Source organism: Mugil cephalus, chromosome 5, assembly GCF_022458985.1.
Source record: "Mugil cephalus isolate CIBA_MC_2020 chromosome 5, CIBA_Mcephalus_1.1, whole genome shotgun sequence".
NCBI classification, from domain to species: Eukaryota; Metazoa; Chordata; class Actinopteri; order Mugiliformes; family Mugilidae; genus Mugil; species Mugil cephalus.
In genome coordinates, this window is record NC_061774.1 from 1,132,793 (window position 1) to 1,245,278 (window position 112,486).

The 112,486-nt window shown below is 38.3% G+C and overlaps 1 protein-coding gene and 1 long non-coding RNA gene across 2 annotated transcripts; both read right to left on the minus strand.

The window, feature by feature from the left end:
• Nucleotides 1-21,846: 21,846 nt before the first annotated feature.
• Nucleotides 21,847-84,296, minus strand: LOC125008416 (GDNF family receptor alpha-4-like). Its single transcript, XM_047585640.1, has 8 exons — nt 83,799-84,296; nt 60,064-60,360; nt 49,441-49,512; nt 48,524-48,878; nt 45,446-45,555; nt 42,462-42,596; nt 36,559-36,695; nt 21,847-25,319 (listed from the first exon to the last, which is right to left on the minus strand). Exons 1-8 carry the CDS (start codon nt 83,836-83,838, stop codon nt 25,101-25,103), a joined length of 1,365 nt encoding a protein of 454 aa, XP_047441596.1. The 5' UTR covers nt 83,839-84,296; the 3' UTR covers nt 21,847-25,100.
• Nucleotides 84,297-94,704: 10,408 nt separating this feature from the next.
• Nucleotides 94,705-95,241, minus strand: LOC125008420. The gene is made up of 3 exons (XR_007112891.1): nt 95,059-95,241; nt 94,895-94,959; nt 94,705-94,810 (listed from the first exon to the last, which is right to left on the minus strand). It is a non-coding gene; the product is annotated as an uncharacterized LOC125008420 (long non-coding RNA).
• Nucleotides 95,242-112,486: the final 17,245 nt, after the last annotated feature.

Sequence of the window (112,486 nt, forward strand, 5' to 3'; positions counted from 1 at the left end):
AAGCCAGACCTTAAAAATGGAGAGAATGTCTGCCTCACCTACAATACACACAATCACATCAATTGCAGGTACACTAGTCCCAGTAAAGCCTGCCTCGCACATTCTCTCAGCGATTTGACTGTAGACTTCTGCATGGAGGAGACCTTGTTTTTGCGGAGGAAACTGTCGCTTATTTTTCCTTTGGACAGCTGCGGCGAATGGATTAAGTTCATTTAACTTCACGGCACTGGCGGCCGTCATGTTAAACAAAATTAATATAATTTAAACATTAAACATTTAAGAGTGGGTTGAATGGGGCAAATTTGAGGTTTTTGTTAGATTTGGAATTATTCTGAATTTACATAATGTTAAAAAGGACATTATTTCTGTTAATTAAATGCAGGACGCCCTACATGTGTTGGGCTGTGTTGTACCCTATTGGTGGTTTCAAAGGCGGGGTCAGTTTTTCCATAAGATATTAGTTACATTAAAAGTACTGTTGTCCTGAAAAGATCCCCTTGTGTGTATGGTGAATTGTTACAAACAGAAGCCCGTTTAATCCAAAAAGGTGCTCAGATGTTGACTCTGGTGCAGATCAAACAAGTGAACCGAGTCCCAGCTGCAGAGGTGGTCTCGGTTCACTTATTTGGTCGGCACCACAGTCCACTGAATTGTATTCACACTTACCCAAAAGGTCCGTACCAGAGAAAAAATCTGTTTTAAGCAGACAAAACAGCCTGCTGTGAATACGAAGCTAAGACTTCTGTCATGTCCTCATTTTTTATTTGAAGGAAGTTCTTAGCCAACAAGTCTTTGATGTCATCAAAACAGTTTTTTATTTGGGTGATGTCAGTCTGACTTTGAGAATTGAGGGGGAGGTACATCTGCAGCAATAGCAATAGCAATGGAAGGAGATGAGGTGTCTTTGAACAATTTTTCCTAGCGGGAGCATGTATAGACTGACGAGAAGTGGTCCTAAAACTGAGCCCTGAGGAACCCCACAAGTAATATTTACAGGTGTGGAGGGGAAGATACCAATGGAAGCAGTAAATTGTCTGTTTGAGATGTAGGAGCAGAACCAGTCAAGGTCAGGAAAGGAGATGCCACCCCAGCTGTGCAGTGGAGGTCATTTGTCACCTTTAAAAGAGCTGTCTCGGTGCTGTTGTGTCCAAGAAACCCTGACTGGAATTTTGTTGTGTATTGTTTTGATTTAATATATAAGAGAGCATCTTCCATGTTTTGTAGTGTAGAAGACCAGGTGTGTCACAGCTGTTATGGTGACACATTAAACACAAGCAACTTATTAAGCAGGTGATGCGAATACATAAAACTCCTGTTCTTTTGTTATTGTTTTTTTATGAACAGAAATAATTAAAAATGAGAGTTAAGGCTTAGCTTAAGCTTATGAGTGGTTACATCAAAAATCTTCTCATGGATATATTGAAAACCAAGTTAATGATGATGTTGAACAGACAGAACAAGATGCTTTCTTTCACATACGGTAAAGACTGGATCAAATCTGTAGAAGAAGACTCAAACCATAAACAATTTAGAATGATCGCTGAATGAATTTCTTTTCTTGAAACTGCCAATAACAAATTATTGGCCCTTGACAATTTTAACTTTCCACATAAGAGTTTGCACTGAGCAAGATTTGTTGTGTTGGACTCCATACAGCTTTATTTCTGTAAGAATTTTCTGACCAACTTCTATCCATTTCACTCATAGCACAGACATCTCACAAACTTGTTAGTCTTCCCATCAAGTCATACTTGAAACCATATCTAAAATGCTTCTGCATAGTCAGCATTTCATTGATTGTCGCTTGTGAGTTAACTCTTTCAAACTAGCAGTATCTAAGGCTGGTGATGCCATGTGATGTTTTTTCTGCTGGTTTATTTATCTGAGTGCTGTCCAGATTGCTTTAAAATGTATTATAATTTTATAGCTGAATAAATATGTGGTTTTGGTTTATTTATCACCCCTAGTATCACCATCTGACTGAATTTTCACAACATGTAGTTGGATTGCTGTGAAGTCTGCTGTGGATATTTCAGTTGACCGTTGTATGAGTGTGTGACTGAACGGGGCAGGACAAAGAGGAAGTCCATCCAGCTTGTACAGCGATATCCCACACTTTAACGATCATGGCAGCGCTCTGCATCCAAGAAAAAGGGCAGATATCAGGCTCTTTGCAGGACACAGTGACTTATTCTACTATCAGCAGCCCTTTGAAAGAACGGGGGTTTGACCTGTCCATTTTTCAGGTCATGAACAAACTACAACTTTATCTGCAATGTACGTGATGACGTATGAAGGAGGAAAAAAACAGGCATGCAGCTCTAACAGCGGGAGGTCTGACCCGGGACTTTAGCTGATGTGAAAGCACCAGTTGGGGTCTGAGGTGCAATAAATATTAAAAGTTCTGTCTAAGTACGTGACCTATGCAATTCTACTCTACGCAACTGGCTTGTGAAACATGCTAAGAAAAAAATTATTTTGACACATATAACTAAAAAGAAGAGTATCGCAATAGTTACTTTCCCTGGTAAGTAGTTACTTTTATAGTGGAGTAATTCAGTTACTAACTCAGTTACTTTTTGGGAGAAGTAACTAGTAACTATAACTAATTACTTTTTAAAAGTAACGTGCCCAACACTGTCCAAGAAGCACCTGTGCACAGTTGCCAGTTGAGTTCATCAAAATCATATATTTAACTTAAAATTGTTTTGAGTCATTAATACTAGAATCTTCCATGTTTTTCCAAAGTACAGGGATAGCATGCTGCTGTTCACAAAATATTTTTTTTGCTTCTACATTGTGCAGGTAAGGTCCATGTATGTCTGACCACAGCAATATACAAGATTAATACATTTTGTTGAGACGGATTATATTACTGTGTACCAGGACGTCATCCAGGAGATGTTATTACGCTTTCTGCATTGCCTCAGCTTATCGTAAAACAATAATAAAGGATTGACTTTATAGATTACACTCGAGATGCAGAGCTCATATCCATATATTTGCAGTTCGGGTCTTTGGTTGGCTGGTTGGTTGAATGATTGGCTACTTGGCTGGTAGGATGTAATAAGCTGCAGATCAGCAGTATTGAGTTAGTTGAATCTGGTAGAATCTATTAGTTCTGGAGAATTTCAAGTGAATGTGCAAATAGAGCCGACACTATCAGCTGGCTGCACACCTGGAGACAGAGAGAGATGGGGGGAGAGAGAGAAAGGGGAGAAATGAGGAGAGAGAGCGGTGAGATGATGCCTAATGTGGTGTGTAATGCTGTTTTTCCGTCTGTGATTGGCTCCATTTAACCCCAAGTAACCCACTCTCTAACCGCATCCTCTCTCCACCTCTTTGCCAGACACCTGGATGACTGGCTGTGCTGCTGCCAACCTACAGGCCGCACAGATCGTAAATGGGGATGTGTGCTTTTGCTATTACCTGCAACCTGCTTTTGGGCAGAAATCCATCTTTATCTTTCCTGCACCAGTCTCTGTTATTTGGTTGTGCTGTCTTTTCCACATCTACAAGGAATCAGCACAGAGGCAGAGGAGTGGAGAAAGCAGAGATGGTAAGAGAGTAAGAACCAGCAGGGGAAGACATAAATTAAGAATTGGTTCCAAACCAAGATCATGGCACAGACTCATCAGATGGAGACATCTATTCTGATGTACTTGGGACACATATATCTCTCAGCATTCACGGCATCAAATCATAAACACAACTTGGCTTAAAAAGTAAGATACTGGCAAGAGCCTGTTGTTGTGCAACAGTGGTTCCATTCTATAGAGCCATGTGCAAAAAAATAATTGTCTGATAAGGTAGATTTTTTTCCCTAAATTTAGAGAAGCCTACACTGTCAGCCATTGCATTCATAGAGGATTAATATCCCAGGGTATGTGGGTGATTAAACATTCGTCATGCTGAACTGATCATTCATAGCAAAATTTTAACCGGTCCCAGAAAGAAAGGGATTCCATTTTAAAATCTATCGAGGATGAGCACACAGCCAGAGGGCGGAAAACACACTGGTATCATGTCATAATAGCATTTAGGTTCAGTTATGCTTGCTGCAAAAACAATGAATTTATGTTTTAGATGTAGATTTGTATGAAAAGCCTGTGTCTAGGTGACAGTAAATATTTTTACAGGATACCAGTGACAGACAGATGATAATCAGGGCCTGCTCTGACAGACCTCAGGAAAAAGCAATGCAATATTCCCTCCCTCTAAATACTTGTGCATGCATGTAAGAACACACACACACAATCATAGTAATTTTTTTACACAAATTCATCCAAATATGGGGAAAAGTGTAAACATATTGTAAAATGTACAGTCCAGTCTAAAAGTGCAATAGACCATTTTGAACCCCTTGCCTTGTTTCAAAAATTATACAGACTATGCCAAATGGTAAGACGGATATCACTTACCACATGGTACAAAAATATACAGTATACTGAGGAGGAGTGCATTATTCGTTTGTGAGTAATCTTGATTTATTTAAAGCTGTATTTAGTTTTTGTCTTTATAAATAAAAGGGGTAGAGATATAGACTACTTTACTTCCACTTACTCATTTTCAGACACTATTTGCCAGCGCATATAAGAGACGGTGGTACGCTGGCTTGCTGTTCATGTGCCCTTACGAGTTTATCCCTCACATTTTTTCCAGTCTTTTTTTTTACACTTTCTACGCTCTTTCCCATCCCAATTTCTATTCACGCAGTCTCTGTGACAATCTTGTATGAGAGTAGGGATGTGAAATGGGTGTGAGGGTGCATCCGTACAAGCTCGCATAGTTTCCCCGCCTCTCGTTATGTTGCCAACAGTCTTCTTTTGTCGTATAATAAAGTGGTTTATAAGTTCATTACATGCATTAGCGGCTCCCACGGTGACGGATTGTATTACACACATAGCTTATTGAACAATCTGACTGCACATTTTTCGAAGCAGCAACACACATGTGACCAGGGCAGCTATAAGCCCCTGACACTGGATGCGACAACGCCACCCTGGGAGTTTCACCCAGGTAAATACACACTTACTATATAGGTTCGTAATAAAAAGGAGCAGGGACGTGAGTTTCCAGGTATAGGCAAATGTGATTTTATTAGATGGCTGTGATTTTAGAGACTTAATGATATCACTAACCGCATTAAATATAAAAGAATGCAAACAATACGTAAAATGCACAACAACGGTGGAGGGCTAAAAATGGTTTCCAGTACAAGGGAGGGGGTGTCAGGGAAGTCTGCAGGAGGGAGTGAGTGAGGGGAAGGGGGAACCACCACCAGACCGGGATAAGGGGGAGTCAAACACACAGCAACACAAAAAGAATAAGCTTTTCACACAAAATCAAAATAATCATGCAAAATGTTGTAAATTGTACATACAAAACACAGGCAGGGGAGAAGCAAGCAAAAGGGAAGACCTTCACCACGTGACCCACCACCTACAGAAATATGGCAGCCCACCTGTACTGGCACCAAAAACCACAACTATATAAAAGAATCACTCACAGGTCAGTCTAACAAAGCGAAATAACCCAAAAAAAGCAAAGTAATTAAAGTGGGGACAAAAACAGCATTAGGTCAGAGCTCCTCCTAATAAGGCAAAAATAAACAGTATTAACTAAATAAATAGATGTGCCACAAAATTGCTACTGAGGGTATTGCATTACCTTGACAATTATCTTACAGCAATTAGGTCATGCAGCAATCACCATCATCTCATTCCTGCCACGAGAGGTAAGTAGTTACATTAAACATGATGGCACACAACTCAAATATGGATGTAAAATGTAACATTTGTTAAACAAAGGAGGAGCATCTGAAACAAAACCATGGCTAAAAAAAATGATAACAAACGACCATTCTACCTGGAGCTGTGAGTTATTGTCTGCATGTGATCTGGTATACAAATGCACTACACAGCACAAGGAGGGGAGAGCAGCCACTACGTCCACATATAGCTCTGATCTTTCCTGCAACAATCTACATGAGTAATAAAAAAAAACTTAAGTCTGTGCTAAAAACTTACTTCTCCACACCCATAAAAGCTCACACCTTACTGGGACATAAATATTGTTCCACCAGGACGGTCAGGAAGAGAGAGCGAGGCCTACATTTAGGAGGCTGACCGGTTATTAGTGCTCACCTGTTAGCTGATTACGGGATGTGGCCGCACCGGCAAGAGGAAGGGGAGAGCCCTACTCATCACATACACTCACAGGCCACTTTATAAGTACACCTTGCTAGTAAAAGGTTGGACCCCATTTAGCCTCCAGAACTGCTTTACTTTTTCATGGCATACTTTCAAAAAGGTGTTGGAAACATTCCTCAGAGATTTTGGTCCATAGTGACATGATAGCATCACACAGTTGCTGCAGATTTGTCAGCTGCACATCTATGATGTCTATCTCCACATCCCAAAGGTGCTCTGTTAGATTGACTGTGGAGGCCATTGGAGTACAGTGAACTGATTGTTAAGTTCAAGAAACTTTTTCACATTCAGCATCTCAGAAAAGTGGCAACTATTCACTCAGTAGTTGACAAGCAAAGGCTACCCAACAACTAAATGATACTGAATGTCACACTACTCACACTCATCCATAACATCCATCAAAAACACTGAACTTCCACAGTGCATTGCAGCACATATAGTCTACTCCTTGTTATCGAGTATTTAATTCAAATGTATTTTATTTTAATTTGTTATTTTTTAAAATATAATTCTAAATGTGAATTTATGGTGATCTTATGAGATTAAAATAAAATGTGTTTAATTTTTTGTCGCTCAAAGTATACGTCACAACTGCCGACGTGCGACACCCGCCGGCATGGCCAGCCCACTATTTATTGAACTTTTCAGCCGCAGGGAAGCCAGCCATGGATAATTCCCTGTTAAGCATGCATATACAAAATTTCGTTTTCTCTGTACCAGTTCTTTCATTTCATAAATGCAACACACTATAGTTTTTTATACATAGCATAGAGGTAAAAAAAAAAAAAAACGATATATGCAGTGTTACGTTAAACCTGCTTTTTTTCAGAGTTCAAAATGTATTCCTATGCATAAATAAAACTTTCGCTTTCTCTGTTGCAGTTCTTTCATTTCATAAATGCAACACACTATAGTTTTTTATACATACACCTAGCATACAGGTAAAAAACGATATATGCAGTGTTATCTTCATTTTAGATATCGAAGGGGTTTTGTGGCTCCCAGTGTTTTCTTTTCTGTGAGAAACGGGTCCAAGTGTTGAGTGTTGAAGGTTGCCGACCCCTGTAATAAAGACATTGCCCATCATTTTACAGATCTAACCTTGAACAGGTGCTCAGTGCTAAGGCAAATATAGAAACCCTCAGTCCTGCATGACACATGATTGAACTCACTGCTTTGGCACTATCATATTAAAAAAACTTCCCACTAGGCTTAACAATATAAAACTTACCACAGGGTATTATCTAACTTAATAGTTATCTGAAAACCTCAGCTTGGTAAATACTACTATTCTGAATTATAAAATGAGCAAGTCATGAATTTCAGCAAACACAATGTAAAATGAATATATGGTGCTGTGCAAGGAAGCCTTCAGAGAGACAGATAGATGTGTTTAAGGAAAATGTAATATACAATGTGGACCATTCAATGTGACAGTAACACGCTGCTGTTTTTTACACACTGCAAGATGACTATTTTAAGAGCTAACATGTTTTTCTTTGTCTTCTCCTCTATCTTTTTTCCATCACTCACATTCTGTTCTCCCCCTAATTCTCCTCTTGTCTCCTCTGTCTCCTTCCTCGCTCTTACTGTGCTCCTTTCCCCATCCCCCCTGTTCCGAGTAGAGCTATAACCAGCAGTGATTTGATTACTCTGCGTAGCTACGCTCTTTCTTTGTTATCAGCCTTCATAAATGTTTAAGGAGCATTAAGGAGATGCAAAGCGAACAGGCGGACAGAGGGGATATCTTAATGCTTAAATGACCATTACCCTTCTCCATTTACAGATTAAAAGCTTTACTTTGTTTCCTCTGCCTACTACTCAACCTCTGCTTGCTCATCTGTCTCTCTGCATTTGTCCATCAGGGCTCTGGAGAATAACTTTTGCTTATGTAGATGATGGTAGTGAAAAGGAGTGTGAAAGAGTAAAGCAGACACACAAAATGTGCATGTATGATCTAATCATTTCATAGAAAGTCAGATCTGTGATGACTAACACATGCGTAGAATGGGCCTCATGTAAAAAGTATTCCTACTATTTTCCTAAATTTCTTGTCAAAGCAAAAATATGTAAATAAGATCCTACGTGGGATTCTAACCACCAGTGTATGTTAATGAATCATGTTTGAGACATGTGCTAGGCCCTAGATACTTTATTTTTCCCAAGGGAAATTTGCTTCATCTCATAGAAACAGATATATACAATATGTATACACATTTATATACACACATATATACATTGTAGTCTAGTGTGTCATCCTGCAGAGCACTGCGATCAAAACTCAAAATGATCCATTTCAGATCATTTCAGACTTGTCAGAATTTGTTTTACTGCTGCATCCTAATGAAGTACATTTCTTTTTGGGAATCAATATTAAAACGTCAGAGCATTTATTTTTTTATTTTACAGTTATATAGCATCAGTAACAACGCAAATTGTCTCAAAGACACTTTACAAAATCTGGTCTGAAACCCAGCCTGAAAACCCCAGAGCAAGGAAAGGAAGAAACCATGAGTAGCTCATATGGAGGAACCTATCTGCCTAAGGCTAGCTGGGTAGAAACAGAGAAGAAAGAGGACAGCAGGGGAAACAAGATAAACATGACATACATTTGTCATAGATAGATAGAAAGTGTATATATAGAATCTGATGATACAAATACAGTTAAAGAACATGTAAGATGAACTTCCAACATTGGAAAAAAAATAACTCATAAGATTTACTTAAAAAATATATTGTAAGTATTTGCACGCAAATGATTTCAGTAAAACTGAATGCTGCAATATCAAATAACACTCACTTGCAGTTCTCAAGTAAATTTTTCTTACCATAAAACATAACATTTACTTAATTACATCTAAGTTTTAAGTTATATTTATTTAAACAATTTAAGTTAAGTCTACTTGTTTTTCATAGGTAGGAACATCACTTTACTCAAAAATTTAAATCAATTTTATATATCTGTAGTATTTGCTGTTATGAAGTAATTTAGTACATTTGAAATAACTGCCTATTGTAAAAAAAGTTGTTAACCCAAATTAGTGCAGACTGAAAATATAGACAATTTATTATTAGTATCGATACTAAAACGGACACGTCACGAAGTTGCTGTGGGCTTCACACTGCACGGCACAGCCATGCTACTAGCCGTGCTAACTAGCTTCATGTCAAAAAAGAAAGAAGACTGCCAGCGAAGACTCTTTGTATTCGCAAGCTGGTGCCTATATGTTATCACACATCTAAAACAGAACAGTAATAACTTGCCTGCGAAATGACTGTCGTTCGTGCTACATCTTTCTCTGTTATCCAGCATGTATCGTACAGAGAGCCAGTCCTACTGTGCGCATGCGTCGTGCATGCGTTTCAAAACGCCACACTTTCGGAGTAAAGTTTATGTAGTATTTCTAGGTTTATGTACATACTACTATTAAACTTTTAAATTGTATGAGGAAACCTAAGTAGAACTTACTCTTCCCCCATAATTCATGTATTATGTTAATAAAATGTTTAATTTTACTTAATAAACTCTAGTTCTTTCTGAATCTTAAAAATACAAGGTAGAAATTATGACAGTTACTCTAATAGAGTATATGTCACCAAAAAGCCACTTTTTTCAGTGAACTCTGCATTGCTGCCTGCCGCACCTCCTCCAGTGCCCATGGGTCAACTGCAAGGTCATTAGCCAGGAATCACCATTCACCAGCATTTCGTCTCTTTACATCTCCCTGTCACCCCTGCAACTGTTGTTGGCGTTAGCCAGAAGCTGCCTTTTTCAGCCTCCTCTGAAAGTTCCTACATAGCTGTAACTCCTGCATCCCTCAAAATGCACGTGGTTGGCAGTCCCACAAAGCCTCAGCAGCCAACTTCCACAGGGTAGATGGTGGTCTTCCAGCCAGGCCCTTGTAGGCCAGCTCTGAATACTGCATTCATCGTCTCACAGGGAGCCTCTATCTCCTCCGCTGGGAAGAGAAGCTAAAACTAGAGTAATAGAGTAGAGTAGAGTAAACTAGAGTAATATGATAATTCATGTCAATGCTCTTGCTGCAGTATATAAATCTAACACACCCTATTGTTGTTGAGCATCAACCATTCAGACAAAAAAATGTTATAATCCTGCAATAATTATACCGTTTAATGAACTTTTAACATGATCTTTGACTAATCTTAGTAAAGGTTATAGCGAGTAATTATAACTTAACCATTGTAATAACCATAGTCTGCCATAAGAAAAAGCTAATTACTATGAGAAAAAAAATATATATATATATCAGGGTCGGTTGTTCAGTCCCTGCATGCAACACTGAGAGAATGAGTAATAAGGCTACACTGTATTGTTAAGTGTTATGTTATGTTGTGTTGTGTTGTGTTGTGTTGTGTTGTGTTGTGTTGTGTTGTGTTCTGTTATGTTATGTTATGTTATGTTATGTTATGTTATGTTATGTTATGTTATGTTATGTTATGTTATGTTATGTTATGTTATGTTATGTTATGTTATGTTATGTTATGTTATGCTATGTTATGTTATGTTATGCTATGTTATGTTATGTTATGAGCTTATTCCCAAGATGTCTATGAAGGTTGTCAGGTGTCCAGGTTATGGTAATCCAAAAGGCGTTGAATAAAGGAAATTGGACTTTCTTGAAGACATTTCGCCACTCATCTTCAGCTCATTTCGCCAACAGGTTACTTACCTGTAGTACAACAGGTAAGTACCAGTCATTATGGAAATAGGGACACCAGTTTCTGGTCAAGCAAGTTTCTGGTGGGTTTACCCACAGAGTTTTCCGACTTAAACCTCAATTTCCCAGTAGTCAATCTGAAGTGAAGAAGCTACTTGGATGAGTAGCGAAGCGTCTTCAAGAAATTCTACAAGTCCAGTTGCCTTTATTCAACGCCTTTTGGATTATTCCCAAGACCTATCCACGTCCACATATCCACACTGTTCTTTCTGGTTTTCCAGTTAGCCAGAGTTCCATTTCCAGCACTCTGTTCTGGCTATTTGTGTTATGCGTGTGTGTTGTGGGGAGTATGAGATCAAAGGGATGGAGGTGGATTTGGTAGTAAAAAGACGCTGAGACCTGAATTCAAACAGGGTCATTGGTGAGAGATGAGCCATGGAGGCTGAAAATACTTAGTGCTAATTCTGGAACTGCTCCTCAGAGAATGAATGGCAGCGCTGGAGGAGATGCAGCACACAGACACACAAACATCATTAGACATCTGGATATGTGAGTGCACACCTACACACTTACATACAGCATAAAAACTCTTCCCTTTGTTCATAAATACACACACACACACACACACACACACACACACACACACACACACACACACACACACATATACACACACACACACACACACACACACACACAGCAGTTTACTGAGGAGCAGTCAATTGGTTCTGATTTTTGCCAGTAGGGAAGCAACCCGCCTGATTATTTAATGGGCCTCAGAATGGACCTCATAGGAAGCTGTGTGTCTGTGTGTGTGTTTGTTGAGATACTTCTATCCATGTGAGGACTGCTTATATTTTACAATGACAAATTATCAGCTTGAAGTTCAGAAGTTTTTCCTGCGTTTAGGGCTGAAAGTTGAGTTAATAAACCCTGACAGATAAATGCTCACTTTTTTACTTTTCATCACAAATTGCTACACAAAAGCAATTCAACCAAAACCCCCTTTATTAAAGCTTTTATATTTTCTCTTCAAAACACCTGGGGCTCTATCGTTGTGAATCAATGGCTCACAGCAGAAGAGCACAGGGTGTGGCGAATGATTTGTGGTAATTATTGTGGCCCGAGGTGCAAAGCGTAACGGCAGCAGAGTTGCAAACAGCATGGGATTAGTCAGAATACATTAACAGCTGGTGTGGCAATGACCAATCCTATCATCTCTTTTCCTTGCCTGTAAAAACAAAACCCTATCAGTCAAAGTTGGGGTCCATTAGCTAGAGCTAAAGCTACAGTGTTTGAGATGTTTGGCATCCAGTTAAGCCCTGCTCCTCAAAAAATATCACATTGTTTACACACCGTGAAGGGGTCTATACACTTGCCACCATGCATCTCCGTTGTGGTCTTTAAGAGAGTTTTAAATTATTTATTAAGTTTTAAACTCTTTCATGAAATGTTATTTCGTGGCTTTTAACAGTTTTAACCAAAGATAAACATACTTAAACTATTTATTAGTTATTTTCATGAATAGTGATTTTACCAGGTAGACAGAAAGGAGAGAGAAGAGAATAGCAGCAACATGAAAAACAAACATGAGGCTGGCTCCAAAAAGGAGCAAATCCCCATAGACCCCCATGTTAAAAAGCACAACTTTCAGCATTATTAAACATGTTTACAGCCTGGTTCAAAAACGATCTGGTCTCAATAGTTTATTTCACTATTCATGACAACTGTACTTGGGGTGAATTTTTTCTAAGTCATTCGTTTATTTTTTATGATATGATGGTTTCAAATTCTTCATAATTAAGGGTGTTCCCTTAGTGAGTGACCAGCAGTAGCCTGAGCTAACAGGTAGCGGAGAGTTGGGTGGGCAGGTCTCAACATCCAACACGACCCCCTACCTCTTTATTTGGAGTATCCGAGTGTGAGTACATTTGAAGGAGTTATTTGAAAAGAGCAGCCATGTTTTTCTGCAAATTGCACAAGCCAGTTCTGACATTGTCAAATATGAAGCGACACATGAGTCTATAAATGTAGTTCAAAATTAAAAAGTGTAAACTATGAACTCGAACTAGTTCACTTTAATCTGTGCAAACAGAACTTTGAATGTTCTTCTTTAGTGTGAACTTGCACAGCACTGCCTATAGATTATCAAACAATCAATCAAACACAGGTAGCCCCTGGCCTGTATCAGTTAAACACATACACACCCCCAGTTTTTATCAATCAATCATAGACACACCCCCAGATTCTATCAGTCAAACACACACAAACCTAGAGGTATATCAATTGAACATGGACAGGCCTACAGTATCTAGCAATCATATATGGACACGCCCCCAGTCAAACAAAGACACGCCCCTAGCTTTTATCAATCAAACACGGGTCTACAGTTTATAGTCATCAAATTTAGACACACCACCATGTCCACTTGGACCAGGTGGCAACCCTCCGCATGAAGCCCATGCGGAATTGAAAAAAATTGCAGTCCATCGTGTGGCTGCTCAAGCGGCTGCATTCACCATTCAAGATAACTGTACTGGGGCGTGATTTTTTTTTTCTAATACTGCGTAATTAAGGGCATTCCCGCTTGGAGTGACATGCAGTAGCCTGAGCTATATATACATATATATATTATTATATATATATGTATATATATATATATATATATATATATATATATATATATATATGTATATATATATATATATATATATATATATATATATATATATATATATACATTCAAGTAAATTCAATTCAGTTTTATTTATATAGCGCCAATAACAAGACGCTTCAGAAAAACCAGCCTGCAACCTCCAGAGCAAGCCTGAGGGCGACGCTGGCAAGGAAAACCTCCCTTTTAACAGGAAGAAACCTTGAGCAGAACCCAGCTCATATGGAGGGACCCATCTGCCGAAGGCCAGCCGGGTAGAAACAGAGGAGATAGAGAGAAAAGAAGAGCAGGAGAAACAAGATAAACAAACTTCTGTCATAGATACATACATCAAGCGGAAGGAAACATGTAGGGTCTAGTAATATAACACATAGCTGATGATCTGTGACAGTTTGTGAGTATAACAGGAATATATATATATACTGTATATAGTCAATGACTTCTATCAGTCCAACATGATCATGATTCAAACATAGACACACCCTTAACTTCTATCAATCAAACACAGACACACCCCAGCTTCCGTCAATCAAACACAGACACATCCCCAGCTTCTATAAATCAAACACAGACACACCCCCAGCTTCCGTCAATCAAACACAGACAGGCCCTGGCGTCTATAAATCAAACATGAGTAGTTCCAATCAAACACAGGCATGCCTCCAACTTCTCTCAATCAAATACAGACATAACACCGGCTTATATGGACAGGTGTCTAGTTACTTTGAATCAAGTTTGGACTCTCCCCTAAGCTTCTATCAATCAAACACAGACACGCCCCCATCTTATATCAATCTATATGGATAGGCCTACAGTTTTTAGCATTCAAATTTGGACACATCCCTGAGCTTGAAACATTAAAACACAGACACGCACCCATCTTCTACCAGTCAAACACAGACAAGCACTTACTTCTATCAATCGAACTTGAACACGCCCCCACCTCCTGTCAGTCAAAAACAGACACACCCTGGCTTATCGTAGTCAAACACCGACACGGACCCATCTTATATCAATCCAAAACGAACAGGTCTACAGTTTTTAATATTGAAATTTCTTTTAACATTTGAACACAGACATTCCCAGTCTCTATAATTCAAGAATAGACACACAGTGATTTCTATCAATTAAACTCATTAATAAAACACAGACACGCCCCCAGTTTATATCAATCAAACAAAGACACGCCCTCCACTCCAGTCTGTCAGTTTATTTCGATCAAGTGCAGACAGATCTCCAGTTTCTACCAACCAAATTTGAACATACCTTAGTGCTTCACCATTCATACACAGACACAAACCCAGCAAACTCGGATGCTTTTCCCACATCTGTTGGCTCTTTGTCTCAGGTCCATAAGAGGATAATAGAGAGTCTTTTGTGACCATCCAAGACCCCAGAGCATGCTAAACTGAACAAGGTTGCCATCAATTGTCAGTGAGTTCAATTCATCTAAAATCAAACAATTGTTTTATTACTACTTTCAGAGGTGACACACTTTCCCTTTTAAAGTGATGGAAGTTTAGGATTTGCCAATGAAAGATCCTTGCAAATATAGCAATACTACCTCATGTCATCCAGCATTTGCATGGTTATGTGTTTGCTTGTTTTTCTCCGTACCAGCATCAAATGAGTTTTTAGATATCAGTGTGTTTTCACCAGTCCCACACTGACAGGCTCTATTAAAAACACCCTTGGACTCATTCTTGTCACAGTTTGACAGGAGTAATTCCCATGGCAAGCAGGATGACAAGATGGAGAGGAGACAGGAGTTAACACATATCCAATTTTACATTTTCTAAAAACTTTATTTATTTACTATATCTGACCAATATTAACATGCAAATTCTTAGCTGGTAACGAGAAGCTAAACGACAAATAGTTCACAGATCTGGAATGATCTCAGCAGTCATAGTTTCTCTGATGCTCTCTTTTCAGTGAGCTGACTGTAGAAATTAAGGTATTGTCACTGACGTTTAATTGTTGCTGTATAAGGCCATTTGTGTGGGCTGCAATCTGTCCTGTACTTAAAACTACTGCCCGAAGGAAAATCAATCTGCCTGTAAAGCTGATTCAAATTACAGCAATCCCTGCATATAGTGCATCATTATGTACGTGCATGTTTATTATGGTGGCCATATGTTAGAGCAAACGCCCTCAGCAGCGAGTGTGAATATCACTGTTGTTCAGAGACTTGATCAATGCAGATATTTGCAGATGCATAGAAAGGTTTTCTCCTCATCGTCCATCTGTATGCACTGTGATACCTCACATGTTAAAAGCTTCGGTTAGTGTAGCTGTCAAACTAATTGTCCCATGGGTGTTACACACTCTAAAAGAAATGTTTTGGCTGAATGAAGAAAATCAGCACTGCAGTATCCATTAGTCTTTTTGAGTTCCAGCAACTTCTGATGAAATTATGTTTAACCAACAGTTTAACCAACAATTAGAGTTATCTCTTCTCTTATGATCAAAAAGATTATGACCTGTCTAATATTTGTTAATATAAAACACGACTTAACTTGATGAATCAAAAAAATTAAGTTGTTCCAAATAGTCTGTTCTCATTATTTAGAAGAAATGTTTGGAGTTTATCTCCCTCTGTTTGGAGCTGAACAAGTAGTGTAAAGTGTCTTATTGGAGCTTTTCTTTGAAACAGCTGCCTGCTGCTCTTGGAAATGAGATTGTCGAGAGAGCAGACACTGAATTGAAATAGTTCGAAATAGAAAAATGTGAAAACGGGTCGAAAATGTAATTTCTTTAATGTTTTTTCAAAAGATTTTTTAAATGTGTTTTTTGTCCTCATCCCAGGCTTCATCAATGATGCCCATAAAGCTGACTTACAAATAAATCCCTCTTTGGGTTATCTTGTTCCTTAAAGTTTTTGGGGGGCATATAGATGGTCTGCAAATTCACAAACTGCAAAATCCACACAGCTCCGAAACACTTCTTCCTTTGTGATTGTGCACCAGGTTAACATGTTTGCATCATATTATCAGCTGCACTTTCACGCAGTTAATCTCTTCTCCTCATCCAAAAGGTGTTCTGGAATCACATCCTGTGACTCACAAGCATTTGTATTGTACATCTGCAAAATATATAAGAACGCCTTAGAGAAGAACAGACACACTACGAGTCAAGCTATGGAAATGTCAGTTTTTACATTTATTTTATTATTCACAGGTGAACACAGCGGAGGCATGGAACATTTTATGTCCCCTGGGGGCCACATTCAGCAGGGCAAAATGTCACCAATGGTCAGAAATATAAATATTTTATGCAGGGCCACATATATGCCCCTGGAGATACATTATATTTCACCAACACAGTTTAAACCAATCAATCACCGATCCATATTGACTGGAGCCATTGTTTTCTTCCATTTATTTACTTTTTTTTCTTATTTGCCCACAGTCAAGCCCACTTGGAGATCATGTACAAAACAGTAGCCAGCAGTCCAAACAGGCATAAAGCACAGGACCCAAGGAGCACAAGGCTGGATGTGGATGACACACTACAGTGGCAGACAGTGGGGAAAGCCCTGTGACCATGTGCATCCCTCACTTTGGTAAGGTACACCAACATGCTTTAGACAGGAAGCAAGGCTTGGGTGGAGGTTGGACAGAGGCGTTTTCAGTCTTGATCGGTGTTCCACAAATGGAGTACATTTATCTCTACCTGCACGTCTCTGGAGTCCAGGCTTTAGTCCGGAATTACCCAAAGGAAAGGTTTAAAGCTGACATAATGAAAGCGAAAGAAAGGTCTGTCCATTTTCACACAGAGTTCCCTTCAAGTGACAGCTCAATCTGCGTAGCTGTCTTCCCTCTGAAGGGGCAACTTTTTATTGAGCCCACTGTGCAGCCACTCGCTCTTGAAAGCCAGTCTTATTTCTGTGTGTGTGCATGAGTGTCATCGCCTCAATCTCCATGGCGATGATGTACCATTCAGCCAGGCACCTGCCGGGATAAGAGGTGGGGGAGGAGGAAGGAGGAGGAACGGGGGTTCAGTCAGTCAGTCAAGCAGGGAAAAAAATCATCAAAATGGCTGCCTGGCCCTCACCAGGTGTTGGCTTACTGAAAAGAATTAGACTTCCGAAGATCATTCAGCTCCATTTAACTTTTGGGATCACCCAGGGTGCAGCAACCTAGGTAAGACCAGGATAACCATGGCAATGCATTGAAGGTGGTGATGAGTTTGTGCATCTGTGTCAACTGAAAAAAGCAGCATTCAGCTAAAAAGACAAAAGTACTTTGTAGAAACTAATGAAAAATCAATTGCCTCAACGTGTGTGATGCAGGGTACCAGTTATCAAAGAGTCCTGGAGATTCCAGAAGTCCATTAAGGTGGGTGGGTTTGAAAGGGCTAGGAGGTCCAATTTCATTTTCCAGCCATACAAGTGAGTATCATTCAGCAACATACATTCTCATATGGGTTTCGGAATTCAGTGTAGTTATACAAAATAAAACATATGCAGTATAAACAAATAAATAATGCTAATGAATTCTTAAACAAGGTTAAGGTTGAACAGATAGAATTGTACATTTGGGTGATAGATATTGCTGGTTCAAAGTGAACATCTAAGTACAAAAAGTAATCTGAGGAAATGTTACGCATGTTGAGGGTGATTCTTAGATTCCTGATTTATCTATGCATTAGATACAACAATATGAAGGAAATACTTTGTTGCTTTTCAAAAAGAAACAAACAGAAAATGAAAACTTTAATAAGAGTGATGAAATAAAACACACTCAATACCTAATGTAAGAATAATATAATCACATTTTAGAGTTAGTTTATATGACTCATAATTACTATTTGAATGTTTTAGAATTTGATATTATCCCATAAATGTTTATTCTGAAATGGCCACATCTCAAGACATAAAGAGATTACATGGTCTTACTGCAAGGTTGTCGACTTACATTTCTTTCATGTCTAGTGTCTATCAAGAAGGTTTTAGCCAAGCTTAGCATAAAGAGTGAAAGCAGGGAGAAAGAACTCATTTTAATAATGTGTGCAAAACCAGACAATGGTAAAATAGAATACTAGATTCACTTCACTTTACAAATGTTCCAGATTGATCAAATCTAACACTTTACAGTGACAGTTAATCCGTTTTTCTTTTTCTTCAAGCCCTATTGCCTCACTTTTACACTTTTATACCAGATCCCTCACTCAGTGATAGTCACTGATATGATGAAGCAGAAGGAATCACTGTGTGACCCTACTCTAAAAATGGTATAGGTTTTAGTGGGGTTCCCTTCCTCTTGAACACAGTGTAAAACCATTGATTGAAAGCAATGAGACTCAAAGGCAAAGCTGCAGGAATTTCAGTTTAGCAAATGCAGCTGTGTGTTTGTACATCTTTGTTTATCTGTGTGCATGACTGAGAAACAGTGGCAGATGTGTGTGTGTGAATTGGAAGCCTAAAAAGGACAGAGCTTGTGTATGTCTATGTGTGTGGTAATGTGTGCGTGTCTTTGAGCACCGATGCATCAGGACCTACAGAGTGCGAAATGGAGCAGGGAGGTTCAGGCTTCAGCCGCGACACACAAACACACATATGCATCCCTTTCTCTTTCCGTTGCTATTTCTCCATTCCAACCACCATACCACTCTCTCTGCCTTCCTTGTCCTCTCCTATCTTGCTTTCCCACTTCCATTTTGACCCCCTTCTCCTCTTTTTCTCCTTCCTCTTTCCCTGTCTTCCACTTCTTCTGTATCTCTCTGTCACCGCCTTATTCGACTGCTTTATCTCGCTGGATAAAGCTCTCCCTGCTGTGGAGTTTGTTTTTCTCCCTGCTTTGCCTTTATCTTCCTTTTGAATGCTGTGTATGTGCAGAACCAGGAGAGAGACAGCATCCTCGTGTCAGGCCAATGATGGATTAGAATACTAAAATACTGGAGAGAGAAAGCAGACACACTAGATGCTCAAATCTGACATGGTGTGTATGTGCATGCACTTTTATGCATGTAAATCTACTGCTCTATAATAGAACAATAAAAAGAGTTCTTCTTCTTTCCAAGCACACACAGGCACATTTCTATTCCTCTCTCACCCTGGAGGCTTTTCTCTGTATCTCTCTTTCTCTGAGTTGATTTAATGCATGGCTTCTCTACTTGTTTATTTAGGTACATATTAATGTAAATCACTGGTGTCCACTCCCTCCACTGTCTCTCTTTCTCCCTCTGTCCATCCCTCTTGTCATCCTGCCACTGGGTGTTGACTCTCATGACAAACAGCCAAGACAGCAATTAAAATGAACAAGGAGCCTGGTAAAAGGCCGTCGCTCTGGCCCCCGCCGGCCATGTCAATCAAACACCCGCCCTCCCCTGCTGATCTCAATTAACCCCCATGACTGGGTGGTAGGAAGTGTTGGTGTTGGGGGGTGACCTGGCTATTTAATGCAATGCAGAGGAGAAGGGAGATTCTGCTAATTTTCACCATATGCTCACTTTTGTAGGATATTCTAAGATTGATGCACTTCTAACATTAGACAGGAACCTAAACTAAAAATAAATGATAAAAGTGATATGTGCTTTGATGGCATCTGGTGTATAGGCTCTGAGCCCATCACTCCCAACAATGAAATATCAAGCTCAGTACAGCAGGGATTGGTGAGTTACACATGTCACCAACGGAAATGTATAGATTATCAGAAGGCGTTTGATCATCAAAACAACAAAGTTCTTCATGTTTTTTTTTTGTGTCCTTTTTATATTAACTTTTCCTACTGTTAATGTATCATTGTTAACTGTACACTCACTTGCCACTTTAGTAGGTACACCTATTCAATTGCCTGTTAGATCAAATAGCTCACCAGCCAATCACATGGCTCTAATTTAATGCATTTAGGCATGTAGCGGTGATCAAGACAACTTGCTGTAGTTAAAACCAAGCATCAGAATGAGGAAGAAAGATTTTGAATGTACTATGGTTGTTGCTGACCATGTCCATCCCTTTATGACCACAGTGGACCCATCTTCTGACGGCTACTTCCAGGAGGATAATGCACCATGTCACAAAGCTCATATCATCTCAAACTGGTTTCTTGAACATAACAATCAGTTCACTGTACTCCAATGGCCTCCACACTCACCAGATCTCAATCCAACAGAGCACCTTTGGGATGTGGTGGAACAGGAGATTCTCATTATAGACGTGCAGCCGACAAATATGCAGCAACTGTGTGATTCTATTATGTCAATATGGACCAAAATCTCTGAGAAATGTATTCAACTCCTTGTTGAAAGTATGCCATGAATAATTAAGGCATACTTCAAAAGGGGCTCCAACCTTTTACCAGCAAGGTGTACCTAATAAAGTAGCTGGTGAGTGTATATTGACTTATTTGTGTTGATATTTGAGCTGTGTGTGAGACATTTTGGAAGATTTAAATATGAAGATAGTTAAGTCTAGATTTCCTGTGACTGGACAGTAAGATCTTAGAGTAACATCACTTCCACCTAATTAAAACTAATAACTGGATGGTTTCTTCTTATTGTGTATGCACATTTTATACGCTGCATTCCCATTACACCTAGAAATGCGCAAAACCCAAAAATCACATTAAAAAATGCATTTTGGAAAACATCTCAAACACTATTACGCTGTCATGTTTTCCAGATATATTGATATAGAAGTGTATCGCAATTTCACCGTTAGCTGACGCAGGGGGTCATGTGACCAGTTTGTTTGAAGAATTTAAGACAATAATGGGATATTGTGAGGCTACACTTTCTGAGAGTTACAGCTCATTTGCAAAACACCTTTCATTGGAGAGAAAGTGAAATTGTACCTCAGTGAAATTTTAGAAATATAGCTTTTCCTACAGTCATTTCAATGAATGATTTTTTTTATTTTAATCAAAATCTTCCCATGGATTATAAGCTGATGTTCATGACTCTCAATTAATACGTGCAAAAATGCCTCATCAAAGAACATGGGTATTTACTGTACAACTCTCAGTGTTTAAAGATAAGATAAGCCAACAGAGTTTCACTCTGTGTTTTATCACGGTTTCATTGATTGACATGTGCTTTGTCTGAGGGGCATGTTCAGATCGAAAGGCTTTTGAGACTGTGCGTGTGTGTCCATTGTACTGCACTGCTCTGCCTGAGAAAAGAAAAATAAAGGTTAAAGTATGTCACAGACCTGTCACCTTTTCCTCTGTGTCTGCCCTCATCTTCCCATTTCTTTTGTTGTTTATTTTCTCATGGTTCTACATGGCAAACATCTTCTTCTTCCTTTTACTCTCCTCCCCTTTTTGCCTCCTACTGTTCATCTTTCTTTCTTTCTTTCTTTCTTTCTTTCTTTCTTTCTTGCTTTCTTTCTTGCTTTCTTTCTTTCTTTCAAGCTGTATAATCTTTCTCTCTCTTATTCATTCATTTATGACGGTCCTCATCTGTTTCCTTCATCCTCTTTGTTTACTATTCCCATTTACATTTCTGGCATGCTTTTTAATGTCATTGTTCTTTTTACTAATTTCATCTTGTGTTCCACTCTCTTTTCTATTTAGCTGTTTACATTGTGTATAATTTTTTACCACCTCTTTTCTGTTTTAATTTTTGGCTTCACCTTTTCCTTCATCCTTTCCCTTTCACTCATTCCCAAGCCACATTATTTCCCTGCCCTCTGCCATCACTGGCACCTCTGCAGATGGAATTTAATTTTTCACATTCCCCAGAAATAGGAAAAGAATGTGGGGGAAAAAAATAGTGTCAGCAAAAGATTTATAAGACATAGAAAATCAAGAGCCGGCGATTCTCTCTGCTGTGTTTGTGCTCCAGGGTCCTCTCTGCTCTTGCTACAGCACACTATTGCTATCACTGCCTGATACCCTACCACACCCCTCGCTCCCAACACACACATACACTTCTCCCCCCAGGAGCCTGTCAGATGATAAAGAGACGTTGTCAGGGACTGATTATTGGCCTCCCAACTAAAAACAAGTAAAACATCAAATACACAAAGACCACACAGGGACTTGACTTTTGTTTTTTTTAAATTTTCCTCCATAAATCTCTCTCTCTTTTCCATGTTCTTCATTTTGTCTGTGTTAGAAGTATTGTGTTTGGTCGACTGCTGGGGAGCTATTTGATTTGTTCTGCCGTTTTAGAGCTCATGTTGTTTCTGGTGTGTTGTTTTTATTATGACGGCTTTATTCATATCCGTGCCTGTGGCAGCTTGGGTCCTGGTCCTGAGTCACCGGGGAGGTAGATAGGGACAAAGATAGAGCAATAAAGCAAGAAACAGCTGCATCGGCTCAATATGTGACAGGCAGTTTGTGTGCAAATGTGTGCGCATGGACTTCTGTGCAGCACGTGAAGCAGTGCTGACGTGGGTGGGAACGACAAAGCGCAAGACTCATATTATAACAAAAAGATTTGCCCAGTTTTCTTTTCAATTTCTCTGCCCTATTCATGTAAGTGTGCACACAAGACACACTTGATGTTCATCAAACAATGTGTGACAAGTGTGTAATTTGTCATTCAACATGTCTGCAGCAGCAGGGAGATGGGTATCACACCATACATCACTGTGATGAAGTTTGACTCATGAGTCATATATCAAGCCCCTTACCCCTTCATTCAATGTTAGGATAACCCATAGACAGGTAAGTCACAACCAGTGGTACAAATCACCATCCACTGAAGGACTGCAGGCATTTCTATTACAGGTGTATATTGTATATTTTCTCTATTCTATATTTAATTTTGTTTATATGTTGGTGCTTTTTTTGTTTTTTAATTGTGATCTTTTCTATTGAAAGAGGCATAACTCATAAATACCAATCTGCTTTATAAAAGTAGCATTCACTTGTAATGGCCTTATCGCCTTACATTTACGTTCCCAGTGCTTTTTCATTTTTCTTTTACTAGGACAAATTAAGAACTTTGGAGAATGCTTGAAGCTATTGTTTTATTGATAAATAAATCAAAACAATGTTTAAAATGACATGTGATTCGGCTCCACCATGGTAGACGTGTTGGTCTGTTGCTATCAATAAAACATTTGTGTCCTAAAATGGACCCCAACAACCTATGCTAATAAGTTAGCAGAACAAAGCATGGTATGCTAAAGGTATACAGTATGTGAATCCAATATGTCCTGCTATAAATTAGGAGCAGTGGGAATATTCTAACTATGTGTACTTGTATAAGCACCAGATAAACAGAAATGCATGGCAAACCTTTAAATTTAACTTAGAGTGGATATTTGGTATTTGTCAAGAGCTTAAGAGACGACTCAATAATTATATCAAGTGACGAATAAATAGATCAAAACTGATCAGTCTACTTCTAGACATTAGAGGCTAGATTTTGAGACTATTTTCCTGCATAGCCAAAATGTGGATTAGGAGGACATGTATCTATTTATTGAAAAATGGAATGCAGCAGAATCTTCCACCATTACCTGTTATGTTTTAAAGTTTGGGAGCCAATTTGACACATTGTAATTCAAAACACATTCCCTTAAATTTTACAATACCTCATCATAGAGTCAGGAAACAGCCACCCAGCTCATCACAAAAACAGTAAATAACTGAGAGGATCATAGAAAATAATTGCTATGTATTTTTTTGATTGCAGGCTAATCGCAGAAAGTTTCAGAGTGACAGATGAACATCCTCAAACTCACTGTCAATCCTGCATGCATGTGGACAGCACGAGAGGAGAGGCGCTGAGCTGCTGCGAAAGAGCTGCTGACTGAGATTACTCTGAACAGCATGGAAAAGAAGAAATAACAATATAATAGATTTTTGTATATTTCTCACTTTTGCCCCTTGATAACTCGTTGCTGTTGCTGTACTGGATTGCCTTCTCTGAGTTCTTTGTTAACAGTGTGACATTATGGGTTGTAAATTAAGTTTTCACTGTGTGAGGATATTGACATGTGAGGTGAACTTGTGTGAAAAGTGTCATCTGTGCCAGCCTCAAGGTTGATATGTGAATGTTGGCAGCCCAGAGAAATGTAGTCAATGTTTTGTGTATTTTTATTCTGGTGCATATGTATTTTGCTTAACCGCTTTGTAAACTGTACCTTTACATTTAGTGTCATCTAGTTTTAATCTTGATGTGTTGTTGTAGCAGTCCAAAATTAGAAACTCCGACTGATTATTACAGCTACACCCATTGCAAATACTTATTTGCTAACAATGAAAAAAGCCACTTAAACTTACATGTTTTTTTTTTGTTTGTTTGTTTTTTTTCTTTTCTAGACGGTTGAAAGAAACAGCTACACTATGCTTACTGGTAAACGGTTGCATGTGAAAATACCACAATTAGGTCTCCTGTACTCCCAGGACAGCAATATCCTGCTGCAGCTCCAATCGGGCCTTACTGAACAGAGAGACATTTTCAAATAAAGAAGGAAGCAAGGACATAAGACTGGAATTAAGGGGATGCTACCGACAAAATGTGAAGTCCATTTCTTCACTATATTTCTTATAATTTTACAGCAATCAGTGCAGGATTGTTGGCAGTTCCATTGTATGTGAGTGTGTGCTTGTGTGTGTGCTCTCCCAATTCTCTGTTCTACCCCCAGCTGAGGGAGGCAGACAGGAGTAGAAGGAGCAGTAGTATGGGTTTAGCAGGGCCCGTGGTGAGAGATGCAGCCCCCCCACTGCCAGAAGAGCCCAGGTTGGAAACAGTGGCCCTCTCTGAGTATAGCGGGATGACATCAAATTGGTCGCCTTCATCAGCATCCTGCTCATCTGTCTGTGTCAGTTGTTCCTCTTCCTCACTTTCCACCACCTGTCAAGGACAAATCAGTATGAGTGGAAGGTGCTATAGAATTTATCAGCTTAGATCTGAAATGACATCATGAGAGCCTCTGTGTTCTCAGACACACCTCTACACAGCTGTTTTGTGTCTGCATTGTGCATGGAACTCTGTTAGAGCTGGTAATAACATCAGTGTCAATGACTCATTGTTATAAGGGTTTTATTTATGATCAGGAGGAAGCAAAAATGTATGTATTTTTCTTTTCTTTACTTTAAAATGAAATTTTGTCTTTCTGGCGTGACAATGTCAATAAAAAGACTTGCTGTACTGCATTTTCTCAGTCAACTGTATCCTCTCCTCCTATCCAGACGTGTGATGGTTCATTTTGGATTTACATGGAGCTATTGACTGAGGATGTTTTCCAGGTGGAAATTTAAAAGTACATTTTCCTTTAAATACATGACTGTTGAGCAATATTCATTATAGTAATGATTTATTGCATTACAACTGTAGCAGAAAAGAATGTTGTTTTACATTACAGCTAAAGTGACCTCTATGAACAGAAATCTGGATACACATGTATAATGCTAAATTATAATCGGATTAGATCACATAGCTGCACAGAGTACTACTAATTGCCACAGCTTCAAAGCATTTAACTGGAAAAATAAGTTTACTGGGTAACACTTTCTATGAAGGTTGTATTTATAATGCCCTATGAATGCACTCATAATGTTTTATAAGGTGTCTATAAAGCATTATAATGGTCATTATTACCATCTATACATATTCACAAGTCGTTATAACCAACTTCATGATGCATTATGACAACTGGTTACGAATGATTATAATTTTAATCTGAATAGTGCATTATAAATATGTCAATATCTGCCTAGTCACTTGTTAGTTTTATAATGCATCATAACTATTTTGCTTTGCTAAATGTGCATAGTGATGCATAATGACTTTTGACTTAGCCTATAGTGCTTTATATCTGTAGTTATAAGTATATGTAATAAAGTTATAATAATGAATACATCTCCCTACAGCACACTGTTATAAACAGCTATGCAATATCATAAGTGCTATTTGTCAGTGCTAAGTAAAGTGACAAGAATATGACACTATTATTAACAGATATAAGTTACTATGAGTAATTAAAAGGTGCAATGAACTAAGTCCTGAGTCTGGCATCTTTACCCCATATGCACAGTGTTAATATCATAGGTGTTATTTGTCAGCTTTAGGTAAATTAGAGCAAATGAAATGCCTGGACAGTAAAGACAAAAGAAATGCATTTAGTTCACTTTATTTTCATTTAAACCAACACACATAATCAGAATGATTATCAACGCTCTGAGCACATTACACAAACACATGAAACAGGCCACAAATGTGGCACGGCGTGGTCCTAGAGATGTGGCCCTTAAAAGGGCCTTTGGGTTGGTGACGTGATTCAGGGTCAGAGGTCAGGAGATGGTTTGACAGCAACTACAAGAAGAACAGAGGCAAATCTTTAGTGCTCTAGCTGGGTTTGTTTTTTATGCAGAAAGGTTTGATTGAAAACAAATAAACAGATCAGGTTTTTTTTTTGTTTAAAGCAGCCTAATGAAACATTATGTTACCGCATATCGTGCAGGCAGCGCAGATTACCCGTAGGTGACCTAAGCTAGCTAGACGAAAGTTACCAGACACGGCTAGTTTTAATTCACAAATTAGATCGTTTTCATATTCTTGCGTTTAATGATTGAAACCATTCGAAATAATTGCTTTAATATGTAAACGATGTGCTTCATGTAAGCAAAGTAAGGCATTAGCTCAAAAAACACTAGCAGGACAGAGAGACAACATACCTGTCCTGGAGAGGACTCAGAGGAGAAAGGAAAGAAAAGCCGCTTTACGACTAGTACATACAGTCAATGCTTTACGACAGTGGGAGGAGCTGGGGACGGAGGTGGGTGGGTGGGGTCAGAGGTCAGGGGTCATGGACTAAGGAATGACATTTCTACAATAATAATAATATTAATAAAAACGATATCAAAATAATATCTGACGGCATTCAATAAATAAATAAGAAGCGGTGTCACGGTGGATGTGAAACTGTCACGAAAATTAATCTATTGTTTGGTGCCTGCCGATTTTTCTCAAATTTTCATGCCGCTCGAAACGAATTTCAAACTGATGTATTTCAATTGGAAGTTATTTCGTGAGGACGACTGTCAATGGGACACTGCGCAATGAAGAGGTTTGATTTAATTTCATTTAGACTAGATTTGTAATGGTCTTATTTCGGTTTTCAATGTAACGTCAATTTTGCTGCAGGATTCGGCACTTTGAGATTCGAAAAAAAATGAATGGTTATTTGTTATATTGGTCTCTTATACAGGATCGCTAGAAATGTCCGCCTTTATTGAATGCCGTCAGATATTATTTTGATATCGTTTTTATTTATATTATTATTATTGTAGAAGTGTCATTCCTTAGTCCATGACCCCTGACCTCTGACCCCACCCACCCACCTCCGTCCCCAGCTCCTCCCACTGTCGTAAAGCATTGACTGTATGTACTGGTCGTAAAGCGGCTTTTCTTTCCTTTCTCCTCTGAGTCCTCTCCAGGACAGGTAGGTTGTCTCTCTGTCCTGCTAGTGTTTTGTGAGCTAATGCCTTACTTTGCTTACATGAAGCACATCGTTTACATATTAAAGAAATGATTTCGAATGGTTTCAATCATTAAACGCAAGAATATGAAAACGATCTAATTTGTGAGTTAAAACTAGCCGTGTCTGGTAACTTTCGTCTAGCTAGCTTAAGTCACCTACGGGTAATCTGCGCTGCCTGCACGATATGCGGTAACATAATGTCTCATTAGGCTGCTTTAAACAAAAAACGTGATCTGCTTATGTGTTTTCATTCAAACCTTTCTGCATAAAAACAAACCCAGCTAGAGCACTAAAGATTTGCCTCTGTTCTTGTAGTTGTTGTCGAACCATCTCCTGACCTCTGACCCTGAATCATCTCACCAACCCAAAGGCACTTTTAAGAGCCACATCTCTAGGACCACGCCGTGCCACTTTTGTGGCCTGTTTCATGTGTTTGTGTAATGTGCTCAGAGCGTTGATAATCATTCTGATTATGTGTGTTGGTTTAAATGAAAATAAAGTGAACTAAATGCATTTCTTTTGTCTTTACTGTCCAGGCATTTCATTTGCTCTAATTTACCTAAAGCTGACAAATAACACCTATGATATTAACACTGTGCATATGGGGTAAAGATGCCAGACTCAGGACTTAGTTCATTGCACCTTTTAATTACTCATAGTAACTTATATCTGTTAATAATAGTGTCATATTCTTGTCACTTTACTTAGCGCTGACAAATAGCACTTATGATATTGCATAGCTGTTCATAACAGTGTGCTGTAGGGAGATGTATAGAATTATTATAACTTTATTACATATACTTATAACTACAGATATAAAGCACTATAGGCTAAGTCAAAACTCATTATGCATCACTATGCACATTTAGCAAAGCAAAGTAGTTATGATGCATTATAAAACTAACAAGTGACTAGGCAGATATTGACATATTTATAATGCACTATTCAGATTAAAATTATAATCATTCATAACCAGTTGTCATAATGCATCATGAAGTTGGTTATGATGACTTGTGAATATGTATAGATGGTAATAATGACCATTATAATGCTTTATAGACACCTTATAAAACATTATGAGTGTATTCATAGGGCATTATAAATACAACCTTCATAGAAAGTGTTAAAATTTACCCAAAGTTACCCATCACTATTACAGACAGCAAATCCAATGTGTTTGGCTGAAGGCACTTAACGCAACTGTTCATTTAAAATGCGACTCCAGAACAAGAAAACGGCCGTTCTTGTAACAGCTGTTTGACAGCAGATCAGTTTAAAATACTACAGGAGGGAATGGAACAAGAAGAAGCAGCCACAGCTGTTATATGAAGAGCTGAAGGTTGCACACATACAGCTTCTCAGTGAGGAACTCAGGTGCCGTACAGCACAAAACCAATCAAAAATCAAAAACAATTCATGTATTTTATTTATTAAATGTTCTTCCTAATGGGTTGGGGTCTAATTACTTTTTAGATTCTAAAAGCCTGAAAACAAATATGCAATAACGTTTACAGACTTATCCAAGACCAACAAGTATGTGTCATGTAGGTGAACATTTTTTGGGTTTTTTTTTTTTTTTTTTGGTTAATGCTTTCTGCATTATCTTTGATACCTGCTTGGAGTTACCATTTTTTGACTGACTTTGCACGACTAATTTTTTCTGTATTGTGACACTCAAATAAGCAATAAACAGGTTTGCCTGCTTCAGGGTGAAGGAATGGATCATTGGTGGGTTCTTTTCAAAGAAACATGAAAGTAATTGTTATTAGTGAAACAAATTGGAATGAGTAAATGTGCCCAGTGGCTGACAGTGTATCAAGGTGAGAGCTTAAGGCTGACCAGCTGAAAGAACAGCTTGCACCTAAGCTTCAACCTTTCTGCAGCTGGATCAATTATTCTTAGTCAGTATCTTTTGTTGAGTTTTGTCACCTTTCCTTTAATCTACTGCTCCTATAACTTTTTGGTGAGGGAAAGAAAAAGCCTGAAGTACATTGTTAATATTTCTTTGAAGATAATTGAAGGGAAGAAAATAGGATTGGGTTCTTTTAAAACCAGCATAGATCCATGTTTTCTTGAGAAAAAATGTATACTATTTCAGGAGCGTCCCTTCAGTAATGTCCTGAAGCAATAGATGTTAGGCTACTTTGCAAAAAGCATGTCTCATCCTAGTGTTGTGAGTTTGATGACACCGGGGTATGTCTGAATTTGTACAAAATGTCTTCAGGTGAGTTAATAGATCATTTATATGGTACTGTAGTCGTAGGGATTAATCAATTTAATTGACAATTCTTACTTGAACAGATTCATGAAAAGTTAAAAATCATGGAAAATAACCAAAACAATACAGAGCTAATTTAAATCTATTCTCATCTGACTAGTGGGAGTGACTGGCAGACTATTGCTTTTAGAAATCTATCTTAGATATTGTTTGATGCAGTCCCCTTGAAATCGGAGGATCCAGATAGGGCAGAGTTTGTACCGCTGCCAGGTTCTCCTCCAACTAATATTCTCCTAGTGGTATGTAGGTGAACATGGACTAATACATTCATGTGTTGTTCTCTTTTAAGCTTCTGTAACACATGCTTTCCTTTCAGTTTGCTTGAGGTACATGCCATTGCCTCTATCTCATTGCCTCTATCTCTAGAATTACATAGTTCCAGTTTGGCGTAATTTGTATTAGAGATGTTTATATAAATAGCTCAGCTCATGGTATTTGTAGGAGGTAAAATCCCTCAAACTAATTGTGCTTGGAAAATTTTAAAATTAGTTCAGTATTAGTTATGATGATGCTGATGATGATGATGATGATGATGATGATGATGATGATGATGATGATGATGATGATGATGATGATGATGAGGATGATTACAACGTCTTACATTTCTGGGGCCCATCTTGACTTTATGTCTGCAACTATAAGGAGAAACACTGACAGTGATGAAGACACTATATTTAAGTCTTTGCAGCCTGGTTGTCCCAGTACTAGAACCAGGCTGTACAAAATGACAAATGATTAATAAAGAGAAGACGACAAGCTGTATTTCAAAGTTATACACTGTCTCTGTAATTTGTTTGCGTTGGCCTTACAGTTTTGTAGCTGTGACTGACAGAATTTGGAAATGTTTTATTTATGCTTTTTCTTAATGTGGCATGCTTTCTTCAACCAGTGTGTTAGGATTAATTTGCAATCAATAATAAGAAAACTAATTCATATTAAGGTGTAAATGCAAAGGCCCAGGATAATTGCACAAAAATATATCCAGTCATTGGTCACATCTTAAGAGGTGTACAAATTATTTCCACATAATATGTATTATGCATGTTTTCCATTCTGTTTGAAATTGTGTTCATTAAAACATTAAAAAAATGCATTTTCTGTTTCTTTACTTAAAATGACATAATTTCCATATGTATGCTTATTTACTGTTTAACTATGTCCAAACAGATTTGTCTATCAATGAAATAATTAACAAGGCCCTATAGTAAAAAGTCAAAATGACATAAAAACCCCACCTTACTTTAGATTTGACTGCATCTACTGTGGAACTGTAACATTTAAAACATAGGGCAGTCGTCAGTGTTTCTAAATTTGACTGTTGTTTTTCCATCTGCTGAAGCGGATACTCAGCATTTGAAGTGAAACCTTTCAAATTCTGGAAAAATCACTTTAGAGGAACAAGTGAAATCTTCTCAGAGAGACACGACGAGCAGCTGAGTGACAGACGGATGAGGAGATGTGGAGCAGGTATGGATTAGAGAGGGGTGGCTCATTCCATCTTGCTTGAATGCAAGATGGAATGAGCTGAGAACTGAAAAAGTAGAGTGAATAAGTAAATTAATACATATAAAATACATATATATAAATACAAATAGAATAAGAGAAGGAGGGAAGGGAGGAATGAAGACAAAGACTTGGGGACAGAACGAGAAAGTGGGGGAAGACATATGGGCATGAATAAATTCATACTAATGAAGCTTGACTGATGTACTGCTTCCAACCAACACCTCATCTAATCCTCTCACTGGGAAAGAGACACAGACAGACACAGAGAGAAAGATGGAGTGAGCAAGCAGAGGAGGCCAACCAAGGAAGAGAGAAAGAGTTGGAATCCCCCCTTGTCTGCCGGCCCAGATTATGTCTGGCAGTGAGGCATGCTCGGAGCCCGGGAGTCACAGCAGATTGTGGTCAGGCCAAGGTTAGAGTAGCCAGGACTGCGATTGGATTGGACCATGTTTAATGGTTAGAGCTAGACACGAGCAGCCAGAAGCTGTGACTCTCAAAACATATGTGTCCTCACCACATTTGAGATGTATGCGTGTGTGTGTTGCTGTCTGCATTACTGGGCTGGCACAATCAGACAATATCCGACAGGACTGAAATCACTTCAGGGCCAAGATTTGTCTGTGCCACATACCGTGAAGCTTGACTGGCAGGGGGAAACAAATTATACAGACACAGTCAAGACAGTTTGCTCATAGTTGAGGTCTGATTCTAAGCCCCTCACCACCTCGAATGGCAGGACAATGTGTTGTTTAAAGGAGAACTTGACTTTTTCCACTTTGAATATGTAGGTATTCTTGTTTTCAAGAAACGCGACTGAACTTCATCACTATTTTTGTCAAATAGATTTTTATTTTATTTTTTTATTTTAACTGGGTTGTGGAAGCAGCATATAACTTTTGGGAAGCAGAGTTTGACTGGGAGTTATTTCGTGGTGTTACATTGAGATGCCCACAGTCTCTCTCTCTCTCCATGTACACATACATACACATATATATGTGTGTTTTATGATTTGCATAAAAACACTTTAATTTTGATAGGCACCGGGACAATATAACTGACTGTACATTTGTCAGGCACTTTATCAGAATATACCAGTACTAGGTCAAGTCTCCCTTTGCTCTCAAACGGCTTCTGTTTTTCTTGTAAGTTTTTTGCTTCATGTTGACATGATTGCATCACATCCTTTCTGCAGATATGTCAGCTGCATATCACTAAGGTGCTCTGGATTTGCTCTGCCACTGAAATGCACTGAACTTTAATAAAGTCACTGTGAACTTAATTACTTGTGGTGCAGTGCATTGTCATATTGTAAGTACCCATTAGATGAGGGTAAACTTAACCATAAGTCACCATAGTCTGCAGAAATATTGATATTCTTCCCAAGACAGGATGGTATAAATGGGACCACAGTGTGTCCACAAAATATATGTCATTCTGCTACACCAGGGGTCCAAGGTGTAAGACTTGGCTTTGACAGTGAGCAATTAAACTGAAGTTTCTGGTTTTTACTTACTTGCATAGCTGTCAGACTGATTGGAAAATTGCACCAATAAGCAGGTGTACAGGTGCTCCTAATAGAGTGCTTACTAAATGTATGTAGTAGTAGTTAAAATGTGTACTTCAAAAATTTAAATTGGTGAAATATTACTTGTAAGTATGAAAAACATATCATATATCACGGTATTTTTCAAAATTCTCATGGTATTAAGGGATATTGCAGTATTTCTTTTTTTTTTTTCATGGAAGTTTACGTGTTCACAATGTGTTCACAACATTTTCGACTGGTTGAGAGAGGAATTAATGCAGTAGATTTACTAAGGATGGACTATTTTACTGCAACGATGAGTAAATATTGTAGAATAATCCCACACTAGTAAAACAGGTTTGCATGGCCCCGTGTTAGCGCTGCCTGCTGATGTGGAGCCAGGGACATTTACAGCGGAAATACATTTACATTTACGGAGATAAAAAAGAATTAAATGTTTTCAAGATGAAATGAGGAAACACAGACAATTACGGTTTCATTTATTTTGACAATTTATTCATATTTAAACATATTTAAATTACTATGTCTGTAATGTCAATGGCATTGAAATAGTGGTAGCCTGCACGCATCTCTCAAACAGCAGACACAGCACGTTTTTTAGTGCTGTGTCTGCTGTTTCATTTATCGGACCTTTCCGCCTGCACCACTCCTCACAGTGACACATTCACACCGTGCATGTTTAGAAGTGGGAACGCCCTTAATTATGCAGCACTACACTGGTATGCTGGTATATTAAAAATTCATATCATAACAAAAAAAATACCAGTATTCGATATGAACCTGTATACCACCCAGCCCTAATACAAAACATAAATGATTAGACTTCTATACTTTTACTTGTGAACATACAATTCGGAATAGCTCAACATGAAACTGATGAAGTCTGTCTCATTCTATGGATTTCAGCAGTCTTAATATTAGTGCTCCTGGCAGATCATTCCCACTCTGTAGAATCTTTTGAGGCTCACTGACTCAAGTTCTTTGATAACTCCTGCCCGCAAGCTACTCTTGTGATCTTCAAATCAAATGCTGATTCACCATTGCGTTCAACTAAGGCTGTCAAGAGGTTTCACCTTCTCCTGAGGACCTCAGCCATAAGCATCTTTACAGTAGGTTTGATACTAATGATTAGTTTATAATTTATAAACATTAATACATTTAAATGTATACATTTATTTAAATAAACAAATACATCATATTATTTACACATGTACTAAGAGTTATAAAGTGTGTTAATAGATGGCTTATAAACCTGAATTCTTACTGTATTTGTGATATATGAAGGTAGGTATAAAATATTGATTGATTGTTAGTACACTATTTGTGTGCACTCATCTAAAGTGAGAAATGTCCATACCTTTTAAAGCGTTTACAAAGGCAATTTAAAGTTATATTCTCAACAAAAAAAAAAACAAAACAAACACAAAGCTCAGTTAACACACCACATTTCACAGCTGTGCTGTTTGAAGCAGTGACAAAAAAAGTCTCCAGTAATGAAGGTACATAAAAGAACCAGTGATCAGCATCATCACATCATAATAACACCAACGCTGTTTTAATGACAGACAGTGTTAAATAACTTCTATAGTCAATACTTGTAATTTGTAATTGTAGTTGTTTTGTATTTATTAGTAATTCTTATTTAGGTTTATTTATTATCTACACTGATCAGGCATAACTTAATCAGTTTGGGATCAAGTTTAGTTGTTCCTAAAGCGTTATTGTGTGTGTGTCAGGCTGCATCCTGCTGGGGATGGCTGCTGCCATCAAGAGTGTCATTGCTATGGGATGGGGGTGTCTGGGTGTCTGGGGGTCTGGTCTAGGTGGGCGCTGCATGTCTAAATGACATCCACACTAATGCCAGGTCCAAAAGTTTCTCGGCAGAATTGAATGTCACAATTAATGTTATTCACTTCTCCTGTCAGTGGTTTTAATGTTGTGGCTAAACAGCGTATAGTAGTTACTTTATAACTACAAAGACAGAATATTTTGAAGGGGTCACTAATGAACAGACATCACAGTGCTTTATTCTTTTGCCTTTGCGATACTTTACAGTCGGTTGTGTGCTTTTTTTTTTTTTTGTGAATGAATGAGGCAAAACACAGCTGTGTGGACTTTGTCCAAGTACAGTTATTGTTGCACATGTGCAAACAAGCAGTTGATTCGGTAGTGACAGGCAGCACAACCAATAAAGATGGAAGACGCTAAACAGCACGCTGGCCTGCTCCATGGGAAATTTGAGTTTTAAAAAATCAACAAGAAGAAACAGTCGACCAACATAAAGTATTATGCACACTCTCCAGGAAGAAGTTTTCTTTTCACCTTAAAATACCACATTAACGCGAAGCGCACATTAGTTGGGGATTTGATTAGCACTTCAGCTAATGTGTCTCCCAGCTTGTGACAAACCATGACAAAGACAAGCTGGCAATGCTGGCTTGCTACTCCGGCAACTGCTCCATGTGAGAGACTGTTCTCAGTTGCAGACAACATTGGAAATCAGCTTTCCTATCGGACAATGTCAAAAAGTACATTTGTCTTAGTAGCAGCTGAAAGAGGAGTAACAGCGCTACATAAATGTGGATAAATGTTTGTTTAAAAAAAGAGACAAAAAGTTGATAAGTTGCTTCAAGTTGTTTTGTCGAAACTGTTGAAGGGGTTTAATAAACACCTTAATTGCATATGTATTTCCTTCTTTCTAAAGTCTGTTTGCTCATTCAAAATGAAACGCGATTAATATTGATTAAAACTGAATGATCGAAATTACTATCCACAGCAACCCTGAGATTAACCTGATTAAAGATTGAGTTTGACAGCAATAATTTAAACATAAACTGACAGCATTAAAAACCACTATACTAGCCATTAGCAGTTGTTGTGTAGATCATCTGCATCAATGTAAAAACAAATATGATAAGAAAACCCATTCATACTAAAGCTGAAAAAAACCTCAAAACATGATGATTTTGTAAGGAAAAATTGTAGTTTTAATAAATCCTAGAAAACTTGAGAAAAGTGTTCAAATGTTAAAACTTAAAATAGCTGTGTGCAATGTCCTGGTTCAAAAGAATAAGTGTACAAAACTTGAATGTAGCAAAAGAGACATAAAAGATAAAAAGCAATACAAATAGAAAAATGACTACAACAGAAAAACAAAAGACATTGTTACAGTGATGTGACAGGCTCAAACCAAAGGTGAGGGCCTTAGATTTGAAGTCTGAAGTCTGATCGTAATTTAAAATGTGAAGGCAGTGTACATGTGGAGTTCAAGTGTACTCACAATGTTGTTGGTCTCAGGCAGGTGATTGTTGCTCAGCAGCTCGTCCTTCTGAACCAGTGGGGAGGGTCTAGGAGCAGGAGGTTGTGTGATGTCTGCAGGCAGGGAACCAGGGCTTCCCATCCAACTGATAGAGTTACCTGCATGGAAACACAGCCACATAACTGCCTCCGTTTGTGTGTGCGTGCATGCACTTGGCTGGCCTGTGATGCTGCATATGAGTGGGCGTGAACCAACATATCTGTTTGGCAGTTTTATTGTTAGAGCTGTCAGCATCTTGATAAATCACCAATCTTTATGGGAAATGCATTGACGCATTGATCCAGACTCAGTGTTTGCACATACAGACTCAGTGTGTACTGACAGTCTTATTGACAACTGCAGTGATTGAGTGACAGCTGGAGGGCTTTACCCTCGAGCTCTTCTCTCTGTTCCTATCTAGCCTCATGATGCACATCAACGCATGGCGACTTTTCTGAATGGTGGGCTAGTTTTCACTGTGAGCATCACTGCAGGAGGAGGCCACTTAAAAAGATTCAGCTGACACGGTGTCAAAGAGATGCTTTAATTTATTCGTTTTGAGCTATGCCTTGCTGTAACTTTGATGGTGCCACATTAATGCTTTTTCTGATACTCAGATACATCAAAAACACATTACCAACAGTTTAGTTATGTTTGTCAGATGTCTATTAAACATTACTGTCTATATTCAGTTAAACACATCTACGTATTCAAGTGGTCTGAGGTAAAAAGCATCTGAAATAGCATGCAGAATACACATGTTATTAGGAAATGTTGGTAACACTTAATAATAACTGAACAATGAAGCATTAATAAAGTTAAATACTTAAGGCAAGACACTACAGGTGAATGGCGTAAAAATTTTAACTGATAGAAATCACCATGAAACTTCTCCAGTTAATTAATTAAATAATATATTTTTTTTTTGTATTACAAATTTTCAATGAATTTGTGTTTAAATATGCAAATGATGAGTTACCTACTTAAATATGCACTAATTCACATACTCCAAAAAAATCCTTGTTTTTAGTTACATAGTTTTTTTAAGTAACATACATCTAGAAAGTTTGGTATGTGTAAGCCCTACTGAAGTGGAGATTTCTGGCTCAGACTATGCAGAAAAACACATTTTGAGAAAAACAGACTGCAAAATCACGTATGTGTTTATTGGACACCAGTATGTACCAAAACCAAATCTATTAAAATCCTTCAAAACATATCATATAAGGTGAGGAGACAACAGGAGAGACAGAACCAATGCAAGGCTGCAAGATCTGATGGCATCAGCCCCAGAACACTGAGGACCTGTGCCAGCTAGATGTCTGATGTTATCCAACATCTTTTCAACCTGAGCCTCAGCCTAGAGAGGGTACCGTGTCTCTGGGAGACTCTGGTGCTGGCCCACCTAAGGCTGCAGGTGAGATTGTCTTTAGACCCCCTACAGTGTGCCTACCAACCGAGTCTGGGGGTGGATGATGGGGGTGCAGGCTCAGTGAGAATCACTTTCTTTGATTTCTCCAGCGCCTTCAACACCATCCAGCTTTTGTTGCTGTGTGGGAAGCTGCGGTGGATGGATGTTGGTGCATCCACTGTCTCTTGGATCACTGACTACCTGACAGACAGGCCACAGTTTGTGCATTTGTGGGCACCCCACAAGGGACTGCTCCGTTGCTCCATTCCTGTTCACCTTATACACCACTGACATTCACCACAACTCAGAACCATGTCACATACAGAAATTTTCTGATGACTCTGCGGTTTTGGGGCAAACGTGGTGGATGGGACAAGTATAAAGGACTGGTGGACAGAATGTGGGGTGGGCTGGAAGAAATCACCTGCTGCTTAACATGGGGAAGACCAAAGAGATGGTGATTGACTTCAGGAGAAAAGGAACAGCTCCTCAGCCACTCAGCATCCTTGGTAGGGATGTGGAGATAGTGGAAAAGTACAAATACCTGGGAATGACCATCGACAACAGACTGAACTGGAGAACCAACAGTACAGCTGTGTACAAGAAGGCCTGCAGCAGACTCTCCTTCCTGAGGAAGCTGAGGTAGTGGGGGAAGTGGGGAAGTGTGTAGTGGGGGAACAGCATTGCAGCCAGTGACGCCAACAGACTGAATAAACTGATCAGGAAGGCTGGCTCTGTCATTTGCTGCACACAGAAAAACTTTTGAAGTGGTGGTGGAGAGGAGGACACTTAACAAACTGTTATCAATCATGGATAACGCTGACCACCCTCTCCACCAGTTGATAGTCAGTCAACGGAGCTCGTTCTCCAAGAGACTCAGACAACTCTGTTGTCTCAAAGAATGCTGCAGGAAATCTTTCCTGCCTCAAGCCATACGCATGTTCAACTACTCATCCGCATGTGACAGATGACTCAAGACATTATTTCTTTTCCCTTTTGTATTCACTTATTTCAATTGACTTTTTTATAACCCTTTTTATAATTCTTGTAAATATTGTGTATATAGTATATTGTGTTTTCCTGTTATATAGTACATATAGTATGTATGGTCCCCTCCCCCTCCATCTTCTTGTGAGGGTCTCTGGTCTGGAGTTCTGAATATCAGGCCTGTGGCATTCTAAGCTACATCTGCTGTCATGGCCTCATCAACCAGCCCAGTCTTCATGGCCTCCTCCAGTTGTCCACACCTACCCAGATGAACAATTCTCCAACCTGCCCATGATTTCTCTTATACTCTCATCATCAGCTATGCCTTGTATTTTCTTATCTTCTCTGTTTCTGCTCGGCTGACCTTTGGCAGATGGGTCCCTCTTGTCTCCCTGTTAAAAGGAGTTTTCTTTTTTCTGTTTAAAAAGAGTTTGTCTTGCCACAGTCGCCCTCAGGCTCTGGAGGTTTCAGGTCGGTTTTTGTAAAGCGTCTTGAGACAATTTGTATTGTTATTGGTCTATATAATCATACTAACATATTTAATGTCAAAATATCAGATTAAGTTCATTCAAGTGTGAAACATGAATGATGGGTCATTGATGATTGGTGTGATCATCTCCACCTCCGTCTCCTTTTACCAAGGACAATTTACTGCTGAATGAACTCAGATGAGTCTGACTTCCCCTCTCTTCATCTTCATGTTTCTTTTTCTTGACTGTTCATGCCAATTTTAGCTGTAATCTAAGAGTCCAGCTGAACTTATTCAACGCTTTTTAGGTTACAGCTAAAATTAGCATGAAAAGTCAAAAAATGACCATGATCTGGATGACTGAGAACCTTCACAGACAATTTTAGCTGTAATTTTAGCTCTAACTTTCTTGACAGCATTTTTAAATGTCCCTTGCAGATAAATACAGATCTGCAGAATATCCATTCACGTGAAGCTTTTGAATGAATTATGTTGTCGGAAATAGAGACTAGCCTAATTTACAAGCATCTGTACAACATGTTCAGTATTAAGGTCTTTACAAACTAGTTTCTACGGAGTTATCAATGGTTCATCAATGTGTAAGTGAGGAAAGTGATCATTTGGTAAAAAGTAATAAAAAAATATTTACAGACAACTGTAAACATACATAAACAAGATAAATATTAAAAATATGTGATGGAATGGATATATCCAATGACGTAATTTAACTATACATTAAGTATAACAAACTAAGTCTGCCTCACACACTGTTACAACATACATTGCACAAAGGGTGTGCAGAAATAATAAAACATATAGTAACACTGATTCTATCTTTTCTGGATTGCAGTTAAAATCTACAGCTGTTGGTGGCCTTTTTATCTAATATTTACAAGTCAGTACAGATTCAGTTGAATTGTGACACTGAAATATTTTATCATGTTATTATTGTTTTGTATATAAAGATGAATATATTTATTTTGGCACTTCTGTGATCCAGTGTTGACACTGACAATGTTGACAATTTTTTATTCAGCAATTTCTACAGTTTACGACAAGAAAGACATAATTTTACTGCAGTTATGTTCTCTTATTTTTTGACTCTGTAGATGTTTCTTTTATCGTTTCATGTCAAGTGTATGGTTGAATCCAGTATTTCTATCACTCTGGGTTGTGTTTTTCTGTTGAGAAGACCAACCAGCTATAATAATCATTAATTACAGTAAGCATACACATTTATAAATATTTTATTACCACAATTAGTAACTATAGTGCATGTGTAAATAATAGGATGTATGAGTATGAAATTAAGTCGAGCATTATTCATTCACTTGCACTCTTATTAACTACTCCACTAACCATTAGTAAATGTTCATTCAAGTGTGAAAATGTTAAAGACTTTTATAACTGCATTTATAGTTATCAAATTAATGCTTTATAAATGATAAATTATTATTATTATAAAATATTACCACAGTGTCACAGGAGACAAATTATTATCTACTCTTTTCAGAATAAAAACTATTAAGTACTGCACAGTAATAGCCAAGCAAATCTGACAACAGCACGTTTATGGATTTGACTGTGGTTATAGCATCTGACTATTCTTCCCTTTGTATTCTAAAGGTTGTTGATGGTTTTGAATTATGTCTGGTAGAATTGGCCTTTTCCAAATGATAATAACCAGTTGAGATTAATTGTTCACTGTTGACTAGGCGGAACAGTTCAGTCTCTAAGATACTGTGGTCCACAGGCTAGTAGAGAAGGCCTGACACTGGCCTTGCATCAGCTTTGTATTTCACAGCCTCAACCCTTTATGGGGCACTCAATGAAATACTTGAAAATTCTAAATTTCAACCGTAGAGTGTTATGTGTAAGAAGACTTTCCTTGCTTTTGTGGCATTTATGGTAGTTATGGTTCCTTCCTGTTAAGTGGTAAATAATTGTAAACATGTATTTAGACCACATGCTTATAAACATTACTAAGAGGTACCCACATTTTAAAATGAATGCTGAAGTTACCACGATTCTTCACTCTATAAATGGAGATAGCAACAGATGAAATTTGTCCTGGTGTAGACGAATCTATACTGTCTCTGCAACTTTTCTTGCTGGAATTTATATTGTATGTTGGTGTTTAAAAATCAACTTGAATGTTCTGAAATGTTTATATTTGGAAGATGAAAGTAGATCAATAAGCTGCTACACCCCGATTCCAGGTACATGTTTGCCTTCTTTACCACTCTATAAATGAACTTGTAACCGTTGCCAGGTTTGACCTCCTTTCAGATGGTGGTGCCCTAGCAAGGAAAAGGACTTTTGGACACTTCTCACAAAAATGGTAATGTTTGTCCAATTTTTCATTGGTCCAATTTGTAAAAATGCAAAGAACTGTGAAGCTTAGCCCTCTGTACTAGATTTGATCATTTAAAAATCCATATAAGCTTGGTTGAGCTTATATGGTCAAGACAAGTGACTTGTTTCACACAAAAGACATTGTAAAAATAAAAAAAAAATCGTCTGAAAATGATGCTGTCCGAACTGTGTCCAAAGACAAAGGTGAAGCTTTTTTTGGATTTATTGTTGGTGTAAACAATTATACAGCAGTAAGGTTTGTAAATTGGAACACAGTTAGTGTCTATGCAGTACATAGGATGGTTTCGCCAAAAAAGGGTCTTGGTGATGTGAACCTACTCACTGACACATTGCTGGCGTGATCTATACAGGGCCCCACTGACCTCCCTGTCTTCCTCTCTGTCTTCTATAGGAATTCCCCCTTTTTCTCTTTTTAATATGATTATGCAGATCCTAATGTTAAAATGAACTGAAATTATACAAGTCTTCACCAGAGTTTTTCTCAGCTGTTCTTTGTTTAATCAGCAAAAATCCCTATATAATGCAGGACTTGCCTTTAGCCATTTCAGGAGAAATTGTGCTAAAAATGCAGAGACTACAAATGAATATAAAACGGTAAATAACTGCTGAGACATGTTCATGAAACATCTTTTGTATACTCACGCAGGCAGGTGTTGTGGGTGAAGAGGCGTTGCAGTCTCTGACACTCCTGCCACTGGTTGCCACTACCCTCGCAGTTGCACCACAGTGACACGTCTGCAGAACTATTGCTGATGTAATTTGGAGTCATGATGGTACCTGTGGATCAGACAGGTCAAATGTTTGTGACTTATCTTTGGACAAGTCAAAGGTTCTACAATTTTCTCTTTAAATTGTTTAAAACCATGTTCTAAAGACCACTCTTCTGCCTTTTACAGAGTATTTTACAATGAGCAGTTTAGCTGGAAAGAGTTTCTTGCCAAAAACACAAAACAATTTCTGTTTCCACAAATAAAAGATAAACCAATGCCTGCAAAACAACACAAAATGTTTTATATTTGCTAAACTAAATCCAGAAGCCCAGATTTTGGAAATGAGATGGTGCCTGAATTAGGCTTCGACAGCTCTTACAATTACCATAGATCAGTATGTGTTAAAGGGAGAGAAACAGCTAATGGCAGTTCTTTTGATATCAAACACTATTTATGACAATGAAGACACCTAGCAAGAATTAGCCACAGAAGTTCATCAATAAATTCCCCTTTCAACATTTCTTTATTAAACATAATACATCTATGTGTTATTCAGAGAGGTAATGAGAAACACACTGCCCCCTTGCTCCTAGTCATTATGTAAAGCTTAAGTTACCATGCCCTAACCATGCTCAGATCCATTTTTAACACTCACAAACATAGAACCAACATTGATCATCATATATAGCTAATAGGTGGGTTTCTATTCATCTCTTTCAGTGGGCATATTCAATTTGCACATAAAGATGCCTGAAATTCCCAAAATTTCTGTTATGTTTTGTGCATTTTTAATGGTTCCACATATTAACAATAGATCATCATTATGTTTTATTTAAAAGTATTAGATTTTCCACATTTATATATATAAATATATGAACATATTTTTGAGAAAATGACTATGAAAAGGGAGCCACTGGTTTCATTTTACATCCATACTGCCTAAACTTACTTATTACATAAGTAACTGGACATTTTCTGGAGAGTGATCCACCTCTGAGTTCAGGATATACAGTTTCAATATCTGACATAAGCTGTCATCACAGACCTACTATTCAATTTAACATGGTCCTGGTATCCCATTTAATTTGCCATCCTACCAGAATAAACATATAATGCATATGATTTTTATTTATTTATTTTTTTTTAGGAAAACTATGCACTGCATTCATGTAGTTTTCTACTGAAAGGTCTACCAAGATAAAGGGTCGAGTCTTTCAAAAAGCTTTGAGCCTTGTAGGAAAGTCATCTGTCACTGTCACAGCGAAAAGAAAAACACTCAACACCTCTATCCACATCTGTTGTCAGTTGTCATACCTCGTCACTTTCTTACCGTACCATCTCCTCTGGCTGATCCCCTCATTTACACTTTTTCACCCTATCTACACCATCTCTTTTGGATTCCTTCAATCCACTCTCTGAATCCTGTACTTTTATTTTGAGATTACAGTTTTGTTTTTGTTTTTTACAATTTTAGCTCTTATTTCAAATCTTGAAATTGTATCTTCAATGTTTCAATGTCAGTCATTATATGTGGGCCCAAGGGAAAGGGAAAGGAAAGAAAGGAAAGGGAAAGGGAAAATTAATTTCAACTGGCCAGAGTAACCTATAGAACCAACAATTTCAGCTTCTTTGATCTTTGGTTTCAGTTCCTTTCTCTTGCCTTGCGGAAACAGGTTCATAATCAATAAGAATGGATAGAATCAGTTCAATACAGTAAATAGTAAATTTACAGGTTCCATGTATGTGTGTTATTATCCTTAATGAAAATGTAGCATTAGTGGTTTCAGTGTTTCATTAAAAGCTATTTTGTTTATCCAGTCTCCATCCAGAAATATTTTAGTTTTCACAAATGAGGTAAAACGTAAATAGGTTCTTAGAAGGACCCTTGCCAACCTATCCTGAGTTTTCTATAACAAAAACTACAAGAGCCTTGGGAGGGCATATGAAAAATGTTTTGCCCAATAAAAAACTCAGTTCCGATATATATTTTAAAAATTAAAAACATTACCTTTATTGATTGGTAGATGACAATATGTCAGGAGAGATAATAACAAGAAGGCTACGTATTTTACTTAATAGAGAAACCTTCATCTGTGACGTTTGTGAAGATTCTCAGTCATCTAGGTCATGGTAATCCAAAAGGCGTTGAGTAAAGGCAACTGGACTTGTAGAATTTCTTGAAGATGTTTCACCACTCATCTGAGTAGCTTCTTCAGTTCTGATAGACTTCTTGGAACTTGAGGTTTAAATAACTCTGAGTTATCACCTGATGAGTGGTGAAACGTCTTCAAGAAATTCTACAAGTCCAGTTGCCTTTATTCAACACCTTTTGGAGAACTTCATCTGTGATGAAGTGATGACCTGTCCTCTTATCCAAAGTCAACTACTGGAACGCTGAAGCATTTAGCATCGGCCATACCATATGCTTTGTTACAACATGGTTTTCTGTCATATTGCAACAGAGACAGCTCTACCCTTATTTGATTTGATCTTTGAGTTCATACAGGAATCTCTATCATCAGTTATTATCCATAGCCTTTGCATTCTCTTGAGTCTCAACTTTTTGAGTGGTCATTACTCTTTCATATGCTTACTGTTATAATTTTATGCTTACTGATATTACGCATACTGCAATCTTTAAATAACACAGTGTTTCTGCATTTTTTAATTTACAATCCCAAAAACATTCCATTGAATTTGGTCAACTCGTAGATCAAATGTTTCATAGATGAAGCCTCTTCTACCAAATTTCAGAGAAATTTGTCATACAGTGTTTACAAAACACCATTTCAACTCTACAGTTACTCTGCTGGTAGTTAGATGTCGGTGTACGTAAAATGCATTTTATGTAACTTAACTGCTCCTTTCCCCTTTTCAAAGCTTTTTCACCTCTCCCCTTCCCCTTGGGTTCTGTACCTATAAGTCCAGCGTAGGCTCGGAGGCAGAGACCTGCTGAGTCTTTCAGACAGCCGCTGGTTGTCAGATGAGATGGCTGGCAGTTATTCAGGAAATCAGCCAGTCTGGACCTGGCAACAACACAAACAACAACTCAACATCAAACACAGAACGTGGCCAGGAAGTTTGAGCTGGTGTGTAAATTAAGGTGTGTGTTTTTTGTTTTTTTTTGTTTTTTTTTTAGAAATTTACATGCCAATCTAGGTCTGTATGTAGGGTTTAAGTCCAATTTTGACACATTTTTTCACTTTATAGTGACTTAACACTATGACACATTAGTTTACTAATTAATCCATAATTTGTAAAACATGAGTCCTACATTAATAGACAACAGTAAGCAGTTCATAAATGCAATTATAAACGCTTTAATCATAATTCATAAGCATCCCTATAATGTCTTCAATAATGGTATTTTTATACTTTACTAATGATCAACTTCATCTCATCTTCTGCTACCGCTTATTCTGACTAGGGTGGCAGGGTTAATAACAGGTTTATAAATGTGTATTCTTAATAATGGTTATTAATGTAGTTATAAAACATTTATTGATATTGTAAACGATTTAGTTAATCCAAAATGGAAAGAGAGGACTATATGTAAAGCATTTATAAATGATATTTAAAAGCCCAGTTATCCTCTCAACTGAAAAACAACACAAACAGAGACAGGGTGATGATTTCAGAGTAATGCAAAACAGAAAGATTTATTTCAACTGTACACTTGTTATAAAATGAACAAAGATAAAATCACATAAAATATTTTTATTTGTTTATTTTTATTTTGTTTGTTTTTTCTGTACGCTTCCAGAGAAAAATGCAGCTGGAGTGCCTATACAATCTGATATAAAAGTTTTTTTGCTGTGAAGTGTAAAAATTGCTGAACAAAAATTCGCTAGTGTCAACACTGGATCACAGATGTGCCAACACACGACAAATAAACTCTTTATAAAACAATAATATGCAAAATATTTCACAGTGCCGCTATACTGACTTGTAAACATTAGAGAAAGGGATTTTAGCTTCTTGAGTGAAAATCTGGTCCACTGCTGAAAAGAGCAGACATAGTCCTTCCTCTACTGAAGCACCAAAGATCAGGCCAACAGCTGTAGATTTTTAACTGCAATCCAGAAAAGATAGAATTAGTGTTAATATATGGTTTTTATGATTTTTGCACACATTGTTTCAATCTACAGTATGATACATAACACAGACTTAAGTTTTGGATTTATTTATTTATTTTTGCATTTTGTGTCTCCTCCTGGCTGTTTAAAGGCTTTACAGAAATCATACCACGTGACACAAGTTTTCCACTAATCACATGCCACTTTACGAGTCTCGCTGTTTTGGGTCTTCCTATTGGTTACTCTTCTTAAGATGTGCACATTTATGTCCCATTGCTTGTCAGTAACTATGCTGAAGTAACATTTGTTTGTTCATAAATTCAGTTTCTTCACAATAAAAAGGTAAAGTACTTTACCTGTGACTCGGCCATGGTGTATAACTGAACGTTTGCTCTGTCGACACGTGTGTTCACTGGGTGGAGGAGGGGGAGGAACTGCGCTGTATAAACAAGAAGGGGGAGAGGTGGGGGGCAGCACAGATTTTACATACCCTGCATTTAAGTCCTTGAATATATCCACTTAATTGCATCATTGTAATTGCTTATTATACAGTTGTATGTGAAAAGATTTTATAATTTTTTTACTGAATGATCTGAGAACATTCCATTAGTTTAATTATTGTCTGTCAAACTCCCATCCTGTCTCTCACTTTGCACAGAGATCATTACAAATGTCACCTGTTGATTGACATCAGTGTTATTGTGGTGGGTTGCAGCACTCCCACCCACTGCGCATGCCCGGTGTCAGTACCTCATGCTAGCGACTAGCATTAGCACTAGTCTATCAGTAAACAAAGTTAAAATACTTACTCATGCCAGTCAATGGAATTTCTGTGCTCGTATTCCTCCTGGCCCAGATCCACTCCATGCACTGTATATAAATGAAGTCTGCACCCTTTTAGAGTTCGGTTGGAGTTCATTTCATAAACGCAAAGCTGTGGCAAGTCTTGATGACACTTGTAAGCGTGAACTTTCTGTCATTCATTGATTATCAACAAGCTTTTTATTAACTGGCTGTTATTTATTTATATAAATAGTTGATCCACCGTTCTGAAGACGCTCTTCAATTATTCAGCAATGCAAGACTTGTACTTTTATGTCACATCGCAGGGGTTCAGTGTTAGTAATGTTTAAGAGACTGCACGTTTTGTTATATAGTGTGTACAGGTGAAATAAATATTTTTGTATTCTAATAGAGTTATCTTTGTCCGGTTTTTCAGTTGTGAAGGTAACTGAGCCTTTAAATCTCCTTTATAAATGCCTTACAAGACATAGTCACCACATTAGCTCACAGATAGTTTACTAACACTATAAATGTTTAATAGCTACCTTAATTAAGCAATAATTACAAGAATAATGCATAAATGTATGAATACACTTTTCATTGACACCATACACCAACATACTATTAGTAAATGTAAATGAATTATAGATAAATGGTTAACTGATCATATGAAAATACAGTGATTAAACTCGTTATTGAGAAGTCTCACTAAACAAAATTTACTACAGTGACATAGTCATACATGACAAGAAAAAGAAAAAAATACATAATCTGAGCTGGCGTGCTGTGGGAATGAACACTTTGACTAATAGACAATATCCATTTTAAGTATTTTGTGATTTACTAAGGTGATTCAGTAACAAGGATTCTTTGTTCCTTGGACTGACAGTATCTCAAGGGAACTTTCTCAAAAGGGTAAATGTAGCAGTATTTGTCACCATAAAGATATATCTGCAAAGTACAAATGCATGAATATCATCAGTGATATGATGTAAGGAGACTGAAGGATTTGGAAAGAATAAAAACAAAAGTATAAAAGGTAATGAAAGCGCTCCACATAAAACAATTTAATAGCAATTTAAAATGTTTTTATTCACAATCAGCACCATGCATTCCTATGGGTTTCATATCTGACCTGCAAAGGTCATCACGGCGGCAGAAGCTCTGCTGATGGAGGCAGTTGGGTTGCAGACCCTCCATTTCCTGGTAAGAACAGGAGGGCACAATGGTTTTCCTCCGCCTCTCTCCACACAGGGTGTTGGTGCATGGGCAGAACAGGACACCCAGGCTGTACTCTTCAGGCACGCGCTCCAAGAAGCGCCGTAGGGCTCGGTGGCACTTGTGCTGATTGCAACGGTTAGTACCGGACACTGGCTTTGTGCAGGCCAGGACATACTCTGATCTTAAGGAGCCACACTTCTCATACAGGCCACAGTCCTGTGCTGCCTTCAGACACTGGTTCTCACCATCAAGTTGCATGAAAGACGAAGCTAAAGAGGTGAATATGACAAATACAATACAATACTATACAAATACAAGGAAAGACAACAAAAAGATACTCAATGTATGTTGAGCAGTATACTAGAAATTGAGATGTCGTATCTATCAAATAGTATCAAATACTTTCTATCAGTTGACTATTAATGTCTCCATCTGACATACTGTTGGTAGCAACAAACTGGTTTTTGAGTGAAGGCTGCCAACCCCTGGTGTAAGCGCTATTGTGTGTGTGTGTGTGTCTGTGTGTGTGTGTGTGTGTGTGTCTGTGTGTGTGTGTGTGTGTGTGTTTGTGTGTGTGTGTGTTCTTGTCATTTGTGTAAAGTGTGGACATTTTGGCCGGTGCTCACTTTTTTTGCCTTTTTGAAGGTTAAAACTCAGTTTTAGGGTGAAGGTTACAATTAACTGATGGTTATGGTTAGGGTTAGGCATTTAGTTGAGATGGTTAGGGTTAGGGTAAGGGTCTAGGGAATGCATTTCACCAATGAGTGTCCAAGATGTCCGTGTATGTGTGTGTGTGTGTGTGTGTGTGTTTGTGTGTGTGTGTGTATTTACCTGCCACTAAGGAAGCCATGCGGGTATCCACTAGTGTGTCGTCATAGGGAGACATCTCCAGCTCATCGTCTCCTGGTGAAAATGTGTACACACATATGAGCAGACAAATAAATGATCATTGACAGTAAGACAAATGCTGGAGTAAACAGTGGAATGTAAATGAAGGAAACTCATGTCCAGAACTAAAGGAAAACACCTAGGGTCTAATACTGAATATTGGGGAATGCCACACGAACAGCAGTGGAAACCAGACCAAAACTGTGCTTGAGAACCATGAAGGAAACCTCTCATAAATCAAGAGGTTGTTATTTACTGTGCTAAACACTGCTCTACATGTGTTTCCATCCACCTGTTCGTTTTATATCTGTCCATTGCCCTTGTCACCAAAAAGGTCCATCTATATAAAATTAATTTCTTTTCATGACTATATTGTGTAAACAAATGCAATTTATGCCTGGTTTATGTTAACAGGTAATATTTATGTGAAGACATAAGTATATGAACTTAAGTCCTGTTCCTTTTTAACTACAATTCTGTCATAAATCATTAACACACCAAACAAAGTTAAAGTGGCCTCACTATTGTATGTACACTAATGATTCTGTCTCTAAATTAAACTGGGCTGTTCACTGTGCTGGTAATTACTTCACAAACATTACAAAGAAGGTCTCCCAGTGCATCTCCTGCTGTGCAGAGTTCCCTGAAGTAAAGCTGAGTGGGTGCACTTTGCAAAACTTTACATTCTTTACTTCCTTTGACGACCTTCCCTTCATTTTTTCAGTGACACTCAGTCCCACCAGTGTCTCACTCTCTCTAGTTCATGCGTAAATAAATAGATACACATTGTGCAAGTTTTGATTTATGGTTCCGCTGCTGATACTGAATAAAGCTACTGTTGATGGATGTATTTCCCACAGTAAATGTGTTTGCATGTTTTTCATTTATCTTGTCACAAAAAGCAGCTCTGAGAAAGCTGACTTTGTCTCATCACTGATGAAGAGACTTCTGCCATGCAATCACCACAATTGTGGTATCCGTTCATTCACAAGTCACAAGCCTTTCTTTACCTCACTTAATGCTGTCTTCACTATTAACCATCACCCCCAGCACAAGGAACAGGTAAGAGAAAGTTCAGACTAACATCATACTTGTTGTGATCTGTGGTCTGTGTATGCCACCTTAATAGCTTTTGTAGCCTCAGCAGTTGTGTTTATGTGTTTATGTGTGAATCTGTGCTCATGGTGAACGTGAGGTCTTTGGCAGTAAAATGGATGGATTGTGAGCACTTGTTGGGACTCGGAGGGAGTGTGTCATTAGAAGTACTTTGAAGACCTGGTTCATATGGACCACAGTGCATCTGTGCCCGGCTTTGTGAGAGTGGATGGAGACACGCTCCTGAGTGTTAGAGTTTACATCCCCCTTTCAGTGGACAAGGCATGTGTCATGGTCCATGCCACTGTTACTACACAACTGGCCAAACAGCTGGATCACCTTGGCCACTGTTTTGCCAACTACTTATGTACATTTGTTCATAATGCTAATTCTATACATTTTTTGATTACACTCTCTATTTTACTTTACTAGACAATACTTAATTTTATTTTATGTTAGTCTAATTTTATTTTATCTTTCTTTTTACTTTTGGTTTTTGAGAATGTTTCTTTCATGTGAAGCTAAGCTATTGTGACCAAGTAATTTCACTCGTGGATCATTAAAGTCTAAGTCTAAGTTTAACCCTCATGCCCTCCTCGGGCATTTTTGTACTTTTTTTTCTTTCGGAAAAATGCATCACAAGAGTATAAATGACTCTCACATGTCATTGTCATTTATATTTTCCCCCTCTGGACACCTTTGTGGCAAAAACGTACACGCATGAAGAAACTGCCATAAAATCATCATACTATATTAATATTTTTTTCTACTTTTTTTCATGAATCACTTAAACAACTTCAGACCTGATCATAACTACCAAAATTCCAAGAGTTTTCAGGATTTTAACCCTTTAAATCCCAGTCTGAAAATCATAATTTTAAATGTTTTTTTGTTTTGTTTTTTAATTATTTTCCATAAAATAAACAGTAGGTGGATGGGACTTTGGTGGTAAATGGAGTCTTGGATATGTCAAGGATTAGCAATAAAACGTATTTGTTTGCATCATTATTTTGTATGTAGTGTCAGATTTAAAATTAAAAATAAAACTCCTAATAAAACAGCCATAAAATCTTCATACAGTACATCAATATTTTTTTCAGCTTTTCTTTCCATAAATCACTTAAACAACATCAGACCTGCTCAAAACTATCAAAGTTTCAATAATTTTCAGGATTTTAACTATTTAGATTCTTATATTTTTAGTCTTTAGTCCACCCATATGTGCACTGTGTGCACTGTCTGTGATGCTGAATGTTTCTGCTGCTGTTAACAATGGGAATTTGAATAAAGGGATATCTTACCTTATCTTAAATGCCAGTCTGAAAATACAGAGTTTTAAAAAATTTTTACAAAAAAAAAGACAAAAACTGAATTACTGTCCATAAACTAAACACTAGGTGGATGGTACTTTGGTCGTAAGTAGAGTCTTAGATATGTCAAAGATTAGCAATAAAAATGCTTTGATTGCATTAGCATTTTTTATGTAGTGTCAGATACTCCCTCTGGACACGTTCACAGCAAAAAATGCCCCATAGACTTCCATTATAACTAATTTTTTTAATCTGGCTGTCATTCCAGTATAAAACCATGTGTGTACTTGTACAGCTATCTTGCTGAGAGCCAGTTTAAGTTTTATACCATCAGATCATCAGATTGAGGACATTTGTGTAAAGTGAGGACATTTTGGCCGGTCCTCACTTTTTTGGCCTCACGTTTTGGCTGTTTTGAAGTGTTTATGTTTAGGTTTTAGGGTTAGGGTAGGGTTAGGTATTTAGTTGACACAAAGAGGGTGTGTGTCTGTGAGTGTGTCTCTGTGTGTGTTTGTGTAGTTTTGTGTGTGCGTGTTAGCAAGAGAGACAGTGTATAGCATGAATGGATCATTTCATCGTTGATAAAGAACATCCCTCAAAGGAGGATGTTTTTCATGAGTCTTGCATGGAATTCTTTTATTTCTACCACCTTATACGGTGAAATAACTTTTAAATCAACATCTGATTCATCAATATGAACATTGCGCACATTGTGCATACTGCAACACTGAAAACAACAAAAGAGAACACAACAGAAAATATGACCTAAAAAGGCTATACACAGTGCCTACACAGTCTACTCAAGGTTATATGTGATATGTGATGTACAAGTGTGTATTTAAACAATATTACCCGAGAGGGTGTGCTTTAATGTCATTTGAGCACGATGGTGAAGCACCTCGGTCCGCAAGCATCACTGAAGTGCTCAAATTACGTTTAAGCACCCCCTTGAGGATGATATTGTGATTATACAACAATTACCAACAAAATAAAGCATACAATTAAATATATATTCGTGTTGGTGGACATTTTGCTCTCAAAATTTAAAGTTTTTTGCAAGTGTGCTTCCCGTTTCCATGGAAATAAATGGGGTCTGACTAATAACACAACACAATCAGTCAACACAATCAGTCACGTCAGTAGACTGGGCGGCTGTGGCTCAGTAGGTAGCGTGGGTTGTCCATGAACCGAAGGGTTAGCGGTTCAATCCCCCCAAGTGTGGCATATGCCAAAGTGTCCTTGAGCAAGATACTGAAACCCCAGTTGCTCCCAGTGCAACTGGCATTGGTGTGTGAATGTGTGTGTGCTTGTGTGAGTGAATGGGTGGATGTGTCTCTGACTGTAAAAGCGCTTTGAGTACCTTTGAGTAGGTAGAAAAGCGCTATATAAGAGCAAGACTATTTACCATTTAGACTCTTATGTGTAACGGAACCTAGTTCACCACTACAGCAAATTATCCGAACCTTAGTAACTACCTAGCAACAGAAATGATTTTCTAGTCCCAGAGTCCCCAGTGAACTCTGAAGTTCATGTTATAACGCGGTCTCGGACGTTACCGAACTAAATCAATATTTTGTAGCATATTTTTCAGCCATTTCCTGCTGAAGCTCTGACAGTTACAGTGTTACAATGGGGATGGATACAAAGTTGCCACAGACTTGGCGAAGCAGCCGTGCTGTAATGCTGATTTGAGCACATTCTAAATGTCTTATTGACCAATCAGATTGCTTGGTCGGAACTACTTGTTGTATAATTTAGAGAAACTTATATTTAGTCCATACTTCGCTGGCTTGTTAGGGAACGTAGTGTCTCAATTTGTAGGGGCCTCTGAAGGGACCAAAGGTATCATCCACAGAGATGTTGTTGTCTTGGTTGAACAGGAGTGGGACAGTGAGTGGACAGAAAAGAATGGACAAATCTGATCTATCTATCTCATGCAGAGACGTTGTGCAACATTCATCAAGCCAGTGGTGCCTGAATGCAGCGCAAGGTCTCTACATGAGATGAAGTCCAGACTTGTCCAGTCTTTGCTGTCCTCTCACTGTTAGGATGGGCAGGATCCACAGCGCCAGAGGAATGGTTCAGAGAATGGTTCAGAGAGACACTCTCAGAAGTGAAGGACTCCAGTGATCTCTCCATGTCAGACTCCCCCTGAAGCTTGTGTCTTATTCAGATGAGCCCCAATAAAAGCTGCATGACCATTTCTAAAACCTCCTCAGCATTGAAATGCTTTGCTCCTTCTCTTCACTTCAGGTCATTCTCTGCTCACTAATGAAATGTCCCCCAACATCTCTGTTGACGAGCAGCTGGTACCTTCAGAGGTGGCTCCAAATTCAGACAGTGTCTCCAGCAAGCCCATGCAAGTCCAAGATGCACTGTCTGAATGCACTGTCTCTTTTGTTGTTGTTTTCAATGTTGTTGCAGTGTGCACAATAAATGTTCACATTGATGAATCAGACATTGATTTAAAAGTTATTTCACCAAAATAGTTGGTAGAAATAAAAGAATTTCATGCAAGACTCATGAAAAACATCCCTCAAAGAAGGATGTTCTTTATCAACAATGAAATGATCTATTCACGTTACACACACACACAACCACACACACACACACCACACACACATGCCACACACACACACAGACACAGTAACACACACACACACTCACACTTGAGGTCCCTGTCCCATAATAATAAATGGGAAATTTACAAGAATTTCACGCATTGACCTACAATGAGAAAATGTTGGAATCTAATCAAATACAGTATAAATGTCAAATATCACTAGTTTCCTTCTAAATGAAAAGTTAACATCACAGAACGCATGGTTTTATACTGAAATGGCAGCCAGATTAAAAAATGTAGTTATAATGGAAGTCTATGGAGCATTTTTGGCCATGAAGGTGTCCAGAGGGAATATCTGACACTACATAAAAAATGCTAATACAATCAATGCAATTTTATTCCCAATCCTTAACATATCCAAGCCTCCAATTACCAAAGCCCTATCATCCCACTGTTTATTTTACGAAAAAATATTTATTTTTGTCTTTTTGTAAATAAATAAATAAACAAATAAAAATGTATTTTCAGACTGGCATTTAAAGGGTTAGTATCCTGAAAACTCTTGAAATTTTGGTAGTTTTGAGCAGGTCTGAAGTTGTTTAAGTGATTCATGAAAAAAAAAAGAAAATAATATTTAAGTATGAGGATTTTATGGCAGTTTCTTTATGCGTGTACATTCTTTCTACAAAGGTGTCCAGTGAGTAGTAAATTTGAGGAGGGCATAAGGGTTAAGTTCTTTGTCCTTTTCTGCTCACTTGTTTCTGCTTGCTTTCTTCTATTCCTCTTCATTGCGATACAAGGTATATTACTACCCTATGCAAAGTAAAAATAATTTACTCCAACCATACTTCAGATTCTACTTCTACTTCCACAGCTTTGACTTCCACTTCCATAATTCCCAAACTACAGTTTGGGCTGAGATCCAACTAACAGAACGTGCATGCTTTAATTGGGCATAAAAAAAAAGCAGCATGAATTTGCAAAGTGCAAAAAGTGCAAAATTGATAGAAGACTGCAGTTTTTTTAAAAAAAACAAACAGACAAACTGTTTTTGTAATTTGTCGACTGTTTTGGTCAGAGTAGTGGAGAAGTAGATAGTCTACTAATATTCTCCTAATTTACTTATACACTAGACACTGGAGTTGTCGTTATTTATGGGTTACTATGTTACGGGTCTGCCCCACTTGAGATCAAATTGGTTAAAGTGTAGGTAATGCATTTTGTCAGTTCTTGTTAATCGTATTTTTTTATTAATAATTTATAATTAATTATAATTAACTACAATGTTCCCATGTTTCTTTTAATAACCATGAACGTATGTCGCTGTTGATAACAGCAAATAGCATGTCTTTTTGTCATTTAAACATCATCAGTGTGGACAAATTGAAGGTTTTGATGAAACTGAATGAAGGCCAAAGTCAAAGTCACCATAAATTTGTGTTATTAAAGGCAGCTTTTGTCCAGTTGTGACAATCATTAGCAGATCCACGATTGACTGGTGGACAGCTGTTTGGTCCAGCAAATAATTTAAGCACACTCCAAAGTACAAACTCAATCAAGAATGTAATGGCATGTAAAGTGTTTATGTATGTAAATCCTATTCCAGGCTATATATTTATGGTAATGATACGCTAGAGCAGCCTAGCAGCATTGGGAACTGAAGAGTGTGTAATTACACTAATGCTCCACTGACTAATAGGCCACAGGGGAGGAGGAGTCCGCTGGCTAGCTCATTTACTGATGCACACACCACACCAGCGCTCTGGATATGCTTCTGTGTGTGTGTGGTAAGATTATAGTCAATTTGTCAGCACTTCACTTATACATGAGCATGGTTTGGGAGCAAGACGCAAATAGAAGATTCACACTGTATTTAAAATGTTAAGATCAGGTAGGTACTTCAAACTGTATTTACTACAAGTACACATGAATATGTGGAAATGACCATCCCACACCAGCAGTGTGTCAAAACACCTGTCTCTACCGACCTGTGTGTGTGTGTATTGTACAGCAAATATTAATATTTACTGTTGACATATTTCTCCAACACATTTCAGGTCTATAATTGTATATTGTATATTTGTATGATTTACTTTCTAGATTTTAATTGTAAAAGCAGTTGGTAAATGTTCCATTTTTATAGCAGCAATACACTTTAGCTGGCAGGCCCAGACTGGCATATCCCAGGCTCATACCATAACTAATACACCCAGTGTATCCTCAAGAGTTTTGAAGGTTAAGCCTGGCAATCTAAACCAAAAAGTCCCAATCCAACCATGAATGTTTTGTAATAAGTAGCATTGTGTGTGTGTAATATATTTCTCCAGAACCGGAAAAATACATCACTGAGACATACTGATGGCAAGGACAACATGCTCCTTCGTTATAATCATTTTGAATCAGAGCTGTGTTTGCTGTACTGCAACAAATACTCAATAGAGCAAAGAAAATAAATTCATTCTAAATTCATTGCTACATAAATGGTTTTTTTTTATAAAATGTTTAACAGTGACACATCTACCCATACACTCACACAAGCACACACATTCACTTTCCAAATGACTTGGTTCGGTATCCCCTAACCCTAAAGTTGTTGGACAACCCGCTCTACCTAGTTAACTACACCCTCCTGATGCTCCTTAAGTGTGAGTAAGGTTTGGTTAAAAAAAAAAAAAAAAAAAAAAGCATTTCTGAAGATTAACTTGTCATCAGTAAGAAAAAGCGGTAACACTTTCTATGAAGGTTGTATTTATAATGCCCTATGAATGCACTCATAATATTTTATAAGGTGTCTATAAAGCATTATAATGGTCATTATTACCATCTATACATATTCACAAGTCGTCATAACCAACTTCATGATGCATTATGACAACTGGTTATGAATGATTATAATTTTAATCTGAATAGTGCATTATAAATATGTCAATATCTGCCTACTCACTTGTTCATTTTATGATGCATCATAACTACTTTGCTTTGCTAAATGTGTATAGTGATGCATAATGAGTTTTGACTTCACCTATAGTGCTTTATATCTGTAGTTATAAGTATATGTAATAAAGTTATAATAATGTATACATCTCCCTACAGCACACTGTTATAAACAGCTATGCAATATCATAAGTGCTATTTGTCAGGGCTAAGTAAAGTGACGAGAATATGACACTATTATTAACAGATATAAGTTACTATGAGTAATTAAAAGGTGCAATGAACTAAGTCCTGAGTCTGGCATCTTTACCCCATATGCACAATGTTAATATCATAGGTGTTATTTGTCAGTTTTAGGTAAATTAGTGCAAATGAGGTGTTGTGGATATAAGACTATTATAAACAAATATGAGGCACAATGAAATGAGAGCCTGGACAGTAAAGACAAAAGGAAAGCATTTAGTTCACTTTATTTTCATTTAAAACTACACACATAATCAGAATGATCATAAACGCTCTGAGCACATTACACAAACACATGAAACAGGCCACAAAAGTGGCACGGAGTGGTCCCAGAGATGTGGCTCTTAAAAGTGCCTTTGGGTTGGTGAGGTGATTCAGGGTCAGAGGTCAGGAGATGGTTTGACAGCAACTACAAGCAGAACAGAGGCAAATCTTTAGTGCTCTAGCTGGGTTTGTTTTTATGCAGAAAGGTTTGATTGAAAACACATAAGCAGATCACGTGTTTTTGTTTAAAGCAGCCCAATAAGCCATTATGTTACCGCATATCATGCAGGCAGCGCAGATTACCCGTAGGTGGCTTAAGCTAGCTACACGAAAGTTACCGGACACGGCTATTTTTAACTCACAAATTAGATCGTTTTCATTATCTCGCGTTTAATGATTGAAACCATGACCCCTGACCTCTGACCCCACCCACCCACCTCCGTCCACAGCTCCACCCACTGTCGTAAAGCATTGACTGTATGTACTGGTCGTAAAACGGCTTTTCTTTCCTTTCTCCGCTGAGTCCTCTCCAGGACGGGTATGTTGTCTCTCTGTCCAGCTAGTGTTTTGTGAGCTAATGTCTTACTTTGCTTACATGAAGCACATCGTTTATATATTAAAGCAATGGTTTTGAATGGTTTCAATCATTAAACGCAAGAATATGAAAACGATCTAATTTGTGAATTAAAACTAGCCGTGTCTGGTAACTTTCGTCTAGCTAGCTTAAGCCACCTACGGGTAATCTGCGCTGCCTGCATGATATGCGGTAACATAATGTCTCATTAGGCTGCTTTAAACAAAAACACGTGATCTGCTTATGTGTTTTCAATCAAACCTTTCTGCATAAAAACAAACCCAGCTAGAGCATTAAGATTTGCCTCTGTTCTTCTTGTAGTTGCTGTCAAACCATCTCCTGACCTCTGACCCTGAATCACCTCACAGACCCAAAGGCACTTTTAAGAGACACATCTCTAGGAGCACGCCGTGCCACTTTTGTGGCCTGTTTCACGTGTTTCATCTGTTTGTGTAATGTGCTCAGAGCGTTGATAATCATTCTGATTATGTGTGTTGGTTTAAATGAAAATAAAGTGAACTAAATGCATTCCTTTTGTCTTTACTGTCCAGGCTCTCATTTCATTGTGCCTCATATTTGTTTATAATAGTCTTATATCCACAACACCTCATTTGCACTAATTTACCTAAAGCTGACAAATAACACCTATGATATTAACACTGTGCATATGGGGTAAAGATGCCAGACTCAGGACTTAGTTCATTGCACCTTTTAATTACTCATAGTAACTTATATCTGTTAATAATAGTGTCATATTCTTGTCACTTTACTTAGTGCTGACAAATAGCACTTATGATATTGCATAGCTGTTTATAACAGTGTGCTGTAGGGAGATGTATACATTATTATAACTTTATTACATATACTTATAACTACAGATATAAAGCACTATAGGTGAAGTCAAAACTCATTATGCATCACTATGCACATTTAGCAAAGCAAAGTAGTTATGATGCATCATAAAATGAACAAGTGACTAGGCAGATATTGACATATTTATAATGCACTATTCAGATTAAAATTATAATCATTCATAACCAGTTGTCATAATGCATCATGAAGTTGGTTATGACGACTTGTGAATATGTATAGATGGTAATAATGACCATTATAATGCTTTATAGACACCTTATAAAATATTATGAGTGCATTCATAGGGCATTATAAATACAATCTTCATAGAAAGTGTTACCGAAAAAGCAAATGTAGTTTTTTCTTGTCCTGCTAGATCTTGGTTTTGCTTTTGAAACCAAATCAACTTTATTTATATGAACATTTGCATATACTGTATCAACAATGTTTTTTCCTCATACACAAAGCTTTCTCAGAGGTTCACAGAATGATGTGGTAGAATTGATACTTTTGATATCGTACATGCTTTTCTTTGTCAATACTGTTTGGAAACACTGCATACTTTTCCAAGCTATATATTTAAGAAGTCAAAGTAAAAAACAGTCAGTCAAATTGTCTTGCCTCAATGACATAAAGGATTGGATGATGTGTGAGTTTTTATATCAAAACTCCCTAATCATTTCAGATTTATATAGAAACCATCTCAGAAACTTTGGAGAAGCCCAACTGACCTGGCAGCAGGCGGACACTCCAGTATATGTGCAGACACTGCTCCTCCTTGCGGAAGCCACGATGACACTTGCAAGCCAACAGAGAGGGATGTTTGGCCAGCAGTGCGTCCTGTCTCTCTAGACACTCGGATGCTGCCTGCTCCCCCAGGGGGGACATAGCTGCATCAGACGCACACAGTTCCAAGCCACGGTACAGTGCTTCACACCGGGGGTCAGTGGAACACACCCGATGAGCTTCAACACAATCAGTGGGTGCAACAGGATAGGGAAAGATGGGTGCTGAAGATGGTGACACATCTAAGAGAGAAACAAGATTTGTCATTATTGTTCATTTGCACAAGCACAGTCCCGATATGAAGAGTTTCTTTCCTGCCCTGTGCGTGTTTGTGTGTGTGTGTGTGTGTGTGTGTGTGTGTGTGTGTGTGTGTGTGAGTGTGTGTGTGTGTTTGTGTGTGTGCGCATGTGTGTGTGTCCCTGTGTTTACACACAGTAACAGCACATATCATTCTACAGTCTTCTCTGAACGTCTATGCTGCTGTTAACTGTGAAAAGTAATTTCTCATTTTAACCTTTAGAGCTTCTTCAAAGTGGAACTGGAGCATTGTCTGATTGGTCTGCCCCGTCTCACTGTGTTGAACACTTTAACATAATACTGTTCCTGAGATGATGAGCACAACCTGATTGTATGCAAATTCAAATTGTGCAATTAGTCGCAAAAGAATCTGCGAAACAGTGCAAATACAAACCTGTTCTGGCAAAAAAAAGAAAAAAAAACACCACAACAAGGTCACTGAAAGTATTTACCAGTTTGACTGCACCTACAACAAAATATTTTATTTTTATTTACATTCATTGAAGGATTTGATTTAGGTTTCTTTGCATTTCCACAGTTTAATTGGAGTTTTTTTTTTTTACAGTATTATTATTATTATTATTATTATTATTATTACTATAGTTAATAGTATAGTATAGTTGTTTTTGAGAATTCGCAGCATCTGCATTGTTTAGGTGGCTTACTGAGGACTGGACAGTATATATAATTATCTATGTATACATTGTGAGAGCATGCATCGCCCTGTACTACGAAGCTGACATAGTGATAGGAGTAAAATGTGACTATGCGCACTGGAAAATGTAACAATCCAGTGATGATACATACGAAACATCAAGGTTTGACAATTTCTGTATCCATCAAAGTCAAAGATGATACCATGATAGTTGTTCCAAGTTTGTTCCTTAGAAACTTCCTTGATTATGTTCAGACCTGTCAAGCAAGTGTGAAGATATGCACCATTGCCCTCATGATTGTGAATATGATTGTGGGTGCTTTAAGAACATTTACAAATGATTTTAAAAAGGATCCATCCCATCCACTACATCAAACAGATGAGTTCATTCTCCAGCAGACTGATTCAACTCTGCTACCACAGAGACCACTACAGAACTTCTTTTATTCCGTGTTCTATCTAGCTGTATAACAGCTCATCTTTTTGTAACAATCAAGCTACTATGACCAAGCAATTTCCCTTGTGGATCATTAAAGTCTGTCCAAGTCCATACTGGGAAGTTGGAATGGATATTGACAACTTTAGAAACATTGTCAATTGTATGGGCTCGAAAATTTAGGGAAGCCAGAAGATAATGTCGTTATGTTTGACCCTATGATGTTATATGCAGAATATGTTTCGAATCTCCCTTGAAGAAAGTATTTCTATCAATCCATTTGCTTTTTTTTGTTTGTTTTTTTCATCAAGGCGCATATTAATCTAATATCACAACCACAAGGAATGTAAATATAGTTCCTACATGGCAAAAATGGAACACCCTATAACTTTCTGATCCACCAAGGCACTATAACGGAGCTGTTACATTGTTACTGAGTTGCTGAGGTGTGCCACCTCAGTCAGTGAATAACGTGAATAATGTGTTGGCGGCACCAACAGAGAAGAAAGTCACCATTCATGTCTGATACAAAAAAAAAAAAAAAAAAAAAAAAAACAGTGTGGAAATAATGGAATGGTTTGATAATACATAATACCTCGTGGCTTTGCTGAACCATGCATACGGACAACAACCTTGGGATGAGAGAACCCTACCTCAAGTGCATTTGTTTGACATGGTTGACAACATGCCAATTTCTGCTGAAAAGAAATGGGCCACACGATTCAAGAGCCTGCAGTGCACTAAAAGAAAAAATAACATTGATTTTCTGTGACAATTGCAACAAAATTTACCTGTGCTTTGTACTTCACCAAACATTGATTGCAGGTTTGGTACAACAAACATCTTCAAGAATTTTTCGGTTCAATTCAATGGAAAAATCGGACTCATTTCTGCAGTGAAGAACGGTGATTAATGATGGGCCCAGAAGAAAACGAACAAACAAACATAACAGGCCCTGGGAGGTTTACAGTCAGGATATCGTTGTTTGAATAGATTAATCACTACATCAAAAAATAACATGATGAACAGATACTTCTTGTTGCAACTAACTCACTGCATGCAGTTTTTTATCTTAATCATTTTTATGAGTTTCCAAACAAGACAGCCAGAGCTAGCCACAACATAGGGTGTGAACAACAGCCAACTGTGACTAGCTGGGGACGAATATGTACTCTGTTTTAATTCAGGACATTGTGGGGATTGAAGAATGCAGCATTGGTCCCCCACTATGGTGCAATACATTGGATAAAGCCATCAACTAATGAGGCATGGCCATTTTTAGTCTGACATCCCATAGATTTCGGTATTGTTGAAAATTTGCTTCTCAGACCTTTTCACAAATCTTTTCACAAATCATAAAAATCAGGCCTGAAAACAAACAAGATGAATTAAATACATACTGTGTTCATATTTATTAGGCAAGTGAGTTGAATGACCTCCTCCTCTCCTTCCTTTGCCACCCACCCCCTTTTCCTGTCTCATAACTAGTTCCTTATGTACTGTGAGTTTCTTATACGCATCAAAACATCTAAACACATTTGGAACTTCCCTTGGAGGAAGGTAATTTGTATTAATAACCCATTAACCCTTTTTGCTTTGGCAATCAAGCTGAACATCAATAGAAAGACAACAACCACGGGGAATGTAAGTATGCCTCCAGTTTTTTGTGTGGCTTTTTGGTCCACATAAATAACGCAACTCATTGCAATCGGCATTGACCAGGCTCACAGGTTGCTTCACTCATCTAACTTTCATAGAAAAACATCCTATTCCCAATTGTCCACCTCTTCCCAGTTTTCTGTCCTTTGTGCAGCAGCCTGCATAGATGTTCTTCAGGCAGAATATTCACAGCTGGTTGACGTGGATGACATGTTCTAAGCCAGATTTCATTTATGTATTATTTAAAGACAGCATTGGATTGTGTGGAACCCAAAGTTTCTCTGAGACAAACTGTTAAAATGAGTTTGAAGTGCGACTGCTTCGATTTGCACTAGCAAAAAAGGAGAGGCTCCCCTGGTAAAATCCAATAGCAGATATGCACAGGGGAAGTGCAGAGAAGCTGTCTGAGGACAGCAGAAATGTCATAGAGGAAGGAGAAATAGGGGAACGGAGCAATAGATGGAAAAGGAGAGGTTGGAGAACAGGAGAGAGCGGGAGAGATAGAAACAGAGAACAGAGAGCGAGCGCACCAATGTGAACCTTGATAGGTTGGACACGCGCACAGTATGAAGCACAATCACCATGCACCGCCGAAAATGATGTTCTTAGAATCACACAAAGATGTGCACGTATACACACACATAAACACATTCTTACAATCGCAAAAAACAACACAGACACACGCATGCATGACTGCCCTGAGAAAGACCCTTTTATGTGTGTGTCCTGCTGGGAGGGAGACTGGGAGGCACAGAACCCATCATTATTACCAGAACACAATACTGCACAACCACGGGAGGGGGGGTGGGGGTGGGGTGGGGGTGTGGGGGGGGTGTGGGGAGGGGGGGGGGCAAAGCAATCTGTCGAAGGCACACATTCGCATGTGCACGCTTTCCCAGCACACATCTCTGTGTCAGAATGAAGTGGCTGGGAGTGCATGAACAGTTTAACATTCAGTGCTGGATCAGTAGACAGTATGTAAATTGAATACTCAGTGTGCTGATGAGAGACTAACCACATACATAAAACATTGTAAGTTGAACAAACAGCTTTGGTGGAGTGCTGCATCCCAAGCACGCCACATCCTGACACTCTGCCATAACTCACTTTGTCCCCACATCAGACTAACCTCTCAGCCCAGCCGCCTTGATCCTGAGCAGCTCTCTGACCAGAGGCTGTCTTGTCTCCTTATACATTCATCCATTTCCATCCCTCCTGCACAGGAAACACAGTAATTTCCCTTTCCCTTCCCCTTTACTCATGTTGTTCAGGTTGTCTGCCAGTTACATTTCCAGCACAAACATGACCCAGCAGAGACTTTATCCAAGACATTGTTTTGCATCTTTTACGTTTAAGATCAACTCTTTTAGCACTGAGGCACCTTTTAACCAGTGGTTTGAATTTGGAAATATATGGACTAGACTAGGAGATCACACAGACTGTCAAACTAAGCCAGTGGATAAACAGCAAGATTTTAAGGTTGAAAAAACAGAATTACCCCACTTTTTCCCATTATAGTTTGTTTAATACATGGTCACTCTGAGTTGTCAAATTTAGAAATGACTGCTTCCAAAAAAAATAACATATTCCACATATTTTAATGTTCAGCAAACAGTGACAATATACCAAACTTATGTTTTCTCCTCCGAGTTAACTTGTAACATGAATGCTGTGATATTGAGTTTTTGTGAAGTCATCATCTAAATCGACGTTTTTGACACAAGTTACTTGTTGGAAAGATGAAGAGCAAATTTATAAAGCTAAGAGAATGTGTCCTAACTGCAAATGAAGGACTTAAAATCAGTATAATAATAATAACTTATATTAAATGTTAGGTGTAAAATTTGCAATTTAGAGTCAGAATATGATCTACAGTTCTTTTTGTATAAATTGAAACTGAAATGGTTAAACTGCTAAACCCAATGAGATAACGGGAAACACTAAGAAGTCTACAAATGGGCTACCATCAGTTTCTCATCAACATCATGCAGCAGGAATCATGATGAAGTATAAACATTAAAAACACTGCACGAGAGCACTGTGTGTGTCTTGTTTGTGTAACAGCTCAATCAAAAGAAATAGTAACTGCATAAAAACCTCCATATTCTTTAGGCATATCTGATAATATCAGCCAACCGATAATATTGGCTGATATTAGCCTATTTTTGTAATATCTGTCCATATCGTTATCGGTTTTATCACCGATAATGAAAACAGATAACATAATGCCCGGGTTGTGCTGCTGCTGCTTGTGGGGTCCTGAGACATTTACTGGCGCGCGATGGATGACTTTATCAAACTGCACCCGGAACCAAAACAATAACAGAGTGTAGCTAGTGTGGCTAACAGGTTGCTTGCTACCTAAAATTAGTCTGGGCTAAAAAGAAAAACAAACAAACAAAAAAAAAAAACGCTTGCATATATCGGTATACTATATTGGTTGATATCGGAATTGGAAATTAAGAACTTGGACAATATCGGATATTGGCAAAAAGTCAATATCAGACATCCCTAATATTCTTCAAAGAGAAGCTCCAAAATACATGGTCTGTTAAAGAGCCACCGTTGTCAATCAACGGTCACATGATGATTTTGCAAATGAAATTATATTGACCATTTAAACCACCACCACAGGAGAAGTAAATAACATTGACCTGGGAAAACTTTAAACCTGAAATTCATTCATGTGGATGTTACTTAGACTTAGAAAGACTTAATTATCCACAAGGGAAATTAATTGATCATAGTAGCTTAATTGTTACAAAAAGATGAGCGATTATGCTGGATGGAGTAGAGAATAAAAGAAGTTCTGTAGAGTTCACCAGAGGAGCTGAATCAGTCTGCTGGAGAATGAGCTCATCTGCCCCTCTAATGTTTGGTGAAGTGGATGGGATGGATTGTTCATAATGGAGAGCAGTTTATCCAGTGTCCTCCTGTCCCTCACTGAGACAAACATCTCCAGCATTTAAGACCAGACTGGGCACCCCCACCCCACGCTGGTAGTTGTTGCTTGGTCACTACATTCATTACCCTTTGTGCAATCAGGTTAAAGATAATCTGGTGTTTTAATGCTAGTAGCAAATATTATAGACTGGATAGACTGTTCATCAGAGGAGTGTACAAACCAGACTTGGATAGCAAGATCAATATGTGTACAATAAATGTTGAGAAAACCTACAGCCAGTCATTAGCTTAGCTTATCATAACGCCCTCTGTGCCAAAGCAACAAAAACAATTTCTCTTTTTAAGTCCTCTGCAAAAAAATAAAACGAAATATAAAAGCGTTCATTTGAAGCTCATAAGTGACAAGACTCAAACTAGATACAGAAACTGGTCACAGAAAACGGATTATCCTTTTATATTTTTGTTACCACGCCAATAATCAAAACAGCTTTACTCCACTATACAGACAAGTGAATCCAGTAAAAGCAAACCACTATGGCTCTGTGTCAAAGCTGCAGACAGCCTAATACCACATCAAAAACAGAGGCTGTCTGCTGCCCTTTTCTCTGCCTCATGTTAAAATAAACTGAGGAAAGTGCAAGAGATTTTAGATGACAACATTTACAGTATACAAATGTCTGTGCTGATTGTGTTGCTTAAAAGATGTCCAAAATTAGAAATTCTATCTTGATCTGAATCATACTTATTCTCTTACTGCAATAGATGTAGTACATGACCAAATACAGGTTCTAGCTCTGGCCATTATGTACAAAGGGAGTTTGCTTCGGTCTTTAACTTCTGAGCTTCATGTGAATGTTTTCAGGTTATAATTTACATTTAAATTAATTTTACATCATATATATATATGTAGATTTGGTGAACAACGTGTGGAAATTCGACAGCCTGTACCCAATGCAGAAACCTAAAGCTGTAAGTAAAGCCATAAACGTTTTCATCGATTGTAATAGTTTAACCAAGATCAAGAACAAGTTTATTCTTAAACAAGGGAGCAGTTGTCATAGAGTCATAGCCTCTGACTGCTCATTGAGTTGCATTCTCTTGCGAAATAACTTGTAAGGATAACATAGGAATCGTAGTACCTGCTCCACTAAAGAGAATCTGTTGTGTTATGCTAATAGCAAATAAGGTAGCCTCCCATCATGACAACCTTCTACAGAGGCACCATCAAGAGCATCCTGTCGAGCAGCTTCACTGTCTGGATTGGAAACTGCACATTTTCCAATAGAAACACCCTGAGAGTGGTGTAAACAGCAGAGATGATCAAATCCTTCAGGTCATCAACAGGTTGAGGTGTCGTCAGGCAAGCTTCCAGCATCCTATAGGCAACCTCTCCCTCCCCCTCACGACAACGGTTTTGGAGGATTTGGGCTAGAACACTCAGACTTAGCTTCCTTCAACGCAAGGCCATCTAAATACTCTTTCCATTCCACCTGCTCAGAAGAATCATGGTAACACTTTCTATGAAGGTTGTATTTATAATGCCCTATGAATGCACTCATAATATTTTATAAGGTGTCTATAAAGCATTATAATGGTCATTATTACCATCTATACATATTCACAAGTCGTCATAACCAACTTCATGATGCATTATGACAACTGGTTATGAATGATTACTATTTTAATCTGAATAGTGCATTATAAATATGTCAATATCTGCCTAGTCCCTTGTTCATTTTATGATGCATCATAACTACTTTGCTTTGCTAAATGTGCATAGTGATGCATAGAGTTTTGACTTCGCCTATAGTGCTTTATATCTGTAGTTATAAGTATATGTAATAAAGTTATAATAATGTATATATCTCCCTACAGCACACTGTTATAAACAGCTATGCAATATCATAAGTGCTATTTGTCAGCGCTAAGTAAAGTGACAAGAATGTGACACTATTATTAACAGATATAAGTTACTATGAGTAATTAAAAGGTGCAATGAACTAAGTCCTGAGTCTGGCATCTTTACCCCATATGCACATGTTAATGTCATAGGTGTTATTTGTCAGCTTTAGGTAAATTAGTGCAAATGAGGTGTTGTGGATATAAGACTATTATAAACAAATATGAGGCACAATGAAATGAGAGCCTGGACAGTAAAGACAAAAGGAATGCATTTAGTTCACTTTATTTTCATTTAAACCAACACACATAATCAGAATGATTATCAATGTTCTGAGCACATTACACAAACACATGAAACACGTGAAACAGGCCACAAAAGTGGCCTACCTGTCCTGGAGAGGACTCAGCGAAGAAAGAGCGGAAAACCCGCAGTCAATGCTTTACGACAGTGGGAGGAGCTGAGGAGGGAGGTGGGTGGGGTCAGAGGTCAGGGGTCATGGACTAAAGAATGACATTTCTACAATAATAATAATATAAATATAAACGATATTAAAATAACATCTGACGGCATTCAATAAATGCGGACATTTCTAGCGATCCTGTATAAAGAAGCGGTGTCACGGTGGATGTGAAACTGTCACGAAAATTAATCTATTGTTTGGTGCCTGCCGATTTTTCTCAAATTTTCATTTGAAACGAATTTCAAACTGATGTATTTCAATTGGAAGTTATTTCGTGCTATGAGGACGACTGTCTATGTGACACTGCGCAATGAAGAGGTTTGATTTTATTTCATTTAGACTAGATTTATAATGGTCTTATTTCGGTTTTCAATGTAACGTCAATTTTGCTGCAGGATTCGGCACTTTGAGATTCGAAAAAAAATTAATGGTTATTTGTTATATCGGTCTCTTATACAGGATCGCTAGAAATGTCCGCCTTTATTGAATGCCGTAAGATATTATTTTAATATCGTTTTTATTTATATTATTATTATTGTATAAATGTCATTCCTTAGTTCATGAAACCTGACCTCTGACCCCACCCACCTCCGTCCCCAGCTCCACCCACTGTCGTAAAGCATTGACTATATGTACTAATCATAAAGCGGCTTTTCTTTCCTTTCTCCGGGACAGGTAGGTTGTCTCTCTGTCCTGCTATTGTTTTGTGAGCTAATACTTTACTTTGCTTACATGAAGCACATCGTTTACATATTAAAGCAATGATTTCGAATGGTTTCAATCATTAAACGCAAGAATATGAAAACGATCTTATTTGTGAATTAAAACTAGCCGTGTCTGGTAACTTTCGTCTAGCTATCTTAAGCCACCTACGGGTAATCTGCGCTGCCTGCATGATATGCGGTAACATAATGTCTCATTAGGCTGCTTTAAACAAAAACACGTGATCTGCTTATGTGTTTTCAATCAAACCCTTCTGCATAAAAAAAAAAACAAACCCAGCTAGAGCACTAAAGATTTGCCTCTGTTCTTCTTGTAGTTGTTGTCGAACCATCTCCTGACCTCTGACCCTGAATCATCTCACCAACCCAAAGGCACTTTTAAGAGCCACATCTCTAGGAGCACGCCGTGCCACTTTTGTGGCCTGTTTCACGTGTTTCATGTGTTTGTGTAATGTGCTCAGAACATTGATAATCATTCTGATTATGTGTGTTGGTTTAAATGAAAATAAAGTGAACTAAATGCATTCCTTTTGTCTTTACTGTCCAGGCTCTCATTTCATTGTGCCTCATATTTGTTTATAATAGTCTTATATCCACAACACCTCATTTGCACTAACTTACCTAAAGCTGACAAATAACACCTATGATATTAACATTGTGCATATGGGGTAAAGATTCCAGACTCAGGACTTAGTACATTGCACCTTTTAATTACTCATAGTAACTTATATCTGTTAATAATAGTGTCATATTCTTGTCACTTTACTTAGCGCTGACAAATAGCACTTATGATATTGCATAGCTGTTTATAACTGTGTGCTGTAGGGAGATGTATACATTATTATAACTTTATTACATATACTTATAACTACAGATATAAAGCACTATAGTAGAAGTCAAAACTCATTATGCATCACTATGCACACTTAGCAAAGCAAAGTAGTTATGATGCATCATAAAATGAACAAGTGACTAGGCAGATATTGACATATTTATAATGCACTATTCAGATTAAAATTATAATCATTCATAACCAGTTGTCATAATGCATCATAAAGCTGGTTATGACGACTTGTGAATATATATAGATGGTAATAATGACCATTATAATGCTTTATAGACACCTTATAAAACATTATGAGTGCATTCATAAGACATTATAAATACAACCTTCATAGAAAGTGCTACCAGAATCATTAACCCCTCAACATCAACACGCATGCACAACACACTCCCATACAACTCCATAATACTTCACTTTCAACCGAGATTCTTGCACGACAAATGTCGCACAACTATTTGTGCAGTTTTTATAAATATATTTGATATTTTGTACTACATGCATCTTTGGCAGTTTGAACTCTTTAGCACTATCATCACTACCCATTCTAGTAGAATTATGGACATTCTGTCTAAACAACAATAGTGATGTGCACTTTAGTTAACTTAGTAAATGAATGAATACTGTATAGGCAGTGTTTGTACCTACAGCTTGTGGCTGTAGATATCAAATATTTATATCCAATTTATAGATTCTGTATATCTTCTGATTAAAAAAATCTTTTTTGTACTATATGTTGTAGTGTTGTTGTAGTGCAGCAGTAGTTCCACTTACATTAAGTTATTATGTGTGTCTTGTCAGCACAAATGCAGCACAGTGTGGCTAGGAAAATTTGTATTGTTTCTTAAACAGAATGTCAGGTTTCTTGATAATTTTGCCCTTACTGTTTTGGAGCTGTTACTGCTGCCTTACACTCCAGTCCACTCCAATACCCTGTACCTTCTCAGGTTAATGAGACTTAAGCCATATTACTAAGGGTTAACTACATGTTGCTCCTCTTTTGCTGTCCCTCCTGCCACTCCATGATGCTCACTTGTTTGTCCTTACAAAAGTATACAAAAACGTAACTATCACCCACAGAGCCAATGTGAGCGCCCAGTTCACCTCAGGAACTCCAAGCTACAGTATGAACAATGCCAGATTAAAGGGCTATAGATAGGGCCAAGAGTAGAAGTGATTTTTTTTACTCTCAAAATGTTCACTCAGAAAAGAGTCATTACATGTCGGTAATTAGTAGTGTGTTAGTAATCTAATTAGTAGTGCGTTAGTAATCAATGTACGTATTTCAGGTTTGGAAGAATATCCAAAAAAATCTATGTCATCAAGAGACAGCAGAAGGGAAGATTTAACTTTTGTTGCCAAACTGTGTCTGCAGGTGGCCAGAAGCACTTGCCACCAGTGCTAGGAGCTGTATATACAGAAGAAATACAGAAGAGTCTGATGGGTTGCTTCTAGAAAGACCTCGTTGTCACTTAGCTCATTTGTTTAAAATCTGGTCAATCCAGCAACTGTGACTCATGTTTCTCAGCAAACGATACACATTTTTGGCTTGTGGACTACTTTTACAATGAACAAGTTACAATGATCTACCTGCATTAAAAAACAACTCTTCTTTAGTCAATATAAATTGGAAGGCTAACTGCTTTAGTCTATTATTGTATTGTACGTCAACCAAGTGTCACATGCCATAGTCGGTAAAGGTTATAGGTTGTCATCTAAAATTGGTTTTTTTTTGCATGGTGTGCCTTTTAGTAGTTGATTGTGATTGACATATTGGCACAGAAACAGCCCTTTAAGTTGATGACCTCATAATACCAATTTTAGAACCAAAGTAATTTTCACATAAAGTTAAATCTTCACAGAAAGTAGGGTACACTGTAAAAACTCTATAAAAACACTTACAGTGTGATGGTGCTTTCACACTGTGAGCAACAACTTTGTCATTGCTGCCAGCGACATTGTTGCCATTGGAGTGTTTGCCAAAGCTCAGTAACATTATCAGTGACAGGGTTAAAACAGGCATTGACTGTGCATACGTACATAACATGGCAACGGGTGAAGCAAACGCATGTGAGTGGTTTACATGTCAGACATCACATTGTGACTCCCACTAAGAATGTACTTTAGCTTGTCATCTTCTCATTGCTAGTGTGAATACACCACAACACAATTAAACAATATCTTAATGTTTGTGCTTTCAGTGAGTGATGGAAATGACACAACTCGAAATGTAACATGCATACAGAATAGACAGTACTGTTGATAGTTTAGAATCAGCAACAGATAGTAATACATTAAAGTTTACACAATATTCTACAGCACTGTAAATCATATAGACCACCTGTTACTTGCATAAACAACTGTCATCTGATCTTAAGGGGTCTCTTGGGTCCAGTGTTGACACAATTACCTTGAAAAAGTAATCCAATTAAGGATATCTGATTACTCCTTTAAAAAGCAGCTCAGTTACTTTTAAAACCAAGAAATCAGTAAAGTAACTAAGTTAGACTACAAGTTACTTTGTTAGTTTATTAGTTTAATGTGAATATTGATTTAGATAATAACATTAGATTACTTGTTACTGAAAAAAAGTGGTCGGATTAGAGCAACTTGTTACTTAGTAACTAAGTCGCTAAAGCAACAGATTACGGGCCTCACTACTTGGGTCACATGTGGAGTCGCATTTTCATTAAGTGTGAACTCACACACTAGTCAGAAGCTAGTCATTGGTGGTTATTGGATGCCAGGGCACATGTTAATACTAGGTCCGATCAAGGCCTGAGAAAGAGACAGAATCAGAAATAACAGCTGATTTGACACCCATTGGTCCCATATCTGGGGGGAAACAGCAACATGTGAAGCAGAGACTAGCCCCACTCTCGACTAGCCTTCCTTCCTTCATACATGGACAGTATCTCTCAGACTTCAAGAGAATTATGCATATTGTGTTTGAAAATTCAACAAGGAGAGCTGCACTCTGCTGTAGGGCCACCTGGTTCAAAGAGTGGCAGTGGCTTGAATACATTGCAGACACTGTCAGCATTGTGTGTTGTGTCAGCTGTCCAGAGCAAGTTGGTGTCAAAAGCAAGTCAAGGGAAGGAAAGGGCTTTCCCAATTGGAGAAAAACAACAGAAAGGATGAAAGGATCCTCTGTAAGACGGAGCTTCACTTCTCATTCATAATATACAACTTGCAGATGGCAACATGGTATGTAATTTCTGTGCTTTTAAAGTAGAAATCAAGTCAAGGTTGTAGAGGTTATATTAAAGAATACCAACTCTGTATTTGTCTCCACATTGGATTTAGAGTTGCAAGAGTCCAAATTTGAATACGGGGATGCGATGAATCTGCTTGCCCTGTGCCCAACTCCGTCACAGTTGTGCCAGTGCCCTGTCTGATAGACTGTTTAAGGAAGACCATCAGCGCCAACAGTAAAGGAGAGTATGCAAGTTTTTCTGTGCTATCAGAGTTTGAGTATGAATTTCAAAATAAATTCAGTTTACAAACAAATTCAACATGTACACCGAATGTTTAATGAGGTGATGTTCACGAAAACTGCATTAGTAACTAGCAAGCTAAACTGTGACAGCGTTAACATATCGTGGTCACTGTAAGTTAGTGATGGCAGGCAGGTGACAAACAGCTACAAGCAACAAACCTGCTCATCAGCTCTTTGACTGAACTGGCCTGGCAGAACCTGGTAGAAACCTTGACAGACCTAAACGTATATGGGGCATTGGTAAAGCAAAACATTAAATGACAATGTTTGGCTATTATACAAATGTGCTAACATGCTAGGCCAACTGTACACTGCTGTATCTTACTGTTGTAATTATGGGTGTAGTTATACACATGCAGTTTATTATACAGGTATGACAGGATGACAGAAGAATGTGACTAATGTCGTTGATGGTCATCCAATGCAAATATTGGAGAGACAGAGTGAAAAATGCCATGGAGAGTCCTGTAATAAGGCCAATGACTTATGCAGAAGTAAAGTAGCTGTCTTACTCGGAATGCAGACAGGGATTCACTGCTTCACCCGGAAGTTGAGCCTGGCTCTTTTTGAGGCTGAATATTTGAGGTTGTATTTTTAATGCTGAATATTTGAAGTTGTATTTTTGAGGTTGAATGTTGGAGGTTGCATTTTTAAGATGTTGAATTTTTTGAGATGTTGAATTTTTGAGGTTGTTTTTTTGAAATGTTGAATTTGTTTGTAAACTGAATTTATTTAGAAATTCATACTTCCATAGGGGAGGCATGTGCCAAAGCAGCCTTACTAAATGCTTACTAAAACACCACAAGTCTTTGGTTTGCTTGCATAACTGTGTTCATCCCAGTGGCATAATGGGTTTGCAAATCAGCTCCAGAATCAATGGAATTCATTAAACTCCTTTTTCCCACTGACTCTGAAGCTGCCTATTAAATAAATGCAACTTCAATTAAATTTTTTGTACATTCAGATTAGGTTTAGTGCATTAGGTTATAAGATAACCTTGACCCTTGAGGTCTCTGAAACAAAACCAAACTCTGTTATTTAAAATAGACAATTTGTTGAAAGTTGCAAAGCAGAGTACATACAATGAGGAGACTGAATAGGTAGGGGTAAGTAGTCATGCTTAATTTAAGGTTCCCTTACCAACTTTAGTGGACCATACGAAAGCGACAAAGCATTATTCACAAGGTCAGGAATTAATTTGTAAATAAATCGCTTCAGCTTTCTATCATTTAAACCTGATTATCTGAAACACTGACAAAGTTGGACTCACTAAGTGGTCTTTGGCTTACCACTCTGTTCTTCCTTAGAAAGTGTTTTAGCAGAGAGCCAATAATTGGAGTCTGACTGACCTTTTCGCAGTAAAAGAAACTCATCATATTGGTAAAATTAGTTTTCCAGCGCCAGTGTGTGTCAACCAATCTCATAATAAAAATTGTAGGAGCAACAGCATGTGGAGCAGTTTGCTGAAAATCAGCAACATGAGCTGAGCTTTGATTCCCTGCTTTGGCAATTTATAACTGCAACACAGCACTCTCCCTGTTCTAAATTAACCAGAATAATTTGTACCAAAGTCAGTGTGTCACTCGCACACTTCTAATCCCATTTCACATTCAGAAATTATTTTCCTTCACTTCCTTGATTATGAAGAAAATAGGTAAACGTGGAGCTGTAATTAGTGTAATTATGATCAAAGAGCAACAAATGGATAAAGGCTAAATGGTTGTAAAGGTCCCAGACAGTGATGAATGGGTCCTATTCTTCTTTAAATTCTGCGAAAAGATGTCCTGCTGTGTTGCTGTGTACTGAAGAACCCATTGCTTGCAGTCTTTTTGTTTTGGAATAGTAGTATTGTTGAGGGTTGAGGGTTTGACAAGAACAAGTCAAGAAAAGCATGAGTCACTTGAGGCCTACGGGATAAATGTTTTGGTTGTTACAGTGTCAGACTTGAAGTGAGACATTATTGTTCTGTTCACATTCATTATTTTGTTGACAATCCTTTTTCATGATGATAACGAGACGACGATGAGCTAAACATGACTATTTGATGACTAAAACATGACAAGACATGTGACTTTTTGTTGCCAGGACGAAACTTGACGTAAATGTTGGTGGGTGGTACGTCAGACTTTCAAAATGCATGGCATTTCTACCTGTCTACCTACCTGCATCCTGTCTTTGTTTGGTCACACCCACCACCATGCAGCGCACATTCTGCACAATACACCCGCAGCCAGTTAGTCACACACACAGAATTCAGTTTAATTCATTGATGTCATACGACATACTTGGCAATCAACTTGTGATATATTTTAAGCTGACAGTTTTCCACATAACTCCTGGTGCAAATGGGCTGCTAACATCAGGCTTAAGTTAGCTTGGTTGAGCTAACATCAATTCATTAGCTGCTGATGTGTAGAACATGCAGGGATTTTTGGCCAGGTAAGTATAATACGTTGTCATATTGACCCATGTCCAAGTGACTGAAACATGGAGGAAAATCTAACATTTTAGACCTGTTGCTGTTTCCCATGTGTTTAAACATACAGCACGCTTCTGTGGCTTCTGTAACGTCAGCAGCTTTTTTCGCCATGTGTACATTCAGTGACACTTTAGTCTGGCAAATAAGGTCAAGCTGAGCCCATGTTCCTCATCCATTGCTCATATTTTGCATTGCTCGTATGTTCATTCCAAATTCTCAGAAATAAAGCCATAGCTGCCAAAGAAAGATTGTTTTTGTTCTTTACTTTTGTGGTGTAATGAACATTGATTCCATTGTTACCACTTTATATATGTGTAATATGTAATCCTCAAAAAATCCTGCTTTGATCGTCTTTCTAGGTCATATAATGTAGAAGTTAGCCTTTGAGTATTTTAATCATAGGTTTCTACCATGGAGCCAAACTGCCATCCAGAGGCTAGTTGAAGAAATATCTTCGGAATGTAATTTGAAATATAATACTGTTATAGTGTTTTAATACATTTATATTCAACAAAGCAAGACTGGTTAGCATAGCCCAAAAATAATCTACTTTTCCTTCTTCTTGATATTAGTTAGCATTGCTTACCATTATTATTTAATTGTATGAATTAGCATAGTGAGGAAAGTCGTAGAAATTAATGAATGTAAATCATCGTAAGGCGTGAAGACCAGTTTCGTAACAAAGGGACACAACCTACAGAAATGGGGTGATAAAACCAGCGACTGGCCCATCTAGGCTCAGTTCTCTTTTAAGTTGTTCTTTCTCCGTCTGAGAGATTTTTGTCTAGTCTCAGTCGTGTCTTTGTCTTCATTGCTTTTTAGTTTGTCTTAGTGATACTTTTTATTTTTAAGTTTTATTTCGGCATTTAAGTTTTATTCTTGCATTTTTCTTGCCACATTTAACACACAACTTTTTCAAAGTACAAGCTGAATTTTATTTTAACTGTCAAGACTGTCATGTATTAATAATTTTTTTGTAGATATTTTCGACCAGCCATCGGAAGCATTTTCCAATTTCCTTATTGACTTTTTACCACATGTACGAGACTCTGCCACATGACAACTTCATAAGTGCCACTTTGTCTGCTTAACACATTCCGCTGTAAGCGATGCCAAAGTCAGGACCAGGGTGACTGTCACATCAAGCAGCTCTGAAAACCTTTGGTACCGCTGGCTTCCCCCAACAATACCACTGTGGAAGATCGAGCTCACCAGGACAGCGTTCAGTCCGGTGGTCCAGTGGTTCGAAGCATCATCCAAGGAGTTGGCATAAGTAGACTCTCACCTTCATCTTTGAGCAGAGTTGATCTTTAACTTAAGAAATTAAGTTCCATTGTGTCCTCAATTCCCTTCACACTTCTCACTTTTGTTGAACTCATTCATCCCGTTATTATCATCATTTTCTATTATTCTATAACTGTTATATTATTCATCATATTGTTTATTATTCATTATTCACCATTTTTGTAAATAAACCATATATTTCACTTAAGTTGTTTTCAGAAAGGTCCTTGTGAGCAGGTCACATCACTGTACTGAGAGCCGACACGTCAGATATGATGAGATTGATAATTTGCTAATAATTAATACTGATCCAATATTAATTGGTTAATTCTTACAATGTACTTTAAATCTGTGAGTGGTGCCCCCTTTCGACAAGTGCAGTTATTACACTTAAATGTTTAATAATTTATTTCCTACAAGACCCTTCTGTCATAGTGTTCTGTCGTAGTCCCATCACAGAATTTGAAAAACCAAACTAAATGGCTGGCAGAGATCTTTCTGTCATAAAGACTAACTGGGGATTGTAGGTCCAGCGACAGATCTGAAGCTAGTCTCTAACTCATCTGTCATCATGATAGCAGATGGGCCTGAGGTCAGGCCATGGCTGATCCCAGGCTCTAACCACAGAGAACAGTAGTACCTTCAGGGAGCACTGACGCTTGTCTGACACTGAATTTTGGTACACATAAGTGTACATACAAATACAGCACTCAATCCACCGCTGTTCGCACACTTGACACACACACACACAGAGCCAAGTAAGCAGAGGCCAATGCACCATCTGCTGCCCCTGTGTTTGAGTTCCAAATCCCAGTTATCAACAAAACACACAGAAGACTTCCAAACTACTCCCTTGCATACACCATTCCCTTTGAAAAGAACATACACACACACACATTCATGCATGCACATTTCACACACACACGCACACACGCATGCACGCAGGCATGCACGCACACACACACACACGCACCTTCTCGCCCAGATCAGATGAAACCAGGTGGTTGGAGGCCGGGTAAGTTGCTCATTTTTCATTAAATGCAACAGAGGAAAGAAGATAGACTCCCTCACTTCTTTCACCAGGTTCATTCACCTCATACACTTCTAATCCTCTTTTTCTTTCCCCTCTACCTTATACTCTCTCTTCAGACCTAGGACGATCACCTCTCCTTCCTACTCCAGCCACAGCTTTTTTACACTTATCATCAAAGCAGGTTTATGATGCTCATTTCTCTGGCCTCATTGCTCTTCATAGACGTCATCGTCTGTCACTGGAGATCAATAAAGATAAGACATTCTCTCTCTTGCTGTCTACCTACTGGAAGAACTCCTGATGCTCAGTGCACACAACACTGCAGTGATTTGGAATCATCAGTAGTGTATTGGCAAAGTGAGATGTTGAGTCTATAGTCTACACTGGAAAACACCTGGCACAACAGTGTGTCTGTGTGTGTGTACTTGTACAGCTATCTTTCTGATTACCAGTTTAAGTTTCACACCATCAGATTGAGGACATTTGTGTGGACATTTTGGCCGGTGCTCACTTTTTTTGGCCTCACTTTTTGGCAGTTTTGAAGGTTAAAACTCAGTTTAGGGTAAAGGTTATGGTTACGGTTAGTGTTATGCATTTAGTTGAGATGGTTGGGGTTAGGTCCTCACAAAGATGGTCATACAAGCATGTGTGTGTGTGTGTGTGTGTGTGTGTGTGTGTGTGTGTGTGTGTGTGTGTGTGTGTGTGTGTGTGTGTGTGTGTGTGTGTGTGCATGTTTTCTGTACTCTAAGTGACGGTACTCTGTTTAGATGAGGTAATGTCTAATGTTAGACCATTATGTCACATCCATCTATCTGAGGAGTTCTAAGCTGCATCTGCTGTCATGGCCTCATCAACCAACCCAGTCTTCATGGTCTGGAGTGCTGTGGATCAGACCTGTGGAGCTCCATAAACTACATGTGCCCCAGTCATCATGGCCTCCTCCAGTTGTCCACTCCTACCTAGATGAACAATTCACCAACCTGCCCATGATTCCTGTTATACTCACAAACTGTCACATAAGATCATCGGCTATGTGTTGTATTATTAGATTCTACTTGTTTCCTTCAGCTTGATGTATGTATCTATGACATAAGTTTGTTTATCTGTTTCTCCTGCTCTTCCTTTCTCTCTATCTTCTCTGTTTCTATCCGGCTGGCCTTCGGCAGATGGGTCCCTCCATATGAGCTGGGTTCTGCTCAAGGTTTCTTCCTGTTAAAGGGAGTTTTTCCTTGCCACCGTCGCCCTCAGGCTTGCTCTGGAGGTTGCAGGCTGTTTTTTGTAAAGCGTCTTGAGACAATTTGTATTGTTATTGGTGCTATATAAATAAAATTTAATTGAATTGAATTATATGTATCAGTACATTAGTTTGTCAACATTTTCCTTTTATTTAAAGGGGACTTCCATTAATTATTGACATAAAGGATAGGTTACTGGTCATGGATGCTGTCAGTAAATGTGTAAGGTGCAGCTCTGTGTGAGTTTATGAACTAATATCTAAAGTGCATACATGCTGTGACCCTTAATGGTATATGAAGTCAAAGAGCTACCCTCTTCTACATTCTGACCTGCACTGACATTTTTAATTAAAATGTGACAGAGCAGTGAAAATTCAATAATTCAAGAAACATCAAAAGAACTCTAAAACCAAACTTGAAAATTTAGCTTGGACTACCTCTTCAGAACAAATGTACAAGAAAAAAGTAGCATACCTAAAATTGTACAATACTGTTATTTAATGTCTGAGGCAGTAATTATCTCTGTATATGCACTGCCAGTCAAAAGTTTGGACACACCTTCCCATTGAATTGAATGAGAAGGTCTGTCCAAACTTTAGGTAGGTAGGTAGGTAGATAGATAGATAGATAGATAGATAGATAGATAGATAGATAGATAGATAGATAGATAGATAGATAGATAGATAGATAGATAGATAATTGTTATTTTGGTTATTGCCATTTTTTCATTTTTTATGAAAAAAATAGATAAATAAAACTACTGTTTGGTTATCAGAGTAGTAGCACATAACATTTATGTCAATTTAATGAATCAATAATAGGTTAATTACCTCACTGAATATACACACATTTGGTGTTTGCTGGAAAATATGCGTACACAATGGTCAAACATGTAATAATGGTGGAATGTTGCAACCACAAACAATACAGAGTACTTAATAGAATATACATACTGTATGTGTCTGTGTGTGGAATAGAAGTTGTTTTAAAGCTGCATCAAGTCAAGAAGTTTTCATTACCACAAAGGAGTCATGCTAAGAGGTCAAAATAATATATTGCTCAAAAATAGCAGGTAAAACACAGTCTAATGTCACTCAAATGTCTACTAAAAGTCAAAAATGAAAGTGAAAATAGCTAAGAGAGAAGCAATTATTCAGGGGCTTTTACATGGAACTAAGACAAGGAACACAAAAATGATAGAAATACTATATTTCAGATTTCTTTTGACAGCTCCCATTCCCAGAGTATCAATATCAGTATAGTTCTTCCAAAAACCACTAGTGGCGTCTATGTAAAAATGAGCTCTATCACAGACCCACCACACCCCTAAAAATACACACAAACATGCACACCTGTCTGTGCACCGATAAGACGTCAACCATCGCCGCTCCAAATGTGTTTGCACACCGGCGTCGGTTGACTGCACTTCCTCATTGAACGACTTGAACAATTTATTCTGACGCGCAGCCGAATCCGAGGGGGAATTTAGATTGATATAGAAAAAAGAGAAAAATCAGACACGACCTGAAAGCCTTGAGGGAAGGGGGGGGGGGGGGGGGGGGGGGGGGGGGGGGGGACTGAACCTAAGGTGGAGAGACAGGGAGATATATTAGCCTGCCACTCAACATTACAACATCACTACAAGCTGGACAATCATTAACACAGCTAATGAACACAGCAGGGTCCTGCTGCAGACGGACCATGCTCACATATAAGCCACTTCAGGGAATTTGATTAGTGTTGGTACCTGGAATGACTGGAGTAGCTCAGGCATTTTAAAAATGGAAACTGTAAAAATCGTGATTCGACCCTAACATACTAAAAGTAAGTTAACAAAACAGGCAACGGGCAGAAGGCACCTCAGTGTCCTACACATACATTGGAATGTATATGCATTTATACTGAAACAAAGAGACAAAAATCAACAAATGGCTGGAATCATGTACAGTCGAAATTAAGCACAACCTCTAGTTCTAGTGTAATACTGTTACCTCATCCAATCATGAAGGAGAAGGGAGTCTATCTGATTTGCGGTGAGGGATTGTCGAACAAAAAAAATGGAATCCGCGCAACAGTACTACCGTACACAAACATATTTTTTAAAACTGAAAAAAAATATATATATATATATATATGTATACATATATAGTGTATTAATAAGTGATGCAGTGTAAGAAGATTAGTATTTCTTGATGACTTGAGCGTATTGACCTCATCGATTTAACTTAATTTATAGATGCAGTTTAGTAACTGTTATTACTCAACTTGGTGATTTCCCAGCTTGCTCCACATGCTTCTGTCTCACCCTAAAGTAAAAACCATCTGGCTATGACAGTCCAACATGAGTGTGTTAAGTGAGCACCCTCTGAATCTCACAAATTTTGTTTTGTGAATACAAATCTCTTCTATTGTCGCATACACAAAAATATTGAGTATTTCCCTTCCAAGGTATGACTGCTCTTATCTAATCTGCTGACCCTACAAGGGTTTGTGTAGCCCCATTATAGTAAATGACAAGAAAGGATATTTGATTTTTAGCACATGCAATATACTGCTTTAAGAAAGGTTTGAAAAAACAAAACAAAAAACACCACAGTGAGATAAGCAGTATGGACATTTTTTCTTCTTGTTTTCTATTCATTTACTAGCTTTTAGCATGCATAATAATGCCGAGAGTCAGCACACACACAGAAAAAGGAAAAAATAAAAATATCAACAAGGTCATCTTCATGTCACATTCAGATCCAGCAGCAAGTTAATTATGCTGCAAACTGGTTATCAATAAATAATCTGAGGATTATGATTTTGAACTGTTCAGGAAGTGTCTCTGTATGTGTCAGAAGTCAGTCATTTGCAAGATTATTTTTTAGACAACCTGATGGGACACAGATTCTGTGTCTTCGTGACATCAAAAATATTCACAAATATCAGGATCAAAAATGGAACTGAATAAGAAAACAAAAAATAAAATAAATACAAAAAAGTTAATATTACACAAGGTTCATTTTAGATCCTAAATGAAGTCTGGAGTGGTTCCGTATTAACCCAAAAGCTTATTTATTTACTTCATCTTCACGCTATTGCATTGACATAACTAAATTAAAAAAAATGCTGTAGATTAGTAAAAGTGTAGAAAACTTCAGGAACAATAACAAAATAATATGTTGATGTTAATGCTCAGTTCCTGTATTTTCACTTAGTGTGTGCTAGAACATAAATCAATAATTTAATTCTGCAATCTTTGATCACATGAGGATGTACCTTAATGTACCTTAATCATTAAAGCAAACTTGTGGGATAAAATTGCAGATTTGGAGTACAGAACTCAAATTTTTTATATTTCCACCCATTTAAGTTACTAATTTACATTCCTCTTAAACCACATTCTGCTGTTCCTCTATGTTCCTATTTTATAATCATCATGAATATACTGCCACTTAAATGTACATTTCTAGCCTTAAATATTTCAGTTTGTATGGACTGTTTCATGTAGTCACCAGGGTTCACATTTGATCATAGTATTCCTAAAACTAGTAGGTGGTTTAACAATTAAAAATGTAAATGTTCTACATACAAAATAATTATGAATCAGAAGGTTCACTGAGCTTCTGTATCGTCATACTAGTGTGATATAGTTCATGCTGTACTGCTGGGATCTGATAAAAATGCAGCTGTCATGTCTTCCTGGAGACTTGATACATGTCAGGTGATATCATTACTTTCTGGTTCATTCATCATGTAAAGTTTTAATTCAGGGCTTGGAGATGAAGAGCGTAGCCTAGCGGCGTTTTTAGACGCAAAATAACCTAAGCTTAGTTGTCTTGCTTGGAGCACAGAGCTAGGGGCACTGAACCACGTTAATGAGTTTTAAGGACAAAATAAATAAATAAAATGATAATTGAGGATAAAGTCAGCAACATCCTGAGAACATATTTTTGCTTTGCTGAAAAGTCGGGAGATTAAAAAAAAAAAGAACGAAAAAAAAAGTCCTTCCCGGAGACTCCAGACCAGTGAAATTGACCAAATGAGACAAAAGCTGCTCCTAAAAATAATCAAAGTAGAAAAATAAACAAGAGGCAGAAATATCTCTTTATGCTGATGTAAACAGCGACGCTACTGATTAAGCGGGGCTTTCCACTCTCCATCCCCGTCTGAAACTAACTTGCGAGACAAAAATCTTCTAGACAAAGACTGTGATCTTCTGTTCAACTATTTCAGTAATTATTTCCCTCTTTCTTTTCTTTAATTTGCAAAAATACACACGTGAACCTACCTGAGAAGACAAGAACTAGCGAAATCCCGAAGAGAATCATGTTTGCCGTGTTCGGGACACTCGGCGGGGGGTAAAACGGGGATGTGGAACGGGACTTGGTGCGTCCTCGACTGGTCCAGCAGCACCGCTGTGCGCCCCGCAGAAAGACTCCCCGGCCCGCCACTACATTTACCGCGCTGACACTATCCGTGCGTCCGCCTTTTGTTCTATGCTTGCGACGGTAAAGTCCCTCAAGTTTCCAGTCCCCAGATGGAAGGAAGGAAAAAGCTCGGAGAAATGTGTCGAGGAGAAGTACGCGCAGGGGAGACTGCCTCTTGCAGTGAGAGTACGTTTGTTTGTGCCAAGCTCCAGCTTTGACACCGCGCAGGTCTGAGATATTAACTACTGGAAGGATGAAATGTCAGGCATCACCGGGCTGCAGCTCTGCCCCCAGACAGTCATCACGACAGGGATCCGTTAGTGAAGGGGTCCTGGCGCATTCTGCGATCATAACGCTGACAGTCCGTGTAGGCTGGAGTTATTAAATGGTGATGTCCCTCCTCCCAACCCCCTCCTCCTAATCCCCCTTTCTATTTACAAGAAGTATTATGCAGCACACAATCAATGCTTTGCTTGGGAATGGATGTATATAGGTTTTAGTATTTTGTCATTATTTTCTTCTTTTTTTTTGTAGCAGTAGTTTTATAATATAATATGTTAGAGGACAATGTTTCAAAGATACTATTTTCATTTAGAAATGATGTATATCACCACACTGTTTTCACAATCACCTCATATGGATAAATGCATTTGTTGAATCACAGCTTCACAGGTGGTGGCGGTTTGGGTAGACAGTGGGCATACAAAGCACTTAACTCTCCAGAAAAAAAGAAACAAAAATGGATGTTTCCAGACTGGTATCACAATGTGGTGTTTTTAGTTAAATGTAAACACAGCTTGCAAATTCACAGAGGCTGCAAGCCACCGTAGAGCGGTCAGCCTAAACGAGACTGTTACATTTATGTTTAATAATGCTGCAGTAACTACAATTATTAATGTACAACAAGACCAAAGTTTTTAACAGAAAACAATTAATTTTGTGTGTGAACTTCAGCATTCATATTTGTAATTTGCAAAATACTTAAATTACTCTGCTAGAAAACTTAAATCTGTCACATTTCTGGGAGGAGGCTTCAGTTGCATGTATATAAACTGGACATATACAGCAGTAATTATAGAACATATATTAATATATATTAACTGGCTGTGATTTAACAAATGTAAGTAGTTATTTTAAAGCTGCAGTACAGTCAACAAGGATGAGCAAATGATAATCCATACAAGAGAAGGAGATAATAATGAAGATCAAAATACATGTCTTAGTACACTAGAGGGGGTTCAAAGATAGCTGGTGGGCCTCTATACAATTATATTAAATATAATTTAATTTTTAATTTATTTATTTTTTAACACACATGGTGCTTTAGTTCTAACTTAGGCATGTATGACTGCCAGCTAAAGTGGCACACAGAAGTGTCTTCAAGATTTCACAGCCAGTAGAAGCAACTCAAATCCCATACAGGGTCATTCTGCATTCTCACATTAACACATTTGCCTTCAAACTCATTGGACAACATTTTATCATTCGATGGGACAACCCTAAATATATAGACAAGGTAACCAGCTTTTCAGACTTGGAATAGTAAGTCACTTGGATTTAATAAGACCAAGCTTGTTTTCTTGCAAGGCCTTTGTTTTGTTCTCTTTCATTCTTTTGTATGATGTTTTGAATGTACTGAGTCGTCATTTGACAAATTATCTAGTTCACTTTTTCAGTGAGTACTGAGACGTATTATAAATCTTCATGGCAATATCATTAAAATATACACTGAAAAAAACCCACAATACAATGTAGAAATTTAGAATGATTTCTATTACAAAGAAAACTATAAAAGGACACATATTTGGGTGGAATTTTCCAATATCATGTGTAGCTTTGTGAACCTCAGCGTGTTTCTCCGTGTAAAGCAGTGAATTACAAAAAAGGTTCATTTTTAGGGGTGGAGGATGGCTGTTCCACCTTTTAAACCACTGTAGCGATGTCTTTACTTCATTTACACATACTTTAAGACCACAAAAGAGCCATGAAAGACTGACTCTCACTGCCTGCAGCAGGAAAATGTTTCTACATTATTAATACACTATTAGACACGGCATGTCTCTTGTGGCATTATTGTGAAGTTAAAAAGCAAATAATTCACTAAACACATTTGTAATTGAACAATCTTCAAGCCAAAGGTCGCAGGCAGAAGTCTGACTGAGACACATGATTCTCTATATGTAATGATTAATGTACCCACCACGTCAAATAGTGCCACTTTGGTATGATATAAGATAAGGTAATACTTAATTGATCCCCATTGGGGAAATCCAAAATCTGTAAAATGACACCTAAAATGGACAAGAATGTTCAATGTTTTTCCAAGATGTCAAGTATGTCAAGCTAAATGTTGCTGATTCTGTATGTTCTGATTAATAAAAGTGGGTCTCAAAAGCAAAACATGAGGAAGGATGAAAAGGTGCAGACCCATAAAAGCTCCAAGGTGAAATATGTTGATGCTGTGAGATGGCGAAGAATGGGAATATAGTGGTAGTAAACCTCAAAGTCAAGGGTTGAGACATGATTATCTACCTGGTTTTGCAGTGAAGCAATTAAGAGCAGCAATGTCTCATTGCTCCTCTTATTGACAACAACTATTCAGGTTTATCCTATTTATCAATTACATCAATTGTCTCAAGATGCTTTGCAGAACCCAGAGCATGAGAGTAAGTACTGAACCAATCAATATAAAAAAACATGCTGCTTTGAATTAAGCCAGTCGAACTGCCACTGTGTTACTGTGACAGATAAGCCAGAAAGACACACTTCTATATCATTGTGTCTGGATTTAGTCATTGTAACAGTGAGACGACACTCAGTGGTGGGGCCTCAGGCCAGTAGGGTAAAAACTTACAGCCGTGATGTGTTTTCATTGGGGGCCTCACCTGACCTAACTCAGTGCTATTAAATGGCGAGTGTAAGGTTTTCTGGATAGGTAATTATGGCATGGCAACAGCAAAAAAGAAAGAAAGAGGTGAAAAGAGAGATAACAGAGAGAAAAGCACGACAGTGAAGCAGATAACGATGAGTAATAATGACACTAAATGGCTAACTGAATGCTGACAGTCTAACTTTAACTGTGGATGAGAGACAGCTCTGTTGTCAATGGCCATGTCTAGTGTATCTAAGCTGTATATTTTCATTATGCTGTAAACCTAATTTGCCATGGTGTAGGCTGCAGCACAGGTTTTATCCTCTGGACTGGAACTACGTTAAATGTCATTGTCCCAATCAAATGAAATGTAAGTAATAAACAATGGCGGAAACTATGTTTGAAGGAGAACATTAAAAAGCTAAAATCTACAATGTAAAAACATTTTAAATTGACTGTATTAACATTTTACTACTCTAAGTCTCATAGACCATATCCCTTCATTTTATCCCTACCTCAGGATCATTGCTGAAGTTTCACCAGCTACGACAGGATGAAGTGTCCATGAAGTTCAGAATACCACTTTTAATTTATCATGTATAAGCAATGCACTCTAACTATTCCTTGGTGGCATTATATGCTTTTTTGGTCATCACATCAGATCATGGTTCTACTGATAGTAAGCAGTCATGATGTCATGATGAGGATTTTTTTTTGTCAGATTATTTATAAGATAATGCTGATGAATGGTTAGAGTGCTCAAATGGAAATTGTGGATGTCATCAACCGGCCATAAACAAATTCTGCCACATCAATTCCTTTCTTTGCTAATTCATCCACCCGAGTGCCTTAGAGTAACAATGGAAACTTGTTCTGCAGTAGACACTGAAGTGCGCACAACAGCCACTGTTATAAACACTGCAAATCTTTGTGTGAACAATACACTCTTTATTCACTAATCTATAAGCTAGTACACATAAAAAACTGTATTATTAATAATATGCAACTTTCAATTTTGGAGGAGTCTGTAAATTTCACAGATGCACAGTCTGTGTAAATTCATTTCTGCATTTAAATTAATTTTAAGATGTTTTTGAAAGACTTTAGTAGCTCACAGCTTGCAGTTTTGTGCTTTTTGTTCTCCACTGGTGTCAGAGCTGCAGGTGTAGATGGTGTCTGTGATTTGGTGCAGAGCAGGTGTGGAGCGCTGTGGCTGTGCTGCGGTGCAGGCAGTTAGGTGCACTGCTGGACTGGATGATTGTGTAAATGGAGGAGAGAGGAGCTGGAGGAGACACTTTTATGGCAGGCCAACCGTAAATAGCCGTTTCACAGAGGCACACTCTCACATATACCCAACACACATGAAGACACATGCACACTGCACTGCCATCGTGTGTGCTTAAATTTCCTCACAAGCAATTCCTATAATTGGTGATGGAAGCAGCTGAGATGGCACGAGGTCTTATTTAAAAGCATCTGCACAGATTAGTCTCACTGACAGCAGGAGGAACAAGATAATAGAATTTGAACCAAACTATCTGGTTTTGATTTGCACAGAATCATAAGCTTGGAATCAGTGAGCTCCACAGACGGCAGAGCAACAGTTAGGCCAGTACATTGCCTCTGTTCATTGACAGCATTTCAGCTTCACTAACAAACAACAGTAATTTGAGAAATCATTTTAGCGTGATATGTGCATAAACAGAGACACACAGACACACACATATTCCAAGTATTCCAACCTTGCCCCATCAAGCAAATAACATGCCTTTGTGTTCACCCCCAGAGGTCATTCAGCCTCATGGCCTGTTGGGCTACAAGCTGTTCAGCTAATCAGTGAAGAGCATTCCCTCTCCAGGGATAGGCATATGGTGATCAACACTGTGACATCACAACAAATAACCATGGTGACATGACAATAGAAGCTCTGCCCTGGCATCGTAAATCTCCTTGTGATCACATCTGGCCCCACCTTGGAGGTCTGCTGTCTGTAACATCTATAAATACAACTGGCCATTCGTAAGCCAGAGGCTTACGAATGAAAAGAGTAGCATTTCCATTTCACTATCACCTCAGAACAAATCAGAATGAATACATTCAGACTGGGAGATGGGTACATACAAGATTATGACATTCTGGCGTAAGACATTTTATTATATAGTGTTCAGGCAAATCATAACATTAGACTTGACAGAAGTGTTTTATCCCAGAAATCACTGAGAGAGAGAAATCATTTTGAACTTGGACTTTAAACAAGATAAAATATTAAGATGGTCAAAGGCTGAGCATGCAGACATGGTCTCTGTCCCTGCCTTGGCAGGCATATATAAAGTACATCATATGTATCTGTCTGAAATGGTCTGAAACAGCGATTAGATGATAATTTGCAATAATAGAATCCTATTGTCTTGATCTCTTGAGTTGTAGGATGAGTTATATATCAAAACGTGCGGCTTGATTGGGATTGGTGCGCTGTTATTTTTCTCTACAAAATATGAAAAATTATGTGATAAAAAAAGAGAGTTTTTCAAATGTCTACTACTCAGGCATACATTCACCTACATTCATTTTAACTTTAAACTCTCCTGTATTGGTGTATTAATCCACATTTTGATAGGTCATATAGTTTTTGATCAGTCACTGTTCAATGACCATGATCAATTTTATGAGTGTGTATTGCATGGAATGTTCTCGCTAGAGTGGATGACCTCATCAGTTAGAGTGGGGGAAGTTGTCTGAAATTGTCTGAAACTTTTCTCTTTACACTCTACACACAGGATTTTTTACACAGTTGTAGACAAATCTGTTCCGTCTCTTACAATGTGCTCGTCAAAGCAGTAAGACATACAGAATTTAAGCAGAAGAGACCCCTGTTTAAAACTTGCACATGTGCCCAAAATATTAAATATAGAAAGACAAAAAACATATAAGTGTTCAGGAATGTCTTACGACACCCACAGTCTGCTTGTTTTTCTGATAGGAGCTACCGTTTTGTCACAGTAAGCCCAAATGTGAGACCCTTTTCTCCATGTTTCTCTCTGTCCCTGCCCAGCGTGCCTTGACAACGACATCAAGTTGCCGCGGACTGACCCTCAGGCCAGAGCCACAGCTGAGAACAATTCATTGATCAGGGACTCCTCTGATATCTCTGGTGTATAACCCCCCCCCCCCACACACACACACACACACACAACACAGGTAACTTGATTTGTGACTTTGTGATTACAGTTACACACACACATGCACACCACACACATATACACACAAACACACAGGTAACTTATGTTATTACAGTTACAGATACACACACACAGGTGGCTCATTTTCCCCGTATGAACTGTTGTTGCCGAGATATAAGCAGTTGTTCGGAGGGCAAAACCTAGGGTACAGTATTTGTACCTGCCCTTTGGTCAGAGAGCAGACAGCAGCAGTTGGACCCCGTAGCCATGGTAACTGAACCCACATGCACAAAGGAGCCAAACGCAGTCTAGCAAAAGATTATGACCCCTCAGACATTAACAGCAATGGAGAAGGACAGCAGATCTGACATTGGCAGCATTACCATATAATTTGACACTAACTATTTGATTGTCTTCATTTTTTTGTACTTGATGGAAACATCAATCAAATAAAGGCATAATTTCAACTGAATAATGAATAATAACTAATAATAAATAATAACTGAATAATAAAGTTCTTGACACCAGACTGCACAGTACTTACATTATACAATATATATAAAATATACAGTATATTATATTGTAAATATATCATTTTAAATTTGTATTTTAGCCTATGCTTTCTGATGTGAAAATATTGTAAATGCGTCCTGCTAATAAGGCTTGTTACATTTTTTTATTACATACATTTTTCTGATTGGATTCTGATTCTGACATATTGCACCCTTGAACCCGAGTCACCAGAGGAAGCTGAGTGAAGTCAATTAAGTTCAGTACTCATCTAATGAGCATAAGTTTGCAAATTAAATAAATAATAAAAATCCTGTTTTAAGGAAGGTTTTCGGTCAGTTATTTGAATGGAATCGTTGCATTGAAATAGAAAGGTCTGTGTTGCTCCTGTCACTCCAGAAAGCTGTTGGGGAAAATCTGGATTATAAGAACTGAGAACAGCACTGTTTTATATTTGTGTGTCATGACTTTAGCACACATGTTAATTTATTATTTACTGATCTCTGACCTGACGTTAGTGACACCTGCACAAAACTCAGATGTGCAATGGTCCCACTAAAATCCACAGATGAGCTAACACCTTGCACTCTGAATGCATTAAGTATAATAATGACGTCTTCTTGAAGACACAGTGGGAGACAGCACAGCAACAAGATTGCAGACATCTCTACACCTAATTTAAGTAAGACTATTATAGAGTTTTAGACTATAGGGAACTTGACGTATTAAACACTCAACATACTAAACTTTTTATCGTGATGTGTCTCAACCAATACTAGATATTGAGACATTCTAATATCTTCTTCTCTTCACTTTATTTGCATTTGTGCAATGTCTCAGCTATGTTTACAATGTGGTCTTATAAGGATAAAGTCATCATTATGAGGAGAGAAAAAAATGTAAGAATGTTGAGAAAATAAACTCATCATTTCAAGCCTGCTCCCCAACATTACCATCTTACCCCATCTCCTGGTAGGCAAACAGATGGTAAAGCATGCCTAATTAACATCTGAGTGGTGAGTGTAGAGTTAGAGTATTTATTTACATGTTGTAATAAAACATCTGTGAAGGGGTGTGGTCTCTAAGGATCCCAAGGCCCCTCGTTTCACTCCTAATGCTTTGGATGTGATGCTTTGGAAATGGACTGCATGCTTTGGATTTAATATGTTGGTAAGGGAGTGAGATGAATGAGTACAGAGCATCATGAAGACCATGGAGAGGCTGCTGCTCCATCACATAAGGCCCCAGGTCTATCTTGCCCCACTGCAGTTTGCCTCACATTGGACAGAGAGAATGCTGCTGTGAGGATCATGTCTTTTGACTTTTCCAGTGCATTCAACACCATCCACCCCCTGTTACTGAGGGACAAGCTAATGTGGTAGACTCACACCTCACTTCCTGGATAATGGACTGTCTCATTGTTACTAAGTAACATATTACTCTAATCTGACCACTTTTTTCAGTAACAAGATGTATTACTATTTCCAAACCAGTAATCAGATTAAAATGACTTATCAAGGTCACTGTACTTTATTATTTTACCCGATGTGAATGAGTAAAAATTTTATATTTTTAGTTCTATATTTAATTCTATATTTATATAATGTATATTGATATATTTTTGCTTTCTTCTTGCATCTCAGGGAGTGATGTCACATAGGCACCTAAGCATAGCAGCAGTAGCTCAGGAGGTAGAGCAATCGTCCAATAACCACAAGGTTGGCAGTTCAATTCTGTCTATTGCATTTGTGCACTTGACCAATTGGCCGCTTGGGCAAGAGACTGGGTTGGCACGGAGGCACTAAGAAGGAAGAAAAAACAGAGATAGTAAGAAAGAAACACTTTCAACAGGAGGTTTGCTTCTTTTGCTCTAGATGTAGCTCTCACGCGGCACAGACCAAGAAATGCAGAATTATCTAGCACTAGAGGGAAGCCATGGCAATCCTTTTAAAGAGCCCTGATGATGATTGGCCGTAGCTGCAATCAGGTGCTCCTGCCAGTTTCCTTCACAGGCGGGCCTAATAAGGTGACTGAGGGAGGAAACAGAGGGAGAGAACAAAAACACTGAAGCAACAAAAAGAGCAGGACCATGACAGTACCCAGGGGGCCACCTGGTATCCTACCTGGCTTGTCTGGAATGCCCGTGACAGAAACCAGAGAGCAACTGGGGTTTGAGGATCAAGGATCTGGAGATCCAGGAGCGTTCTTCCCAGTCTACGAGGTCTTGATAGCCTCGGCTCCGCCTGCAGACATCCAGAATCTCTTTGACAGGGAATGCAGGTTGACCATCAATAATGCAGGTTGGTGCAAGGGGGTCAGCAGGGGGATGAAGGGGGCTCTCTACTCCCGGCTTAAGGAGGGAGATGTAGAAAAATGGGTGGACCTTAAGGACTGCCAGAAGCTTCAAGCGGATGGCACTGAGGATGATGATCCTTTCAATGGGATAAGGGCTGATGTAGCCTGGAGAAGTTTTCTGAAGTTGCCAAGGTCACGGGCTGACAGCCAGACCTGCTGCCCCAGTTGATATTCAGGGGCAAACTCGTCAGGCTTGTCTGAACTGCGCCTGGACCGAGGAAATCGTCACTTCAATCTCCTGGCTCGGGAACAGAGGTGGCTGGACAGCATCGAATTTAAAGAAACATTTGGAGTCGCAGCACAGCACGGTGAAGCTATAACAGCATGTTTTTTTTGTTGTTGTTTTTGTTGTTGTTGGTGGGAGGGGGGGAACTAAAAAAAATTGGAATCTAACTTAGTTACTTTTAAAATCAAGTAATCAGTAAAGTAACCAAGTTAAGTTTTAAAGGAGGTATCAGTAACTAAGTTACTAAGTTATCAGTAATCCGTAATCAGATTGCTTTTTCAGGGTACCTGTGGCAACACTATGCAGAAGTTCTCAGATGACACTGCAATCGTGGGGTGTATCAGGGATACACAAGGAGTACAATGGACTGGAGAACAAGAGTACCTGGGTCTACAGCTGGATCACAAACTGGTCTGGTTAGCTAACAATGTTTTAGATCTTTTTTTTTTTTTTTTTTTTTTCTTAATTGGTCCACAGTGTATCAATACAATGGAAGAGAGAGTTCTGCACACTGCAACTAGACAAAGCACAAGCAAATTAAGAACATGCCTTTATCGATTTGACAACTGCTTCACTGCAAATACTCAGAGATAAAAACACTCTGCAAAAACACACAGCATCAAGCAAACATAGCACTGCAGAAATGCAATCGACAATGGAGTTGTTCCCAGGATCCTATGAAGTGATGACTGCATGGGACTAGACAAGACATTAAACAAAATGCTTATTAAGAATTGTGTTGTTAATAATAATAATTAAACAGCAAGTCTGTCTTGTCTCAGTGAGTTCATCACATCATCGCTTTCTGGGAACAATTCTGTTGTGTTTTGTGCTTTTTGCACTGTTTGTTTGCAGGTGTTATGAGAGTTTGGTGGTGTTGCGTGCAGGACAGTATTGCAATGCACCTGTCAAAAGGATGAAACTGTTTTCTTAGCACTTGTTTTCCCAAGTTGCAGTGCGTTGAGCTCTCTTATGAAAGTGTATTTCTGCCACGCCTCAAAAACAATGACGCTTTACTCCAGAATAAATGGCTGTTGGTGTTTGTTTGTGTGATCTAGCAACAGTTGAGTAGTGAAGGAGAATTCACATTGGAAATGAGGTTGTGAAAGGCTAAAGCAGCCCTTAATCATAATCAAGCTTGTATATGTCAGCTTTCTAGAAGAACGTCTGTGTTACTGTCTGAACCTTTTGCCTTTAAGGGAAGCTGCCTGTGTGTGACGTAAATGATTGAGGAGTGTGTGAGAGACTGCTGAAAGCCAACCGCATGAAACAGACACTGCTGTCTATACACAGGATGATCTTCCTGTGCCAAAAACTGGCAACATGTTTTGCGCCATTGTTGAGCAGCTCACCAAAGGTAGTGACTTATATGCCAGTCTGTGAATGAAAATTTTTGTACCTTCTTCTTTGGCAACTCCAGGGTTTTGGCAAAACCAACAGCTACTTGCCAGCAACCAGATAAGTAACCATACCACTGGTACCAACTGGAAAACAAAGTCAGAGATTTCTAAATTAATAGTAGCAAAGCAAAAAATCCACAGTGGATGCTTATGAGTTCTGTGAGCATAAACAGAAGCTCTTTGCTTTGTTTTGTGTTTTGTATTTTTATTCTATCTAAAGATAAGCAAAGGTTTAGGAAGATGGGGTGATGATGGGGGTCCTCTTCATCTGACATGAAGTCTGTGGTAGCAGTTTTCCATAGATCCTCTTCACCGCTATGTACTACACCACCTTTACGGGAGAGTCAAAGAAAATCATGGATAGATGCAACCTTTTACAATTCAGTATAACCCACTAACAATAATGATATCTCACATTGCTTGTGCATCAAAACTGTTGGTGGTGTCCTTTTGTGCCTCATAGAGTCTCCTCACAGCTTCCTATAAAATGGAAAAAAAACTACAACATGAAATAAAGTTCCTTAAATAATATAAGAATCAGCATATACAGGATGTCTCAGTGAGTGAAAAGCCACTTACTGAAATAATGCTGTTTTTCTCGTGTTTTGTCCTTTTTTTTCCGCTGACTGCAACCGTTTCATCTTGCACTCTCCATGTGGCGCAAATCCCATTCAAGCTCATTTGGGCCACAGGAGTGACGCTGGCAATGGTTACCCAACTCCAATCCTCCCTTCTGTGCGGGGTTACAACTGTAAAAAATGGTATCCAAACTCTGTTTGCTGCTGGAAAATCCCAGGTTTCTTCTGTACGCCATGTTGAATGTTAAAAAAAGCAAAAGAGTATGTGAGTTTCAAATCAGGGTTTCGCTAGAAACACAGTCCCATTAGTTGTTTGCTGTTACGTGTCTGCAGTGGTTACACCGAGCATAGACAGGAAGTACTTGCTGTCTCGCAAGTAAAAGTAACAGCCAATACCTGAAACACACACAACACGGTACATACAGGTGAGGGCAAGTATGTGTAGAAGATGAATTAAAATTACAAGGAAAGGAAAACATCCTCAAATTTCTCTTAAATCGCCACTGTCCGATAAAAAACACGTATCTCCACTTTTGAAGTTTTTGGCTTTCTACAGTATACAACTGTCCGCATTCTACCCCAGCAACTGACACATTTGGTATCTATACAACTAATGGAACAATGCTTTAAGACGCAATCTATCTAAAATGTGTCTCCATTGGATGTCAGAAATGTCAGTCAAAAAGCATGTATCAAAAGCAGGTATGAAAAAAAGAAATTTGGAGATATGTGTTTTTTATCAGACAGCGACAGGGCAGTGCAATACACACCCATTATAATCTCAGAATTTCTACAAAAATTATCATGATCATTGAACAGTGATTGACAACGACCTATCAAAATGTGGATTAATACACCAACACACAAGACTCATGCCTACAGTTTAAAGTTTAAATGAAGTCTGTAGGTGAAAGAATGCCTGAGCAGTAGACGAAAAATTCCATTGATTTTTCTTTTTCGCTTTTCCCCCCACCCATCCCATTAATTTTAATGCAATTTTTTCACAGTTTTTTCATATTTCATGGAGAAAAGTAATAACACACTGATCAAACTGCACGTTTTCATATATAACTTGTTAAGGGACGAAAAAAGGGAGGAAGTTGAAAACTAAGAAGAAACATACAGCATAATAATATGGCTAGATAGAGATATCTGCAATCCATGTCTATACTGTATGTACATGTTCTAGACTGTGTTGGGCAATTATGAAAATATTTAAGGCATTTTGCATGCTTCAATGTGATGAATCCACTCCAATAAAATTAATTTATGTTGTATAGCTATATATAGCTAGCAAGAATGCTATATACAGTATGTATAGCATTCTTGGAATATAGAAGTTTTTGTAAGTCTTAGATACCTAAATAAGAAAAAAGATACTCCAGTGAATAAAAAAACTCTCTTGAACAGTTTTGTGTGAATGCAATGAACATTTTCTGCTTGAGGGGAAGGATCCACTACTCGACCCCACACTTTCAAAGATTAGCATACGAAAGACCAAGTCACACTAAGTCAGGCAGACTCCTGAAAACGGCCGTATGCTTGCAGCTCCTTACTGGCACACAACAGATTTCCTGGCTGTATCCTCCTTCCGCATACTCCCGTATACACCCCTTTTCGTGCAGTGTTAACACTGGTGTCTTCTTGTTGGTTGCTAGTTGGTAGCTGACTGCTGGCCTGCTGGTCGGTTTTTCAGACTGGGCTTCTAAATGTGTTTTGCCTCGGGTCTTAGCACAGGGGATTGTAACATCTTATCCTGTGTAATAATGAATGACTGATTTAGGAACAATCTTGGCAGACCCTCAAAATGAGTGGAAACTTTATTCATTATCACATAAAGACAAGTTCCTTCTTAGATCACGTAAGGCATCTCACCATGCAGTTAAATGAATATTGCAAATGTTAACGAGTCTTTGTCTGACATGTGTAGTGTGAAAATAGTATAGTTTATAGTTGACAACTGGAAGACGAACAGACTGGTACTGGTACTGGAATAGAAAATATATCACATTTTTATATCTATTTTCTGTCACACTTTACACTAACCTCACACTGTGAAAAAATAGTAAAGCATTAGGAAATACTTAATTCATCATTTATAAAGGACTCCTGCATTTACAGACATTAGTAGACAGTTTATAAATGTAGTTATAAATAAATTTATCTTATTCCTATGCATCTCTAAATGTGTTTCATAATGTTACTTTCATACTTCACTAATGATCAGTTTCTCATGTATGAATCAAATAGAAATACAAAACAATAACTACAATAATTAAGTATTTATGAACTTAACATAATTAATAGTTAATGTAAAACATTTATTGATTGTTAGTGAACTCATTGTGTGAGCTAATCTAAAGTGTGGACTATCTATATCTTATAAAGTATTTATAAACAAGATTTAAAGGCTCAGTTATCTTTTCAGCAGAAAAAATAAGACAAACACAATGGAGTGATACAAAAGCTAAATATTTATTTCAACTATACACTTCATCTAAAATGAAGAAAGATAAACAGAATATAACATTTATAGCTACATTTATAAACTGCTTACTAATTTATATTAAATTAGTAGTAACACTTTACAAATGATGAATTAAGCATTGATACTTTAACAATGTTTTACAGTACAGTTATAGTATAGTGCTACCTGATGTTCTTTTTTCTACAGGAAACAAACTACTCTGGGTTCCCTGTGATCATGTTAGCACTGATTAAATTCAGTACTGAAAACAGGTTGGGTGAGATATTGATATTTTAGTGAATGAATAAATAAATAAATATGTGAATGATAAATCCCGCCAACACTGACATTATTCCTGTTTTGTGTAGTTTGTTCTGTGTTTCATTAATTGTGGCTTCTAAAATTATTTACTAAAATATATAATGGGAACCATTTAACACTAATAAAAAAACAATGCTAAAATTTCTCCAAGTATTCTGTATGTGCCTGAAAGATGAGAAATTCACCTTGTTGTAATGACTTTAATTGTGAATATTCCTTCACAATTTGCTTTGTTGTAGGTGATGGGACATTATGAACAGCAAGAGCCAATGAATTATTTATACAGTACATTTATGACTAGGCGATCCATTATTAAGAGATAAGTGTCAGATTGAATGTCCTTGACTAAAAATCTACGCTCTGGGTTTAGCATCATTGCTAGCCACTCCTAGTCCTGTTGTCCTATACACCTCACATTTTCTCGAGTTTGTATATACCAACTTTTCTAAGTTTTTTCTTCATGAAATTTAGATTTAGATTTTTGTCGCAATACTAAAGGAATAAATTAGCAGCAAGGCTGCATGACAGGATGTGATGGCCACAGACGTGGCCACAGAGCCCTGACACGGTGGTGACCCTCAGCACCCACACTATCATACTATTTGTTTCTATATTTAAGTTAGCCATATTTTGGTTATGCACATTATACATTCAATTAAGTAAGTTTTTTAGTTTAACATTAAGTACTGAAAGAAATCAAACACAGGTTTTTGGTTTCATACAACACACCTTATTATTTACATTAGTTTCTATTTGAGCACGCATATTTAGCTTTTGTACAGTCTTTGTTTTCATTTAAGAAAGTTTGTTCTCTTGGTCCCTCACACAGCACCATATCAGCTCTTCTATTGCATACATGGTTTCTACATAGGCTGTGTAGACACTGTGTTACCTAACCAGAGCTGACGGATCAAATGTGTTTCATGCAAACAGCGCACCGTAAGTTTTCAGTAAGTTTTCACCATGGTGCTTGAATGAATGGTGCAAATGTTCCTCAAAGTCTATTTTAACATTGTGGAGACTTAAGCTCCCCTGCTGTAAGTGCATCGTCAGTTTTCTGCAAAAGGGGAATCTGTGTATAGCAGTGACGCAGAGTGTAGGTGGCAAGAATGCTTCCCAGAGAAATAAGAAATAAATAGATTAATAAATAAATTAACTTAGCAGAAATGGAAGAACTATTTGTAAACATATCTGGTTTTCAGTCATCCAAGTCATTATATAGCTAAAAACACTTAACATTGTTTCAGCTTCTTTGAATATTTGTCAATATTGCACTTTCACAGTTTTGTTTTACCTTCATTAATGTCCAGCTACTGCTCAGAGTTGCTCTAATTTTGCTTATGATTATGTCTCATGCTTGGTGGCACTGGATTTAGTATTTGGTTGAACCTGCGTTCCACACAACTGTGTAATGGCTGTGGTCTTCCGTTTCTTACTTTCTCTCATATTTGTGTTTGACAGTGAAACTCCACTGACCTTCTCAGCTTTGGCTTCAACACAGTAACTCCATTCTGTCACTGATACTTGGGTGAAAAAAAGTCACAACAACCACAGCAGTGTGCATAGAGGGTGCAAATCCACGCAAGCATGAAATAACCAGATACTGTTACTAAATCTCACAAACAATTTCACATGAGATTTCTCCCACTCAGTCTCTTCTTATATCTCTTACCGACACCTCTCATTTCCTCACAGACCCTGTCTCTACCCATCTATTGCTTCTCACCCTTCTCCTCCTCCTTCGTCTCTCTCTCTCTCTCTCACTCTTCCTCTCCCTTGAAAGACTCTCTCTCTCCTCACCCTCCGCCTCCCCCTGTCTTCCCCTCGTTACCATTTTATAGGCTTGTTAGTTCCACTTGAAATGCCAAATGACAAACAATCTAAACCCAGTGAGCCGCTACCTTGCTGCCCTCATAGAGCTGCAGAATCTAAACAAACAGGATATGAGCTGAAACACTCACACAGTTCGCCCCCACCCGCCCACCATAAATCCTCATATAGGATTTGGACACTTAAACACACACATGAGCTGTGTAATGACAAAGTCTTTTTACATTGCAATGAGAGTGTAATGGGACAGTGGGAAGGGTTAGACTAACCGCCATCACTGTGGTGTATTCAACCTTACAAATAGTACATTTCAAATCATTCAAGCAGAATACCATTTTCACATATTTTGTATGATTGTGTCCTCTGGTTTTTCTTTTATGGTATTAGCACAGTTATAAAAAGAGGCCGCTACCTCAATATACTTCTGAGTTTAAAATGTTTGCTGTCTTGTATTCTTTATGAAGCTATGATTTGAAATACACTACTTTTTTTTAGGTTTACCAGACACATAAGGGTGTATTTACACAAAGTATCGGTTTCGGATCAGTATCGCTGATACCAGCCTGAATTTTCCTCAGTATCGGATTGGAAAGGAAATCAGTGGTATCGAAAATCAGTATATTTGAAACCAGTCATTTTCTGAACCACCCCCAAAATGTAAGTGTCTAGACAGAACCACTGAAAACAACTGAAACTGCAGCATTACTTATGCCAGGCCTTATGTTGTGCTGTAAGATTACTCCCTGAAACTGGAGAAGAAGACCTGGAGGATGTACATAAACTTGCACATGTGGTTGTGACATCATCGTCTCCAACAAAAAATCTAGCGATTGGCATAATGAAACAGAAGAGTGTTAGGGCCACTCATGGGAGAAAACAAAATGAGACAAGGTAGATTTTTTTCCATCATGCACGTTGAGAAAAAAGTCAAAATTTCAAGAAAACTGTCGAAATTTGAGCCATAGACCACCTATATTTGAATTATGTCACCCTCCCCTGAGAGTTGATCATTAGTGGTATTCAAGTGGTAGTCCCTTGAAGTTTACCTGTGAGAGAATGGTGTCACTTGCTCTGTGGTATAATTAAGACTAATGCTGAAGAACTTGGATTGTGTTGTTTGTTTTTTTGGTCTCACTTTTTGGCTATTTTGAAGGTTAAAAGTTAGTTTTAGGGTAAAGGTTACAATTAGGTTAGGGTTAGTGTTAGTGTTAGGGTTAGGTATTTAGTTGAGATGGTTAGGGTTAGGATAAGGGGCTACGGAATGCATTATGCCAACGAGTGTCCTCACAAAGATGGCCATTGAAGAATGTATGTGTGTGTGTGTGTGTGTGTGTGTGTGTGTGCGTATGGGTTGTGTGTGTGTGTTTGTGTGTGTGTGTGTGTGTGTGTGTGTGTGTGTGTGTGTGTGTGTGTGCGTGCGTATGGCATGTGTGTGTGTGTGTGTGTGTGTGCGCTGTTTTATAGAATTTCAGATATAAGAAAGGATGCAGTAATATTCTCCGTAAAGTACAATGTATGAACAAAATAATTACATAAGAAAATATGACACCCCAGCTCCAACACACAGTGTACTTTTCCTTTATCAAACATCTGCTGTTAGTGTGTTTTGCTGTTGGCCCTGGGCCGCAGTGACTGACTGTTCCATACTACTATCTGAGCCATCACCACCCGGTATGTGTGCTTGGATGTGAGTGTGTGTTGGAAGTGTGTTTGTTTTTTGTGGTGAAGCGGGGGAGGTACAGGGTGAACAAACATGTCCTTTTGAGTCAGCGGCTGCAGAGCTAATATTGACCAGGAGTGTGCTCGGCGACATGCAGCAGGTCAAATTAAGCACAGTAGCGCAGGTCGCAGAGCACAAAGAGCCAATGACACGCCTTATCACCTGGATGAATTAGCCTCTGTCTGTCGACTGATCACCCACTGTGAGAGAGGGAGGGGGAGACAGGGATGAAACAAAAGCTTCATATATACAGACTGCATCTGTGCAAGAGCTACAGTATATTTGTATCTGACTTATATTGTATTTTAAAGGATGCTTATTCCAGTGAGCACTCACTGCAGTGGTTTTCATTACATCTTTAACAAACTATAAAGTAACCTTTTCCATACTTGTGGTCCCTGCACCAGCACCATGTTTTATACACTTTTTTAAAGGTTGCCAGTGTGGAGCATTCATCAAATAGTCTTCCTGGTACTAACACTTTCAAACTAAAATTGGTGCTGCATTGTTGTGCTTGTTATTGTAGGAAATAAAAAAGTAGTGTTTTAGGTTATATGTTTTTCAAATTTCTCTTTGTTTTGATAATGAGGACACTTTTCAAAATTACATAAAATCCTTTAATTAAGGCCATGTGCACACAACAGTATTTTTCGAATCCCGCCATTTTCTGAATCACCCCCAAAAATGTTAGTGTCTAGATGGAACTACTGAAAAAGAGTGAAACTGCTACAGCGCTTATACCAGACCTTATATGACACTATAAGGTTACTAGCAATCGGCGTTAAGATAAAACTGCACAGGCAGGCGTTTTCAAACTTTCCCACTTTAGAAGTCGGTTTCAAAATTTGTGTTATTGGGCTCTGAAAATGCCAGTTCCATTACAACAGAGAGCCTAAATGGTAAAATATTTTACAGTAAAACCTGGCTTCATGTAAAAGGAGAATGACAAGTTAACATTAAATAAATACAAAAAAAGCAAACCATATACAAAAGTAGTTATACCTGTTGTTATCTATTGAGAGCAGGCTTGGTTGTATAGCCCCACAGCAGCAGGAATGAAGGACCAGCAGTAACGCTCCTTCACACAGCATTGGTGAAGCAGTCGGTTGCTGAAGATGCTGCCCAGCTGCTATTATAGCAGCATGCAGGGGGTGGGATTCATGTCCCATCAGGGATGACAGCTTTGCTTCCATCCTTCGATCATCCACCACCTCCACAGGCTCAAGAGGGCAGCCCAGAACAGCAATGGCCTTATTCACCAGTCTGTTCAATCTCTTTTTGTCCACTACTGAGGTGCTACAGCTCCAGCAGATCACTTTATAGTGAATGACTGATGCTACGACAGAATTGTTAAATTACCTCAGGCGTTCTCTCTGTTCTCTGTTGTCTGCTCTGGCTTTTCTTAAAGTTCCTCAGTGTGGTCAGTCCATTCCAGTGTTCACTTTATTCAAGTGAACACCCATGCAAGTGTCCTCTATATGTTCTCCAGTGTGTGTGGTGTGTGTTTCCTCCTTTGTAAAACCACCACCAGCTCTTTGGTTTTACATTATGAGAATTTCTGCAGATGACAACTGTTTGAGAAGTGTCTAAAGTCAGCAGTATAGCTGGAGAAGAGGAAGAGAGCCAGGACAGTTCCCTGAGGGACTCCCATGCTGCAGAAGACCACATCAGACACACAATTCTGTGTCCTCACATTCTTTGGTTTATTGGTCAGGTATTACAATATCCAGGATGTAATACTGTCAGGACCACCACATCCTGCGTACATCAGTTTTTCCCTCTGTATGACAACCTGGATGTGTTAAAAACACTAGAAAAATGAAAGAATGTGATCCTCAGAGTGCTTCAAACCTTCTCCAGGCGAGGGAAATCTTTCCAGGAGGTAGATGATGGTATCATACACTCTGATACTGAGTTGGTAGGCAAAGCGGGTCCCTCACTGAGCTCACCAGAGGATACAGATGGGCAAGGATCAGTCTCTCCAGTGTCATCCGGTGAGACATCCATGCCACTAGCTGTTTGGATCTTTGGGTTGTAGGATCTACAGCAAAGTTTAATATAGCTGTGACACCTTTCCCAATCTCAAGCTAAGGCTGAAGATGTGGCCGAAGATCCCAGCCAGCTGATCGGAACACGACTTCAGAAGCCTGGCACTGATGCCTGGTGTGGGATTCCAACTGGGGCCACCTGCAGCGAGGACCTCCATAAGCCTGGGGGGGGGCGGGTGTTCTACTCACTGAGCTGAACACCTCCCACAAAGGAATTTTTCTGATCAACTTCTTGATTCTAGTTTTTCACATTATTCTTTGAAAGCATAAATTAATAATTAATTTACCTTTAAGGTAAATCTTTTTTTAGCAGAAAGCAGTGAAACTAGTTTTGAAATTTGAACTGGCATGCTTTAAATACAGCTGGGGACAGGAGAACATTTTCCCCCTCAGGCTTGATTAAGTAGACACAGTAAAACATAATACTTATTTTGACATTTTTTTTCCCCACTAAAAATGAAAAGGAGTTCTTTAAATAATTAAAAGCAGAAACTAGTACATGCTGCTGCAGGTAGGAAAATAGGTTGGATATGAGAGGTGAATACAGGCTAATTAATTTAAAATGGAGAATTTCTTTCATCTAAAATTAGAGTTTTATTCTTGTGCCAGTAGCTACATCTGGAAGAATGTATTATCTTGGACCTGGTAACATGTTTAGTTATTCATGATGGTTTGGCAGAGTTGCAAGAGACAAAACTACATTCAGTAGAGCATTCAACATTTCTTGGAAGCACATCCATAGAGATGATACTTACATCAGGGGTGATGTAACCAGGGCTGGACTTAACCATCCCTTAGTTATGCTGCTATAGGCCTAGGCTGCAGGGGGACGATGCACTGAGGACATGTCCTCTCCTCTTTCTTCTCTGGCTCCTGTCCTCTAATATCTTATCATTTTATTTTCTATCTCTTATAATTTACTAACCACTGTGTCTTACTCTCTCCCCTCCGCTCCCCTCCCCCTCCATCATCTTGTGAGGGTCTCTGGTCTGGAGTGCTGAATATCTGACCTGTGGAGTTCTAAGCTACATCTGCTGCTGTGGCCTCATCAACCAGCCCAGTCTTCATGGTCTGGAGTGCTGTGTATCAGACCTGTGGAGCTCCATAAACTACATCTGTCCCAGTCTTCATGGCCTCCTCCAGTTGTCCACTCCTACCTAGATGAACAATTCACCAACCTGCCCATAATTCCTGTTATACTCACAAACTGTCACAGATCATCAGCTATGTGTTATATTACTAGACCCTACATGTTTCCTTCCGCTTGATGTATGTATCTATGACAGAAGTTTGTTTATCTTGTTTCTCCTGCTCTTCTTTTCTCTCTATCTTCTCTGTTTCTAACCGGCTGGCCTTCAGCAGATGGGTCCCTCCATAAGAGCTGGGTTCTGCTCAAGGTTTCTTCCTGTTAAAAGGGAGTTTTTCCTTGCCAGTGTCGCCCTCAGGCTGCTCTGGAGGTTGCAGGCTGGTTTTTGTGAAGTGTCTTGAGACGATTTGTATTGTTATTGGCGCTATATAAATAAAACTGAATCGAATTGAATTGAATTGAACACCATTTGGTAGCCTTGTATTCACATTGACATTTATAAATTAAAGTTACTTATCATTTACATAGCACTTGGCCAAGTCTGCCTCACTCTCAACCCACTGCAGTTTGCAGACAAGGAGAAGGAGGTTGTGGAGGACATCGGACTCTACCTGCTCCATCAGGCTCTCTCACACTTGGACAGGGAGAGTGCTGCTGTGAGGATCATGTTTTTTGACTTTTACAGTGCATTCAACAACATCCCTACCCCTGTTACGGAGAGACAATCTAATAGAGATGAGCGTGGACTCACACCTCACTTCCTGGATAGCGGCTTTATGGACTGATTTCATTGGGACCTCAGTATGTCAGGTTGGGAAACTGCACATCCAGGATTATCGTTAGCAGCACTGTAGCATCACAGGGGGCTGTGCTCTCCTCTGTACTGTCACCTTGCACACCTCGGACTTCAGCAACAACATAAAGTCATATCATATGCACAAGTTCTCAGATGACACTGCAACTGTGGTATATATGAGGGATAGACAAGAGCAGGAGTACAAAAATCTGGTGTTTTTCTACATTTTCTACCAGACTATCACGGCCTTTGCACTCTTCTATGTTGTGGTCTGCTGGGGAGAAAGCACTAGAGGAAGGGAACCTTGAGGCTGAACAAACTGATATCGGAAGTGTGCTCTGTAGTAGGGGTAGAGCTGAAGTCCCTGACATCGTTGGCAGAGGCAAGGACGATCAAACTCCGGTCCATTATGAACGATGTCCACCACCCTCTACACAACACCATAGTCAGGCAGGCCATCTATCTATCCAACTTGAATTAATTTGAATTCTATTCAATTACACTGAAACAAAACAAAACAAAACAAGATAATGCCTGTTTACATCCACTACAGTTATGAGAAAACATAATAATATGCAGTACAAACAATTATTTTATATACATTAAACCACTGTATATGATGAGCACTAGGAGGGTAGTGATATATGTTTCAGTTGCATTCTCTTTCTATTGCTTTTCTGTTAGTTTAATGTGTTAGTTTAAAAAGCACTTTAAAGTACACTGAATGCAATGTATCCTGAGAGAGTTAAAACTTGTTATGATGGCTGAGACATGTTCGTAGTTCAATATGGGGGAAAAAAACAACATGTCTTCTTCTATCACTTTATTCTGTTCTGCTTTCAAAAGAGCTTTCAGATAGCTAATTGAGTTGGCACAGTGCCATATGATACTGTGAAAAGTGGTTGCCCCTTTGGTTTGTCATAAGCTAACAAAATTGTGAAAAAGAAGTCCCCTTCACATTTAAATGCATGCTGCTATGAAGGCTTAAATATGCAGATTCACAACCAGTCCTTGAGTGGGTTTGAGCGGAGCTTATTATCGGTGTTAATGGAACAGAGAAGTTTCAACAAGACGTGTCGCGATACAGAAACACAAACAAATAAGTGGCTAAGTGAGGGTAAAGAGATCTCTCATATCCAAGGAGCAAAGGAAGAAGTGCAGATATGTTGTCTAAGATTGGTATTATAGGAATTTACACTGTGGTGTATGTATACATCTAGTTTGTTATGTTGCAAATGTCCCCTAACATAGCAATGAAAAAATCATATTCTTACCACTCACCACAAGGTTCCCCTGTTATTGATTAGTAAGATGAAGTAAAACCCAAGAGAGTTAGCTGCAAACTAATAACACAGCAAAGGTTGATTTATGTTCTTGCAACAGCAATAAAAGGGGAAACTAAAGGTTCTTTTCATGCGTACACAGCTGCTGATGCCTAATTGTGTTTTAAAAGATTTAACTAATTAAATTAAAAAGGAAACAAAAACCAATTCACCTTTTCCTGAAACCAAATGCAGGGCCCTTTAATTAGATCAGAGAACACCACGATTTCAATGGAATGCATTTTCTATATTTAAAACTGAGCATGATTATATGCAATACTTTACAGACAAGGAGGATGCATTTCAAAATAATTAATATAAGAGGGAAGGAGGTCAGTTATTAACAACTGAACAATCCTAACAATCCTGACATTGTCGTCTTGGAATATGCCCGTGCCATCAAGGAAGAAAGAATCCACTGATGGAATAACCTGGTCATTCAGATCCAGGTGACCTCATTATTTGGGCATAATGTTGCTGAACCTAGATTTGACCAACTGCAGATCATATTTCTTCCTGGAAGACGATGGTTCCCCATTATCATTACAGTTTTTATAATGCGTTGGACAGTTCTTAACCCACTTTTAGTAGTTTCTGCAATCTCCTTAGATGTTTCCCTGCTTGATGCAATGATTTGATCCTTCTCAAACAGACTAACTTTTTTTTCCACATTCCATGCAATGTGTCTAATTGCACTTGTTGGGGTTAAATAAGTTGCTGCCAGCAGGAAGATAATCGCACATAATTATCCAATAGGAGGCTCATACCTATTTGCTTAGTAAAATCCAGATGGCAACTTTTTTTTTTTTTTAAGCCAGGCAGTGTATTTGCTTTACACACAGCAACTATTAACTATTTTAGACTTAGACTTAGATAGATTTTAATGACCCACAAGGGAAATTGTTTGGTCACAGAGGCTTAGTTGAACATAAAAAACACTGTCAAAAACCACATGTAAAAAGAAAGATAAATAAAATTGATTAAAATCAAATTAAAATAAAATATATAGTATTATCTAGTAAACTAAAATAGAAAATGGTGTTAGCATAATATGTATTTTGAAAATATTTGAAGATCCTGGGTGACCTCTGTGAGCTCAGTGAGTCAGTCTATTTGGTTACCTGGTAACCTGGTTACCCAGTTTATATTGTGCCCTGTGACCATCTCCCTCATTTTAGAATCAAAATCATCCTTATTATTATATTCACACATACGAGTATTTTTTTGCTACAATATGCATAAATATTGAATCAGGAATTGAACAATTAAAAAAATATGAAATAGAAGAGAAACTCTGTCTCTCTATATATATATGTGTATGGGGTATTACTTAGCAATCAATCAAACTTACTAAGTTTATTTATACAACACTTTTCATACAATAAGACATGCAACATATGCAACATAAAGTGCTTCACAAAATAAAAACAGAAAAATAAACTGGTATGCCAGAATAGCCACTACACCAATGCAAGCATGTCACCAAAGGATGTGACAGCTAGCTAGCACACTACTGATAGTAGAGAGGAAGAGTTTAATAGATTCTGAGTTAACTTACTGAGAACAAAGTGCTTGGACAAGGTTTGTTGTTGACTCTGTAAATGCCCCATAACTGCAGTCCTTTGCTCTAAGTATACACACTGCAGTGTGAACAAATTGATGAGTTAAATGCAGAGAAACGATTCCTCCATGAGCCCATGAGGGATCAATAAAGGAAAAATGATTCATCACTAACGTTAGCTTTTAATAGTTGAAAATGTCAAGTGTTGAGTGTCACTCTAAGTTTGAGAATTAATGATGGCACTCCATCTATATCCCTCTAGGTACTTGTGAAAGAAACACTTCAACCCTTTAATGCCTCTTCTCAAAGTAAATCCACAGAGTAAACTGTTAGTGAATAAATGAGTAAATCATCTTTTGAAACATGTTCCACTTATGCAAGAAGAGAACAATTACAGAAATGAGTAAGAAAGACAGTGAGAAACCACATTTTGAGATTTTTGACAGCCCATCTCTTTTATCTATACAGAGCAGAAAGACATTGTCAATGAACTTGTTTCATTAACCTCAGGGCAGAGAAGAATAGTACATGTAACCCTAGTAATAGCATAAACAAAGATGGCAACCTTAAAATGATTTGTAGAAATTTCAAATGCAAATATGTCAATAAAGAAAAATGACTTCATACTTTGTTTGAAAAAAACACAAACAAACAAAAATCTTACATTTGGTTTGGTTTCAATGTTATCTTGAGCAAACGGAACAGTGGGTTAGATTCCACCCTGTCAACTACCCATACATGTGAAATGGCAGTTCCACAAGGTTCAATTTTGGGCCCCTTGCTTTTTAGTTTATATGTTAATAATTTACCCAGCAGCTGCAAAAGAGCTAAATGCCAAATGTATGCAGACAACACAATTGTATATGTATCTGCAAAAAGCCCTCAGAACAACTAACTCAAAGCGCTGCAGCCAGACCCCTGACCGTGTCTCGAAAGAGAGACCACATCACCCTTGTCCTTGCCCCCCTCCACTGGCTGCCAGTTAAATTTCAAATTGATTTTATTTGTATATAAATCCCAGAATGGAGCAGCCCCCACCTACCTGTCAGAACTTCTAACTCCTTACTCCCCCTCCAGGCCCCTCAGGTTGGTTGACCAAGACCTTTGAACGCTTTGAACCACGCTCTGGGATGACCGTGCCTTCGCGGTCGTTGCCCCCAGATTGTGGAACAGCATCCCCCCCTCTGTCAGCCGCCTCCATTGACTCTTTTAAATGAAGACCTACTTTTTTATCTTAGCTTTTCAGTCTTCTTGATCTTTGTTTTATTGCTGGATTTGTTGTTGGTTGCTGTTTTAGTTTTTTTTTTCACTTTTACAATTTTTGAACAGCACTTTGGTCAACCTCGGTTGTTTTTAAATGTGCTTTACAAATAAATTGATTGACTCATTGATCTGACTTTCAATTACAACGAGGCAGTGGCGATGTGCTTTTTGACTGAGGGTGCACTCATACTAGGCAACAGTGTCATGCTTTACCCCTAAAGTCTGGGTTCTGTGGCTAGTGAGAGCGCAACTGTATGTGAGTACGGCACACTTCCCTGGCACGGTACGGTTGGAAGAGGTGAACTTTGCCGTGGAACAGTTGGCTAGTGTGAGTGCACCCTTAGAGGAAAGCCCAATGAAAATCCTGGAATAAATATTAATGAGATGGAAAAAGATCAGGTACATTCTCAATTGAAGTTTGATTGACATATGAAGAGGCTGTTCAAAACAGTCAAAAGCAGTTTAAACTGCTTTCATCTAATTAGACAATACATAGCCCTTAAGGCAGCACAACAGTTCATGTATGCCATTATATTTTCTCATTTATCATACTGTATAACTACCTGGGGCCAAGCTAAGCGGACAGCACTTGCATCCATTAGCTCACAATATAAACAGGCACTGAAAGTAATGGATCAAATATCTGTAAAATGGCATTGCCAAATTATCAAGATATCAGTATGTGAACAACCTTGCCTCAGAAATACTCTGCCAGCTGGTACATAAACAAAATGCTGGAATTAGAACTAGGGATGCAACAAGCAGTAACTGTTGAACAGTAAAGCGCAGAACAACATTTGGACAGTAATCCTTAACGATAATAGGTACAAAACTCTGGAACAAATTACCACCTGAAATCAAAACATTGACAGACCTCGAGGTAATTAACCTTAACAAGCAATGGCTGAAACTGAAGCAAACATGTGAACAATGCCTTTAACATATTGTACTTGTATTATTTTAGTTTTCTGTCCTTCTGTTTCATTTATATTTTGTCTTTGTTTTGTATTCATATTTAACTTTGTTCTGGAAGTTTTAGTAAAGGCCTAACCAGGGATGGGGTTGCAAATAAGATATATATATACATGACATCTGTTTTGTATTTATATGAAATAATGTTTGATGCATTTGTCCCTGCTCATTAAACATCAAAAAAAAAAAAAAAAAAAAATTGATCAAAGGATTATTAGGAGCCAAAGGTAACATGGGATAGCATCACTTATTTAACTTCTTAAGTCCTAGATCCAAGACACTTTTCGAAATGTATTAAATTATAATTTGGAATTGAAATCATGATAAAAAATAATTTATTTACTTAGGCCTTATAATAACTGTAAATTAAAGTCCATGACGATTGTGTTATTAGTAATGTTCTCAACTGCAACTCAGCTGACTCAGTGAAATCATTCAGACACCCACAATTTCATACAGCATAAGAGTTTTGACTTTATAAAAGGACAAAATAATTACAGAATAAAGAAGTGGGACGAGGAAGGTGTGGTGTAGGGAATAAGGATGGAGAGTAAACAGGGCAGGACCTCCCAACATCAAGGTCCCTTCATTACCGAGCAGCTGTTGAACTGCTGTCAGATGCCTTAAGTTCATTTCAAAGTCTTTAAAGAGTTGTTGCAGCCAGGCTGTGGCACGTGTGTATCAGAGGGGAATGGGGTTTGAAAAGTGATGGAGAGTGACAGCTGACAGATTGCCAGCGCTCGCAGCTCACCCTCAGGTGAGACTTGGGAAGACAGATCACCCCTGCTGATGTTTAGGCAAGAGAGGACAGCTGTGTGTGTGTGATGGTGGTGGTGGTGTGTGTGTGTGGGGAGGGGTTTGTGTGTGTGTGTGTGGGGGGGGTGGGGGTGGGGGGGGGGGGGGGGGGGGGATACATTACAAGCATTACAAGCATGTGCACATACATGTGCACATACACACACACATATACACGTACATATATGGCACATAATGAGTATTTCTGGAGGTTTTGCCATGTATACATGTGTGTGTTTGCACAAGGGTGTGTGTGTCAGACAAGGCCCCGCGGCACAGGGTCTGCTGTCACTAAGCAGCTGACACTTCTTAGCGACAGACTGACAGATTTTCACAAACTAATTTGACTCTGAGGAAGATGACATGAGATGCTCATGAAACTTTTCACATCCTGTCAGTAGAAGATATAACATATATGCATAAGTAAAGATGACAATGATACTGAGGAGGAGGAGGAGGAGGAGGAGGATGATGAGGATGAGCTAACCCCATAAACTTTCCACGACTCACAGTTGGGGAGAAATGCTTCTGACAGAGAAGGTAAGAGTATGAGAGGGTTAGATACACTAGAGACATGCCAGCTCTTGCCCCATTGAGACCTTTCATGTGACTTGGGTAATCCCATTGCAACTGGCCAGGTGTAGGTAACTGTGGTTATACGTAGTATTAAAATGCATCTTCAGATACATCCCCAGGCAGCACTTGAGATCCAATCTCAGTTTCCTGCTCTATATGCAAATAAACAAAAGCAACATTTGGGATGCAGTTGAACATTATAACTGCGACTGTCTCATTATTTATATATTGATCTCTGCCCTGATATCAGTTATTATAAAGCCCAAATACAAAGATCAGATTATAATTGCAACCCTGGATGACTATACGCACTGTGATTTCACTGCAGTGGTGAAGTAAAATATCCAGAGGAAAAGGTAAAAAAGACACTGACTGACTGATTGAGGAATCACGCACAGTCAACTCCAAATGTGTTCTGACATTAGATCACTCAAATGAATCCTTGGTCAATCCTGGGTGTGTTTAATATTGTACATTAAGCTGGCCACTGGTGATTGTACAGGACAATGTTATTGTAAGGTCTGAATGGAGCCTCGGCCACTACCAGATCCAGACTTTCATCACATTACTAAAGTGACTTGATGTAAGGAGTATAGGCAACACCTTTGCACATTAAACTCGATTCTTTTAGACTGAAAGCTGGCAACAGTCACACCAGGAATACTTCAGGA

Excerpts from the sequence above, each read along its gene's own strand:
- LOC125008416 (XM_047585640.1), bottom strand. The coding sequence starts at position 83,838 with ATGATTCTCTTCGGGATTTCGCTAGTTCTTGTCTTCTCAG. Across the intron at positions 60,361-83,798 it reads GCTAGTTCTTGTCTTCTCAG|ATGTGTCACCATCTTCAGCA; the intron begins GTAGGTTCACGT and ends TTTCTCTCTTAG. Across the intron at positions 36,696-42,461 it reads CACCCACAACACCTGCCTGC|GTAACTCTATCAGTTGGATG; the intron begins GTGAGTATACAA and ends GTTTCCATGCAG.